The following is a 144179-nucleotide window of genomic DNA, read 5'->3' on the forward strand; positions in this document are numbered from 1 at the left end:
AAAGCCACTAAACATTTTGAAGGAAATGTATAAAGCAATTTCAATAGTAGCATTTTAAAGGTCAGACAGACAAGGGCAATGTTTTCATAAGGTCTCTCTCCTCTTAATAGAACCAGCAGAACATCTTATGGTTATTCTGCTGTGGGTTATGTAAAGCTGTGGAGAGACAAAGGTTGTTTGCACTGCAAAGGCTCATGTAACACCAGAACATAAAATATGAAGTAACTGTTACAGCATAATTGCTGTGGTAAATGAGGAAGAAGAGACGATAATGAGTGCAAATTGCTGAGACTGTGTGGCAGCTGGTAAAGTTATCAACTATAAATTTAATATTAAAATTTCATTTGGATAAATTATTGAAATGTTTGTTACATGAGTATCCAGAAATGATCCTAGAACCAGGGGTCATCCCATGAAATTGATTGCCGGGAAATTTAGGACCAGCAAATGGAAGTATTTTTTCACACAACGCATAATCAATTTGTGGAATTCTCTGCCACAAGATATGGCAACAGCCAACAACTTGGATGGCTTTAAGAGGGGCTTGGATAATTTCATGGAGAAGAAGTCTATCAATGGCTATTAGTCGGAGGGCCACCTCCAGCCTCAAAGGCAGGATGCCTCTGGGTACCAGTTGTAGGGGAGTAACAGCAGGAGAGAAGGTATGCCCTCAATTCCTGTTGTAGGCTTCCAGTAGCATCTGGTGGGCCACTGTGCGAAACAGGATGCTGGACTAGATGGGCCTTGGGCCTCATCCAGCAGGGCTGTTCTTATGTTCTTATGATCAGTCATAGGTACTCACTGATGCTTTGCATTAGTTTTCTTTTGTCATTACTTTTATTTTCCTTCCATTTATGTAATACTAGTTACATTAGGCCCGTTGCAATAACGGGCGCTAGAAGACCTTTGGGGCCTGTTCCTTTTCTCTCTCCTCCGGCCCCCCCCCCGTCTCCGGCGAGGCCGAGTGCAGCCGCCGCTGCCATTGGGGCTGGTCACCCCGCCGCAGCTGCTACCGCCATCGGGCCCGGTCGCCCTGCTGCCACCGCCATCGGGCCCGGTCGCCCCGCCACGGCCGCGGCCATCGGGCTCTCTTGCCCCGCCACGCATGTGCAGAAGCCACACATGCGCAGAACACCCATCAGAGACACGGACGCAGGCACGGACGCAGGCACCCTAGCATTTTATTATATAGGATGGTTTATATTAAACCATTCCAGGTTCCCCGCCCCCCCCAAAAGTTTTGCTCAGCAACAGTGAAAACATAGGCAGTGTGTTTTCACTGTGGGAAAACACACTGCCATTATATGGCAATTCATGATTGGACTTTAAATGCTTTTTTTGTAGGTGGGTGTAAACATCCTGTTGCCCTGTTGATGTGGCTGCACAGAAGTGAGGACCCAGTACCCACATCCACAGAGTGTGCTGTGTTTCTGCACGGTGGAACTATGCACCACTTATAATTTGTTTTGCTTCTCTCTCTCTCTCTCTCTCTCTCTGGTAGCGTACTGCAGTGGAACCAGAATCTTCTCTGTTATCCATTGTGTATGAGTAATGTCAACCAACACAGTTGTAAGGAGGACTGGATTACACTTTTAAAATCCCAACCACTATTAAGTTTGCAGCAGGCGCGAAGGGAGGCTGGCACGGGCCGCTACTGTGGCCCCCCTGGCCCCGCCCCCACATCTGATGTCAGACGCGGGGGCGTGGTCTCCCTCCCAATGCTGCAGGCTCTGCGGCCCATTTGGGACTGGGAGCGGCTCCACTGCGTTGGCAGCGAGGCCAGAAGCAGCTCTCCCTGCCTTTAAAGGCAGGGAGAGTTGCTCTAGCCCACGCTGCCAATGCAGCGCAGGCCAATTTCATTCCCAAATGCAGCCACGCAGCCCCATTGGAGAGCGAAATAATGCCCCCTGTGTCTGATGTCAGACGTGGGAGGCATGTCAGGGTCATGAGGTGCGGCCCCTGATTGGCAGCAGCCCGGGTTCTTTGAACCCATTGGCCCAGTGGTGGCTCCGCCCGTGGTTTGCAGTGATATCTTATTAAGGTCTGTCTAGCTGATATCTCTTTTGAACCACAAGTACAGGTTAGGGTTGCACACACAAACACACACACAACCCCCCCACCCCCCCACACAAGAAGAGGTCTGCCCTGGGATTTGCTGTCAGGCAGAGCTCAAGCATAACTCACAGCGAACACATGTGCAGAGTGCCTTTTTCTTTCTACCACGATCAACTGCAGAGTGAGTTCCTTGCATTACTGTTAACTGCAGAGTACCCACCCACCCACCCTCCATACACCCAGGATTAAAGGGCAGGCAGGGATTCCAGATAGAATCCCTTTCCAGGGATTCCAGATAGAATCTTTCTTGGTGCTGCGGTGCAGGGAAGAATACCTCTCTTAAGTGGTACTGACATCAGACACGGGGGCGTGGTCGCAAGGCCCCGGTTGGGAGTTAAACCGGCCAAAAGGGAGAGTCGCCCTGCTTGGGAGTTAAATCATGCCCCCCCCCCGCATCTGATGTCCGACACAGGGGCTGTGTCTGGGATGCCAGAGAACTGGATTACACTTTTAAAAACCCAACCACCATTAAGTTTACAGCAGGCACAGAGCGAGGCTTGCACGAGCTGCTACTGTGGCCCCCTGGCCCCGCTCCCACATCTGACATCAGACGCAGGGGCCTTGATCAACAGTGGCCCGGGTTCTTTGAACCTGTCCACTCAATGGTGGCTCCGCTCCTCCTGCTCTCCCCTCACTTGTTAGTCAGCCTCCTCGTGCTCTGCTGCTATCTTCATCTTTTAGACCCTCCCAGCTCAGGGTATTTTCCCTCTAGGAACATGGGAGAGACTCAGGAAACAGTTTCCATGGTATTTCAGTATAAAACTTAGTAAATGCCCCCTTGCACGGGCGCTGTTGATTGCCCCCCACTCCCAGGATCACGAGAGACGGTGGTAGAGAAGAGAAAGCATTGTTCAGTTGATTTGCCCCTGCTTAGTCCCCCAAATCATAAGCGCAACCACCTCATACACCAAAGGCCTGCAGTGCAGTATCAGAGAAAGAGTGTTCCTCAGTTCTCCCAGTCCACCCCAGTATTCTACCCAAATCAGAGGTGCAACTGCCTCATTATTTGGTAGCAAAGTTAAAAGAACACACACACCTCACCCCATGTAGTTTGCTCACCTGAATAATTTTGGGGCTTGTTAGTAACCTGGCAGTAAAGCTAGAAGCCAAAAGCAGAAGAAAGCCAGTCACATAAGCTGCAGTATTCTCTGCCGCAGACAAGCCCAGAAAGTGATGTCATGTCATAATCACATCAGTCATTCAATAGAGAGTGCGTTTTCAGCTTCTCTCCAGGACTGCAGTTTTCAGCTGACTTTGAAATACTTTTTCAGAAACATTGTAACAGGTAAAGCATTGCCCCCCCCCCCCCAGGTATGGTATGAGTAACAGTTGACAACACACTGAAATTCAGGGGGAATCCATTTAACTACATCATCAGCACGTCTGCGTTAGCTGCAATCACTATGCAGTCACGAGGAAAGCCGTGCAGGAAGAAAGATCCCGCAGAAGCACAGGTTGCAGCAGAAAAGGCAAAGCTCGTTAAAGCAAGCCCCAAAGCCAGCGCCTAGCTGCAGTCAGACGCACTTCATTTGTAGCACAGCAGCACATTACGCTTTTGGCCCGCGAACCGAGCAGAAACACAGACTGCCCAACAAACGGGGGAAGTCGAGAAATTAGTCCAACTCTACGCTTTTGCTATCTCTAGCATCACCGGCGGGAAAGAGCGCGCCACGCCCCTTTGAAAGAGCACGCTTCTCCCCGCCCAGCCAGTCGAAAGTCAGCAGAACTGGGGAGGAGAAGGAGGGAATCCCGGGGAGGCGTGGTCACAGCCGTGGCCGGCCGCTCCTGCCTGGAGTGACGGGCAGGAGCAGACAATGAGCTACGACGGGGTTGCTGGCCTGGAGAACCTGAGGGAGGCTGCCGGGTTCGCAAGGAACAGCGGCACGCGCGCGCGCCCCTCTTTTTAGCAGCAGCCCAGTGAGTAAAGGGAGGCAAGCTTGAGGGAGGTGTAAATGTTGCTTGGGGAAGTGTGCAGAGCCTTTTCTCCTCCTTCGGTGGCAAGCTGCTTTCCGCTTCTTTTTGTCCCTGCTCCCTGGCTCCTTCTTGTGCACGCACACCCTAGCGCGTCTTCTCCCGGTTTCGTGGCCAAGCCAGCCCATGGAGAGCATCCCCCCCTCGCCATTCTCTTTTTGGGCTTACGGAATCTTCGCTCTTCTAGACAAAAGGGCCGAGCGGGAGGGGACCTGCTTATTATGCACACACACAACCAAAGCAGTTTCACAGATGCGTGCCTTTCTTTAGCCCGCCCACCACCCCTCTATAAGAAGAGCCCTGATGGGTCCCTCCAGCATCCCCCAACAGCCACATACTCTTGAGATGTCCACAGGTAGCATGAAGGCAGTAGCCCTGCCCTGCATTTGCCTCCAAGCACTCATGTTCACTGTATGTTCCTCCTGAAGATGGGGGTTCGTTTAGCCCTCGTCATAGCTAATCGTTCGTGGATGTGTCTAATCCACTTTTAAAGGCGCCCAAGATAGTGACTATTCCCATGCCTCGAGGCGGTAAATTCCCTGTGTTCATTATGCATTCTCTGAAAATCTGCTTTCTTTTGTCTTTCCTGATTCTTTTGCCAATCATTTTCAGTGGATGAGCCCAGTATTCATTGGATGACTGATTCCAAGAAGAACATTTTCTCTCTGTCAGCTTTCTCCACTTCACCTGTACTTCATAACTCTTATCATGTGAGGCCTGTTGTCTTTTCTAAAATTAAAAAAAAGTTGCAGAAGTGCGGCACACATACAGCAGGAGTAGCCAACTTTAGGCTTTCCAGCTGTTTTTGGACTACAACTTCCATCATCCCTAGTTGCAAAAATTGCAGCTAAGGATGATGGAAATTGTGGTCCAACTGCAGCTAGAGGGCCTAGGTTGATGTAAAGCAGGCCTGCTCAACTTTGGTCCCCCAGCTGTTTTTGGACTACAACTCCCATAATCCCCAGCCACAGTGGTCAGTAGTCAGGGATTATGGGAGTTGTAGGCCAACATCTGCAGGAGGGTTGAAGATGAACAGCCCTGAGTACAGTAATCTCAGTTTCCTGTGCTGTCCTCGCTATAGAAGACGTTAGTCCACATTTGGTTGCTTCCTCTTTCACAGTCACATTCCTACAGATAGACATTGCATGCACTTTCTAAGAGTACATATTGATGTATGTTTACTGCTGCCATCATAATTGCCTCTTCTTCCCCCACCCTCTATTCTGTTCAGTCCCCCCTCATTTGTTTGCAGTGCATTTAAAAATGATCATGTTGCAGATGGGACTACATTAAATATACATGTTCCAAACATTTATCCCATCCTTTGATTCCATAGTAGTAATCAGTGGTTCTGTGGGACAGTAAGTGCTGCTTATCCTTTTCTTTGTCACTCAGTTAGAAGTATCATTTTGATCTGTAGTATCCTATTCCCTGCTTAGCTCTACAAAATATTTTAAATATGTGGATGCCAGATTTTGGACCCAGTTCATAGACAATTATGTTTTCGCGGTCATGCCTGACCACATGCCCTGACCTCATTTTTAATTTGAAAATAAGAAGCAGTTTGTGTAACAGACCCCCAGTGTGAAGTAAAGTGAACAACTTTGTTTTTTAAAAAAACATTTCTCACATAATTGCTACATTTGGTGTATTTCCCCAGTTTTTCAACTGAGACACTCTTACGCAAACAGCTTTCAGTATGGAAATGAGGTCAGGCCATCATGCAAAGACTTCAAAAAGGCATGTGAATTGACCGCTCTTTGAGGTTAGGGAAGTATATCCAAGGGCTGACATCCAGATTAACATTTCATGCATGCTACTGAAGAGTAGCTATATTTGCAGCTCTCCTGCAACCCTCAAGGACATATTTTCAGGAGGCACAGTGGACCGCAGAGGAAAAGGGGAGATCTCTAAAAAATTTCCCTCCCTGGTAGCACACACAAATATGCATTATTAACCTAGATGTCAGGCAGTGTCTTTTGATCCTTTTGATCCAAGGAAGTTGGCATAAGGTTTGCCAAGAATGCATATGAAATACATTCTCTTAGTGCAAAAATGCAGTGAATAACAATGCAGTGAATCATTTTTTAAGGAATGAAAGGGCTGGTTTTTATTCCAAGGGGCATACAGTTCAGTCATCAGTAAAAGGGAGATGTTAGGCAGAGAACAAAATGGGGAGAATATGTGACTGTAACATTGAAATCAGTGGGATGAAAATAGTTAACTTTAACTGGATCATGCCCTCCCCACTGTGTGTGTGTTTTAAAGCTGTAGTCTAATTAAAATAATTGTATATGCACATATTTTGGGAAGGGAAACCCATTTTTAATTTTTCTTTTTTCTTTTTGCCAGCTTTGGGGTTGTTTGTGAGTGCATGTTGGAATGATTATATAAAAAGCCAAATTATTGCTGAGGGTCAGTACATTTTTGACAATTTAATCCCTCATCATATGATTCTGATCTGGGGACATGCTTTTGTAGCAGCTTGTATCTACATTCCTGCACAAAAGGAGTACTTCTCCAAACAGATGGCTGGCACTGACAGCTTTGGCAGCGCTCATCAGACAGTTGGATGGGGGTGTATTTGGAATAGGTCCTCCACCCAGAACAGACGATTGGCGTAGACAGGCTCACAAGCATGCTCACTTCCACAAGAGGTGCAGTATGTATAGCCTATAGATGCAATGTTCCCCACTTCCTTCAGAATCCTAGCACACTCTTGTGCACTCCTGATCTAGAAAGGTGATCTGTCTGCTGAAGCCTGTTCCTGTATCTGAATGAAGGTGAAAATATTTACTCACTTCATTGCAGGGTGTTGTTTTTTTAAGGATTAAATTAGCTTCAACATTTGGCTTAAAGTAGACAATAACTCTTATATGCTACAAGTCCCTAAATAATAGATGGTTCATTCCCTATTGGAATTCAAGGCAGATATAATTTCTGTTATTGTGCTGTTAATGTTTGGTTAATAATATGCCATACTTTATTTGTAAGCTGGAACTTTGTTTATAACTAATTTTCAGCCAATATGTTGCAGACTTGCAGTTTAAGTCAGCAAAAGTTAGTTGTGTAAAAGAGTGTGCGACTGGGAGAGGTCTGCTATATGTGACAACACCTGCTGAGGCTCATTTGTTGAGCAGGCAGGACAGGGCCTTCTCAGTGATTGCCCCCAGGGTATGGAACTCACTCACAGCTGAGATCCCCATGGCTTCCTCTCTCCCAGCCTTTCAGAGGAAATTTAAGATTGTCCTTTTTATCCAGGCTTTTGGCCAATGAGTGCTCCCCGGCTCTGTTTTTATAATGTATCTGTACTTATTTTCAGGTTGGGAGGTTGTTGTTCATTTTTGGAAATTTATTATTGTTGCTAACTGCGTCTGCCCAGGGGTCTTAGGACAAAGGGCAGTATATAAATAAGCAATGTTGGCCCTGAAATATACGACAATCAAAAGCAGTTTCCAGGCTGCGTTCTCTTCAGGTAGTTTTAACTTCCACAGTAAAAATAAACAACTGATTAGTGGAACTGCAAGATTTAGTCCACTTAAACATATTTTGATCAATAAATAATGTATCCCTGATCAATCAGACAGCAAAATTGTTTTAATGTTAATTATTTTAAATATATGTATTTGCAAAATGCATTAAGTATGAGGTGCTTTGTAGGAAGAGACATTCCTCCTCTTTCACATAGCAGGGAATGCTTCTTCTGAGATACTTTGCTGTGCTGTATGTGGAAAAGCAAAGCATTTTCCTCCAGAGCTATTGTTTCATTCATATGCAAACTTCATCAGTTAATTTATTATTATTATTACTATTATATTATTATTATTATTAATTCAATTTCTATACTGCCCTTCCAAAAATGGCTCAGGGCGGTTTACACAGAGAAATAATAAATAAATAAGATGGCTCCCTGTCCCCAAAGGGCTCACATTAAAAAACAAACAAAACACAAGATAGACACCAGCAACAGTCACTGGAAGCTCCTAGTATGAAAAACAAGCAGTGCTCTGTAAGCTTTCTTTTTATCTAGTCACAATCCTACTAAGCAGAGCTCACTATATCTTCCCTATGAGTCAGGGGATGAAAAAGATAAGTGGAAAGTGCTATTATCTACTTCTGAAGACAAAGATCACACTTGAAGAGCACAGATAAAATCCCCAGATCTTGAGGTCTTGTTCCCAGGATCAAACTGGGCACAAATACAATATAGCAATTATTTGTTGAATCATGTCTGCCATATTTACATACAAAGCAAGAAGTGGGTCCGCTTCTGACATTGAAGGCTTTATTATTGCTGTTTCGTATACTTTTCAACAGAACAAAATTCCTAAAGGAGTTTGTAGAGCAAAATAATAAGAAAATGGTTTTCTGTCCCAGAGGATCTCTCAAACTGAAAAGCTCAAGGAAGTCACTGGCAGGAATCAGGAGGCGGCGGCATGGTGCTAACCCAAAGGGCTAGCTTATGATGTTCATAAGCTGAACATCAGTAAGCCGCTGGAGGGCTGCTGTGGATGGGTAGGGACAGTTGCGCTACCCCTGCTATATATGAAAGTGCCAGTAAAGGTGTCCCTTTGACCAGTTATCAGGGTATAATTGACCAAAGTTCTGCTTACTGAGCAAAGAGGCACCTTTTAAAGTGGCTATCTCCTTATATTTAGCATGGTTGAGTCACCTTAAGTGGCGCAGCAGGGAAATGCTTGATTAACAAGCAGAAGGTTGCCGGTTTGAATCCCCGCTGGTACTATATCGGGCAGCAGCGATATAGGAAGATGCTGAAAGGTATCCCCTCATACTGCGCGGGAGATGGCAATGGTAAACTCCTCCTGTATTCTACCAAAGAAAATCACAGGGCTCTGTGGGCTCCAGGAGTCGAAATTGACTTGACGGCACACTTTAAAGGAACTGTCTCTATCCAACTCCAGCACAGCAGCCCCCCAGTGGATGTTACTGGTGTCCAACTTATGTTTCTGTTTAGACTGTAAGCCCTTTGGGGACAGGGAGCTATCTTATTCATTACTTTTTCTAGGTAAACTGCTTTGAGAACTTCATTTAAAATATGTAAATATTCATAATAATAGGATGCACTGGTGACTGGACTTGAACACTCTCCAGCATTGTTTTTCGCCCAGCCCAGCTTACTTCTGGTATTGGAACCAATCTGGGAGAAAAATGCCTGGGATGATAAACTAGTGGAGGGAGGGGGATCAACTCCCCTCATCTCCCCCACCATCACTAGCTTTAAACATGAATGAGGCAGGCATATCATTTTTTTTTAAATGCAGTGCCACTGTCTCCTCTCATTTGATCCTGAGGTGTTAAACCTGTGTCTGGGCTACACCAGGTCAGACGGTGGGTGGGGCTTATCTCGCATAACAGAATGTTCTTCCATATACCAAAATTCCCTCCACATAGAAAACTTGCATGCCAAGGATCTGAACCCAGCATGTTTAGTTTTCATGTGTGGAGGGGATATTATTGCACGGATAGGCATTCATTCATGCGAGCTCCTTTCTTGCAGAATGAAACCATACAGCCATGCACAGGTTTAACATCTCAGTGAGAACCAGGCCTGAGTTGTTACCTTGATTTATTATGGATTGTTGTAAAAAGTTGCAAACAGCAGGCCTTTCTTCAAAGAGAAAGAAACAAACAGCAGTACTTTTTGCAAGAGGCTTCTAGTGCAGAAGTAACCAGTGAGAGCTCAATTAATACTAAATTGAGTGTGTCCAGTAGATTTTTCCCCCTTATCTTTAAGTATGCTGCAGATCAGTTGTTTTGAGTCATCTGCAGGCCACCTGGGGACAATTTCTAGTTGTCAGTGGTGACTAACAAACATGCTAATGACGAGACTGATGTACTGTACCTGTACTCTCTTTCTTATCTGTTAGCAGAATCTACTGGGTGAACTCCTAAACACTCTGCGTATAAGCCAATTCTGATGTCATTTTTAGTATTGAGGATGGACTGATAATTGGATGACACTTATTTTATTTATTTATCAAATTTGTGCACCGCCCCAAACTTCTGTCTCTGGGCAGTTAACAATAGCATAAAACAGTAAAATATATACAAAAACTTAAAACAATTTAACAATTTAAAAATCACCTACAAATTAAAACCTTAAAATTTTAAAGAACTAAAAAAGCTTGGGTGAAGAGGTGGGTTTTCAAATACTTCTTAAAAATTGTCAGAGATGAGGAGGATCGTATCTCAGTAAGGAGCACATTCCACAGTCTTGGGGCAGCAACCGAGAAAGCCCGTCCCCATGTGGCTGCCAGCCGAGCTGGTGGCAACTGGAGACGGATCTCTCCGGATGACCTCAATGGGCGGTGGGGCTCATAATGAAAAAGATATTCTCTTAGATACCCATGGCCTAAGTCATTTAGGGCTTTATAAGTTATAACCAGCACTTTGTATTATGCCTGGAAACCTACTGTGTAACTCTATCAACAAACCTACTGTGTAACTCTGTCAACAAAGGAGTGATGTGGTCTCTCCAAGATAATCCAGAGACCAACCTGGCTGCCGCATTCTGTACCAACTGAAGCTTCCGGACTACGTACAAAGGCAGCCCCACATAGAGCGCATTGCAAAAGTCAAGTCTGGAGGTTACCAACTATGTACCACTGTTCTGAGGCCGTTCATCTCAAGAAACGGACGCAGCTGGCGTATCAGCCAAAGCTTATAGAAAGCCCCTCAATGTGAGATACCAGGGAGAGGTGTGGATCCAGAAGTACTCCCAAACTGCGAACCTGTTCCTTTTGGGGAAGTGTGATCCCATCCAGAACAGGGAGATCAAAATCGTCTCTGGAGTTCTGACCCCGCACAATAAGTACCTCCGTCTTATCTGGATTCAGCTTCAGTTTATTCTCCCTCATCCAGAAGGAGAGGAGAGCTGGTCTTGTGGTAGCAAGCATGATTTGTCCCTGTAGCTAAGCAGGGTCTGCCCTGGTTGAATATGAATGGGAGACTTGATGTGTGAGCACTGCAAGATATTCCCCTCAGGGGATGGAGCCGCTCTGGGAAGAGCAGAAGGTTTCAAGTTCCCTCCCTGGCTTCTCCAAGATAGGGCTGAGAGAGATTCCTGCCTGCAACCTTGGAGAAGCCGCTGCCAGTCTGTGAAGACAATACTGAGCTAGATAGACCAATGGTCTGACTCAGTATATAGCAGTTTCCTATGTTCCTATCCAGCCCATTACTGCTTCCAGGCAGGCATTTAGGGAGGATATGCCATCTCCTGAAGAAGTTGACATGGAGAAGTAGATCTGGGTGTCATCAGCATACTGATAACACCCCACTCCAAATCCCCTGATGATCTCTCTCAGCAATTTCATGTAGATGTTAAAGAGCATTGGAGCCGTGGGGGACGCCATACTTAAGCTCAGATTTTGAAGAGCAACAGTCTCCAATTGACACCATCTGGAATCTGTCCAAGAGGTAGGAGCAGAACCACTGTAAAACAGTGCTTCCCACCCCAACAGTTTCAGACATTCCAGAAGGATACTATGGTCAATAGTATCGAAAGCCGCTGAGAGATCCAAAAGGACCAACAGAGCCTCTGTCAATTCCCAATTGGAGATCATCCATCAGGCTGACCAAGGCAGTCTCCACCCCATAGCCCTCCCGAAAACCAGTTTGAAATGGGTCTAGATAATCAGTTTCCTCCAAGACCACCTGGAGCTGAGAGGCCACCACCCTCTCAGTCTCCTTGCCCAGCCATGGAAGGTTGGAGACAGGCCTATAGTTGCTCAACTCTGAGCGATCTAATGCAGGCTTCTTTGGAAGAGGTCTAATAACTGCCTCCTTAAGACATGGAGGCATCCTGCCCACCCTCAGAGAAGCATTTATGTTTTCTCCGAGGCCTCCTACAACAACCTTCCTGCTAGATCGAACAAGCCATGTTGGACAAGGGTCAAGAGAACAAGTGGTAGGCCTCACCATTCCGAGCAGCTTGTCCACATCCTTAGGAGTCACAAACTGAAACTGATCCAGGCGAACCACATAAGAGGAGTCGCTGGACATCGCCAGTTCAGACATAGAATTAATTGTGATGTCTCCATCTAAGTCGGCCTGAATCCGAGAGATTTTATCTGCAAAAAATTCTTTAAACACATCACAGCGGGTAACTGATGGCTCCAAATTCTGATTCAAGGAAGGTGGGGCACATACTAGTCCCCTCACAACCCTGAACAACTCTGCTGGACGTGAACTCACAGATGCAATATGGGCAGAAAAGAACCGCTTCTTTGCCACCTGTATTGCCTGAGCATAGATCTTTAAATGTGCTGTATGTCGTAATCTGTCGGATTCGAGTAGAGTCTTTCTGCACTTCCGCTCCAGTCGCCTACCTTGCCGCTTCAGCCCCCATAGATCTTCCATATTCCAAGGGGCCAGTTTTGAAGCGGGTTGGAGGGGACGCTTAGGAGCAATCGTGTCTACTGCCCTGGTGAGCATGTTATTCCAATTTTGCATTAGGGCATCAACAGGATCACCTGCAAAGCCAACATTAAATCCCTCCAAGGCTTCTTGGAATCCTATTGGTCAATAGCCTCTTCAGGAGGACCATTCTAATAGGCCCCTCGCCTCTGCAGAGATGGGAAGTCGTTGTAAGCCTAACCTTAACCAGATGGTGGTACGTCCATGACAATGCGGGAATCACAGGAGTCCCCACCCACGGAACACCACCCTGATCAGAGTAAAAGACCAAATCAAGCGTGTGACCTGCAATGTGCGTCGGTTCAGAGACCACTTGAGATAGGCCTATAGTTGTCATGGCCGCTATGAACTCCTGAGCTCCTCCTTGGCTCATGTTTGAAATAGCAACTCTCCACGATTGCCTGAAGCTAGGCTCTGTAAACATCAACACTTGTATCCAGGGGCAGAGCTACCACTGGGCCAATGGGTTCAAAGAACCCGGGCCCCCAATGGAAAAGGCTGACAATGCCCCATGGCTTGGGCTCCAGAGGAGCCCAGAGCCAACTCCCCCCTCCCACGCCTGGGCCGCCGAGAGCCCGGGTGAACTCTACGCCAGTTATTTCAGGCAGCACTGACTGCCCGATAGAACGTTTTCCCCTTCCTCTCCCTCTCTGGAAAAGGTCCTATCAGGCAGCCAACGTTGCCTGAAATGACGAGCTGAGAGCTCGTTCCGGCTCTCGGCAGCCCAGGCCATGCCCCCTTTGCATGTGACACATGTACCATCATGTTGCCCCAGTTCCTGCCACACATGCGCTTAGCACTGTGTGTGCGGGGCTTGCCACATACATCCTAAGCGTTTTCTATGTAAAGATTGACTCATTCAGTATTGTCTACACTGACAGGCAGTGGCTCTCCAAGGTTTCAGGCAGCTTCCTATGTTCCTAACGTTGATGCTGTTCTCCCACGACCTATTTCTTTCCTAGCTCCATGTCAGGGATTGAATCTGGGAACTTCTGTATGTAAAACAGATGCTCTACCACTGAGCTACAGCCCCCAATATTGGAAGCATTCAAGCCTTAAAGCAAAGTTAACTAGATGTTTCAGGTGGAAGACATAGAGATTAAACTTCTGAAACATTGTTCATGCCAACAGTGCTAACAATGGAAGAACAATCACATGCAAATTAAAGCAGACCACAACATAGTAGACGTGCAAAATATTGGGAAGAAGGGAGAGAAATTAAGTTTTTTGTATTGACTCAGGGCAGAAAAACTAGAAGGGTGACTGGAAGGAAGACGGCTGGGGAGGTAAGGAGTTCTTATCTGGCTTCTATGCTCCACTCTCCTCTGGGTGGGGAAGAGTCTGGCCAAGGCTTTTTCTTTGCTCTTGTCCTCCTTGCTGTAGCCTGTTTGTTATCAGGGGCTGAACTCACTCTAATTGTGTTTTATATATTCTGCACCTGGCCAAACTGCCTGATTGGTGTGGGTGTGAGACACATCCATTGGGCTTCTGAGATCTTGGCCTTTATTAGAGTGGGCTGCAGCGAGAGGATTAGGGTGGAGGGAGGTGGCCTTCAGAGGTGGGACTGAGGGCTGGCATACTAACTTGAATGGCTAGAGTAGATTCTTGCTCACTTCACTCTTGGTGAGATGGGGTTGAAGTAGTTGTAATGTGTCTGGGTTCATCTAGAGATGGGGAGACAGGGGGTTCCTTTGTTGAATGTGGGGCAGCTATTCCAGTGGTGGTGGGGAATAGATGAAGTAACATTGGCAGGTCAGCAGGCTGTTCCAGGGGAAGGGTAGTCAGAAATTTAATAGCTGTCTCCACTTCCGGCTGTCCTGCCAGCTCTGTGACCTCGGGGAGCACTGCCAACAACCCACATAGCCTTACCTTGCTCCTCTGCAATGCCAGGAGCATTGGTCCAAAATACACCTGAGCTCATCCATTATTTGATTATGGATGAAGGGGCTGACCTGGTGTGTATCACCGAGACTTGGTTGGGGGAGGCTGGGGGCCCCATTCTGGTCACAGCTTCTTCCTCCGGGGTATTCTGTAGAGGAGCAGGTGAGGGGACGTGGGCAGGGAGGTGGAGTGGCTGTGGTCTGTAAGGATAACATCTCCCTTAACAGGGTCCCTGTCGAGATATCTGACCATACTGAATGTGTGTACCTACATTTGGGGACCATGGATAGATTGGGACTTCTGGTGGTGTACCAATCGCCCTGCTGCCTGATGGAATCCCTTACTGAGCTCACGGACTTGGTCTCGGAACTCACGTTGGAGTCTCCCAGACTTTTGGTGCTGGGGGACTTCTATGTTAATTTCGAGACCAATTTGTCTGGGGTGGCTCAGGAGTTCATAGCGGCCGTGACAACTATGGGCCTACCCCCGCCCCCCTTCCCCCCCCCCCCGCCAGAAAGAAAGGTTTATATTTGAAAAATTCTTCATCTCAAATTTTCCATCCTTCCTCCAAGAAACTCAGTGTTTCAGACAGGACTCTTTCTCAGCCCTACCTGGAAATGCCGGGGATTGAAAGCAGATGCTTTACCACTGAGCTACTGCCCTACTCCCTTTCAGTGCTTCACTTGTGTGTGTAGGCTTTTAAGCTTTCTCCCTTCCACACACAGACAAAGAGCCACTTCCCTAGGAACATAGGAAGCTGCCATATACTGAATCAGACCATTGGTCCATCTAGCTCAGTATTGTCTACACAGACTGGCAGCAGCTTCTCCAAGGTTGCAGGCAGGCATCTCTCTCAGCCCTACCTTGGAGAAGCCAGGGAAGCAACTTGAAACCTTCTGGAAGCAGTCAGGAAGCACTCCAGAGCATCAACCTATGTATCATTGCTTGGAAGATACTTTGCTTCTTCCGATGTACGTGACCAATAGAAACGCTTTCTGCTTGTACTTTGAAAAAATATGCATCTTACCCAAAATTCTTTATATACCTGCCTTGAAACATAATGTCTGAATGAAAACTTGTTTCCAAACATCTATCCTGTGCAAGTACACTTGTCAGGTTGCTGGGTTTGGTCACATCTCCTTATTGAATACACACTTGGTGGAAAATGAGAATTTGCTGCTGTGTAATGAATGTGGGAGCTTTAAAAAAAATTCTTCACCTGAATTTTCAAGTAAGCCTAGTCTCACTAGGGTCTAAATAATTTGAGATGGCCATGCTGGGAACACAAATATCTTGGATTTTGTTTTGGAAAAGTATTGTTGATGCAGGCCATATTGGAAATAACCATACAAACCAGTTTCTTAATTAAAAGTATATATATAGAGTTCACAATATTTGTATTTTCAGATGTTGGTTTTGTTCTGTTTAGGTACTGAAAAGAAAAATCTTCTCAGGATGTTTGCAAAAGCGACAAAGAATTTTGTGAGAGAGATTGACTGTGGAGGAGACTTGATCCCTGTATCCCGCCTGAATGACTTGGATAAATTGCAGTTCCTGAACTTCGTGACAAAGAAGAAGAAAACCTGGTGCTGGCAAAAGCCAAAGTACCATCTCTTGTCAGTCACATTGAATGATGTGCTTGCTGAAGGCGAACCTGTAAAACCAGGTAGAAGAGTTGCACTGCACTGCAGGAGATAAGCAAAAGGGCAAAGTGCAGCTGTTAATTTTATTTTCAGTATTCCATATCTGCCTATTGCAGATTTTTCTGCTTCTCTTTTATAGGATGTTTTAAACTTTGAAATATTCAGCACTATTTAGAAAGCTAGATGTTGCCCTGTTATAGCATTTAACTTATCTTATTCTTGGCTTTAATTTTACAGTGTATATATACTGTCCTTATTTAAACCATAAAGTGATTTCTTCCATGCAAACAATGCTTAGTTTTGAATGACACTGCTATGTTAAATATCTTATTGATTTATTACTTTATTATCCGGCCCTTTCTCCAAGAAGTTCAGGGTGACATATATTGTTCTTCCACATACCCGTTGATGCTTATGACATACCTGTAAAGTAGGTTCGGCTGAGAGAGAGTGTGACTGGCCCAGTCACCCAGTGAGCTTCATTGCTGAGGGGAGATTTGAATCCAGCCCTAGTCTAACCCGCTAACCAATACACTGCCATGGCCCACATGGATACCATTTTATAGAATTGATGTTCTGGAGCACTTCTCTGGAGTGGCTTTGGATATAAAATGCAAGAATGCCAGAGTCACTCTAGTGTGCTTCGTTCACTGAGGGGTATAGTTGGCACTCCCTCTCACACTTCTGAATACCATAAGAAGTGTCTCTTAAATTGAGATGCAAAAGGGCATTTGAGCTGATCCCTTTACCAAATCTTTACACCCTGACTAAAACCAAACAGAAATCACTTTCATCTCTGTGTTTGTTTACTCCTTTCCTGTGCAACCTGATTCTGGCTCTCATTCAGCTTCTAGCAAAGTTCTTGCAAAAGGTCAGTAAAAGTCTTTGTTTCAAGTCCTTGCATCACAGCAATCTCCTTGCTGTTTCTGACAATGCATACATCAGTAGTCTCACAGAGTTCTTTGTCTGGAGCATGTAAAAATAAATTACAGGCTGTTAGGTTGCTAACATTTCCTTCAGGGCTAGCACATGGCTTGTTTGAAGATTCCAAGTTCTTGCATTCTTCCCTGTCCTCCAGAATAGGGAGAAAAAGCACACTGCAAGGTAACAGAGGACTCTGCAATGACTAGTGCATTCCTGAAAGCCTTTTCCAAAGATCAAAGAACTCTCTGGAACTAGGTACCATAAGTCACAAGATGTTGCAACTGGAAAGGACCTTTTGGTTTCCAATCAAGGACTCTCTTTAGACAAGGGAATGAGACTCTTCTGTGGATAAAAATGATAATTCTTCCCCAAGAAAACAATAGTCTCATGTCTTGATCCTACACTTCTACAACAGTTTTTTGTTTGTTTATTTTGCTTCCAACATTGCTGAAGCATCCTGCAATGCTGATCTAATATAATTATATTTTATGATATGCTGATCCCCTCTCAAACACTTTTGTCGTGTAATGCATATTAGGAATGGGTCATTAACTTCTAGGATGAACAAATGTTCAGTGTTTTTGCTTGTTCTGTCTGTTGGTAATAGTTCAAAAACACAGGATTTGCAGACTGTACCAAATATTAAACTACCTTTCTTCTATCTTCCAAAATGTCAGTTCCATAGATGTCCAATCTTTTCTTGTCCCCTTCTATTGTACTGTCCCCTTCTACTGTAATTCTAGGGCTTTGTTCTGCTGACTTTGGTGGAAACATGACTAGGCAGCAGCTGCTTTTTCCTCTATAACACTTTGTTATGTATGTAAAGGAGACAGCAAGATTGACTTCCCTGAGGCAATAGCTGAGCAGGAGTGATTTCAACTCACCGCCACAGTTCAGACCACTGCACACAGAGATACACCCTGCACCCAGGGGCAGATCCAATAGCAGGTGCCAGGGTACTCTGGCACCCCCTGTGAATTGATTGACAGTGCAAATGAAATGTTTGTCCCACACTCTGGACCATTTGTCATCCCTGGTGGCCAAGTGCTCTCCCGTCTGCTTTTCCTCCCTCCAATAACAGCAAGGCTCTTGCGGCCCAGCCCGCCAATGAATCTCTCTCTCTCTCTCTCCCCCACCCCTCCCTTCCTTTCAGTCACAGTGAGTCAGAGAGTGCAGTGCCTGAATTCGTGTGCATCGGTGCCAGTGTTCCCTCTTAAGGTGTGCATGCACTCACTAGAGTTTTTTTATGTCAGCTCAGTTAATTTTAGATCCCTGCTCAGGTTGAATCAGGAAGGCCCCACTCTGAATGTATGTGCGCACACACTGCCTTGATACTGCTGCCCAGAACAAAACTCGTTCTGCACACAGATGGAAAAAAAATAGAACACTGTGCACCACGTGTGCCTGCCTTCCTACTTGCATGCTGCTGCTTCCACTGTGCTTTTGCTCAGCCAAAGTGTTTGATGACTGCTCTTCTTCAGTTCTGCTGCTCCAGACAAGAGGAATTGTGATTGTTGGATTTGGTGGGGGAGTTGGGCAGGAGAGGAGAAATACCATCAGCTGGACTCTTCGGTTTGTGTCTGAATTGCTGCTCCAGGCAAGAGGAAAGGTCAAGGAGAGGAAGCAGAAGAGAGGAAGAAGAGGACAGGGAGGAAGTTTGACTTGAAAAACACCCCAGCCCAAATCCAGATTTAAACCAGAAGATAATACAGGATCTTCGTCCTATGCATACTTATGTGACAGTAAATCCCATTGGACTCAATAGGACTTAATTCTGAGTTCACATGCATAGACGATGCTGCATGTTTGGGAAGGGGCAAAACAGCCTAAATATTTGGCGGGGAATAAGACTGGCAAGTTGGTAATGCATATCTGGAAGTGTAAGATACACAAAGATTGTATTAGCTAATCTAGTAGGGGTGGGGTAAGGGAATAAAAGGCTCAGGATCAACTGAGTACACAGAGATGAGCACAGCTAGGCACACAGGGAATGTTGGTGGAGGCTTCTCAGCACCTGAGGAAGGAAGCCACTAGGCTGTGAGACTGTGCATTTGCTGGCAATCTATTGTTTCATTTCTTGCACCATCTACGTATATGACCAGCCAGAGGTCATATACGTAGATGGCGGTTCAAATTATTTTTTATTGTTAAAGTAGCCTCAAATAAGGCATCTGGCTTCTGGCATAACCAGTCTTTCTGTACCTGCTCATATTTCCCCAGTATGGTTTTGTGGTGCTTGCTGCACACAAAGATGGTGATGACGAGTGCCCACCAGGACACTTTGTTGGTTTTAAGACGTTAAAAATAAATAAATCCTGTGCCACCCCCTATAATTTCCTGCTGGATCCGCCCCTGCTCACCTTTACCAATACTTCCCAAGTGCTTATAAGGCTTAAAAGTTATAAGGATTAAAGTCACAGTGTCGCCCACTGTGAATCTCTTCTCCACTTTCAAAAGTGCCTAAGGCAATGTACAATAAACATTTGCTTGTTGCAGGCTTAAATATATGTTCTCACCTGCTCTTTTTATGCTGCTCTCTTCAGTCAGATTATCTGACAGCAGTCTTCTCCCTCTCTCTTCTCCTCCAGACAAAAATGGTTCTTAAGTAGCCCTGAAGGGGCTACTTCAGTTGGATTCTTATCTGTTTCTAACATTTTGATCCTTCAGAAGGCTTTGTGCATAGGCAAGAGGATTTTTTGTCTCTCTTCTTGTTTATAGACACACACCCTGTATCTGAGGAGTCCCTACCCTGTGTAGAAACCCCTAATTTGTCTGTGGTGTCCTTGCTTCACTGCCCTACTGGTTAGCCCAGATGTTCTGTCCCTTTATTCACTGGATCACTAGAGGTCATAGATATAGAGACAGAATGGAGCAATTTCAATGAGTCATAGATATCTTCCTTTTGGATTCATTATTCTTCCATTCCTCTTATATTATTTTAAAAAATGGTTCTGCCTTGTACTTTCGCCCTTGTTCTGAAGTTAAAATTTGTCTATTATTTGTATGCTTGCTTTTTCAAGTTGTGGTGGAATCTGACTTTGTGAAGTATGAAGGAAAGTTTGAAGACTATGTCACAGGAAGCATTGAAACTACACTTGGAAGGATCAGTCTAGGAGCCGGAGGAAAGGGTGTTGTGAAAAGTCAGTCATCTTTTGGAAATTTAAAAAAGCAAGAAGCTGACTTGAAGATGCTTATGAAGGACCTCAAGGGAAGGTAGGTATAGGCTTTAGGAGATGGTATCTTTATAAAGGTATTTTAAAAAAAAAGTTTGAGATGTTTGTCACAAAATCTGCTGTTGTGTAGAAAGGAAAACCTCTTCATGTGAAAGCAATATGGGTTGACAAACCACTTCATTGAAATATGATGTATTCTGGAGCTGGATACCTTCTAAAATTATATTTTTGAACTTGTATCTCTTCAGATTGAAATATATTTGGTATATCCACTTTCTCTGTACATTTTTTTTAAAAATCAGCTGAATTAAAGCTTTGCAATATGCAGTGGCGTAGCCACCTAATGGCGCAGTGGGGAAATGCTTGACTAACAAGCGGAAGGTTGCCGGTTCGTATCCCTGCTAGTACTATATTGGGCAGCAGCAATATAGGAAGATGCTGAAAGGCGCCATCTCATACTGTGTAGGAGGAGCCAATGGTAAACCCCTCCTGTTTTCTACCAAAGGAAACCACAGGGCTCTGTGGGCACCCGGAGTCGAAATTGACTTGACAGCACACTTTACCTATAAGAACATTGAGGACTGCTCCCCTACTGCTGCCAGCTCTTGTGCAAGTGTTTGCAGCCCCAGCTGCTCATGCACCACCATCTTCATTTTGCTTGGCTATGATGCAGGCTAATGACTGTTCTCACTGCCTCATCCAAGCAATAGCAGGTGGTGTCATTAGACCACAGCCCGGCAAAGGGAGGTGGGTGGGGACCATAAAGGAAGGGCAGGAAGCAGGAGGGCACTTCAGGAGGAAGGAGGCGGGGGCAGCCCCAATATGATCCAAAGATATTTGCCCCCCGCCCCGTTCAGTGTTAACTAAGCCCCTGCTATTAAGTTTTGCTATTGTGTTCTGATGAAATATGCCAGAGGTGAAATGGTGTGCTTTAAGAGGATCTGAATTTTGTGCTACGCATCACCTCTTGCCAGTCAGTTTCATGAAATGTTTCAGGTTCATCATAAAATGTGTTCCTTTTTAGATAGCATTTTTGAAAGGGGAACAGCTGTTCAAGAGAATATTATCTTGATGATACTTACATGATCAAGTATATATTGATGTACCTTTAGTACATCTGTGTTAATTGTTTATTTTCAAAGAGGGCAGTAAGATTGAAAGTCCCTTGGCCACAGGAATTTCTATGCTGAGTTGTGTACTTTAATCTCTCAGGTTCAAGGTGCGGGCAGTAATGCATGCTTTGGAACTTTATCACATACTTAAGCATGGTTTGAAAGGTGGCTTATTAATTTTGTAATATACAAGTAACTCTGGTTTACATGGTCACTGCTTCTTTGAAGCCATGAGAGACATATATAAATATTTTGTATGAGTGATTTGGCACATTACAGAATGATAGCATTAGACTTGAGCTTTGAAGTTTGTCAAATACATACTGAATTATCTGTGGATCTTTATTGTGAACAAAGTCGCCACTGACTGGGGTATGTGTGTAAATGCACACAAGCATATATTTTCTTTTTCTTTGAGAAAGATGCAGAATCAAGTATTGTGACAGGCGGGGAATCTGTTGAACCAAGCTACAAAGCCCATTGTTAGGATTTTTAAAAAATATTTTTGATATGTCTGAAATTAATCCACTGGAAAGCTATATTTTTGAATTGGCTTAATAGGAGAACTAACGAGACTGTGCTTGGTGGAATGTGACAGAGGATTAGTCTGGTGCTCCCTGGTCTCGTTAGTTCCTGTCTGAGGGAATAAAGCTGTGCAAGGACTGGCATTGTAAAATTGCAGCCAGTCTTTTGGGTATTGGAAATTGGGTGGTTGTTTGTTGCTCTGTTGCAAATTTATTGTTTGATTTGTAGGTTACCTTTTGAGAGCCTATGACTAAAAGGTCAGATAGAAGTACCTTAAATAAGAATACAATCAATACTCCAGTGCATGATTGAATGGTCAAATTCTGCTGGTCAATTCTAATGGTCAACCCCTGCTAACTTGGCAAAGAGGCACCTTTTAACATGGTGATTCTCTTTATTGAGCAGGGGGAGAGTGACTGGCCCTATTCACCCCCAACACAGTACCTCCAGTGACTATCACTGGTGTCTATCTTATGTTTCTTTTAGATTGTGAGCCCTTTGGGGACAGAGATCCATCTTATTTATTTATTATAGTACCCAGAATGTTGGGGGCAATATGCTAAATCATTGTAAACCGCTTAGAGAGCTCCGGCTATAGAGCGGTATATAAATGTAAGTGCTATTGCTATATTATTTCTCTGTATAAACCACCCTGAGCCATTTTTGGAAGGGCGGTATAGAAATCTAATTAATAATAATAACAATAATAACAATAACAACAACCACCACCACCACCACCTATCCACTGGGGATTCTGGGGCACTTTTATCCATATCCTACAGCAGGGTGAGCTTAATGCATGATTTAAAGAGATGCATTCTTCCTCGAAGTGTATCCATAGATCGGGCTGCTCTTCCTATCTGCTCCAGAGACAGGGCCAATAGCAAAGCATCTCAGATAACCCATGTAGAGGGGCATACCCACTGCCTTCAGTTTTGCACCCTGTTTAGCTCCAGAGCCAGAGGTGCAGCTAGGTAGTTTTGGAGCCTGGACCTAATGGGCTAACAGCTCCCCTCTGTAACATAAACATCCTCTCTATATTTTTGTGTGTGAGAGAGTCCTGCTGCTTAAATTAGCAGAATGCAATACTTTTCACACCAGAATATGCTCAGGGAAAGGCTGAAGTGTTTTCTTTTTTTCTTTTTGGTATTTTCAGAATAAATTCTGTATATGGTACTTCCCACTAGCCTGCAGATACCATTTTTTGCATGGACAGCCACTTTCCCCTCTTCCTCCCTCCCTTGCCTCCACTCACTCTGTGAAGCTTGCCAGCCATATCAAAGGCAGTGGGGGTGAGTTGGGCGAAGAAACACAGTGAAGAAACTCTTGGTAGGCACTGCAGTAGGGTGAGGAGAAGAAATGTGATGGTGGTGGGAAGCAGCAGCCCCAACGAGTGTCTTTCTCTGTATCTTTCTAAAGTGAAAAAGTCCAGTGGCCTTACATTTGTATTCTTATTATTTGATCTCCATTAAAGAATATTCCACTGCTTTTCAATATACCTGCGACCGAACGAGTTAATTCAGATGATTCCATACCACAGAGCTAGGATACCGCATTTCCTTCTAAGTCATTTTAAATCTCTGCAAGAGTGTAGAGTCTTTTTCCTTTGAACTGGTCTTAAGGAGTTGCAGAAAGCAAGTAAGAGCTGCAATCTTAAACGCACAGCATGCTGCTACCAAAAGGGTTGCTAACAAGCGTGTTTGGAATCCTGGATATTAACCTATATGAAACTGAAATGCTTAGAAGGATTCTCGCCACCCAGAAATACTAGCATGAGACCTGCAAAGTTACCACCAAATTGCAACACACCTTCCCATGCACACTTATTGTTTGGAGCCCTCAAGACAGCAAATCTTCCACTTCCCGAGTTGCATGAAAACCTTTGAACTCTTCTCCCTTTCCTTGCAACCCACATGCTCAAGCAAGTTGGCAGCTACAGTACGTGACAGACTCGCCGGCCTCTGCATAGCCAGCTTGTGAGTATGCTTCTCTTGTCCATGGGGGCAAGGGAGAGGGGGGCGGTGATCGTCCACCTGCCCTCCTTGGATTTCTGCTCTACTCTCCCATGTTGCATTGGGATTAAAAAGCAGCGCCTCCTTCCCGCCCCACCATCTCAGTCCTCTTCCTCCCCGAGAGCAGCTGGTTTGGTCAGCCTGCTGGTGCCTTGCTCTGCAACCATGCCAAGAATTCCACTGGCAACTCTGCAGCACAAAGCAAGCAACAATAGGAGAAGCCCTCCCATGACTGTGCAGAAAGGAATGTAGCATGTTGGATTGGGTAGGCATGCCGGCCGGCAGCCAGCCCTCACCACTTGCCTTTCTGTCACTTGTGCGAGTTGCACTGGCGTGGCACTGGCAGGCCGGTGGTGGTGTGGCAGTGACAATCTTTCGCAGCAGAGAAGGGGGGGACCAGCCCAGAAGTCTGATCCAAGTGGCGCCACCATTTGGAAGTCTGGTCCAAATGGCTCCAAGGCTCTGCAGGAGCTTCAATGACTTGTCTGTCCCGGTGTCTCTAGGAGAGAAAAGAAGAAGAGACGCGGCTGCATCAGCCAGCTGGGATGTTTGCTCTTAGTCCGCCCAACCTCGTTTGATTGCTAGGACAGTGGAGGGCGAAAGAAGTAGCAGGAGAGAGGCTTCCATTCCAGATGAGTCTGCCTCTTCCACGCGCTGTGAGCTGTGCAAACCTCAGGCAGACTCTTGAGTCCCAGCTCAAGAAGTGGCAGGATTCTAAGATGCAGCCATGGTCTCCCAAATGGAGAGGGCCCCACTTCCCCTTCAGTTCAGCAGCAGCCACTGTCTCCCAGTAGTGGGGAATGGGTTGAATACACAGCAGGCAATGTTGGGGGCACAGGCACTCCCACAATCGTCCTGAAGGCGTAAAGTTTCCAAGGGCCAGCATAAGTATCCTAGCTGGGATACATCAGATATGGGTTTTGGCAGCCTCCAACAGCCTCAGGGTTCAAGCAGCTCAGTGCTGGTGTGGGTGGATTAAATCCCTGAATATATTCGAGTCAGATTCAAGGAGCTGGTCCTAGAGGAGGTTCAGAAGCAAACAACAAGAGGCCTTCTCCTTACCAGCTCAGGATAGACCCCACCCCCCCAAAGGCAGGAAAAACCTCCATTACAGAAGCGTTAGGGACCCCCTGACTCTGTAGTGCTGGCCTCCCCAGATAGAGGGTGACCACCACTGAAGAGATGCCAAGAGGCCTCTGCTCACTCCAGTGAGGGCTCTGATTAGGAGTTTAGGCCACGCAGATGAACAGGGTGGGGGGGTGGGGGAGCTGGAGGCACCCATCTTGCCTCCTCTCCAGCCTGCTCTCTTTGAATTCAGGAGAGTTCAAAAAAAGGTGGGGAAATCCTCCATTAAAGAAGCCTCAGCTCCGATTCTGCTGTACTAAACTCTGCAAGTAAAGGGTGGACGCCACTCCAAAGAAATAGAGAGGCCTCTGTTTGCTCCTGTGAGGGTGGTAATCGGAGATCACCTCAGCCACATAGACCACTCTGACAACCCAGAGGCACCCACCCTCTCTCCTCAAGCCTCTCCAGCCCCCAGGGGCCCATCCCTTTCTCCTAAGGGTTCCCCAGCCCCAGGGCTCCACTCCAGCCTCATCATATTGATCTCTCTCATCCCAAGGAGGACTTAGACAATTCCTCTTCAGGCAAGGAGGTTGGTGAACTATGGAAGATGGCCTGGCACATTCTGCTGCTCTCCGGATTTTCTTCTGGGGAGATTTTGCCGGGTTACTGTACAAGGCCCACAGGACCCTCAGTCTAGAAGAGCAAGGGCCTCCTCCACCTATAAAACCAGAGAGTAACCAGGAGGTCTTTCCACCTTCTCCACCCACTGAGGATACTCTCCCATGGCCACAACGTTTTACACAGATCATCCATTCAGAATGGTCTAACCCAGACAAGGGCAAGGTCCCTTCAGGTACCATGAGATGCTTTTATCTGGCCCCTAAGGCGATCATGGACATGCTGATGGTTCTTTTAGTTGAGGTGCCCGTGGTTGCCTTGGTTAAAGGCCAGGTATTGCCCTAGGATGGGGATGAGTTACTAAATAGTCCAGAGGATAAAAGAGTGTGTTGCCATTTTGAGGCAGTCACATGAGAGCCTCTGACTTAATCCATATTTAGCTGGGATCTGTATTATGATTCAGGAACCTTTGCAATGGTTTTCTCCAAGCAGCTGCAATCTGAGGTAAGGGTCGAACAAACTGGGCAAAAGCTACTACTTTCACAGCCGACACTACACTGGATGCCATGCAGATTTCCGCAAGATTTCTGCGAGAGCCCTGGCATACGATGTGACTATTAGGAGACACTTAAGCTTCAAGAGTTGGAAAGTCGATCAGAAGTCTTGTTCCAACCTAGCTACCACACCCTTCAAGGGTGGCAAGTTATTTGGTGAAAGTTTTGATCTGGTTCTGCTTGAGACTACAGACAAAAAGGCCATGCCATATTCCTCTCCCAAACAGGATAAGAAAACGAACAAAATGTCAAATTCTTCCTTCTGGACACCCAGATCCCCCTTTCACAACCTTTCCAGACAGAGACAAAGTCAATAGAATAGGCCCGGGCCATTCTCTAGGGATAGTGCCCCCTTCAAGGTATCCAGAATTCTCCACCCAGTGGGGGGGGGGGTTTTCATGCTACAGATCTCTCAATGACTATGGGACTCTCATTCCACTGGGGGCGGGGGAGCAGATTTCAGAGGTTTACCAACCATTGGAACCTATCATCATCCGACCAATGGTGCCACAGTGAGGGGTACTGACTCCTCCTCCTAGTATTTGGCCTCCAAACAGATTCCTCAGGATCTCGCAGGAGGGAGAAATAGAGGCTTATGTTTCAGGCTATTTGTCATTTCCTGCAGATACAGGCAACTGAACCAGTCCCCCTTACAGAGCAGCGTCGGGGAATGTACTTCATCCTGTTCATTGCCCAGAGAAAAATGGACATTGGCGTGCTATACTAGACTTACAATCCCTAAACAAGTTCATCAGAAAAGGAGATTTTTTGGATGGAGATTCTCTGCTCTATCTTAGCATAACTCCAGGAGGGGGACATGTTGACCTCCTTTGATCTAAAGGAAGCTCTTGTTCAAGGCCCTGCCAACAAAATGTTTCTCAGGCTCATGTACAATAATCAGCACTACCAACATTGCACACTTCCCTTCAGTTTGAGTCCTGCACCACAAGTGTTTACCGATGTCATTGTGGTACTCATGGTGCATTTGCAGACCAAGGTGTAGATTTACATCCTCTCTCTGTATGATCTATTGATCCAATTACCCTCCAGACATCAAAGTCTTTAGAATGTCCAACAGATACTAGGCTGCCTGCAGACACGCAGGTAGATTTGTTGTAAACAGGCAGAATAGTTCCAGCACCCGGGTGCTGTTATAGATTGGAGCCTGCCAGCCAAAGGGACAAGATCATAAAGATCTGCAATTCTCTAAGAAGCAACCATGTTAGCCCTATGCTCAACTCCAGGGATCCATCATTGCCCCCAGAGAGATGGTTCCTTGGGCAAAAGTTCTAGCACACCCACTTCAGCGGTCTCTGTTGCCTTGGCAGGATTAGATTGTTGCCAGATCTTTGAGGAGAGCCAGAGTTCTACCTCAGGTAGTGGTGCATCTGGAGCAGCAACCCTGAAGGGAATAGACCCTCTACCCACACAAAAGGGTTCAGTTTACCACCGATGCAGATATGTGGGGAGGGGGCTCCCATTGCAGCCACCTGGTAGCTCAGGGACAGTGGTCCAGGGAGGCCAACTCAGCTTCAACTAGTTGGAACTCCAGGTGATCAAAAACACTCTCCTGGAATTCCAGCTAGTGCTGGTGCATTGTCGTATGTTCATCAGAACTGACAAATTCACCACCAAGGTCCATATGAACTGGGGTCCAGCACAAGGTCTAGGTCACTGATGTTGGAAGCACAACTGATTTTAACATGGGCAGAGGCCAGTGTGACTTCTCTCACAGCTGATCTGCAGGGGGAATCGAATGTGTTGGTAGTCTGGTTAAGATTGACCAGATAGATTGAGCAGGCAGAATGGTTTCCAGTAAGAAGGCCTTTGCATGCATAGTGTGCAGGTTCAATCAGCTGGTGGTGGATTTATTTGCCAGCTGGAGAATGACAAGTTTTTACACCTCCTGTCTAGGCATGTGCAGGAGGAATGGAAGCAAGAGGTGCCTTGACAACCAAGGGTCTACTATACGCATTCCCTCCAAAAGCTATATTGTCCCAAACAATGAGCAGAACCTCTGTGGCATCAAACTGTGCACATTTCTTAGACCTCTCTTGGGAATGACCACCCCTGCCTCCCGCTTCTAGGCTACAATCCTTGTCTCCTATTCCGGGGCTCAGCAGTTTATCCAGATCTGGACTGGATAAAGTTGTGTGACTGGATGCTTGAGGGCCAGTGGAGACATTCCACAAATCTTAGACAGCATTTGGGCATCACAAAGGCCTTCCACAAAGTGAAAATTTCAGGCCACACGGAAGGCTTTCGTAGTGTGCTGCAGGTTTAATAACATTCAGTTTCTATTTCCCTCCATAGCGCAAATTCTTGCCCTTCTACAGAAGGGCTTGGATGTAGGATTGAGACAGGCATTTGCCAGCCATTGCATCCGTTCTGGTTGGCCCTTTTAAAATGGTTGACATACAAGGTATTGTTCTTAATAGCAATGACTTTTGCCCACCATGTATCTGAGTTGGGGGCTCTGTTTGTGCAGAAGAAATTGTGTCTAGTTTCCTTGTTATGATCTATTAAGGACAGTTATGGTCTATTAAGGACAGATCCCACATTTAATTGAAGGAGTAACACTTTGTTTCACAGGTCTCAGGAGCTAACATTACCTTCTTTTGCCCCAACCCAAAGAAAGGGAGTAGCATACGCTAGATGTTAGGAGGGCAGTCAACATTTATTTGAAGTGTTCTAAGACTTTCAGCATTTCTGCATTTTTAGCCTACTTTCCAGTAGACTTATGAGATCACCCGGCTGTGTGTGTGTGTGTCCATCTACGTGTGTGCCCCCCCCACCACCTCCAACTTCGCAACGCCTGGACCAATATGAACCAAATCAGGTACAGTTGTAGGGACAAATAGGACACCTCAGCGGTGTAGTTCATGATGATGTCGTCCGCCCCAATCCAAGATGTTGGATGCATAAGCTTTTGAGGCACAAGTGGGCTAACTTGTGAACCACCTAACCAATTTGAACCAAATTTGCTACAGCTGTAGGGACACATAGGGATGCCCTTATGGCATGGTGTGTGATGATGTCATCCACTTCAATTCAAGATGGTGGCCACGTGAACATCTGAGGTGCAAGCAGGCTAATTTGTAAACTGTCTTACCAATGTAAACCAAATTAGGTACAACTGCAGTGAATGATACACAGGGACACCTCAACAGCATAGTTCATGTTGATGTCATCCACACCAATTCAAGATGGCGGATATGTAAACTTTTGAGGCTCAAGTTCACTAACTTGAGGTCTGTCTAACCGATTTGAACCAAATTTGGCACAGTTGTAGTGAGTGACACACAGGGACACCTCAATGGTGTAGTTTGTAATGATGCCATCCACCTCAATCCAAGATGGCAGACGCATGAACCTTTGAGGTGCAAAAGATCTAGCTTGTGGACCTTGAATTGAGCCAAATTTAGTCCAGTTGTAGAGACAGTGAAAGGAAAGTAGGCTGTTTATTTCTTAGTAGAACAACTTGTTCTCCCCCCAACCACCACCTTTCAGGACCGTTCATTGGGTCATAATGTCTTCAGTGATACTCTGGCCCATTTGATTTATGTATAAGATTATTCATGTATGGCATACTCTTCCAAGGGTTTGACTCCTTCTGGGAGTATCACAGCCCACTCTGCTAAGTGCACTGCCACATTTGCAGCATTCTCTACTCAGGGCCCGCTTATCGATATTTGCAGGGCGGCCACTTGGACATGCTTGTCATCATTTGTTTGCCACTTTAAGTTGCAGTCCTTAGTTTCCTCTGATGCCTCTTTTAGGAAAAGGGTCTTCACTGGTTCCTCAGTGAAGCCCTGACCCTGAACTCCCTAGCATTACGCAGGGGTACTTGGGCTGAGCACCTCCCCAGCAGGAAGTTGCATGGGCTGGCGGAAAGCAGGTAAGGACCTGCTCTCCAGCTTCTTAAAGCTCCCCTGTGCTGCTCCCAAAATGTGCTTGAACCCACTCGTTCAACAATCTATATGGATTTATTTATTTATGCATAGTTCGGGCACATTCCTAACCTGTTGATATAAGAAATAAATACCATATTTACCCAAATAGAAGATGAATCTGAATTAAAGATGATATCTGAATTTAAGGCAGTAAATAAATTTATTTATTAAATAAACCTATATTTACCTGAAAAGAAGAGATCTCTGAATTTAAGATTACTCCCTGGTTTCTAACATTAAATAACCTTTTAAAAAACCTAGTCTTGGATTCAAGGAAATAGGGTACCTGTGTATAATGCTCAGGTGACACCATGTTTTTTAATATAATGTCACTACAGTACTGCAGAATTTTTTTTTAATGTTCATGTGTGGGTGGTGCTGAAGGTCTTTGGTCAAACTCTCTAATAATTGTTGTTAACAGGTACTATTATTAGTTTGTTATAGAACAGTGCTCCTGCATGTAGCTAGTAAAAATACTTAAGTGTTCTCAATATTCTTGTCTTCTTTAGGACAATAAATCTACAGAACACACTGCTGCAACAAGTACTTGAAAGAAAGCATGAAGTCCTTTGTATCCTGACAGAAAGAATAATAACGACTCAGAAATGTTTAATATCTGAAACCATTCAGACAGAAGAAAAAATTGCTGGTATGGTGGGATTGAGTACAAAAATTATAAAGGTAAGACTATAGAAGGCAGAATACTGCTCTTTGTGCATATTCTAATAGTGGTCATGATGCTCCATTTAGTGCTTCACAGTTTACTCTAGCCGCTCTGGCTTTCCTACAGTCCTTTGTAGTATGCAGTATGCAGTGGTTCCTCTTTGATCCACATTGCATACTGAGGGCACCACCCTCTGGGAGTTTCTCCTATGCAAGTCTTATTCAAATGAATGAAAACTATACAGCAATATAGCCCTTTGATCTTTGCAATGTTGTTTTATTTTTACCAGAACCTACAAGCAGCATTGATTTTGCCTCTTTTAAATATTAGGCCAGTTGCAGCAGATGGACCATATATAATAAGCCTGTTATTGGACCAGTGCTCTGAGGTGGCACATAAAGTCGCCAAGTATTGTGCGGCTGCTATACGAACTCGACAACCAATTTTGGCTAAAGTTAATGAGTTACAATAGATGCACTGGATTAGATTTTTAGACAAATAGACTCAATAGATAGATGGTTGTGTTAGATTAATTATTATGTAAGCTAAATTAGAAGATAGATACTAAGTAAGCACTATATACATATTGGCTGGACTGCTCTGTATTTTGGTATGAGTAAATATGTATATTGTTATATACTTGTATTAATCCTGGTCTGGGACCATAATAAATATCTTACCTTAGAAGGGCATGTGCAGGATAAATTGCTTATGGAATGTATCGGAGGCTTCATATTAAAGTCTCTGCTGCCTCTAGATCTTCATATTTGTCTCTTCCCACTCCACTGTGCCAAAATCAACAATATTCTTATGCAACACATTTAAAAATCCTTTTGCCAAACATTTTCCTTTGCCTACACTGGGGTCACTATAGAGGAAGTCGACTAAGATCTTAAGGCTACTGTCTGACAATTATATGCTCTATGCAACCGAGGGCTGTTTATCATGTTGATTTCCCTAGTTGGGTTATTAAGATAGAAGGTATGTAGATAGGTTATGCCAAAATAATTTGTAATGCCAAAATAATTGACTGCAAGTCAGAGGCTCTTATTCTTCAGACAAGCTTAGAGGTCCTTTGCCAAACTCTTGTCTTGGGCTCAGGCTATTGCTGGGTTAGACCAAAGATCCTCTGAGTCCAGCACTCATGTCTCCACAGTAGAGAAGCTCAAAAACCAAGTGTTATGGAGACAGCTGCACTGTGCTGTTGTCTCTGGAATCTGGCCATCAGAGGTATAGCTTGGAAAGTCCATCTGTAGGTTTTAGAGATAACACAACAGTAGGCCTGTCCCCCATGAGTCTGCCTAATCCTTTGTTTTTTAAAAGCTAAGCTAATGGCTGCAACCAGTCTTGTGGAAAAGAATTCTACAAGTTAGCTATACACTGCGTGAACAAAATGCTTATTTTTGTTTGCCCCGTGTACATTACAGAAGTGCTGGTCTCTAACTGTTCTCTGGCCTCTGCAGTATTTGAGTAAGTTGCGGGGGGAGAGAAATTTCCTTGAGTTTTGTAAGTATTGGATACTTCCTGTTTCACTAGCATGCATAACCACCTTACAAACTATTGAAAGTTGTGATAACCACTTTTTGTACAGTATAGAACTAATCATTTCCTTTACATTGACATTCATTTGGTGTGTAAGTTAACTGCAGCATTGGATTAAACCACTGTAAAATTGAAGAGCAAATGAATATCTCCCCCAGGTATCAGTGAGTGAAAATGGAAATGTGATAAAGGACTCTAATGTGATCTTGGAGATCCCTGCTCCCACAGCTATTGCTTATGGTGTAATAGAACTGTATATAAAGCGTAACGGTCAATTTGGTAAGTAATTCCCCCCCACCCTTCTCCCCGAGCTACATTACTGTTACCGATGAGCAATGCCTTCTTACTAGGTCTGATGCAGTCAATCGAGTTCTTTTTCTGGTAGCTTTTGAATTGTTAGTAGGGGGAATGATAAAGGTCTGGCTGTTTAACCAGGAATAACTTTTTGCTGAATTTACAAATCCACCCCTGTGTTTAAAGGTGACTCTTTAAGCTGTGTGTTTCTTGGCTGTGTCACCGAATTATCTCTGTCATCTGTAAATGAGCAAACATATTGATGCCACATGAGCCTGACTCCTCAACAGATCTATCAGTCAGAGTTAGTTTCGTTGTTTACTAATTCGTTTAATGGCTGCAGTCCATTGTTGTTCATGCACCATCTGCTTTCACAGTGAAGTTTCTATAGTTGCCCTCCTACTGAATTTCTGAAGGGCTTTTGAAACGGTTTTTACAGTTGGGGGACTGGCGAAAAGAACTGCTTCAAGGAAAATTTCCTTGTATGAGTGCATACTTGTTTGTTTCCTTCTGATTTTTCTTGACTACCTAACTCTCACCCCCAAAATTATTGGCGTCTGTGATAAGCACTGGGAAGTTTGAAGATTCTGTTAAAGAAGCTTTTGAAAGGGAAATTCAGAGGGGGTGGGGAAACGTCTAAAGAATTTTAACTTGCTACCTAATATTTTAACTTGTAATTTTAAATTTTGGTTTTAACCTTTTAGTTTTTCTATTTTATCAGTTTTATATTTTTATACTATATTGGTTTATTGAGTTTGTTAGCCATCCCGAGTAGTAGTGTACTGGGGGGCGGAGTATATGTATTTTAGATAAACCCTGCAACAGACACATGGATGATGTTCCGTCTGCCTATCAGGATTAATTAAACTGTTCAACAAAGGCGAAGGAGAACGGACTAGTGAGTGGGAGTAGAGGCTGCTGTAGCTGTACACCTTCGAGCTAGCAGCAGCTTCGCTCTCCAGGGAGTTAAGTGGGAGTTCTCCACAGATAGTGGCCTATGTCCAAATTAAGAGTTCCATGTGGGGAATGCTTCCATGCACGTGTGTGTAGTATTTGGCTATTCCCACCCCCCACACACACACAGTTGCTTGTGCCTCCTCTCCTTAGGGAGGAGAGCTGGTCTTGTGGTAAAGGTAAAGTGTGCCGTTGACTCAATGTCGGCTCCTAGCAACCACAGAGTACAAGAGCCGTTTACCTCCTGTGCAGTATGAGATGATGTCTTCCAGCATCCTCCTATATACCCCTGCTAACTGGGCAAAGTTATACCCCTACTAACTGGGTAAAGAGGCACCTTTTACCATGGTGATTCTCTTTATTTAGCAGGGGGAGAGTAACTGGCCCTATCCACCCCCAGCACAGTACTTCCAGTGACTGTTGCTGGTGTGTGTCTTATGTTTCTTTTAAGAATGTGAGCCCTTTGGGGACAGGGAGCCATCTTATTTGTTTGTTATTTCTCTTTGTAAACTGCCCTGAGCCATTTTTGGAAGGGCGGTATAGAAATCGAATTAATAATAATAATAATAATAATAATAATAATAATAATAATAATAATATAGTACTGCTGCCAATATAGGTGTTTCCCATAGTCTGGGAAACATATCAGTGGGGATTTGAACTGGCAACCTCTGGCTTGTTAAGTCATTTCCCTGCTGCACCATTAGGTGGCTCTTGTGGTAGCAAGCATGAATTGTCCCCTTTGCTAAACAGGGTCTGCCCTGATTTGCATTTTAATGGGAGACTACATCTGAGCACTGTAAGACATTCCCCTTAGGCGATGGGGTTGCTTTGGGAAGAGCATCTGTATGCTTTCATACAGAAGGTTTCAAGTTCCCTCCTTGGCATCTCCAGAGAGGGCTGAGAGATACTCCTGCCTGTGACCTTGGAGAAGTCGCTGCTGTTATGTGTAGACAATACTGAGCTAGATGGACCAGTGGTCTGACTTGGTAGAAGGCAGTTTTCTATGTTCCTAAAACATGTCCTTGAGAGTTGCAAGGCCCTTGGGGACAAATTTTCAGATGGCACAGATGGCTGCAGGGATCACCAAATATTACACCTTTTGGAAGTATTCTCTGCACACACAACTCTTAGTTTGGATATAGATTAGCACACTGTGGTTGTAGGCCAACTTTCTGAGCCATAAACTTGCCAAACAACAAGCACACAACACTGCACAAGCTCCCATGGATTGTAGATTCCTCTTTTCCTGCCAGTTCTACTTCTGTGACTCTTGTTCCTGATCGGGTAGTCAGTGGCCTCATTGCAGTTGAAATTCTTATCTACATGTGTAGATGTGGGAAAGGATTTCCCAAGAAATCCAAGGATTTCCAATGCCTAAATTTGCCCTCAGCTGGTTGAGATATAGTATGGCACTGATAAAGAGTAGAACTTTGTCATCGTCGTCGTCTCCCCCCACCCCGTCTCCATTTATGTATCATCTCTGGCAATATAAAATAATCAAAAGAGTTCCTGGAGTCATGCATAAAAATGAAAGGAGTATGAATACAATTCAAAATGAGCAAGACAAAAACCAAGTGTAATGCAAAGCGATAGATGAGAGAAATATAATGCCTGCAAGCATCTCATTTGGTTGTGAGTTACTGATAAAGGAGAAATTTCAGTTTGTCTTGTGAGTTTATCTGTCTGATAGTAGGAGAAGAGAGCAAACACTATTGTCTGTAGTTTCCAAGATGACATGCATTGCATCTCTTTAGAAAATCTTCCCAAAATGGCTTTCCCCCCCAAATATGGATATAAGTGAACAATTTTTAAAAAAAAATAAAATTGTTTTGTTCAAATACATGAATATACAGATTCAAAGTGAATATAATATGCATTAATATGAATGGCTACATTTTCTGTCTGGCTTCTCCCTCTCGGAATGCCTTGTTTGAACTAGCTAATAAGTATAGCAGGCCTGAGTTCATTAACCTCTGCTCTCTTTTCTGCTCTGTCTTTTACTGTTTCGGCCATGCCCTGTTTAATATTTGGCTATCTTATCACTCAAACCTCATAAAAATGAATGTGCCTAATGCTATCTTGGTGAGTCCATCCTTGTTGCTGCAATAGGTAGGTGGGGGTGGGAATGAGTGGATCAGAATGTCTGTCCACAAAACCAGCTCCTGCATGTGGCCTTTGGAAAGGTCGTTTCACCCAAACGATGGGGCTGTGGCTCAGTGGTAGCGGCTCTGCTTTGCAAGCATAAGGTCCCAGGTTCAGTCCCTGGCATCTCCAAGTAGGGCTGGTAAAGACGCCTGCCTGAAAGCTTGGAGAAGTTGCTGTCACTCACTGTAGACAATACTGAGCTAGAAGGACCAATGGTCTGACTCAGTACAAGGCAGCTTCCTGTGGCCCTGTGTCAGTAAGTCAAATGGTAGCCTGCAGCCAGGTGTTAATAAATAATCCCTCCCACAACAGCGAATAGAATTCACTGAAGTTGGCATTACTCAATAGATGTTGGAATCGAGGTTGCTTCCACTATAGAGGGAGAATTTGCTGTACTGGAAGGGCCATTCCTAATCTCTGGTGTACATTTTCTTCCATGATGCATAGGAGTTTGTCTCTAAAATAAGTGACCTGCGCGTGTAAGTTTTTTACTGACTTGTGCTGTAATGTTTTATGACGGTAGATTCCGAGGGATTGTGTCATTTGTCATGCTTTGCCAAGTTTTTCCTTATTCAGCTGTTTCATTCTCCTGGAATTACAAAAACACTACCTGTACCATAATGTATCATCTGCTTCTAACTGCAATTCATTGTTCTTAAATTCCACAGCCAGCTGCTTATTATAGTCTTGCTCGGTCAGAATATGGACAGTTCTCAGTTCTGAACGCTTTACATCTGTTGTGAGCCTGTCATTTATTAATAGCTTGTGTTTGCTAGGAAGGGTGCCATGCTTCCTCATCATCTTGCCTTTTCTGTGTGCTTTCTGGGTATACTTCCACTTTCAATTGTTAGTGATACAAGGGTTGGGTTCCCTGACTGCTTTAGAACTTGCTGAAAGCTGTTGGATATGTGGCACAATTTTTGATTAACAATTAAACAATCCTCAGCTTTTTAAAGATTTACCAGCATGTCTGTTAAGGGCTAGAGAATTATAATTATGCAGATAGGATTATAGAGAATGAAATCTGTTTCCATCAGCTGGTCTACTTGCAGCTGATGTTGCAAAGTCACTGAACCTTGTATACTCCGCCATGCTGTGGTTTCCGCTCATTGAAGTTTCTAGCGGGAAAGCCCTTTTAGATACCCCCCTCCTCTCCCCCGAATGAAAGGTCACAGATTCTCCAGATGCATCATAGATCTAACATTCCTCAAACTTATTCCTCCTTCTCTCCTTCCTAGAGGTATCATACTTCTTCTAACTGGGCTGGTGCAGAAATTCAAGAGGAAAACACAGAGATCCAGACAGACAAACTTGGCACATTATTAATTAAGGTTGCCCTAGGAACAGGAGTTAATGAAGTGGTATTACCAACGTCTCCTCTTTCCAGTGTTCATACTATTAGCTGTAGCAGAGGTACATGAAACAACCCCAGCAAAATTGCATTACTCTTGGGAGGAAAAGCTTTAATTTGCATTACTCTCTCCTGCTGCAAAACTTGCCTTAGTCTTCAAGAGGTTTTAATATAAATATGCGATCAACTCCATGAACAATTGCTTTCTTCATTCTCATTCTGTAGCACGGAGGAGTTGCTGGGGTGCCTCCTCTGCCCTTTTATGTATGCCCTGAGTTCAGTGAGAGATGAATGTGGAAAGGTTGTATTTATATTCTGAACAAGAAGTGTGACTATTTTGCTTCCTTGATAACAACCTTTCCCCTTCCATCTCATTTATTCTTAGGTAATCTTTTGTTCTCCTCACATCTCATTACAATTTTGCAAGTGCACAATGGACAGTGTGTAAGGAGGGACTGAAATCTCATGTTTGGTCCACTGTTTAATATATATTATTCTCTCAGTGCTTCAGCAGAGGAATATGGCACTGATAAATCCCTTTGTTGTAATTTTGATTCTAATGATACTCTGTTATCTACAGACAAAGCACTGAATCTTTATTTTAATTTTCCTTCAGTGAAATGAGACTGCTACAATCTGGCTGCTATCAGGATAGACGTAATTGATGATGGTTTTAAATGGGCCGCTTTAAAAAAAAAAAACATATCTGTAGATCCCCAAGAGCCCTCTTCCTTCCTGCATTTGGAGTGGATCACCTTTTTGGCATCTGTCTCTTCAAGGTTCACAGACAGTTCTCTAAAAGTCCAGAGGAACCCAATATGGAGACCAATGTTGTTGACTACAATTCCCAGCATCCCCAGCTGCAATGGCCTTTGGCAATCCTTGTTACAGGGAACACTGATGTAGGCCTGTGATCAGTGCCAAATGAGACAATATGTAGGCTGTGTTCAGACAATATGGAAACCAGTGACTAGGACTTCTGTCTTCCTTTATGCGCAAAAAGTTGCAATGGGACCCAGGTTGAGCGACCACAGCGCTGGGGCAGGGTCCTTGCCCCTCCCTCACCATATCATTTTTCTAATAAAGATTCTTCCCCTCCCATTTTGGGAAATTGGACGCAAAGCTTTGCGGGTGGATTTTTATCAAGTAAATGGTATGCAGAGGGGAGAATTAACATTCCCCTTCCCCCAGCATTGAGGCCTTGGTCTACATCTGGTTTCCTTGTGGTTGCTTTTTAAAAAAATGTCAAGAGACAGAATAGCAGATCTCCATTGTCTCATTCTTGCTGAGGCACCAGCTTCCAGAGAGGTGGCCATATTAGTTTGTTGCAGCAAAAATTGAGTCTTGTGGCAACTTAAAGCTGAGTTCTAGTTAAGAAAAGCTTATGCTAAAACGAATGTGTTAGGCTTCAAGGGGCCACAAGATGCTTGGTGGTTGTTTTTCCAATCTGTGTAGTACGTGTGACTTGCTATACACAAGTGGGAGGAGTGGAGCCACAGCCAAATCTAACCACTTCAGTTTCAATTTTACAATGAATTCCATTCGGCTTTTACCAAGAGATTTACTTCTGGGCAGACTGAAGCTTATAGCCCAGAGCGAGTCATGAAGCCAAGCTTGTAATCTTAAAGTGAGTTGTCAGGTAGCCTGACCTGTGGATTTGTACCTATTTAAACTTAGCAAGACAAGATTTTGGGTCTCAGTCCACTGACTATATTTCTACAGGGATGGCACCAGAACAAACAATGGCATGAATCCTAAACAGAAACTGTGCCTATAATTCCCTTGATGGTAGTGGCAATGAAAATGAAAATCTTGGGTTGTAGGATTATTCCCAATAGTGTGATCCTATGGAAGTCATACTGCATTGCAGTGGAAGGATAGCAGCAAGTGGATTGTTAGCCCATATCCTTTCTCACACACACACACACGCAAGGATCCCACAGCATGCTGAAATTCTATGACCCGCCTTTGAGAAATAGCAGCCTAATAATAATACAATATATAGCCCATCTTTCCAGTCAACAAAGGTGCTCAAAGTGGTTTATATAGTTCAAATATATACTGAGCTTGTGATTCTTCTGGTCTGTGACTGTAATAAAGATTTTTTTATTTACACTGAGCTGCAATTTGTATGGACCAGCACTCACTTCAATCTTATTTTATTTAAGCAAATATGTACAAAGTGTGTTTTAACTTCTCCTCACCATCAGTCAGACATTACTTGCTCAATGTATTTGATTTCCAGATCTTTCTGAATAACAAATAAAAGCAATTCTAATTGACAGACTTCTGCCTGCTTCATGAGCAACAAGGTGGCTTTGAAAGAGAGAGCACAGAAAGGCCATCCTATCACTCTTTAGCCTTCAGCGATGCCATGTTCCTCCATATGGATGCTGTGGATAATGAGAAGCAGTCTGGGCCTGAAAGCCCTATCCCCAGTGGAGCTCCATTAAGCATATTGAGAAAAGGTACTAGTGGACAAGTGTTAAGATATAGAACAAAATGTGTATTCACAATAATAATTGGAAACTAACATGTTCCTACTTTAACATGTATTTGAAAAGATCATAGAAATGAAGGTATGGAAATTGGGGGTCTGTATGGTGTGTGCGTCTGTGTCTGTGTCAAGCTCCAGCTCCCTTCTCCCTGAAAACATTTGGGGCAGCCCAAAGCCTGAGTGCTGCAATGTGGAGAGACAGGTTTAAATCCACCCTCTCTGCATTGTATCATCAACCGTGAATCGGAGTGCTGTAATCCCTAGCACTATAGAGTTGGGAAATGTTGGTGATGGCTAAGCAGCAAGTTTTACACTCGGCTCTCAACCAGAGCAGTATTGCTGGGAGTGGATAGGTTTGCTCCTCCCTGTACCATTTGGGAAAGAACCTTTTCCTCCTGTTCGTGGGGGGGAAATTTGACCCTTTTCAGGCAAAATACAAAGTGCTATTTATTACCTTTAAAGCCCTGGACAGCTTAGGTTTGGGTTACCTTAGAGAGCGTCTTCCTCTGCATGATCCCCACCACACGTTAAGGTCATCTGAGGAGATCCATATCCAGTTACCATCGGTACGTCTGCTGGTGACTCAGAGGTGGGCCTTCTCTGTAGCTGCTCCTGGGCTGTCGAATGCACTCCAGCAAGAAATCCATAGCTTGAGTTCATTGTTGGCCTTCAGGGCGCTTTCCAGATTAGACCCTGCAATGGGGTCATGACGAATCTCTGAAGTGTGCTGTTCATATTTCCAATGCCTTGTTTTGAATTTAATCGCTGCAATATAGTGCTATAACATCTTATATCCGGCATTAAAAAGTTGCTGTTTTTTCAGGTTTTTAGTTTTTATGAGACTGCTCAGGTTATCAGACAGCTGTCTTCTGTCTATGCTCCTCTGCAGGCAAGATGGCTCTTAAGCAGCCCTGAAAAGGGGCATCTTGGAATCTTTTTACCTCTTTCTAATGTTTTGCTCCTTCGGGGGGGCGGGGCTTTGAGAGAGAGCCAGCGTGGTGTAGTGGTGAGAGTGCTGGACTAGGACCGGGGAGACCTGAGTTCAAATCCTCATTCAGCCATGATACTAGCTGGGTGACTCTGGGCCAGTCACTTCTCTCTCAGCCTAACCTACTTCACAGGGTTGTTGTGAGGAGAAGCTCAAGTATGTAGTACACCGCTCTGGGCTCCTTGAAGGAAGAGCAGGATATAAATGTAAAAGTAATAATAATCATATGCTGAAGGATATCTCCCCTCTCTCCCCTCATATCTTTATAATTTTTAAAATTCTGAGTATATGCAGTGTCCTCTATGTAGAAACCCCTAACTTGACTATGGTGTCCCTGCTTCACTGCTCTGCTGGTTAGCACTGGGCCATCTGGCTTTGCTAGCAGAGGCATTCAAATTGTTAACCTGTCCCAAAGAGAGCTGCTCTTGTTACACATGGCATCAGTACAACTACTGTACTTAGCATTTTCTCAAGGAGTGATTGTTCTCACATGGAAGGCCATTGGCCTGGAGATCCCCTCTCAGTTAATGTGAAAACATGTGGCAAAATACAGCCCTCCTGGAGGGTGCGTCCTCCCTCGCCATGAACATAATTATGAACTGTTTCAGTTTTTGTGTCCCTGCCAAACTGCTCCAACTTAATAATGTTTTAGGATGCACGGATGGAAAAGCAATTCTTGAGAGCATTTGTTACACAGCATGGAAACATTTTATTAATTAAATTCCTCAGTGGAGGCTTACTTAAGCATCCTGATTTGCAGAACCTTTATTCTTCTCAATGAGCACCACCTTATTCTGAGGAACGGCAGAGAGCAGTAGATAGAGGGTCAAATTCAGAGACTGTACCCCAAAGTAGTGAAAAATGTGTGCTGAGACTATGGGTATCTAGCTGCATGTTGCATAATTGAGGTCCAGATTGGCAAAGTTATGATAAGAAAAATAATGTTTTGAAAAAGTGTGGGAGGCAGAAAGCTGGTTGCTGTGTGTGTTACCAGCTTCCTAGGCAAGACCTTCTTGTGGGCTGCTTTCTCCACTGTAAATAAACCCTTGCACCAACGCCCCTTTTGTAAGGTGCCCGATTGGCCCTTTGTTTCTAGCTAGCCAGTAGCTACAGCCAATGCAGCCATTTTGCAATAACGGGAATAAAATAGCACTTTCTCTGGAACAGAGAAATGGTAAAAAGGAATAAATACACCCCTTTGTATGGTTAAAATAGAAACGTTTTTGTTAAAGCTCCATGTGATGGTGCATTCTTGGCTCACCCACTGTATGTGACTTTCTTTAAGGCTTGTGACTCTGGCTCTTTATTGCATTAACCTACTTTAGCCATTCAAGCCATGTTCCAACATCTTTGTAACTGAACTGGTAAAGTGCATCATGAGTGAACCAAACTGAGCTTTTATTATCTAACTCTGTTGTACTGTTCTGGCACTGTGCATTAATATACCTTGAATATTTTTATATACTTCTATTTGTATCTGGATCAACATTCATGTTGAAGTTCATCAAGTTTTAACATTCACTGTCCCAGTACTTGACATGCATTTCCTATACATATAATCTTCCTTTTCCTGGAATTGTGTTTCTGGTTTTTCAGTTCACTTTCAGATTAAACACTGAATTTATAAAACTACTCCTTTTATTGCTAGGTTAACCTTCTGCTAAAAGAATTTGTGAATAGTGCTTAGACAAAATGATCTAAATTTGGCAAAAATTGCCTCATTAATGAAATAGAAGAAGCAAAACAATAACTGGGTTCTGATATAGCCATAGACTTCTGTCTAGTCATCTGCAGAAAGAGTTGCATTTCTTTAATGCAGTGCAGGCTTTCCTGCAAGAAAACTCTGGACCTTAAACAGTAGCAAACTATGGCGCGATCTAACAACCATCGGCCAGTTTAGATGGTAGTTTTCCAACCCACTTGATTAAAAGAGAGATGTGCTGAGATTGCGCCCTCGCTGATGTCCTCCGTCCTGGCACATTTCTTTATCAAATGATAAAATTTGTCCAAATTGGCACTCCACATGCAACCTAAATTCTAGTTTAAACTAGTGCCTAGGTCACAAGTGGAGCAGCAATTCAGATGAACTTTCAACCCCATATGATAAAGAAATACTCTGGGAAGATGTTGGGATGTCCACAAAAGATATTCAGATGGGTGTGCTCTCAGCATGGACCAGAAAAGTATCCTCTGAATTGGCATTTTGTGCTGTACTTAGACTTTCTTTCCCAACAGAGTTTGCACTGCTAGTTTTTTGGCCTGAAATAATCTTTAAAGGTAAAGTGTGCCATCAAGTCGATTTCAACTCCTGGCACCCACAGAGCCCTGTGGTTGTCTTTGGTAGAATACAGGAGGGGTTTACCATTGCCTCCTCCCATGCAGTATGAGATGATGCCTTTCAGCATCTTCTTATATCGCTGCTGCCCGATATAGTAGTAGTGGGGATTCGAACCGGCAACCTTCTGCTTGTTAGTCAAGCATTTCCCCGCTGCACCACTTAAGGTGACAAAATAATCTTTAGCACTGTACTATTTAATTAATTAATTATTTCTAGCAATGTGCTGGTTAGTAATATTATCGCCGTGAGTAGATAATGTTTGATTTTAATTTTGAAAGTTTTCAAAATTCTTGAAAGTTTTGAGAATATATTTCTGTCAACCAGTGCATGCTTAATATGTTCTCTTTCTCTTTAAAAGATGCCTTACAATTAAAGACCCAGTTTCAGCCCTTTACAAAGCTCTCAGAAGAAAAGCAGGAAGCTTTATACCAAATACTCCGAGAACTACTGCTTCATGAAGAAATGGTGACTCAGCTGGAGGACCTGGTAATTCTTTGATTCTTAAACACACATCTCACTACTTTTTATTCCAGCCTGGGTTTTTATTAAGCAAGCAACATTGCTTTTGATTTTTCCCCAAGGGTGAATGTGTTTCCAGATTAATATTTAGCATCCCTTTAACCCTAGATCTGTTCTTTTTGCCTACAGCTGGATAACATATGCTTAGAAGATCATCGCGAACTCCTAGTCATGACAAAGTTAAAGCCACCAGAACAGCAAAATATAGAGGAGTTCTTGAAGTTACTTGGAATCAATTTGCAGAATGAACAGTTGATACGGAAGGAGCAACTTCACAACAAGGACCACTTCTTAGCTGCTCACATTCTCCTCAGTGCTGTGGCAGGTACAGAAAAGAGAGAGAGATTAGCAGCCTTCTGATTGGAAAGGTCTGCCTTTCTGCAGTGCTTTGTTTTACCCTTATAGGCTGATTGCAGTGAGTGGGCAAAAGCAGTGGGCTTCCTTTTCATGGTGCCTGGCTGATTCGATTGTTGAGCAGTTTGTGAACCTGAATGAATCTTCTGTGCAAGTAGAAGCCATTTCATACTTGAAGCATAAAACTTTGAAAGAAAGAAAGAAAGAACAGAAAACTTTAAGCATAAAGCATTTGTTGGAAATCACTCAGTCCCAGCTTGCACCAAATCCTGGCTTTTTCGTTCAGATTTTCAGTAGGATTACTATTCTCACTGTGTGCCAGGCTCATCCACTGATACCAGGAAGATGCACAAAAGGTTCAAGCTTTATATAAATACCGGTGGTGTAACTTACTATTGGAGTGCAAATGCTGTCTTTTTAAAAAGTAAATCTGACTAGATGGCACTGAAATTAGAGTGTCACTGAGCTAGCAATGGAATGGAAAAGGTTATTAGGTAGAAGTATCAGGTAGATGCCACCACATAAGAACAGTCCTGCTGGATCAGACCCAAGGCCCATCTAGTCCAGCATCCTGTTTCACACAGTGGCCCACCAGATGCCGCTGGAAGCCTACAACAGGAATTGAGGGCATGCCCTCCCTCCTGCTGTTACTCCCCTGCAACTGGTACTCAGAAGCACCCTGCCTTTGAGGCTGGAGGTGTCCTATAGCCCTCCGACTAGTAGCTGTTGATAGACCTCTCCTCCGTGAAGTTATCCAAACCCCTCTTAAAGCCATCAGGTTGTTGGCTGTCACTACATCTTGTGGCAGAGAATTCCACAATATTGTGCATTGAGTGAAAAAGTACCTCCGCTTGCTTGTCCTAGATTTCCTGGCAGTCAATTTTATGGGATGACCCCTGGTTCTAGTGCTATCTGAGAGGGAGAAGAATTTCTCTCTATCCACTTTCTTCACACGATGCATAATTTTATAGACCTCTATCATGTCTCCCCGCAGTCATCTTTTTTTCTAAACTAAATAGCCCCAGGAGTTGTAGCCTTGCCTCATAAGAAAGGTGCTCTAGGCCCCTGATCATCTTGGTTGCCCTCTTCTGCACCTTTTCCAGTTCTACAATGTCCTTTTTTAGATGTGGTGACCAGAACTGTACTCCAGTATTCCAGGTGTGGCCGCACGATAGTTTTGAATAAGGGCATTATAATATTAGCAGTTCTGTTTTCAATCCCCTTCCTAATGATGGAATTGGCCTTTTTCACAGCTGCCGCACATTCAGTCGACACTTTCGATGAGCTGTCCACCACGACCCCAAGATCCCAATCCTGGTCATTCACCAACAGCTCAGATCCCATCAACCCCTTGAAGTTGGGGTTTTTCGTCCCATGTGCATCACTTTACACTTGCCAACACTGAACTGCATTTGCCATTTTGTTGCCCACTCGCCCAGTTTCGAGAGATCCTTTTGGAGCTCCTCACAATCCTCACAATCCATTATGGATTTCACTACCTGAAAGAGTTTGGTATCATCTGCAAATTTGGCTACCTCGCTGCTTACCCCTACTTCTAGATTATTTATGAATAAATTAAAAGGCAATGGTTCCAGTACAGATCCCTGGGGGATCCCACTTGTTATTTTCCTCCATTGTGAAAACTCTCAATTTATACCTACCCTCTGTTTCCTGTCCTTCAACCAGTTAGCAGTCCACACATGTACTTGTCCCTTATCCCATGACTGCTAAGTTTTCTCCTTGTGAAGTTATCCCCAAATAAATAAAGGCTACTTGGCCACTCATGTCTCTTAACTGCACTTGGGGGGGGGGGGAGTTGCATTGAACAAAATGAAATATTTCTGTCTCTGTTGCCATCTTGCTGGCTAAGCAACACTTGCACCACCATGTTCTCCAAAGCAGGTAAGAAGGCATTTGTTATCCTTGGGGAATGCCCTCCCCCACAGAGCAGGAAACAGGGCCAAAACATCTCCTCTAGGCATGGGTCCCACAGTTTGCCAGACCCGAATTGTGTCACTTCCAGACAGCAGCAAAGAGTACTGGAACACATTCATTTTCCAAGAATGGTTTTCCCCACACACACCAGCAGACTTCTGTAGTCTTAGGCAGCAGGATACCACACTCTGCCTATGTGGACAGCAGGGTCCTAGACTGATTTTCTTAGTGCCATCTCCTGGTCAGCTCTTGCTTTCAGTGAAGAACTGATTTCTGCTTTTCTGGCAAACTGTGGTTCTTCACAGAAAGCAAGAGCCAACCAGGAAATGGCACTGAGAAAATCTCGCTAGGACCCAGCTGCCCATGTAGACAGAGGATGGATTCCCACTGCATAAGACTATGGAAGCCGCCTGTTATAGAATTGTCACACCAGCTCTAGGAATCCACAGGGCTTTTTCTCCACCTCCTTAACACCATATTAAAGCCTGCCATATTGCCTCCCCCATCCCCACTCTTCTCTACCCAGAAGTTTACCTCTTTCAGTTATGATAAATAGTGGCTCTGGTTTCTGTACTTCCCTTATACTTCCTTTCTCTTCCAGCTCTCCCTCCTCCAAAACTTCCGTCAGTGCTTTCTTCTTTCCACACATCGGGTTGACTCTGCTGGTGTTCTTGCCTTAACTCTTGATGAAAGAATAATAGGGCAGGAATAGAACAATTTGCGTGAAGATACCAGGTTCATCTCTGAATTATTACATCTCTGTGATGACGTTCTGAGTTACCACAATCACTGAATCCTGGAATAAAGTATGAAGTATGACACAGTTGCAACGATACCAGAGATGTAGTATATTGAACTAATTTTTGCTGTGTTCTCTTAAACAACTACTGCTACTATGAATATGTATATACCACTCTTCAACCAAGTTCTCAAAGTGGTTTATATCCGGGGCATAGCTAGGGGATAGGGAGCCCATATTCACCCCTCTCCCTGGTGGCCCCCTTGGAGTGAGGGAGATAATGAAGGAAATAGGGAGGGGTGGAGCTGGGGGGTCCTCAGGAGCCGGGGGCCCAGGTTCTTTGAACCCATCTGCTCCATTATAGTTACACCCCTAGTTTACATATAAAAATAAATAATACATAAATAAGATGGCCCCCTGTCCCCAAAGGACTTACAATCTGAAAATAAATACAAGGCAGTTACCAGCAACAACCACTGGAGGGATGCTGTGCTGGGGTTGGATAAGGCCAGTTGCTCTCCCCCTGCTAAATATAAGAGACCAACCACTGTAAAAGGTGTGTTTTTGCTCAGTTAGCAGAGGATAAACTAATGTGGAAAAGATTGCCAGGAGATCTGAAAACTAGCAAATCGCCAGGGCTGGATGGCATCCATCCAAGAGTCCTCAAAGAACCCAAATGTGGAATTGCCAATCTCCTTGCTAAAATATATAACTTCTCCCTGCAATCAGGCTCTGTACCAGAGGACTGGAAAGTAGCAAATGTAACACTGATTTTCAGAAAGGAATCCAGGGGCAATACAGGAAATTACAGGCTGGTTAGCTTAATGTCCGTTCCAGGCAAATTGATGGAAAGCATCCTCAAGGATAAAATTGTAAAGCACATAGAAGAACAGGCCCTGCTGGGAGAGAACCAGCATGGCTTCCACAAAGGTAAATCTTGCCTCACCAACCTTTTGGAGTTCTTTGAAGGTGTCAGAAAATGTGTAGATAAAGGTGATCCAGTTGACATAGTATACCTGGACCTTGAAAAAGCTTTCGACAAAGTTCCTCATTAAAGACACCTGAGAAAACTTAGCAGTCATGGGATAAGGGACAAGTACATGTGTGGATTGCTAACTGGTTGAAAGACAGGAAACAGAGGGTAGGTATAAATGGAGAGTTTTCACAATGGAGAGAAAAAAGAAGTGGGGTCCCCCAGGGATCTGTACTGGAACCAGTGCCTTTTAATTTATTCATAAATGATCTAGAAGTCGTGGTGGACAGCTCATTGGAAGTGTCAACCCACTGTGCAACAGCTGTGAAAAAGGCCAATTCCATGCTAGGGATCATTAGGAAGGGGATTAAAAATAAAACTGCTAATATTATAATGCCCTTATACAAAACTGTGGTGTGGCCACACCTGAGTACTGTGTACAATTCTGGTCACCACATCTAAAGGAGGTCATTGTAGAACTGGAGAAGGAGCAGAAGAGGACAACCAAGATGATCAGGGGCCTAGAAAACCCTCTTGGGCCTGATCCAGCAGGGCTGTTCTTATGTTCTTACCTTATCTCCCCTGGAAAGCTTGTTATATTATAGGGATGTGCAGATTGTTCCAACTCGAAAAAGGCTGTTTCGAACTCAAAGCAGAATACCCTTCAAATGAAAGGCCTGTCTTGAGCTCAGAACGGACCGACCCTCTTCAGAGTTGGAGTGTTCTGAGCACCATTTTGGCGGGCTGATTTTACCTCTCTGACAGGTTTTGACACTTGCTTCCATTTGGCTTGCAATCTCCTTGCTTCATGGTTGGCTTGTTATAATAAAAATCAACTTGATTTTCATGATAACAAGCCAACCAAAAAGCAAGGAAATGACAAACCAGTGCCAAAACCAGTCAGAAAGGGAGAAATAGCCCACCAATATGGCACTCGGAAAACTCAAAACGTTCTGACCACGTTCCATCAGAACAACCAGCTGGCCAGAACAAAACGTTCTGGGGATTTGTGTTCTGTTCCGAACTCGGAACCAAATGCATATTCTATTCCATGCACACCTCTATTATATTGGACTTGGTACGTTTTTAGAAGAGCAGTCCTCTCTTCGCTAGGGTTGTATTAAATAGCCTTTGATAAGTTCTTCCTGTACCACATTCCATGAGACCATCTCACTAAGCTTTTTCAACATGCTTTACTTCAGTGACAAGTAGAAACAGTCACTTCATATGTATCTTGTTCCTTTTCTGCAGAACTGTCAGATTATGCACTTGTCTTGCTGCGTGCCTGCTGTGATCTCCAGGTTGTTCCTACCCTATGTTGTTTGGTAAGTTGTGTACGGTGAGCCAGAGAAGCCAAAACAGCAGTAAGGCTTTTATGAAAGCACTGCCTTCTATTGAGATTGCCTTCTGCTGAGTCGAACCATTGTAATGTCTACAGTGACTGGGGATGGCTTTCTAAGGTTACAAACGGGGATCTTTTATGACAGAGACTTTCTGCATGCAAAGCATGTGCTCTACCACTGAACCCATCCCAAAGCTGAAGGTTCTTCATGCTGGAGCACCAAGTTGCTCTAACACAGCTTGCTCATGATGCTGTAGCCTGCTCCCACCTAGTGTGTCTGTGTCTGCCTCACTCTGAGGGGAGAGGCCATGTTCCTTCCAACTTTGGAATCAAATGAAGAGAGTAATGTTTTGCATGATGAAAACTGGTGGGTGCCCACCTGAATTTTATGCAGCACTATCTCTAAGCATCAAGTTAGAATTTTCAGAGGGATTTTGATGAAGAGGATATATTTCTGCTTTTCAGATTAGTTTTAACTTTATGTACTGTAATTGTGTTCTGATGTTGGTTTTCATATGGTTTGTTTTTTATTTTTGATGTAAGCTACTTTGTAGAGCTTTGATGGGATATAAATATTGACTTGTATGCAGTGCATGGACCCACTGACCCAAAGAGGAGGCCATCTGCACTGATTTCATCCATCTGAAAACTGCGTTGATGCTGCATTAGATCCTCCTTGGCTCCTAGGAATAGCGTCTGCATGGAGTGACATCTCTCCCATATTATTCCCAATGGGAGAGGTGTCAAGCACTGACACTATTCTTAGGAGCCACAGAGGCTCTCCAGCAGCATCAACATGGTTTTCAGAAGGATAGAAGGCCCATAGGCACCCTGCCTATGGGTCATTGGGTCAATGGATCCTTCCACTGTATGAGTTGCCCTTAAACAGGTATTGCATTGCTGTGTAAATACCTCTGACCTTTCTTTCTGTCTCTCTGAACAGCCTACCATGACCTCACCAGATGGCACGTTGACACTTGCAGATCCAGTGCTGGCCCCACTTGATGACCCAGAAAAGTTTCAGATAGTGCAAAGGCTGTTTGCATTATCAAACATTAACCTTGAAAAGACAGAGTCTTCTGTACAAGCTGTAACCATGAAAAAGCCCAGTTTTTCCCCAATCATTCTTTATATAGCATTATATGGACTTGGTGCATTAGCCTGTAAAACAGCTCAAGCTTGAAGTATCAGCTTGGCTGGCTTAACTGTATACCTGAGTGCACTATCTCATGTGAGAATAAATCTGGCCGATTTGCATCCGTGAAATTGGAATGTTGGCACAGACTGTGTCAGAGTTGAAACTGTATCAGTGAACAAATGTGGGGGGGTGGGAAGCTATGCAAAGCTACTTCATTAGCAATACCTTCATATGCTTTTAATACGCTGGTATCCATTCAGTGTCCTCTAATATGATTGCTCTCCCATTTAGGTCTTATAAGCTGAAAGCACTTAGGGTCAGTTTGGAAGATACTTTGTGTTCTGGCCCCACCACATGCACTAACTGTGTCAGGGGAGGATGATAGCACTCACACACTAACACACACACTTTGCGCTTTTCCTAATTGTTGTGTAGGGGGACAGTTCTACCAAACTCCTCCTGTACATGCTAGAATTAAACTAGTGGCTTACATCCTGCTCACTGCAACACAGGTAGTGCACCACCCATGCTGCTGAATGTGTGTGTACACTGTCTGTGGTAAAGTTGTGCAGATGCAGTTGTGCAGCTCTATGCCAGAGTGGAGCTGCAATGGTGCCCAGCTCTGTCGATAGTATTTACATGCACGCAGCAGGCATGGCCACTGCTTCTGCCACCCGCGTTGTGTTGCACAGGATGTGAGCCCCTCGTTTATTTCTAGCCTGTGTAAAGGAGTGGTTTGGATAAACATGTAAAACAGGGAAACACTAGCCGGTCCTCACACAGCATCTGTGCGCTCTTTGGGGCCGGCAGTTCCCCACTCCCTCCTGCCCCACTCTCTTGCTCCCTCCCTCTTGCTCCACTCTCTCTCGCCCTCTCTCCCTCTCCCTCCCACCCTCTCTCTCTCACCCTCCTTCCCCCCTCCTGCCCCACTCTCTCTTGTCATCCGTCATCCTCCACCTGCACTGAGCATTTTAAGGCAGCGGGCAGCCATTTTCGGCCGGACCTCACTGCCGCCACAGGCCCTTCTTTCCAGGTGGTGGGTGGCCGAAAAGGGCCCCACTGCCGCTCCTCCTCCTGCGCGGCAAACAGGAAAGTCCCGCCACCTGTTTCCCTCCCACGCCGGCCTCCAACGGGCGCCTCGCCTCCAGTTGGGCCCGCTGCCACCTGGCCTCCGCGGCCGGGCCTGCCGGTGACCAATCCTCCTGGGTGCGCCTCAGCCAATCAGGTGCCTCCGCTGCCCAGCCACTTAGCTGGGTGCTGGGACGCACATTCCAAGGCACACCCAGGAGAATTCTATATATTTTGATGTGTTAAGAGGGGGAGAAAGGACATGTGCATTAATGGTGTGCATACATCCTGATCACATGTGTTGGATCTTCCAAAGCAGCCCTTATTCTGCCTTTAAGTAGTCCTTATTGTTTACTGTGTTTATATGTACTAAACTGGTCTGTTTGTCAGAATTCCCTGGTAGAAGCAGAGTACGTTCAGCACTGACCTAGTTCACTCTGCTTTGAGTAAGTGTGTTTCACAAGAGTACATAGCAAGTTAAATTCTTCCCCTTCTTCCATAATATTTATGCACCTTGACTCAAGAATGAGTTACATTAGCCCTATTCAGACAAAATGTTGTACAAGTGTAGATACCTGCAAACTCATCCATGGTCTTCAGAACAGCCCTGCTGGATCAGGCCCAAGGCCCATGTAGCCCAGCATCCTGTTTCACACAGTGGCCCACCAGGTGCCACTGGGAAGCCCACAGGCAAGAAGTGAGGGCCTGCCCTTTCTTCTGCTGTTACTCCCTGCAACTGGTATTTAGAGGCATCCTGCCTCTGAGGCTGCAGGTAGCCTATAGCTATTGGACCTGTCGTCACTATACCTGCATTCATTTAAAAAGTGAACAGGCCCCTCAGTTGCATGGTACAGACAGCAAATGTACTCCTGTATGTGTTTTGATAACTGTACTTGTGTATGTGGTACGCTTGTACAAATGTTGAACATGTACCTAGGGCTGGTGAGGATTACTTTTAAGTAAGTGTGCAGAGGATCGTTGCCTGAGAGTAAGAGGCTATAACTTGTAATAAAGGGCTGCACAACCTAGGCCCTCCTGCAGATGTTGGACTGTACTCCCATCATCCCTGACTACTGGCCACTGTGACTAGGGTTAATGGGACTTGTACTCCACAAACCACTGGAGGCCTGAAGTGGTGCATCCCTGCTGCAATAGACTAGCTGTTAGCAACTACATGTATCACTTGGTGGTAATTATGTGCTGCCAGGCTCCAAAGAGGGTGGACAGGGATAGATCAGTGCACAACATTTCCAGCAGCAGACTCTTGGGGAAAGGCTGGCTAGGTGGTCCCAATCAAAGACTGACAGGCTGCCTACCATGCCAGATGTGGAGCTTCCCTCTCTGAGCAAGGGTAGGCAAGCAGGGCACAAGTCAGCCTCAAACAGCAAAGAAGGTTGTGTGCATATGGATGTAGTGCTTAAGGGGAGATGCAGGAGAGGGAAACCGTAGTAATGTTGATGCTATGACTCGCTGAGAGCACTGTGTAAATGACTGCATATGCTATGTAAAGCTGTGTTTTGGTAGACCGTCTTCAGGTCTCAATCTGCCATTGTGGCAGTGCATCTGTGCCACAGGCAAAGGTGCCTGCCATGGTGGGAGGAGGATGGAGTGCTGCTGCTCCCGCTATCAGTCATCCTAACTTCTTGTGCCTCAGTGAGGGGACCTGTCTGTAGGAACCCATGTCTAAGATGGATCTCTTTCTGCACTATTTGTTGACTATATTTGTCCCCAGCTTGCTGACCTATCATAACTCCAATCTCCTGTCTACAGGGCCTTCCTGATGGCTACAAAGTGTGGGATTTTGAACAATTCCACACAAGCTTCATGTGCCACCTTAAAGTCTACACGCTTGTGTATGTAGCCTTCAATGCTCCTTCACACTCCGAGCAGGACTTCATGTGATTTCTGCAGTGCCACCTGCTGACCAGCTCTTACATTTAGAGGACTCAAAATCCCACATTTTATTGCCATATGGAAAGACCCTACTCCCTCCCTCAGCTCAATCTCCCTTGCTCCTAGGCCCACCCCACCCCACCCCTCAGTGGCTTCTGCCTGTGCTACTACCCCCTATCATCCCATTTTCTCAGTTCCTTCTTCCCTCTGTGTTTTTCCGAGGCCGCTTTCTACTTCTTCACGTTAGATTTGTAAACTACATATATTAATTACTTCCTCTATTCAACTTTCTGCTCTTTTTCAAGCTCCCTGGGCTCTCTTCCCTCTGATATTCTCAGCTATGACATTTTCTACCTTACCAGCATAATTATGCTTTCTGTCCTGTTTTAGCCAAAGCTCTATTCAATTTCTAATGCACTGAATTGTTGTGAACACTGAATGGCTGATATCTATTTAGCATTTAATCTGTTAAAGGAATTTATAATGGCAGGATTTCATCCTTAGGAAAAAATATTTTACTTTAGTCATTCTTAAAATCTAAAACTTTCCAAGAACTCTGAAAAAATACTAAGCAATATTCATAAAGTAATGGTACACATTAGTGGGAAGAACATCTTTGCTATAGTGCTTCTAATATGTAATGCAGCATTTCTGATTTTCCCAAGTTTACTTGACTACATATTCATATATAACAATATAGAATATAAAATATTTACTTGGCTACATATATTTACTTGTTAAAACTTTCTTTTAACAAGTTGGTAAGACTATAAGGTTGCTCTCACAATCAGTACCAGGGAGGGCGGGCAGTGGGGAAAGCAGGGTTTGACCTGCCCCCACCCCTTGAAAATTGCTCTAATTTTCAGTGCATGATCCACACACCCTTACGTTCAAGTGCAGATCTCTGGAGGCAGGGGTGCCGCATCCTGGCCTTCGGATATCCCACAATGTACCATGTGATAAGCATGGTGCAGTGGGCGATACCCCCAGGATGGGTACCCGTTGCTTTATGCACTTGGCCTGCAGGCAGCCTGAGCACACACACGATCCTGGGTGCTGGGGTTAAGGGTGCACTTGCACCCTTATCCTTGGCTAAAGGCCAGGCTTCAAAGTGGGGATAGGTGGAAAGCTTACCATAAAGCTCTGCTGCTGCAGCAGGGAACCCAAATGTGTTTGTGTGTATTCTCACATGGAGCCAAAAATTCCAGGGAGCTGAGGCCAAGACCAGGAATGAATAAAGTGAACTCCCTGGCCGCTGCTATCTCCTTCACAAACCACATATTTCACCTTCTCTTTGGCTGTCCACCCCTTATTTCCAGTAACTAACTGGTCCTTGTGGCTCTAGGCCTTTCTACCCTTTTCCCTGTTTAGCCTCTCCATAGCTTGTTACCCCATTCCTTTACAGTCAAGCTGTGATGCCTGGATGGCATCAGCACCAGCTACTGGATAGTAGTGTTTAAGAATCATTTCACCACAGCAGCTCAAGTAGCAGCTAGGTTAGCTTGTAGATGACAGGCAACAGCAAGTTTCCCCCCAATATTTTTTTTATTTCATATATACAAAAATACTTTATTAGGAGTTAACAGGAATTCACAGATTTGTACATTTCAGAAATCTTTTTTTACAGAACATGACTTAATGTGAAAACAAGATTAAGAGGGACAATTGTAACAAAATTCAAATTGAAATTGTGGTGGTACTTCAATTTTTTCTATGTTCTGTGCTTGAGAGTATTCTAAAGTGATCATTGTGGCAGATAAACAACATCTTTGACTTCCTTTCTGCAGTACTAAAGAGCAAAGGTGCCCTACAATAGAGTTCAAAATTTAAACATATATTGCACAAATAATGGGCCAGTTCTGACAAGCACAGGTCCCCTACATGCAGTAACAGGGCTGTGTTGAGAATGCACCCAGCCTGATATCACTGAAGGACATGTCAACATGTTCTCTGTGTTTAAACAGAGTTTTGCAGTTCATGTAGAGGGGCCCCTCACACACAATTATAAGATATGCCGAGAAAATGTCAGCATGTCTTTTAGTGACTTTGGAGCAGGTACATTCTTGGTGTGGTCACGTTATCACATGTAGGGGGGCTGGTGGGGGCCATGTTCAGTCTGAACGAGCCCAATGTGTTCCAGCATTGATGCATATGTAGAAACCAAGCTGACAGATGCTGAACAGAAACCAAAGTTTCAAGGGTTGTATAACCTTAAAGGATAGTTTTCTGCCACCTTTATGAACACAAGATGTGCACAGAAAGTATAGTACTTGAACCACGTCACATTAATTCAAAATGCATGTCATTGTCTTCTAATATACAAGTTTCAGTACAGATGCCTGTACAAAAAGGTTTGTTTTCCTGGCAGTGCACTACCATTCAAAGCCTAAACCTTTTTTACTGTCTGGCATAGATGTTGGTATGTGAGAGAAATTAGTGATGTTTTAGGTCAGCCTTAGTCACAGAAATCCTCTTGTCCTTAAACTGAAAGAAGTCACAGCTAGAAATGTCAATTGCTGGAAGACTTATCATGGTTCTCTGCCAGATTGCTGAAAAATCTAACAAAACCAACTTATTCCTATTTAGTAAGAAGAATTTCAGTCTCAAGAGCACATAATACCCTTAGCTGCAAGAAGCTGAGAAACAATACTTATGTCCACAACTGAGGCCATGATGAAAAGTTTACATAGTGTTTTGCCAAGGAAACTCATGTGAATCAAAATAATTTTAAACAAAAAATGGGATACAATTAATCCAGATATCTAAGCACCAAATAAAAAAAATGCATTAAATCTTCAATTGATGTAACTATAAAGCTTGTGGCTTGATTGTGGTTTACTGCTCCTAATTTTCTTTATAGCCATTAGAAGAGACAAATCTCTTCCTGTAGGAAAGGGATGTCTGGTTCTCAGTTTAACATTGTATTTTTATTTCAGTAGTAGCTGTATTCATATTGTTCTTATTAAACTTGTTTTTCTCAAGCCAATTTTTTTTTTTTTTTAAGTTGAGAATTTCCCCCAAAAAACCAGGCTGGGGGAGAGCCTTCCAGCCAATGTGGCTGTACCTTGCTCCAAAGTTATTAGAACTCTCAAGATCCTAAATCCAGTTTCTGCCAGTTACTACTTCTTTACAGTAAGCATATTTTCTATGGTTATTTTAGCAGTTGTTTTACAATTGTTGTCCAATACCATCCTCATTGCCAGAATTTAAAAAAAACCTCAACTATTTAGTTGCCACTGAACTTTCTACACAGCAAACTGTCTCTTTCTGTGCTGCCTTTAAATATCATTCAGCACAGTTCTTCAAAGCAACTATTTCACTCTTATGATAAATGAAGATCTAGTTTTGTAACCTGTATAGAATTATGCAGAATATGGATTTGCTTATTTTGCATACTTTCTTCTACTTCCATTAGTTAAGTAATAGGGAGTCGATGCGTAGTATATCCAAGGAGCAAGCTTCAGTACTCCTTATTCTCCCAAACACAGCACAGAATCCTTGTCATAAAAACATAAGAACAACCCTGCTGGATCAGGCCCAAGGCCCATCTAGTCCAGCATCCTGTTTTGCACAGTGGCCCACCAGATGCCGCTGGAAGCCTCAGACAGGAGTTAAGGGCGTGCCCTCTCTCCTGCCATTACTCCCCCTAGAGATACTACTTATCCCAGCTTGAGATTTCACTAGGCATTGCATACACTTTTCAAAGTGTTTGTGGCTTTAAGGGCTAGGGATTTGTTTTAAAAAATATTAAAGGTTTCTTGGAATGCCCAACTTTGAAATCCTGTAACCACAAAGCAAGACTGAGCACGCTCCAAGGACCTACTCACATATTTTCAAGATTAAATTGCTACAAAAGCATCTTAAGAGCATTTACTGAGGTTATTTCCTTTAAGCCTCACTACAAATCAACAAATATATAATCAACAGTGTTGCATACCTTTTTAACACAAAGGGATCTATGCTTTTGGCATGCATGCATACATAAATACCAAGCCCATAGCCAGTATGTAGAGCCAGTGTGTTAACCGATTACTGGTGATGCTTTGGAGGCAGAATCACATGTGTTCTGAAACAAAAGGGGTATTGACTGCAGCCCACTAATCTCAAACTTAAATTTTCTATGCCTGTGCTAATTTCACCCTTGTAGATTTTACACTGTAGCCTTATGCTATGCCTTGCACCATGTAGATACCTTATATTCATAATATAAAATTGACTGGTCAATTACCATATTATACTGTATTTATACATATAGAAACTTGATTAGAATATCCAACAGCAGCTCTGTTCTTAAAAAGATCATCAAGTAACTGGATAAAACAAAGATTATCTAAATTAAAACCTAACTTTGAGAAGGTCTGCATCAACCTCATTCATTTAGATTTAGTTTTTGGCATGTTGGTATGAATTAGTATTTCAAGGGAAATTGCAAGCAAAATTCAAATATTTTCTGTATATGCTATGTACACATATCAAACTCTACACCATCTAATGAACTGCATAGTTTACATGGAATTCAAAAGAAATGTTTAGACTGCAGCATTAAATAAGACACGAAAGCTGGCTATAATCTGTAGTCCAGTTTTAGAATATTGCGAGATGTTATCTTATGATAGAAAGCTATAATACAGGATGCACTGAGCAGATCTACTTCTGACTGAAGATCTTAAAATATCAATGCACCTTCAATTGCTTCCATGCCTGATCATTTTGTTCCCCAGATTTCCACCTACTGCATGCACAAGTATTTCTGATTCCTAGATGGATGTGTGTTTAGACTGGGCCCAATAGAGGCAATAATGTAAGCCAATGTTTTCTAATATTAAATATGCCTTCTAACCTTCTGTCACCAGTGGATGCACATTTGTATTTGTATGTTGTTTGAAAGGAAAGCGTTTAAAAATTTGCAAAGAGGTGGTTCCTCACCAATGTTCGTTAAGCCAAACTAACTCATTTGAGCCTCTTAACTATTGTTAGGTAGTGTTTCTGTGCGTCCTAGCTTATCTGAAGTTGAAGGCAAGTCTATTGAGAACCATGATTCAGCAAGCAAAACTGGCTGAACATTGTAGCTGAGAATCATTCATCTATATGCATTTTAAACACTTCTCATGCTTATTCAATCCTATCTGAAAGGGAGCCACTAAAACATACACAGTAGGTTTTTGTACTAGTTCCCAGTGTATGCTTCTTCAGTATTCCTCATCTTATGTAGTGAACACCACCATGGTCCTGGCCTGAGCACTAGGATTTTGGCTCTTTCTCCTTCCTTATAATGGCAAGAGAGAGGGAAGAAGCTTTGCTTTCAAAGTTCCAAATTCTGCATGCTCAGTGTGTTAACACACAAGTGCGTCAAGAGCTCACTTAGTGGCACTATGGCATGGAAAGTAAAATCACTTTTTGAATCTAATAATTAGGGAGGAGCTAGCTCAACCCTCCTTTGGCATCACAGTTCAAAAAGTTAGTTCTGCCATTTAGTGAAAAGGCATTTTATGATAACACAGTTACTCCTATATATGGCATGGACTGGTTTCCTGTTAGGTAATGGCAACACCACAAATATGAATACATGCACAAACTTTAGTACAAAACTGAATTCAAAGAATCAATTGCTAGTTTGGCTATTGTTGCTAAAGACACTATGCTCTTCCAAGATCCTCAAGAAATATCAGCATGAAAACTTCATGTCCAAAGAGAAACCACTACATCAAGTTGCACATGCTTCCTAGCTTTTATGCACTCCTCAGACAAGATCTGAGATTAATACGGAGTGTTACTCCCTTCTTCACACCCTAGACTAAGACAGGCAGGGCTATATTTTGAGCTTGTCAGCTTCTAATCAAAATCAAATACCTGTTAATAACGGGAAAGAACCTAAGACCCATTTGCCAGAAACTCCTGCTTAACAAAGTGGACCATTTGTATTGCTAGAAGCAATACAGGACACCAAGACAATACAGAATAGCTTATAAGAATTTTCACTCTTAGGATTCTTTTCCCTGAAGATTATTTAGTAGGAATCTGAGCAAGACACCAGCCCTAAGTAGATTCAGTTGCACCCTGTACCTCAAGTTGGCCAAAAGCAGTAGCACCAAACCAATTGGAATGCTGCTTCGTGAGGCACTAGAAAATAGAGGAATGGGAGCAGATTACATCTCAGGCTAGGGTTCATTAGCCTCTTGCATTGGAGGGATCTTTGTCCAGGTTCCGCTGTCAAAAATTTGTCCAACGGAAAGAGCCACCATCACCACATAATACCTCACCCGCTAGTCTTAACATGGCATCTGGACTACAGAGAGCACATCTTTAAAATGCCATTCTGAGTACCATGCAAGAAAAAAAATCTTTCAACGGACAGCTGCGTATACTTAAGATTAGCCCATTTATAACAGAATATTTATTTTTAACTTGAGTTTCTTAAAAAATATTTTATGTTAAGTCTATAATCTAAGTACCAACACCAATTAAGACAAAGATATGCAATAATTTGCATAACATTTACAAAATATACTTAAATCTTTAAAAAAATACCTTAAAGGTTTTTAATCTATAATACCTTTTTGGTGTCTCATTTCTCTATATAAAGTAAAAACTATCCAACCCTGTTTTCTTGTGCACATAATTTTTTTAAAAAAACCCAATGGGTTAACCACTTGTTTGCACTGTCTTAGCCTTTTCCAAGAATTCTCCTTTGTTGGCATCCTGTATATGATACTTTGGTGTCAAAAATAAATTCTGAAGCCAAGTGCCTGTCCTCAAACTAAAAATAGATGACGTGGACAGATGACAACCAATTCAGGCACCTAGTATGTTAGTAAGGAAATGAGTATTTACAACAGCAAGCATGATATAAAATATGGTCACTAGACAAGTCTGCCTTCGTGACAACCTGCATTTATATTCATTAAACAGAGTACACATCAGCAAAAGTGTTTAAAGTGATAAATCAACATGAATCTAGAGATAATACGAATTAATTTTTGATGAGTCTATCCATGGGAAGAGTTACCAGTGAACATTTTTAAAAGATTGTAAATCAGAAATGAATCCGCTTATAAATAACATTGATTTTTAGCATCTGACAATAACTTTAGTTTCACAAGCTATCTGGTGAATAAAGCAGTTAAACAAGATAACAAATAGCTCAAAAGTCCCATCACATCACATATCATAACACACATAATCACTCATAAATATTCCTGTGTAAAATAAAAGCTCAACACAGAACAATTTACAAATACAGAGCAAGGTCATTGTAAAAAAGCAGGTTTTGTTATTTTAAGCAATGATTTTTCACATGGGAACAAACATCCTACATGCCAAGCCTCACTGTAAGGTTCTGCATTGATAAGGCTCTCTCCAACTACTTCACCATTGTCCCAAACACAATGATATATGTTACAGAACTCAGACAGTAAATACTTGTTTAATAGGTGGAAATGTTGGCTCATCAGAGCAGCCTTGTAGGGAAAGTTCAAGATATTGCTTTACTCTTTGCAAAAAGATTAACATATACAGGAAAGTCTACAGTACATCTGTCTAAGACAAGACAACTGCCAAACATGTATAAAACATTAAGCAAAAGGTGTCAGTAAGATGGCTCAGTGCTGGTTGCTTCTTAAGTATTGAAAAGTCTGTTCACATCAAGAAGAGCAACATGTTTATTAAGATAAGCATTAGTGTCTTCTCCTAAATAAGAAAAACTGGCCAGATGAAACATTTGATTAAAATGAGAAAGTTTTACAAAAATTTTCAAGTATTTTTTTCTTATCACAGTGAAAATGTAAGACCAAACGTATAAGTGAGTAACTGGAAAGTTTCTTAGATGAGTAAAGGCAAAGTATTAAATTAAAACATTTATAAAAATGCTTCAACGCATTTCCTTCATGTGATATGAATAGAAAGATTATTTGTAAAAAGTTAGAAAAATTAAAATAAATTACATATTTAAGTACACTTTCCCTTCAACATTTTGTATAAAAACTTGGAATAGCATACCATTTATCTGAATATACACAGAATAAAAATGTATCGGGTGCTGCAAGTGTCTGGCACCTCTGCACAATATTTTCTCGGTATAATGTTTGTTGTTGGCAGCTAGCCTAGTTTGGTGCTTACACCCATCTTCAAAAAATGGGTCAGTATACCCAAGTAATTGGGACCCACTGTGGTTCCGTCCTCAGTTTCTCCGTAGCAGTCTGCAGCTTTTCAAAGGCTTTGTCTAGATTGTCATTCACAATTATGAAATCAAAATAGTGGCTGTAAGCTCTCTGGATCCGTGCACTCTCATCCACTGTTTTCTTCAAATCAGTGTCCTGTTAGACAGTTGAGACAAGTAAAAAGCAGATATGAACAGGAAGGCACATGCATACCCAGAGGATTTTCAGGACTTTAAATTTTAAATATTGGCAGCTGGATCATTACAGGTTTTTTCAAAAGTCATTCTATTGAGCTCAATGGGATCTGCTTCCTAGCAGTATGCATTTAAGATTCCAGCTTTAGAAATATAACAATACAAAAATCTTCGAATTAGCTGGTATAATGGCGATGAGATACACATGATGACACTCAAAGCAAATCTCCTTTGTAGACCTTTTTATTGCACATAAAAGAAAAATCCAACAAAATGGCACCAAAAGCAAAAACCTACAAATGCACCAAAGGGGAAAACAAGTGGCAAAAGATATTCCTTCTTGATTAAGGTCCAAAACTTCATGAAGTCCATAATTGTGTATAAAATACTTGAAACCAAATCAGTAACATTTACTAACTGTAGACCTCATGATTCAGAAAACTTTGAAGCTTTCCTTTCAGGAAGCACAACTGCCTAGTTGCTCATCAAGCACCGAGTTGAGTTTTACTCAAGGAACAAGGACAGCTGTGAAAATATCAAAGGTCTCAGCTTTTGGTTCTATAACATAGCAAGCTCCTAGACCTCATTCAAGGGTGAGAAATGGAAATGAAGCATTTACAAATGCCTAGGGTCATATCAGCCTAGAATTACAAAAGGAAGCCTGGAATGCAGGAGAGGAGTCCTATTTATACCAGTTACTTTGTTTCCCACATTTACACCATGACTTCATTCACTTACACCAAGCAGGCCAATATTCTCATATGGTGGAAGAGGTGCTTTCCCCCTTTCCTTCTCCACATGAAAAACTGCACATCTGGTAGGGATGTGTACGAACTGTGGCTCAACCACATTTTGGGCAGACAGACCTGCAACTTTAAAGGAAAGCAGGTCCTTACCTGCTCTCCGCCACCTCATGCAGCTTCCTAGTCCCTAGAAGCCCCACGTGGCATCAGCATGCACATGGCCTCCGCACACGCACAGGAACCATTTCTGTGATTAGCAATACCATGCTGACCATGCAAATGCACCCATGCATGCATGGATGGATACCATTTGCATGTGATGCCACACAGGGCTTCTAGGGAGGCACGCCACCCCAGCAGTAAGCTGCATGGAACAGGTAAGGACCTGCTCTCCTTTTTCTTAAAGTTCCCAGTCCCCCTGCCCAAAAAGTGCTCAAACCACAGTTCAAACCATGGTTCATGTACATCCCTAACATCTGGTGCTCCACAGTGACACCAGCTCCACTTGTGATCTCTCCCACTTGGAGAGAAAAAATGGGAGTGGAAAAGAATCATATGAATAAAGCCTCCATGTGTCCTGCCATTGGCATGGAGTTGCCAGCTCACATATTTTTTGAAGTGTATGGTGAAGGAGAGGCCTGTCTGCTCTTCCACCACATAAGAGCTGCCACTGGTAATGTACGAGCCAAGGAATGAAAAAAATCAGCATCCCAAGAGAACCTAGGTGCCATGTTATTGCTACTAATAACAAATATCTTGAAAATTACATCTTTTCATAGGAACAGGAAATCGTCCAACAATTTCTTTCAGTTTAGCTGCTTCCCAGATTATATGTATATTAGTCATGTCCAAATAAGCGTGTTGGAAGCAAGAGAGCATTCTTAGCATCCCTTAGTAAAGTTGCCACAGAAAACTGTCTACCCAGACATTCTAGAAAATGGTTAGAAAGGAAAATTACCTTTCACGAATGAGGTTGCATTCCCTCTTAAAAACCAGGTTATTAGCTTAGGGGTCCAGTTAGAAATCCAAATTTTATTTTATTTTTTAAATACTTTTTATTCAATTTTTCACAACATAAGATACACACATGCACACACAAGAAAAACACACACAAAACCTAAGAGGACTTCCATCTCATCATTAGAACAAGTATCAGTTACAATACCCAAGTCTTGCCTGTAATTTAATCGTTCCCCTCCCGATAAATCGTACGAAAGTCAACCCTAGGGCATTTTAAAAACATTTTTGTTACCACTCAAAAGCCTGATAGAAATCCACAGTTAGAAATCTGAATTAAGGACTGGATTTAGATGGTATCTATGGCACAAAACAACTTTCAGTAGTTTAGGCTGGTGTGCCAGATATGACCTTTCCTATAGAGAGGGATCCGGGCCACAGTTACCCATGCCTTGACCAGATTTTTGAATGCCTGGAACCTTATATGTCAACTAGACTTCAGGGGAAGTAACCAACTGGATCCTCTCACCAACACTGAAAAAAATCTGCATTGGCTTCCAATTTTCCAGGGATAATGCAAAGTGCTGGTCTTAACCTATAAATCACTATATGGCTTCTGATGAGTATCTTTGGCCACCAACTGCTCCCATATGAACTTGCCTATTTTTTGAGATTTTCTTCAAAGAAGCTGCTCTGGGTGCCCCTGGCATCAACAGAGAAAAAAGCAGCAACCAGGGACAGGGCCTTTTCTGGACTGGCACCTTGGCTGTGGAACGCCCTTTCTAGGGATATTCATACAGCATGGACTTGTTATCCTTAGGTTCCAAGTCAATACCATGTTTTTCTCCCAGGCTTTTAATAGATGGTGATTTTCATATATTTGTTTTATTCTCCTTGCTATGCAGTAATTTTAAACAACAATTAGTTGCTTTGAAAGTCCTACTAAAAGGCAGAGTATGCAGTAAAGTTGTGTCATCGAGTCGGTGTCGACTCTTAGTGAACACAGAGCCATTCTTTGGTAGAATACAGGAGGGGATTACTATTGCCATCTCCTGCGCAATATGAGATGATGCCTTTCAGCATCCTTCTATATCGCTGCTGCCTGATATAGGTGCTTCCCATAGACTGGGAAACATACCAGTGGGGATTCGAACCAGCAACCTCTTGCTCCCTAGGCAAGTATTTCCCTGCTGTGCCAGTATCCGTCTTAAATAAAAAAGAGAAAGAAAGGAGGACCTGTACCAATGCCTGACAAACCAGAAAAAGTGTAAGGAATGCAAATTACCAGATTAAAACAGGATTTGAACAGGACTGCTGGTATACTAAGTACAGTCTTAAATACAAGTGTAGATGTAATGGGTCAAATTGTTCATATACATTTTAAGAGAGAGATTTTCCTTACTGTTAGAAGTTTGGTTGTAATTCCTGCATCTACCACAGCTTTGTGCATGGCACGCAACGTCTCTAGTTCTGGAGCAGCAATAAACACTACATAGGGCATAAACTCTGACGTCCGCAATATTTTCAGTGCCTGGAAGCAACAAAGAATTAGCTACATTCTTAAGATTTGTGTATTTTAACATTTTACACTGTGTTTCTTATCAAAGAATAATTAAAATAAGTTGTATATATTTTAGAATTATTCTAGATAATTATAATAATTTTATTAAATCATTAAAGTATTAAAACATATACACATATTTCGATACAACATGTGCTAGATCAAAACCAAAAATGGAAGACACATCAATTAGGGGAAACATGGAAAGCTAGCCAATGCAGAAAGTCTCAGCAAGACCACAAAATACCAGCAAAGATGGAGCTAGCCAGATCTCCTGAGGAAGATAGCTGAACAGACTGGATTAGGTAGTAAGCAGTATTAGCACATTCCTGTATAGGTTAAAAGGAGGAAACAACTGTTTTGTGCACCATTCTGTCCTATAAAAGTGTTTCCTTGCTAAAAGACAGTGCGCTTTATTTAAAATGTGGGGGGAAATTAAGCTAACCACTCAAATGTATTAGCAAGTAATAACACTGTAGGATGTCACTGGCTATCTTAATGGTGGAAGAAGATTTAAACACACATACAGAGAGATCTTTCCATGACAGTACATGCCACAGGGCTTTTTTCAAGTACCACCTCTCCTTTTGATGTCTGTATTGAGATAAAGCAGAACCCTAGCATACCTGTGGATTCACATCCAAGATGCATGTCCTTCCAGTCTGAACCACTTCAAGAATGGAATCTATTTTGGTACCATAAAGGTTTCCTTCATATTCTCCATGTTCTAAGTATCTGCCAGCTTTAATATCCAACTCCATTTCAGCTCGTGACACAAACCTGTAGGCCTGCCCATCTTTTTCATCATCCCTTGGCTTTCGTGATGTAACTAGACAAACAAAAGCAATGCAGGCATGTTGTGTATGCATTTATATAGTAGCTTCTTACAAAAATACAAAATTTTGATTTTTCTTCCTGTAACTTTTATGTTTTCCTCATACAGATTAACAAGATTGCTGCCTCCTTGCTTGCTGAGAAGGATTACAGCAACAACACTTAAAGACTCTAGACAGTCCTAGAGTCTCCATACTATTTGAATTCTAGAGAACTGTTTCTAGAGACAAATACGAGCCCTAGAGAGGAGTAAGGAGAACAAACATAGACACTTGTCCAGGCAGAACTTAAAGGTAGATGGTAGACCTTAAAGGCAGAGCATAGTCCCATGGTTAGAGTTACACACATGTTTAAAAGCAACTACTATTCATAAGTTTTCTTTTTAGGGATTTCCTGGTAAAAAAGGATGTAGAGGCACACAAAAAAAGAGATTATTATTGAGAACTTGTGGTCAAAGTTTTATTGAGGTGTTGGGGGAGATGTGTAGGTGAGGTTGGTATTCAGGAGGGGGATGTTAAGACAAAGTGGTCTATATGCCAAACCTATTGATTGTCTAGAAGTTTGCTCTAATTGCATTTTAGGGTATAGAATCAGTCTTCTAGGAGTTCTTTTTGTCCTAAGACTCATTTACTCCAAATGGAAATGGAGCTTCATTTCAAATGCAAGGACCTCGGATGTGGCCTTCGTTTCTCCAGGCATAGTACGCAGACTCTTGGTTGGAAGACCTTCTTGGGCCCAAAATGTAGGCTATCAATCTTGTCTCTCTGCAACAATTTGGCACATGGGGGGTGCTAAATTCCAAATGGAGGTAATAGTGTCAAAGTCTTTGTTATCAAAGTTAGGCTGACCGGTCATTAGAAGTTCCTGGACCCATCTTTTAGAAGTTTGGAAAACCATTAGCCTGTTCTCAGTTTTGCGGCATCTCACTTGTTCAGTGTGGGATACCTGGCTTGACAGCAGTACACATGAAAAGGATCTCAGGATTGCAGTCCATCAAAAGCCAAACACGGATCAGCAGTGCAATACAGCTGCAAAAAGGCTAAGCTTATTTTTGACTGCAGTAACAGAACCATATCACTTTATGCACTTAAGAGTAGTGTCTCCAGTTCTGGGCACTGCACTTTCAGAAGGAAGTAGACTAATTAGAATGGGTTCAGAGGAGGGCAATGAAGATAGTCAGGGCTCTGGAAAATAAGCCCCGAGAGGTGAAGCAGGGGTTAGACTAAATGGCCTGCTAGGCTCCCTACACCCTAAAACCTTGGTACTAAAAAAAAAAGTTTCATTACAGAATATCAAGATGTTAGTTAGGTTCATTGCTTTCAGAGAAAAGGAATACATACATCTCACCACCTAGAGATGTACATATCAGGCAGTACAATAAATAAATGTTTAATAAAATTTATGCCTCCCCAAGAATGCTATAAGGAAACTGGCAACTGACATGGCACCGTAGTTCCAAACTTCGAAGGATTCAGTATGATAAATCTGTTTTTCAAGCTTCTTCGACCAACTCCCTGGGCTCCTATTAACACCAATGTTTTCCTTTGAAATGGAGGCATTTTAGCTACTTCCTCGTAGATCTGAATTTCATGACGATCAAATTCTAGACACAAAGCAGCACAACATATTAAAAGAGCAAAATAATGTTAGCATTACATCAAAATTTTAACAAGCGACATCTCATTATTTGAAAATAGGGAACTTGCTTTTAACACTTTTTCTAAGCACTGTAAGGAACACTTGTAATATGATGCTTACAATATGCCATTGTCTAACTATTATTCTAATATTTACCGGATATTTAGACATTTGATCTTTTATTCCTTATTCTGCCTTAGGACATATTCTCTAACATATAAGCCTTCATCTGATGAATTAGAACCCACAATTATCTTACCCTGACCTAAGGCAGGTCACCCAAGTGCAATTACTGACTGACATTCTTGTGCAGCATCTCACATGTGCTTTAAACACGAAACTTGAATGCAGTTGCACAGGAGTACTGTTTTACAAATGCAAGAATTGTGCAAAGAGTTGCACAAACAGAATTGCGCACACACAGTTGCACAGTGGTACGGCCACTGGGCATAATGGCATCATGCAACTGCATCTGCACAATTCTAGCATCTGTGCAACAGTGCTCTAGTTCGTGTTAAAATGCATGTGAGATCTGCACAGAACGTCAGCCACTGTAATTTTTCTGTTTAGGTTTCTTTTTAAAAGAAAAACCAGGAGGGAGAGACCAGATGCAAAGGAGGTCAAAACTCTTGATGGATTTAGCTCAGTAGTTGCTCTCTGCATGTACAAGTCCAAAATTCAAACCCTGGCATCTCCAGAGAGCAGTGACTTGGATGGACTGATGATCCAAATTGGTAAAATGCAACTTCTTATGTTCATATGAGCTCCTCTACATTTAATAGTTCCAAGGGAATTGTGGCTACTGCAGCTTGTTAGTTAGGACTGAGAAAAGCTGTCCCTGTCACAATTCCCTCTTCTGAACATTATTTAAAGAGGTACAGAAGCCCTCCTGTCCCTCCTTAGCATCTGGTCACCCTAGAGATGAGAAAGACAGGTGCATATAGGGTTAAAAAAATTAAGTAGGTCAATGTTGCAAACTGGAGTTAAAAGGAAGACCCCGACGGAGAATGAATACCAAGTTCATCATAGCCAAATTGAGATTAATATTTAAATAATTGCAAAGCACTCTATACAACGAAAAGTACTACAGAAAATATTGCATAATCTATGCTATAAAATGTACAGTGTATAAACATCCATTTCCTTTTGATTTAGCTGGCACTCATACAAGCTACTACAATCTATATTTAACATTAAATATAGAGAGAGAGAGATTAAGAAAATATTTTGTGGAAAAAGAAATTCAGAAAGCTGAATATTCTCTGGAATAGAGATCGGTATGCATAATTGGTGATTAAAATATATACATGGAATGGAATAAGAATACAAAAATTAATAGTTTAACTAGTTAAAAGAATTTGATTTTGAACCATTAAAAATGTGCACATAGGTATATGTTCAACATGCTTCTGCTCAATTGTTTTGAGATATAACATTTGTGAAATTCAAGTACCTGCATTTCTAGTTGTGAGATACATCATCTTTTTCTTCTTTTTACTACTTATTGTTCCACAAAATGGACCTGAAGAGATAAAAGTTTAAAACCCCAGAAGTCTTTCATTAGGATTCACTAAATGTTGATTTAATTTGTTGATTCATCATAATGAAGTCTTTATCTATACAATGAATGATTAAATTGCCTTTAACACCAAAATAGCAATTAAAGCTTATAATTGGCATAAAAGACTGCTCTAGCTGATAAACACAAAATAATACAAAATCATCAGTACATATTAGATGTGCTCATCAAGACAAAAGCAAAATTCAATAATCTGCTTTGGAATTCATTTTCTATTTAATATTACCTAGTTACCAGCAGGTGGCAGAAAGGGCTCAGTAATTTGTAAGAGGGTTTTAATTCTTGCTCTTTTTTATTTTGAGAACACAATTATCAACATTAAGAGACCACCCATGCATTCCCATTATTCATACCCACTGAATATTGCAGACGCAAAGAACCTCACTGTTGTGCACCTTACCTGAACTGTCCCAGTCCCGTCTGACAAATGCTTTCCTCTTTTCTTCCAGGAACTGGCTTGGAATAAGTCCTGCACTTCCTCCTTCTTTGACATGGCTAGCCTGGGATCAAATTAATACATGTTTAATTTGCTACCAACCCCAGTAAACACCTGATGTTGCTGAGGCTTTATTTAAACACTAGTGGGCCCGGGCACAGAGCATCTGTGCCTCTAGTGCGGCCGGGCCCACCACCGCCTGCGCTGCGGCCAGGCCCGCCGCCTTACCTCCGCGGCCGCAGGGCCCGAGGGTGCCGCCGCCGGGCCGGAGAGTGCTGCTGCCCCCGCCGGGCCCATCGCCGTGGCCGGGCCCAGGAGTGCCGCCGCCGCCGGGCCCAGCCAGGCCCGCCGCCTCGGCTCCGCGGCCGGGCCCGCCTGGCTCCCCGGCCATGGCCACCGCCGTTCTCCTGGGTGCGCCAGGACCAATCAGGCGCCCCCGCAGCCCAGCCAATCAGCTGGGCTGCCGGGACGCATTTCTCCTGGGCACACCCAGGAGAAATATATATATATATAGATACTCTGATTTGATGTCAGCACATTTACTGGTAGATGCAAAGCACACTGCATTACTACATTGTTCGTGGCCTTGAACATTCAAATTCAATGCAGTGTTAAATACTTGGTTTTGCCAGTACCACACAAATGATAACTTGCTCTCCATTGAACATACTCAGAGTGAAGTTGACACTATTACCAGTTAGATTTTTTTTTTAAAGATATTCATTACATAGGCTTATATTTCTAGTATGAAATGTGAACTTAAATCGATGCAAGTGGTTAATGAACATATCAGCAAATCTTAGTCAGGCATATTTAGCCTGAACAGATTATACATAGCCAAGTCTAAAGCACATTTCACCACTTCTTAAAATACTCTCAGCAAGAAAAATTCCAAATTGCATTTGTTCTTTTTGCAAATCCAGAGCATCATCCTAATACAAAGCATGGCCATTTTCTAATTTAACTAGATTGCACTCTTCCAAGATCACAGTCAGTTCTACAATATTCGCATGAAACAGATTGCCTAGGTAGATTCGAGCAAGGTGGGAAGACAAGGTAAAACAAAGGAAGGTTCTAAGGGAACAAGTGATGTGTGCACAGCTAAGTGTAACTTGCGATATGCAAGTGAGGAAATGTCTAGGGGAAATGCTTTCTTTACCCCCAGAATCTGCTTCCTCATTTCCCCTATGGCATCAGAAAGATACCCCTTCACATAGCAGGATTCCCAGGCCAGTTCTGCTGGAGTGTACTGGACAGGAAGTCCTGAAGGAAAGCACAAGTGACTATAGGTGGGTCTACAGAAAGGAAGAGGCGAGGCTGGTGAAAATCTATCACAGCTGCTAGAAAATAGCCATCAGTGTATTTAGAGACAGTATGAGAAAGGTTACCTGTCACAGACCCAAGCAGAAGAGCAGGAATTTGGTAGGAACTAAGTTCAGCAAAACGTTTAGGTATGGCCTAATCTAGAAGACATGGGTCCTTTTATTCACTAAATATACATAAGATCTGCCAATTCCTTGACTAAATTCCATCTTAACATAGGCATGCCCCACTATATTTTTGTATCTGTTCCTTCCAACATTCTGATTAAATACAGAGCAGCCTCAGCCTAACTAGGGACAGCAGTAACCTCTTCTGGACAAAATGCTCCAAAGTCTTTGAAATTTCAGAAATTCTCAGCTCCCCTGGTTAGCTATTTTTAAGGCACATTGTGATGGCTTCAAACTGAAAGACCAGTAATCTGATCCAGTATGGCAATTCCAATTTTATGTATTAGTTCTGAAAACTCATAGCTGCCTAAGACTGAAGTTTGAAAGTAATTCCTTGTGACACTCAAGCATTAAGAATGATCTGACTATGTAGTTGACTAGGAAGATTTTGTACAGGGGAAAAATATACAACAAATTAAACCTTACAAATTGTCACATCAATACAGTTTCTGTACACTTCTAGGAAAGACTAGTTTAATACCAAAGAGATTTACATGATGTCTTAACATTTTCTAACCTGCCACCAGTTTGGGTCTTCCCGATTTACAATCTGAAGAATTTCACCCTTGGAAAACTTGAGCCCTGCTTCTTTGCATGGAATCAGGTTGTCATTGTATGGATTATAATCAAAGTGACACTTCACAAATACCTGAAAGAGATAATAAAACTGTAATAGCTTAAGACACTAGAATTCTAACAGTTTTTTAAATGCTTAGCAAATTCACTTGCTTATAACTTAATCCTTTGACCTCAGTAAAATACAGTCTACAGAGGACAATTTTTAAAAGACAACTAAACCTCTTATAGAGGTAAAAGCAGCGAGAACAATCAGGTATACATTATGGCACAAGTTTAATGTTGGTATAGCAGAGTACTAGCATGAACAGATCAACAGACTAAGCTTTAGAGCAGGGATTCTCAAACTTGGGTCCTCAGGTGTTATTGGACTTCAACTCCCATAATCCCCAGCCTCAGTGGCCTTTGGTTGGGGATTATGGGAGTTGAAGTCCAATAACACCTGAGGACCCAAGTTTGAGAATCACTGCTTTAGAGGTTTCACCAAAAAACCCCAAAAAACAACCACCACCACCAGATGGGAGCTCAAAATGCTGCCTAGGCAGGTGGGAGAGGTGTCTGATTTTTAAGGCAAGAAAAGTGTCTGGACTTAGGTCTGTGTGAGAACCCAAGACCTGCCCTCAAAAGAAATCCTGCCCCTTTATTCTAAGTGAGAACAGCAAGTTGAGCTGTGGCCAAAAACAAAATTAAAAAACCTACGCTCTGTACATGTTCAGTTGACCTAACCTTGCATTACTTGATATACCTGCTATGATAGATGTCATGGCAAGCCCAAGTCTGCTGGGTTTTAGAAAAAGGTGCAAGGCAGGCAGACCTTTGTGAATGTATTGTAATGTTTGGTTTACACTGATTCTCCTTGCCACCCCACCACCCCAAATCTATGCAATTGGTTTTATCCTAGATTTTCATTCAGCAGGTTATTGGAGTATATATGGATTCTTTAATATTTGAAGACTATAGAATTATGTTACTCTGTATTTTACTGGCTGACATCCAGACCAAAGCTAATGCTTTCAGAATATTTTGCTCTGCATAATTTAAGCATTTTTTCCTTCTGACAAAACATTCAGTTTGTTCAGAGATCTTCTTTCTGGAAAAACAGGCACACTTTTTATGTAATGGGCTTTTCTTCCCTACTGTGTGTATTTGGAGCTGGACCAAAGGACTCAGTCAACTGCACAGCACTGGCTTCCAAGCATTTGTTAGTATTGTATAGACTTCAAATATTTTTCTACATCATAGGCTTATAAAGCCAGGATAAAATTGTAACCCCATCAGACAAACAATATACGGACTATGCCAAGATTTAGGGTGGGGGGGAAGTCACAACAAATATAAGATGCATTATTCCAGCCATAAACTCTATACAGTGGACATTAGGCAGAGTATGAGCCAGTAAATGTAATAATCTGCTCCTTGAAGAGCAGACTTTAATGTGAAGCCCCCATGTAGAATTAAAAAAACACAATACCTTCAATGCAGGGGCTTTATGACCTGCTAAGTAGTTGTTGATGAACCATGATAGCAGATAATTGATTATTAAAAGGTATGAGCATGGTTGTGTTAACACAGTTTCTCAGTGTGTGGTGCATGTACCCCTAGGGGTACATGAGAGATAGCAGAGGATATACGATAAGGGGGGGGAGAGGAAAGATGTCCAGCAGGGGGGAGAGGGAGAGAGTGAGCCTGCTTGCTTTGGGGTCTGGTTAATGCTTAGAATTAGTCTCCTCCCCACCCCCCACTTAACGCCTCTCTTTCCCCATCTTCACGCCTCTCTTTCCCAATCTGTCCTCCTCTTAAAATGATCACAAAAAATTCAATGCAGCATGTAATGCATAGCATTTTATATTTCCAAGGAAATAATCTGGCATTCTGCACTTTGCATGGCATTGGGTTCAGCCCTCCTAACTTTGGTCAACATCACTTCTGGCCCAGGTACACACTTGAGTTGTGCACCCTGGTGTAAAGTGTGGCAACCCTACCCACACTAAATTTGACTTGTGCTACTTCACAGACACACACACACTCCTTCCAACATATGGTGCACATTAATGCAAATACAAAATCCACTGGAAAAACAGAAGTACTTGATTTATTTCAGAAGTTAGGGTGTTAACTTGCTACTTAAAAGTACACAGTAAACAAAAAACATTGTCTGGATTATCTATTGGCAGTGCCTAATTACACCAAAATCTGAACATTATGCTTTCTTCAAATAACTTCAAATCAAGAACAATGCTACTGACCTGTTGGGGAATAATATTATCTCTGTAGCTAGGAAGAATCTTCAGCGTGACGCTACCACTAATATTCTTTAGAAGTTCTTGCAACTCTTTTGGATTGTTTCCAACTTCATGACCATTAACCTCTTTAATGATATCACCGACATGTAAAAGACCTTGTCGATCTATCATTCCTCCATGAAGGATTCTTGCAATTACCAGGTCATTATTCTCAACTCTAAAGGTAACACCCTAAAAAAAAAAATTGAAGGGCATAAACATCAGAGTAGTCTAACATATGTATCTCGTTACAAAACTAGAATATTTTAAAACTCTGGCTTCTTTTTCTAACATGAAATAATTCAACATGAAATAATTGCTAAAAGTTCTATCTTCTTATAGACCTGAAATCCCAGCACAATTTGATTAGTTTAACGTACACCATTATCACACACAAGTCAGCTCTGACCTTATCTAGTCTGCTCATGTATGCAAACGATGGACCTCTCAAGAAATATCTGTCTCATCTGCTTTAAGCAACACACACACACACACACACACACACACACACACACACACACACACACACACTTAACAGTCCTGAATGTTCAAGTACTGAGTAACGAGTCTCTAGAAAGTTTTCCTTTCTCCACCTTCTAAGCTGTAGCTTCAACTCAGAATGCATTACATTTTGATAGCTTTGTTGAGAGGGGAGCAAGCTCTGTATACACAAACGGGTCAAGTATTCCTTCCTCCATATTTAGATGAGATGAAAACACAAACTACCATGAAATACTCACTAGTGGCTCCCCTGCTCTTTTGTGAATGCCAAGTATTCGAATGGCATCTACTGGTACTATCTGATTGTTCACTGAAGAGTTATTCATTTCTGGGCTAGAAGGAGGAGACTCATAACATTTTGATGCCACAATATCATGGGCTTCCAAGAGTGACTGCAAAGAAAGAGAGATATACAATGGGTCAATTGATGCAGTTAATGAAATTACTTTTGTTTAAACTTAAGTGATTACTACCCTCAATATAGTCAGAGGGGAAGGATTTCTGTGACCCTCCCCCAAGGAACCCAATGAGGTTCTCCAACACTTGGAAGAAAAATAAACTCCTCAGTATTTGTATGGAACAAGTGAAGACTGCAAGCTCAAGTCACGTGATAATGTTAGCTCATCCTTCTTACTGGTTTTCATTTTAAGCTCCCCCACCCCAATTTTTTTTTTTAATGTATACAGGCCCCAAATCAGAGAAAGTCAGTCATGTTTAAATCCTAATGAAATCCATTAGACAAGTTGGTCATGATCAACAAGAGTCCCACTGATTTCAGACAGAACTTAAGCACAGATAACTTTCTGACTTGAAGACAAAGTGTTTATTATCTTTAGATAAATGAACACTTCCTGCAATGTTATAAATGTTGTCAGTTAACAGAAGTATTTTTTTTTAATGGCTAAGATTGGAAAGTAGTGCTTTACCAGAAAATGTGGCTCCTTCAGTATACCAACCAATTCCGCAATATTTTCATCTTTGTTTATTAATGGACTGATATCTTCAAGAATCTCATTTACCAATTCCAGATTGTTGTCACTTACAGCCTCAAGTTTAGAATCTTCCAGTCGCTCATGAGCCTGTGAGGATCACAGAACACACACTTATGCTAACAGGAATAATCAATATAAACTGTTCCATTGAGTTACCATTTATATCATGAGGCCCCCTCTGTGTCTTGAGAACAAGTCTTCTATTTTGCCCATTGTATTGCTTCTACTGCAAGATTTAAAGAAAGACAAGCTAGGATCTGCATACCAAGACACAGGGCATTTTGAAGAAACAGTCTTCCAGTGAGTATCCCTAAACTTTAATATTAAACAAACAAAGACACAAGTTTATATTCTGAACAGATATACGAAGGCTGGGGTGGGGGGGAGAATGAAAAAACTGGAAAAGACCCCTTATGATTTTGTATTTTATTTTTAGAATGCATAACACGATTTTCAAGGCGTGGCTTAAAACAGTCACAATCTGCCCACCATGCTCTCAAAATGCTTTCCAATAACTGTAATATGAAGATGCAGTGCATAAAAATGAAAACTAACTACAGTTCTAATCCTTTATACTACAGAGCAGGAATTGTCAATCAGGAGTACCCAAAGCCCTGGGACCACTTCAAAGCCTCACAGCAGGTATATGGAGCCCTCCTACCTCCACAGTGGCTCCTGAGCAGAGGGCTCATCTCACAAGCCAAGTCCTCTCTAGGAGGAGAGAGTCTCAAGCAACATCCCTCCTACATGCTCAGGCTCAGTCCACCCACTCCCTCAACCTGACTGACAGGCTCAGCAGTGAGGGAAATGCTCACCGATTCTCAGTAATAGCATTTCCTTGCTGTTGAATTTATCAGTCAGGCTGCGGGAATGAGCCTGAACACATAGCCAGCTAGTAATGAGGGAAAAGGCCATGCTGTGGAGCCCTCAGCATGGAAATGCTACAAAGCTCTGGCCACGAAGCTGGACCTAGGAGAAAGCCACTGATTTCCTTTTGCTTGCTTAAATTAGGGCAGATTTGTCTCGTATTTTCTTGCCACCAGCTTCATCAGGCAAAAAAGAAAGAGGCGATTCCTCAGAGGTCTCCAGATTACTCCTTACTAATAAGTGAGGCTCATCACTGACCGGGCAAAGTAGTTTTGTGTAGATTACACTGCTAGGAAAATTCAAGAAAAGAAATCCAGGAAGCCCTCTAATATTGTGGGGGAGAGTTTGTGGAAATTGCAATATTGGACAGCTTGACTTAATAAAAAAAGTGGGGTTAGGTTCCTTAGCTAAACAATCCACTCTCATGGCAAGAGTAGAAGGAGAAGCCTGTGCAGGGAGAGTGGCTATTTAAACTTTAAACCTCCCCACATGTCAGCTGGGAAACATGGGGAGGTGCACAGTTTAAATAGCCACTTTCCCTACACTTCTTAGTCGACTTGTAGGGAGGTTTAAAGAAATGGCACAAGAGGCAATGGAGCAGACTGCTCCTCTCACAACACTTCTTTAAATTTCCCCACATACCAGCTGGGTGGGCTATTTAAACTGTATACCAATTTAATTAGGTAAAGTAAGGCTCCCACACAGTGGTTTTCTTTGGTAGAATACAGGAGGGGTTTACCATTGCCTCCTCCCGCACAGTACGAGATGATGCCTTTTAGCATCTTCTTATATCGCTGCTGCCTGATATAGTACCAGTGGGGATTCTAATCAGCAACCTTCTGCTTGTTAGTCAAGCATTTCCCCGCAGTACCACTTAAGGTGAGACCAATTTAATTAGGGAGGTTGAAAACCGCAAATAAAAACAGGTTGCTTACCTGTAACTGATGATCTGGGAGTGATCCATTGACATTCATAATAGTGGGTTCTGTGCCTGCGCAGAACCATCTGGGTGGAATTCATTAGCTTCTAATGATGCCAAAATCTGCCTCGTGCACGTGCGGCAGGTCTGTTATTTTCAGCAATTAGGCACTATTTTGCCACAGTTCCTGGATGGCTGCCCATCTGAATGACAGACGTCAGTCCAACTCAACCTAAGTTTTTGTTTTTTATTTTTTAAAAAGTAGGCAAATTAGTAGGTTAGAGTGCTGGACCAGGACCGGGGAGACTCAAGTTCAAATCCCCATTCAGCTATGATACTTGCTGGGTGATTCTGGGCCAGTCACTTCTCTCTGAGCCTAACCTACTTCACAGGGTTGTTGTGAGGAGAAACTCAAGTATGTAGTCCACTGCTCTGGGCTCCTTGGAGGAAGAACGGGATATAAATGTAAAAAATTAAAAAAATTAAATATAACGACTTCTGCTTACTGCAGTGGGGAGGCTAGAGATAAGCTCCATTGTTCAATTGGTTTACTCACAGGGGGATATAAATTGTTTATACTCTTAAGGGACCTTTTGCAATCTGGGTGGGAAAATATGGTTTTCAACCAGAAGGATGAGAAGATATGGCAGCCAGGTGTACTTTTATGGAAACATTGACTAAGCCTTGTGTTTTCAAGTCAGTCAAGTATAGAAGCACATGTCAGATTGATGCTGTTTCCAGTGTGAAGTTATGCCTCACAGCATTGATGGTGATCCAAGCAGTAGGTGATGGCGTCTTGAATGGAATCCCCTCCTGTAAGTTGGCTTGTATGACCTGAGAGAGGTCAGGGCGTACTCTGGAACAGTCAGATGCATAAATGGATTGTCTACATTTGGCTGGAAGGCAGACAGATACCACAGGTGTAGCTTCTGCAGTTGTAGACATGCATATTGGATGGTTGACATGCAGGAAGCCATAAGGCCTAGTAGTCTCTGGACAGTGTGTGCTTTCTGTACTGGAGTCGTCCAAGAAGACAGGATTAGAGTCACAATTTGCTTGTAGTGGCTCAGCGGCAAGAACATATGAGCATCCGCAAAAAGTAATTATAGTGAAACGCATGTATTTCCTCTGATTGTTCTCAATACTGATGTGAAAGTATGCATCCTTGAGGTAGGAGTGTACTTTATGCCTGTGCAGATTGGCAGAGTCTTAAACTCTATTTCATAACTGGTGTTGATTATGCAGAACACCCAGTGATCCAATGTTATGTGGTGCCATGCCAATGCATGACTTGCCAGCTTGATGGTAGAAGTGGCATTGATGGAAAGTGTTGGCAGCTAGATGGTTGAAGCTACACGGATGGAGAGTGGTGATGGACTGACACACAGATCAAATATGCTATTTGGTCTGATCAGCAATCATAGAATGGGAGTCCTGTGTACGAAGTAGAAATGGATGTAAATGATTTTGCAGTGAAATTTGATTTTTTAAAAAAGTTTTCTTATACTGGAATCGGAGTCATTGCAAAATAGGCCTTTTTCATCAAAGGGCAAAGTTTCTATTTTGTCCTTCAAGTCTTGTTGGAGATTGGTGGAGTGCATCCATGCATGTCTGCATGAACTAATTGCAGTAGCTAATGTTCTAGACTCAGTCTCTGCTAAGTGTTTGGCATTACTCAGTAGTTGGCGAGTAGTTGAAGTGGTTTTAGCATAGATTTCTGCAAAATGTTTTTGAAAATCCTCAGGTGATAGAGGATTGGTCACGGAAAAGGGAGTCCCATAAGGAGCAATTAAATTTTATCAAACAAACAACATAGTTGGCTATTTTTAATGAAAGGCAAGCAGTGGAGTAAGCCTTTCAGCCCAAAACGTCTAGTTTGCGGCCCTCCTCTTCAGCAGGAATTGTGTGTCTTCGTCCTGATTTTGAGGTGCAGGCACAATCAATCACCAATAAGTTTGGTGTTGTATGTTTCATCAGATATTCATTGTCTCCCTCCTGTATCCTATACAGGCTTTCCAAATGCCTGGATTTAGGAGTTGATGTCTGAGAACAGTCCAAGCTGACTGTGCCATCTTTGAGATTACAGGTAGCATTGGTAAGAAAACTGGTTGTAAACTTGAAGTACTCATAAAATCGCAGATTGGATCTTTAAAGTCTGGTGTTTTCTTTTTCAATTCCAAGCCCAACATAAATGCCATCTCCACTATCTGTTAGTGATAAGATCTTAGCTCCTCGGTGGGAAAAATGGAAGGAGCAGTGGTGGGGAGGTGGGACAGAAAAATGCTCTATGGAATCTGAATCCAAGCTAGAAGAATCAGAATCATAGGCATCATCAGAAGAGATCAAAACGTCTGATTGGATAGTAGAGAGTGCCATTACAGTTGTAAGTACCATCTTGGTAGTAGTTCTGCTGGTATTGGACAAGTCTGGGTGCCAATAGCAGCACTATGCTTTGGTGCAGGTAATATAGGTAGAGCACTAGGTAAAGGAAGATGATTATCGATCCTTGGTGGAGTAACTTGAGTGGCTGTCTGCACTAAATTACTGGATGCACATCTATGGGCTTTCCAAAGTTTAAATTCATAGTTGTCGAAGGGAAGTCACGGGGACTCAACCACATGGTATTGAGAAGAATCACCCCAGCCATCTTCAGAGAGAAGACCCTGGGTAATCGTGAAGTCATTTAGAGACCTCCAAGCAGAGGCTCGAGTCTTAGTGGGAATATGACCCATGGTAGGCTGACAAAATAATGGTTGTACTAGTGCTTGAAATGCAGTCGAGGAGACTGGACCAGTTAGTATGGGGCGAGCGGGAGGCATCGATGTAGTTTTGGGAATTGAGATTAGAACCCGCCTCAACATCAGCCTCATCATTAAGTTCTTGGCTAAGGAAGTCCTTTAAAGAAGAGGCTGATGGCGTACTCTCATTCGATTCCAATAATGAGATAAGGTTGTGTGCCATCTTGGGATCTAAAGTTGCATCCATCTGCCTGGCTTCAGTGATGACATCAAAGATCACTGGAGACTGTGCTGGTGGTGTATGCTCTCAATGTCATGGAGTCTGAGCCCTCAGCGTCGACAGCGACTGATGTTGTGCCGGCGCTGGTGAAAACGAGGCCACTTGAGGTAGAGTGGTCGAATTCAGAAATCAATATTGAGTATTCAGTGTCAAGATCGAAGTGGAGGGATGCATCGACATTGGTACTGATGCTGATGTCGTAGCTAGTGAAATCAAATGGAAGGAGTCCAAAGCAGAAGGGCTCAATCCCAATGGAGGTGGAGACATCAACACCAGTTGCAATCTCGTAGGGGATGGCATTGATGCACTCAATGTTGTAGCAGGTGCTGACTGGGTAGAGGCTGGATGTTGAGAGCTCTTATTGTGATGTTTCTGTGGGGCAGGTTCATCTGTGTCTTCATCAGAAGATCTATGCTTCTTTTTGTGCTTATGTCGATGGGAGGACTCCTCCTTTGATGGTGGCACAGGTGCTCTGAAAACATCATCAGCCTTGGAAATGGACGCTCCCAATGTTGTGGGTTTAGACTGCATTTAAGATAAAACCCATGACACTGACCTCAAGACTGACAGTGATGGAGAGAGAGGTTGAGGGAGATCAAGGCATGGTGACACTGATCTTAAGGCGTCCTCATACAGCGCTGCCTGCAAACAAAGAGCCTGATTCTTAAGAGTCTGGCCGGAGAATAAGGTGCAGATTTTGCACAAGCTAGTGCCATGGTGTTCTCCCAAACAGAGCAGGCAAAGATCATGCCAGTCCACGGAAGGCAGTTTTCCCTTGCACTTTCCACACCTTTTAAAGGTCTTTTTAACGTCTATGGGGGGAAAAAATACCAAACAGGGAAAGGAAGGATAGAGAGGAATCAGGATAAATAGGAGGTAAGAATACCGAGCCGATATCCGATATATAGTAAGAATAGTTAAAGTATTCCAAGATCAAAGCCAATAATCTACGTATTTCAAACTAAGCTGATGTCCACAAAACACAGAGAATAGGGGTAAACTGTCCGATATAAAGCTGAAGTAAATAATGATACTTTTTCTGTTTAGAACAGTAAAGAAGCTATCTAAGGAGCCACGCCACCGAGGTGCAAACATTGGAAAGGAACTGAGGCAAAATGTGCCTAACCCCCTAAAATAACAGACATGCTGCTCACACACGAGGCAGATTTTGAGGCCACGAGGAGCTAACAAATTCCACTCGGATGATCCTGCGCAGGCACAGAACCCACTATTGTGAATCAAAGTGGCAATGGATCATGATCCAGATCCAAAACTATCCCCCAAGGTAACTAAATTGGTTTACAGGGACGTGGTCCACGAAAGGGTGAAACCGCTATTCGAGAGCAAGCTGTATATAGCATAGTTTTTATTAATGTGCTTGCAAAAGGGAAGTAAAACAACAATTTGAAATTTGCAGGATTTCAACTTCAAACATTCATTTTATTAAATTACCACCATATATGGTAAATTTGAATCTGAGAAAGATCTGCTTCTCTTGGGCATGTTGTCATTTTGGAATTATTGATTTGATTATTGAGTTTTAAAAATCTGCTGAGAACAGGATTATATTCAGAATTCCTTCTTTAAAATATTTATTTATTAATTTATTTAAATTTATATACCGCCTTTCATTAAAAACAATCCCAAGGTGGTTCACATAGAAAAATTAACACAAGACTATAACAATTACACAATTAAAATATTAAGCTAAAATAAAACAGAAATCTAACTAAAAAGATTTAAAAATACATACATAAAATAACCACACAAAATAAAATGCAGCAGCAGTGGAGACAATCACATAAAAGCCTGGGTAAAAAGCCAAGTTTTCACATGCTTTCTAAAAGCCATGATGGAGACCGAGGAGCGAACAGCCATTGGGAGAGCATTCCAGAGTCTGGGGACAGCAACAGAGAAGGCCCTGTCCCACGTGCACAACAGCTGAGCCTCCCTCATTGTCAGCACCTGGAGCAGAGCCCCTTCAGATGACCTTGTCAAGTGGGCAGCAACCCTTGGGAGCAGGCGGTCCCTCAGGTATCCCAGGCCCAAACCATTAAGGGCTTTAAAGATCAAAACCAGCACCTTGAATTGGACCCAGAAACTAGGGCCTAGGGCCCATCTTTATTTGTGAATTGTTGCCTGCCTGCCTGCCCTCCTGATTCAATGCTAATGTCATCTCACTTCAGTCCAGGTTTTAAGTTTTAATTGAATATGCACTTTTGCTGCTAACTGATATCATGATTTGTTAGGCCAACACATACATAAAGGAAGACCTCGATATTTGCAAGAGTTCTGTTCCATGGAATATCGAGGCATTGATTGAATGGGGAATTGGGGGTTAGGTTCCCGGTTGCTAGGAAAATGAGGTTAAAATGCAGAATTTTAGCCAAAAAAACTGGGGGGACGACTGGGGGGGAAGCTCCCTTACCATGCTTTGCTCCTTCCTCCGTGTCACACTGTGCCCCCAGAATGCCAAAAAATCAATGTGTGTGTTGTTGTTTTTTAAATGACCTCTGTGGTCATTTCCGGCCACCTCCAACCCACGGATACACAGGGTCAACATATTTTTTGTTGGTTATTTTCATGTATGCCACGGCCAGGTTCTTTTTCCCAGTGGTGGATACACAAAAGACTTTTTTGATATTAATAGTGCTGATTTTTATGTACTTGGTTGTGATATATATTGTATTATTTTGTTAGGGGTGTGTGTGTGGATGTGTTTGTTTTTGCGGGGGGTGGGAACAGCATCCAGACTAAGTTAGTCCAGATTGAATCCCATTGAATTTAATGAGACTAAGGTTAGCCATGATTTGTCTCACTAATTTCAATGGTACTTAGTCATGACAAACTTAATCAGTTACTTCACATTACAGGGCTACAGTTAGTCAGTCATGTTTATTTACGGTCATAGACCAAAATTTACATACATAATAATACACGTAATATAGTAATAATATATACATAATATAATCAGGAACATGGACTCATCCTAATCAGCAATTTCCCGTTAGCATAATCTGATTTACCATCTGTTGTCTAGCCTTCTTAGCTGCCTCACAGAACTTAGCAACTTTAAATGTTACTTCCTCCTTCTGATCTGAGAGCAGATAGTTGACATTAAAATGCATCTGTATGCCCTGGGAAATCAGTCAGTAAGGAGGAAATATAACAAGTTCGTAAGTCCCTATAAAAAAGACAGCGGAGTAAGATATGGAAGATAGACTCCTGTTCTCCAGAGCCACAAGGACATAGTCTCTGTTCTTTTGGGATCCCTCTAAATTTACCTTCTAATTCAGCTGAAGGTAGCACATTAAATCTGGCCAGTGTAAACATCCTGCGATATTTAGTGATAGTAATCTTACCCAGGTAATTCGCAGGTTTAGTATTATACATTTTTAAACCTAGGAAAACTTCTTTAGAGATTAAAGATCGATCAGTCTGCATTTCCATATCATAGATCCGCTGCTTTAATATCAGTCTCGCGTGACAGAAACCCATTTCTAATAGACCATCCAGGCTAAAGCCATATAAACTTATTTGGTGAGATATTGACTGCTTCCAACTAGAATTAAATTTATCAATAAAAATTAAGTGAGCAAGGCCTGTAGAAAAGAAAGACAATCTCAACCAGAAGCTGAGAATGGAAAACCACATCCGGGCTTCCATCTTAGGCATGCCAGTTTCCATCCTCAATATTACATTGGGAACACATCTAGGGATCTGTAGAATAGATCTCAGAAACTTTGTCTGAACTATCTCTAGTGGAGTACAGTTAGTATACGGGCCCAACTGTGACCCATAAAGCAACTGAGAGCAGGCTTTAGCTGTAAATAACTTAAGGGCAGCTGGTACAAATTGAGCCCCATCTTGGTGGAAATATGATTGAATGGCCAATGCCGATTTACGTGCATTTTGGGTAACGTATTGCAGATGTGCTTGGCGTTTCGTAGAGGCCTGGAAAACAACCCCTAGATATTTAAAGATCTTAACCTGTTCTAGTTTATGTCCAGCCAAAGACCATTTCAAGGTCTTTGGATGTTTAGCAAAGGCCATAATTTTGGTCTTGCTATAATTGATTTCCAGAGCGTATTCATGGCAAAAAGAGGGCTACAGTTATGAGAGAGAGAATAAGAGAGTGTGTGCTGGGAGAATAATGAGTTTCTTCCTTCTCTAGTCCAGAGAAACCTGACAGGAAGACTGTTCTAGTCTTCCTGTCTAATAAAATATAATAAAGGTTTTATTTACTTTAACAGGACTTGACAAATCTCAGACACTAGGGATCCTAGAAACTTGACTGTGCTGTCTAAATCAGGATAGGTAATTTAATAAAATCTGGATGTGTCTCAGGCAGCCTTGTTTCCGATACTTGTAAAGGGGATAAAAAGTACCTCCCCCCACCACAACATCTGTTACTAAATCCAGTAATTTTTCCAAGTCTCCATTGTCTGGATTCTAAATTTTGGGGCTGGCTTGTAAATACAAAAACATTTTTCAAGGATACTACTAAGGTACTGGTTCTTATTTTCAACTGCTCCTCCCTAATTTTCAGCTAGCAAAATCTCAGACATGCTCACATACCTCAGCTTGCATGTTAATCTCTAGCACTAGATATCCTGGTCATTTTTTAAGGTATAACTAATACATTCTAGAAGTATACATGCTTTAGCGTTTAAAGAAATACATATATACTAGCTAAGCTGTTCATAACTCATTTTGAATATCTAAAATAGTAAGTTTAAATAGGATACAAGGTGCTTATTTTTGTATATTCAATTTTTACTTACATTTTTGTTTTTTCAAAAACATGTTTTGTTTCCTACCTCTATTAATACAAGTAAGGCACTATGATCAGCATAAAACTACTGAAGCAATAAGGCTTGTCTACACTATAGAAACCGTTTCCACAGTAATTTCCTCAACCCAGACAAATCCTGGGAAATGTAATTTTGTGATGGTTGTCAGTAATCTAAGTGCTTTTGGCACCCTCACTAAACAACAATTCCCACAAATCTTCAAGTGAAAGTCATGTAAGACAGACGTAAAACTGATAAATAGCATAGATTGGCCAATATTTCGCATAGATAGGCCAATAAAGTTGGCAAATAAAGCCCACTGTCTTCCTTATTACAAGTCCCACTACAAGAATCCAGACATTTGTCTTCCGCTTTATGATTGCAAAGACCTGTCAGTTTTTGTGTGACAGTAGTGCTACTTTCTATACCTGCATAAGTTCTTGAAAGCAATTCTAAGAAGGTGAATCTTATATCTCTTTCAGATTTCTAGCAGGTACAAACATTTCCCTAAGAAAAGCCTGCTATCCCTCCAGTAACATCAAATTGAAGAGTTCCCATATGGTAGTTTCAGTTCCTAAGCCATGTAGTTTTCTTTATAAAGCAATAGTCAGTTTGTCTTCTCATAATTCATTTGACTGTGCAACATGTATTTTTCTCCATCTTCTCAACAGCTAAAAGTTTGAGAAAAACAAATCAATGTCTTTTATTGAAATATATGACACAATATTGACAGCAATACTATTATTCAACAGTCATTTCCCCGAGCCAACCAAGATAAAAAGATTAGATTTAGAATTCTGAGTACACAATGGATTGTTTTTAGCAGCTTTTAAAGAAGGCCCACAGGTTTGGAACCATTCTGAACACCTCATCGAAATTACCAGACAAAATGCTCCCCCGAAAAAAGGCCTAAAATGATGATGTAACTTGGTATGCAAAAAGCCTAGAAGCATGTACTGACATGAATCACGCTCTTCCCAACTGGTGCCCTAGCAATAGGTAGGTAGTCCTCATTGCACATGGCCCCATTAAGTCATCACAAAATGGTCTAGAGACCTCAGTATGTCCAGCAACTCTCCATGTGCAAACTGAGACCTCTCCAACCAAACTTTATGTTACATTCTAGAGATAATATTAACAGACAGTGTGAGTTAGTTACCTTGGCAAGCGATCTTACAATAGGATTTTCCATAATTCCTTTCAAAAAAATAAGGTCTATTTCTTCAGCTCCTGTTGATGGTGGCAAATCCGTAAGGTTATCCAAAACTTGCTGCATTGCTGCTTGAAGAGGGGGAAAAAAATCAAAGAAAGCAACTGAGCAGGGGTGGTTTTTTTTTTTTTTTTTAAAGGTTTGAATAAGTTTAATGTGCCCATTTTTCTTGAATCTTAAATTGTAATACTTAAGGGCCAAACATACAGAAAAACAATTATTGGTTTTTCAAGACATATTTGTTGCTAGAACAGCCTGTTTGGGGGCTACAAACAGTACCCCACTAACTGCAGGCTTGCAGTCTCCATCTTGGCTATGAGCTCATGGGACTGTTAACTCTGCACATGCCCATATTTGGCAAAACTCTCAAGTTGGTTGCTTAGCACAAGCAAACATGGGGTAACTATTACCCAAGGTCAGTATAACAAGTGACTGCAAGGTATAACCCTATGGCCCCTCTCTTTTCAGAGAAGGAAGTGGCTGAGCAGATGCAAGTTAAGGAAAGAGGCTATATCTCAAGAGAATAGTAGAACTCCCTTTTCTTGGCATAAAGCACTGAGCTTGCCCATTCACTCCAGCCCACACAGGTTGCTCAAACCATTTCATTTTATTGTTCATTGAGATAACACCTAAAAGTAAAGGTAAAGTGTGCCGTTATGTCGATTTAGACTCCTACCAAAGAAAACCACAGGGCTCTGTGGGCGTCAGAATACAGGAGGGGTTTACTGTTGCCTCCTTCCAAGCAGTATGAAATGATGCCTTTCAGCATCTTCCTATATTACTGCTGCCCAATATAGTAAAAGCGGGGATTCGAACTGGCAACCTTCTGCTTGTTAGTCAAGCATTTCCCCACTATGCCACTAAAGGTGACTGAGATCACACAAATTTGTATTGCTTGATTTGATCACTGATAGGGGAGATCACACCTACCAGTGAGCAAATCAAGCAATATGAATTCTTTTGTCCACCTTGGATGTCTGCCCCAAGCAAGAAAGTGTGGCCAATGGATGGCCCGAAGCATGATTTTGCCTATTTCTAGCTCAAATGCCAGCTAATTGTGTGCTTTAGCCATACCATCAGCTACAGCTTTTGCTCTAGCCTTGATTCCAGCTCAAATCACAGTTTGGACCTGTCTCTAGACTCAAACCAAGCACCAGCTTGGCTGCCCTAGAGAACTGGACCCTAGAGACCCAACCACCTCTGGACTTTTCTTGGAACCAGACACTATCCCTGGCTTGTAGTGGCATGCTTGCCTCTCCTTTTCGCTCCCTTGTTCCTGTGAGGAGACCCACCAACGCACACTCCCTGCAAGTATGACCAACACACTACCAGATATTGGATTAGGTATAACTAATTGCCTATTTTCCTAACTCTCCTTGCTCCCTTCTCTTTTCCCTTTAAGTCTAAAGCTGCTCTTCAGGCCCTTTCTCTAGCCAGTTGATTCTGTAATAATTCGAGCCTTAAGCTAAAATGCCTCTTCATGAGATTCCAAATCAGCATTATTTGTTAATATTTTATTGCCTCCTTGCCTACTTAATCAATTTTTCTCTTCCTGTACCCCTAATTCCCTAATTCAATCTGATTGTATCACACTTCTGACTCCTCTTCATTTTCCAGACCAAAACTTTGCACAAAATGATACTCTAATGAACTGTTCCACCTAGTCATGCTGATCCCCCCACATTAGCCCAAAAGCCTGAGTTGAGTGTTAGCCAGCACACCAGAACAGTTTCATTAACATATTTCAACATTTGAAACAAGGCAGAATGCACATAAGAGTGCACAAGCAATTTAATCTTTGCATCGCTCCAGGGGTGCTCAATTTATCCCGTCCATAAAAAAATTCTTTGCGGCCAAAGTATGAGCACAGCTCCTATGTACTCTAACTTATCTAAGGTAGAAGCCATGCAATCTAAGTTCCTGAGGAACATTTTTCAGGTTCTCTGGTGTGTGCCCAGTGTTGTCCTTGATCTGGAAGCAGGACTGCTTAAAGTAAGAGGCCAGAGCATGGATTAATATCCTCGAATTCTGGTTGAAGCTGGTTTCCACCCTGCAGGTCTAGCTCCACTTGTGCTAAAGGATATCTATCACTCCAGGTAGAAAAGAGAGCTGGACAAAAGGCTGCATCATTATGGTTTCTCCCCTTTTGCACTGATAACTCGGGTATGAAAATGTCAGAGTCAAACTCAGACACAGAATATATGATATGGAGCGTCAAATTGATCAGGGCTCTATTCTTGTTGGTGTTCATTTGGGCAACCAAGTTCTAACTCTGCCAGATATCTAAACCAGATAACTGTGCCAAAATACTGCAGAGCTCTGACACAGGCACAATGCAATACCTTGCGAACAGCAGTCCTGGAAGGGAGATATTTTAAAAAAAACCCTAGAAAGAACATAATTGTCTCTGCAAATCAGGAGATATTGAAGCAACGGCTCATGTGCTCCTTTATTGCCAATTTTACCAAGAAATACAGCGTAAACATATAACCCCTTTTATTAGCTGCCATCCAGGTTCTACATATTCTTTTTATCTTAATTATCTTTTAACTGACCAGAATGATCTGAGAACTTATAATGTGGCTAAGTTCTGTTTGATAGCTAGTAAAATTCACCAGGAGTTTATTAAGAATCATTGTTAACTGTTCTTTATGCTTAACTATGTGCTTAACTCCTGTATCATAACCCTGTAGGCCATGTAGACTTTTTTCTTTGGGCTTCTGTTTGTAAACCGTAACAAAGTGATTGACTGAACACTTGAAACAAATTTTCAGGAACATGTAAGTGCACTGCGAAAAAGTTATAGTTATTGCTATTATTTTATACCCCACTTATCTTCCATGTTGAAAATTAAGGCAGCAATTGTGTTTCCCAGGTGTTCTTCCATTTAGCTGCTGGCCAGACCAAGCAAGATGGCTGTTTTGCATGACTATTACACCAACCACTAATGACTATTATAGAAATCACAAAATTCAAGCACACTTTTTGTATGTATTTATACAAATACTAATATAAAGTGTATAGAACATTTAACACAGTCTATATTTATTTATTTATTCGATTTGTGCCCCCCCCCAGACATATACATGTATTTGATGGCATTTTAAGAGACCCATATACCAGCATGTAAGTTCTAACTCTGACCAAATAAATCCTGATGCCAAACTAAACCAAAGTACATGAGACAGAAAAGAGAAGGTTCATCTCGCTTCATATTTTAGTGTTCAGAATGCCCTTTCAAAATCCCTAGCATATCAAGCAAAGAAGCCTTCATCCAAAAGAAAAGGAGGAAGAATGCAGAGTCCTGAAAAATCTAGAACACTGTTCTTCATTGCAAGGCCTGGCAGCTCCCATGGATCTCAAGTGTGACTCCCTAATTGTTTATTATGCCTGTGTGAAGCTTTGGCCGAAGCAGATTATTCCACACAGCTCCTCTGGCACCACAGTGAGGCAACCATTTCCACTGCACAGTGCTATGCTTTTCCCAGTGCTGGTAGGCTCCTTTAAGGGGAACAAAGCCCTCTCAAGTCCAAGCAGTATTTTGGAAGGTGTACACAGAGTGCTGGGAAGTGTAGTCTTTTATACTTGGTGGGGAAAGCACTGGGAAGAACTACTGTTCCAACACTCCGCACACAAGGGGCCTTGGCAGGTGGGGAGGGGGGAAGACTCCACTGGACCCCACACATGAAGAGAGCTCCATCCAAAGCATTGTTCAATATTTGAAATGATCAAATCAAATCCTTTTCACTGAAGGCAGTAAAACACATTTGTGCAATTACACAAGAGCGCTGCTGTTCTACAAACAAAAAAATTTCATAAACAGAGTCGTTCAACAGTGATATCCCTCGTGTGTGTGTGCGCTGCACTGTTGCACTACTACATTTGCACAATTGTTGCAAACAGCACTACACTTGTCTCTCACCTATTGCGGGTTTGCCAATCGCAGCTTTGAGTATCCGCAATTGGAAAATTGTCACCACCCTCGCCAACTGCAACGCAAGTATTCACAGTTTGGCGCAATTTTTTTAAATTTTGGGCAGGTTCGGGGGCCAATTTTCAGGATCACAGGGTCATTCCGAGGGTCAGGGAGGAATTTTGACTTTGTAATTTTATTTTGGGGCACTTTAAGAGAACATCTTCTTTGTCATGAACCCTGCCGCCTATTCTGGAGAGGTCTGGTCACAGTTGCCGCCGGCTTGTTTGTTGATGACTCAGGACTGGGCCTTCTCTATGGCTTTGGAATATGCTCCCTGTTCTCCTTCTCTGTTTGCTTTTAGGAAGACCTTCAAGACGTACCAGTTTTCACAGGATTCTAACTGAAATTAATTTTAAACTGTTTAATATGTTATTATTGAACAGACTGTTTTTATTTTATTTTGTAAGAAATTTTAACTTTTTTGTTTATATTGTGCTTTAAATTTTGTACACTGCCTAGAGATGTATATATCAAGTGATATAACTAATATAAACAACTATGTGTGATATTTAAAATCTATGATCTTAAAACTTCCTTCCTCAAAAAATCAATTTCATGTTCTGATCATTCCTATTGGTGGAAATTTTTAACCATTTTAGTGCCATTCTTTAAATCAGATATGCAACTCAAAAGGCTTTTGAACTTATTTTGAAGGTGTTTTGAAATTGCAGAAATCATACTTTGCAAAAAATGCACCCCCATTTCCTTCTAGCAAACAAGTTCTCTTTGAAAGCATGTGTAGGAGGCTAATGACAGTTACATTATGCTTTCAGAGATTGACAGCAATATTTTTTTCTTTTTAGTGGATAGGCAAAGGCTGTTGCTAACCACACCAAGATTTGGGGAACATAACACACTTATACCCGTGAAGACAAAGACTAAGAGCAATGAGAGAGAAGCAGAAAATTCAAGTTAATCATCCAGATACAAATCAGGACAGGACTAAAAAATTCCTAGGCACCAAGTTGCTCTTGCATCTTAAAAAACAACACCACACAATAGATGCTTACCCCTAAGAACTGGAGGGTCCTCCCACCCCACCTGTGTCCAGGGAAATCACCTCAACCAGTGAAAGCTGCCACTGAGTTTAAGAAATATGATCTAAAATTACACATGCACATTTCTCACATTTCATTCGCTTGTGTGACAGCCACAGTTTTCCAGAACTCTTCAAAAGCCTTCTGGAGCAACAGAAAAATGTTTAAGCAACATCTAAAAATTCAGGAAGAAATTTTTGTACAAATTTCCATTCTTCAACAACTTTTGGAATTTTTTTTTTAACATAATACACTAAATATCATAAGAAGCTGCCATATACTGAGTCAGACCATAGGTCCATCTACCTCAGTATTGTCTACACAGACTGGCAGCAGCTTCTCCAAGGTTGCAGGCAGGAATCTCTTCCAGCCCTATCTTGGAGATGACAGGGAGGGAACTTGGAACCTTCTGCTCTTCCCAGAGCAGCTCCATCTCCTAAGAGGAATATCTTACAGTGCTCACACATCAAGTCTCCCATTCATATGCAACCAGGGTAGACCCTGCTTAGCTAAGGGGACAAGTCAGGCTTGCTACCACAAGACCAGCTCTCCTCTCCTTCCACAAGATTATGTAAGTGAAAAAAATAAATACACTACAATATCCCCAAAATCACTAGAGTCCTGCAGCGCTTTCTTCCTTCAGAGCATCTGAACAAACTGTATCCCTCCACAAACAGAATATGCAGTTTCCCCCCTGTGCTGCAGCTCATCAGCATGGGTTGTGCATTGAGCATGCTCAAGAGACAGGACCAAAATATGCAAGGCTACTTTCATGTTGCCAGAGAGCACCATATCCCCATTTCCAATCCTGTCTTGCTTGAGGTAGCAGAGCTGTGAAAGCTCTTCAGCATTTTGTGGGGGGAAAGACAGGCTAGTTTCTCATTTTCCTTTTTTAATATACTTTTATTTCCCTTCCTCCTTCCCCCCTCCCCTTCATAGATAGTGTGAGAGTGGGAGAGGAGCTATCTTAGCTTTTTATTTTAACCTACATCCTAAACATTTTTCCATTTCTAATAAGACCTTTGGCAATTTCTTACCTTCTTCCCCTCTCTAGTTTTTTTTCATACTAGGTCCTTGTGGTCACTTTATCTTCGTCCCACACAGTGTCTGTGCTGACCACTTTATTACACATAAGGACTCTGCATGTCCAGGTTGACTACATGGTACTTAAACCTGACCCCACCTTCCACCATTCTCATGACCTTGTCCTTCCCCGCCTCCCCACAGGGAAAGCCCTGGCTTACATGTTTACTAGGCTCTACACATCTATATCAGGTTCACGATAGGATTTTGCATATCTGACCTCCCTTCGTGTCCTTCAATACCTGTTTCTAGAAGAATTATAGCTCTCTCTACACCCAGGTGGCCCTAGTGGCCTTCTCAGTATGCACTCTTCGGATATCAGTATAGCAGCCATCCTGCTCCTCCATTTCTCTCCTTATTCATCACTACAAATAACCTCCTTGTCCTTTGGGCACACTGTCCTCCTACAAGTAATTTGAATACATCCTTCCCTCCCAGTTGTTTTTGCATACCTCTTGGGCATGTCCCATACTGATGAGCTTCAGCTCGGGGGGAAAGGAACATTGGGCTTACCATGATGGGTTATTTTTCCCTGTGACTGGAGCTCATCAGGCCCAACTCCAGATGTATATAGTTATTGGGGTTGGTTCCTTGTATCTTTGATAGAGCCACCTTCCAGAATATAACAGCATTAGTATGTATCCACTGTGACTCCTGTTTATTCTCCTTTATATTTAACCTGTTGCCTTTCTAGGGTATTTCTCTCTTTCTACATGTGCTGCACTCTTTGCTACAGTCCAGTCCAGGAACTGGGGATAGGAAGCTGCTATATACTGAGTCAAACCATAGGTCCATCTACCTCAGTATTGTCTACACAGACTGGCAGTGGCTTCTGCAAGGTTGCAGGCAGGAATCTCTCTCAGCCCTATCTTGGAGATGACAGGGAGGGAACATGGAACCTTCTGCTCTTCCAAGAGCAACTTCATCCCCTGAGGAGAATATCTTACAGTGCTCACACATCAGGTCTCCCATTCATATGCAACCAGGGTAGACCCTGCTTAGCTAAGGGGACAAGTCATGCTTGCTGCCACAAGACCAGCTCTCCTCCCTGTGGCACTCTCTGACAACAGAAAACTAGTCTCACATGTTTTGGTCCTGTCTCTCAAGCATGCTCAGTGCACAACCCATACTGATGAGCTCCAGTCACAAGGAAAAATAACCCTTCACTGTAGGTCCAATGTTTATTTCTCACCTGCATCATATTCTAATGTAATCTGCAAAACCCTCCACTATCTAGGGAAACCGTTTTAAAAGTGGTGACTCTCCTTCAATACCAGCATAGTGTTTCTTTTTAGTCTGTGAGCCCATCTAGGACAGGGAACCATTTTCCCATGTTTGCTATGTAAATCATTTTGTGGACTTCTCTATTGAAAAGTGATGTATAAATGTTTTTAATCATCATGGATTCCTGCTGCCCAGTCCACTACAATAACTGGCCCATATTAGCCACATCTGTGATTTCATCCTTCCTTTCCACCAATACTCTCAAGAGACAATATTCCTTATTTTCAGTATCTTCCTTCTCCGAGAAACGGCTCCCAATTAGTCCCTTTCTGCTTTCATATCTGCCTAAACAAGATAGGGCACATGCTCAAGCTTTACATGGCCAGGTAGCAAACTACTAAACATTGTGGCAACAACCGTTAACAATGGCTGGCAATTAAGAAGACAGGGGCTAATGACTACCTCATCATTAGGTTCTGATCTTGGAGCTTCCAAAATAGAAACATCAGGAACTGCCCCAGCTACAGAAAGAAAAATTATAAGAATATGAAGAGCTATCATATAGTCTGATTACTAGCCCAGTATACTATAACCCAGGATAGTGCAACTAGCAGTAGATTGCCATGTCCAATGCAGATGTCTTCCCCAGTTCTGTTACTACTGGATAGAGTTTCAGTGGTCAGGGACTATTTTATACATTTGTACCACATATTCTACCACTGAGCTATGGTCCCATATGGCAACAAGTTGTCCCCAACTATCCCTTGTAAGTATTCTGTGGGAGGTTTCCAACACCAATTCTGTCTACTCTCTATACTATCTGGGGAAAGGAAAGCCTTTCCTCAGACCACAATAGCTTTCCTGGAGCTATTTTTGACACATGGCCAGTATCCTTGAGCTTTTGTTCTACAGGCACCTGTTCTTTACTTGTGGCAGTGTATCATTTCAGTTATAGAAAGTGATAAGCTACTATGTGTGGATGGCCTGACTGCTATTTCAGCTACATACTGTTTTTATACCCGTGGCTGAGACCCAGTGCTAGGCGGCCATTATCCTAATCAATGTTCACATCTACAATTCTTTAAAAAACCACCCTTGACATCACTTCTCTGCAATTGCACATAAGGTTCCTCATACAGGTAGCTAAGACTGCTTTAACTATTTTCCAGGTGTATCCAGTAACCATAATCAAAGTACTGTGAACTTAATATACATCATCATCATACATATTTCTATAGCACCCAAAACCTATGTCTTTGGGCAGTTTACAATTAAAATCATTTAAACATTAAAAACATTAACATTAAAAGTATTAAAACTATAAATTCAAAAGCCTAAGTGAATAAATATGTCTTCAGTGTGTTTTTAAAAGTTGCCAGAGATGAGGAGGCTCTTATTTCAAAAGGGAGCACATTCCAAAGTCCAGGGGCAGAAACAAAGACAAGCTGGTGGCAACTGCAGATGAACCTCTCCAGACAATCTTAACGTGCAATGGGGCTCATGGTGAAGAAGACATTCTTTTAAAAACCCAGGACCTAAGCTGTTTAGAGCTTTGTAAGGCTTTTATTTATATATGCAATAACCAGCACCTTGGATTTGGCCCAGAAACTTATCAATAGCTAGTGTAGCTAGCTATCCATGGATCCAAGGTGGGTTTCTTCAGAAGCAGTCTAATGATTGCCTCCTTAAGACAAGTAGGCATCCTGCCCTCCCTCAGAGAAGCATTTATAATCTCTACCAGGCCATCTACAACAGCCTCCCTGCCGGATAATATAAGCCATGTCGGGCAAGAGAGCAGGTGGTAGCCCGTACCATTCCAAGCAACTTGCCCACATCTTCAGGAGTCATGAACTGAAACTGATCCAGGGTCATCACATAAAAGGAGCTGATGTACACCTCAGCATCAGACTCTGTAACAACTGTGGAGCTTGAATCCAAGTCGGCCTGAGTACAAGAGATTTTGTCCACCAAAAACTCATTAAAAACGTCACAGTGAGTAATCGTTGGTTCCAAGTACTGATTCAAGGGGAAGGAGCACAGCCCTTCACAACCCTGCTGGATGTGAATTTGTGGATGCGATATAGGCAGAAAAGAATCACTTATTTGCCGCATGTATCGCCTGAGCATAGAACTTCAAATGCCCTCTATGTAATAATCTGTCGGATTCGAGTCGAGTCTTTCTCCACTTGCTCTCTAGTCATCTACCTCGCTGCTTCAGCCCCTGTAGTTCTTCCGTATACTAATAGGCCGGTTTCGAAGCAGGTCGGAGAGGACACTTAGGAGCGATCGTGCCCACTGCCCTGGTGAGTTGGTTGTTCCAATTCTCCAATAGAGGGTCAACAGGGTCACCGACAGAACCAACAGTAAATCCCTTCAAGGCTTCTCGGAATCCTGCTGGATCCAATAACCTTCTCGGGTGGACCATCCTAAAGGGCCCTTCGCCCCTGCGGAGGTGGAACATGGTCATGAGTCCAACCTTAACCAGATGATGTCTGTCCATGACAATGGGGAAATGACAGGAGTCCCCACCCACAAAACACAACCCTGTTCAGAGTGAAAGACCAAATCAAGTATGTGACCAGCAGTATGCGTCAGTCCCAAAACAAGTTGCCATGGCCACTATGAACTCCTGAGCCGCTCCGGACAAATTAGTCCCAAAGTGAACAACAGAGACCCCCACCACCACAAGCCTGAGAGACTCCAATGCCAAGCCCAAGACCAAATCCATCAGCTCAGTTAGGGACTCTGCTGGGCTGTGTGGTGATCAGTACACCAACAGAAGTCCCAGTCTATCCCTGGTCTCCAAGCCTAAGTACACATATTCAATATGGTCAGACACTTCGACAGGGATCCTGGCAAGGAAGATGATGTTCTTATAGACCACAGCCACTCCACCCATATTCCCTCACCTGCTCTTCAACCGAGTACCCTGGAGGGAGAAGCGAGGCTATTTAATAGAAGCTATTTAAAAAGGTAGCAACTGAGATTAAAGATCCAGATGTTCCCATACTAGAACATACGAAGCTAACAAGTTAAGCTGACTAACCCAGCATTTCTCCAGTTACAGCACCATTTCAAGATGACAAGTACAAGAGAAATATTATCGAACATTATTTTTCACTCCAAGTTTTAGGAAGTCATAGTTTTAAGAACACCATGAGAATGAGGTGGCATTCCTTGGTTATGCTATTGAATAATTGAATTCACCGATAGTCCTAGTTTCTACAGACGTTTAGTCCTTTTCTGAAACCAGTCAGCTACTGGCCTTTACAACCTCTGATAATTAATCAATAGTGGGTTAATTGTGCACCATATGGGGGGCTGTTTTAAATTAATGCTGGAATTGTAAATTTTGACAAAATTTTACAAATTGTAAATTGTAAATTTTGAATTTAAAGTTTTCAGATAATTTTTTTTAGAAAGTTAGCACTTCCTTTTCATCATTTAAAAAAAATTAACTGGCATCTCAATTTATCTTCAGTGAACTCCAAGCAACTTACAAAACAAACAAGATATTAACCAATAAATCAAACAGGAAGAACAATAACAAAACAGAATAAGATCAGCAGAATAGTAAGTATATAAAAGTCAGTTTACTCTGAAAGAGTTTTTGAAAAAACAGTGTCGTTGCCCTACAGCACTCAAATGTTGAGGCTAGGTGAATTTCCTTGGGGCGGGTATTCAATAAAGATGGCATCACCATTGAGAAGGCCCTGTTCCTAGTGGACATCTACTGCACTTCAGTCAGCCGAGCACAAAGAGCACGATCTTAGATGTTGACTATTGTTAAGGTACCCAGCCTAAACCAGTTAGGATGACAAGATCCCCAACACTTCACCTGCCTCTATCTAGCATTCACTGCCATCCAAACAGCTATTTGTCAAGAGGTTGCACAGCCACTAGGGATGTGCATGGCACCGGTGAGGGGGCAGCTCGAAGGTGGGAGGGGATACCTTTCAAGGTAGGGGAAGTGTGCTCTTACCCCTCCCACCGTGTTTCCCCCACTGACGCTACACTTTAAAAGGGTCCGGTGGAGTGGCAATGTACCTCCCTGTCGCCCCATCGTCTCATCGGACTGGAAGTGACAGGAAATACCCAACATGTGCATGAGCATGTCCTGGTCCAGAGGCAGAATCTGTGTTTGTCTATTAATCAATTTTCTCTAGCCCATAAGAGGAACGGAGCTTAAATAATAATTTCTCAATCCCAGGCAGACAACACTTTGACTTACAGAACAATAAGTTGTGAGAATAAGTGGAATAGTTACAGGAAAGAAAGCCTCGAATGCTGTCAACTCTAGGAAATGCCAGGAACTAACGCTGGTAGGTAATGTAACAAGGTAATTACAAGGTAATGAAAGCATAACATCAGGCCCAAACTAGATGTGATATAGAAATTCCACGACTGAAATCTTGCCTTTTTTGTTTTTCCAAAAACAGCAAGGAGGCCGGATTGGGGCCACAGCAATTTGAGGAGAGGGAGTCTTCACACTTTGGCTCCAATTCACCAATCCCCACTAAAAGACTTAAATTGCTTCTCTAAAGCTATTAGATGCAGGGCCGGCAATTTTTAGCAGTTTAGGGAGGCAACAGGATCAAGGCTGAAGATTAGGGGAACACTCAACCTTGGCCCAAACAATACACATGGCTAGTTGCTTGAGGGTTGTTGTGTTTTTTTGGGGGGGGTCCTCTTAGTAATTTGGGGCAATAATTAGGAAAGTAGGCTCAATTTATCATTTCAGGTCTATGTACTTCATATCCCCCACTCTTCAAAACAAAGCCTTTCCCAAAAAATGCTAGTTCTGAATGAAAGTTGTAAGAAATTTGTATTTGCTTTGTTTAATGTATTCCATTTCCCCAGACACTGGTTTTCAAATAATTATATTTTGTAAAAAATCTGGTGTTCAATGAGCCAAGCAAGCAGAAAAATGGGAACCTATAGTGGGAGAGGAAGTAGATGCTGTCCAGGAAATGCCGGATTAGTAGAAGGACTTAAAGAGACAATAGTGAAATAAGAACAGAAGTGCACCTGGATGTTCCCTACCTGAACATTTCTTCAAGTTTCATCCCCCAATTAATGCAAACCCTTCCACTAGTGGAGTGATTATCTGTGCACTGGGGGGGGGGGAGCATTAACCAAAGTTTCCTATGTGCTTCAAATGCACCCTTCCAATGCTAAACCTGAGACAAAAAATTAAAAAGCTTCCATATGAATACAAAGATGAATATTTATATACTACTTTTCAACAGAAGCTCCCAAAGTGATTTACATAGATATAAATGATCAAATAAATGAATAAAATGGTAGACAGGTATCAACATACTATTCACAAGAAGCTTCATTTTACTCACTAAATTCTGGATGATATCCAGTCACTTTTCATTCTAATTGCCTTACAAATGAATCAAATATCACGTATGAGACTCGTGGAACAGTGATTCCTGTTGGGGCTTGAATACACCATGAAAATGCTAGAATCGGAGTCTGACTTTTATCCAGATGAGTGTAAGACCTTTTTATTAGGAGTGACCAAGATTTGGAAATTATGACTAAGGTGGCAGTAGATTTTATTCTTTTTTTAATGTTGTCATTCATCTAGGATAAATGTTATTAAACATATATAAATTGATCACATTAATATATTCAAAGAGGCATGTCTCATTTCAGCATTCCTGCCAAAAACGCTTGACCACCACATTGGGGGGTGCTTTTTTTAGTTACCGTAGTAATTTCTAGTCACATTTACTACAGCTGCATGGTCAGAAAGGTTGTATACACACACACACACACACACACACACACACACACACACACACTTTGTAAATTACAACTATTATTTGGGATTGAGGTTTTCAGCTGACACTTTTTACTTTATCAGCAGTCTTACCATCCAAAGCATTACATCAGCCCTGCTTATGCTGTGTGTAACACATCTAATATTGAAATATTGAGAAGGCTCCAAGCAACTGCTAATAGGCACACAACTCATTAAATAAAACCAGCAATACATCAAGCCTTTATCCTACATATACAGATCGAAATGTTATGTCACCACCAAGTGGCTAAACTTAGGACTTTTACCAGCAGTCATTATTATCAGCCATTTACTAGTTGAAGCAGAGGTAGAGGGGAGATGGCACTGCCTACTGTATCTCTGTTCCAGCTGCCATTTGGCTTCTCTTCAGTCAATATCAACTTGAAAGTTTTGGTACCTGAACTGGCATTTCCCTCTTTCTTTCCCATCCCTTTTCCTTCTATACTGGTCTATTAGACAGTAAGTCCATGGATAGAGCCTGCATAGCTTTTCAAGTTATGTACAGTGCCTAGAAAATTTCAGGCATAACTTGAAACCATCTGATCACGTCATTCTTTCAGGTACATAAGATTTATTTATTTTTTAAAGTTCAGAACTCAAAGTGACAAGGAAACATGCCTTTTAGCTTATGATGGAAGAAATTAAATTGGTGGATGAAGCTAGTGCTGCATTTGCTTTTAAGAGACTACCAGAGAAGGAAATGAACACATTGTAGAAAGTTGAAGTACTTGCAAAAAGGAAGACATCTTGATACTTTGTTTACAAATCTAGGTTTCTTTAAATATTTTCATCTCAGTCTAGTATTATTAGAGAAGCACTTTGTCATCCAATGCCAAGATTACATTTAATGTAATTAAATGAATTAAATGAACATTCAGACGCAATAAAAATAAAATTAAAAAATTGAATTATTATTACATTTATATCCTGCTCTTCCTCCAAGGAGCCCAGAGTGGTGTACTACATACTTGAGTTTCTCTTTCACAGCAACCCTGTGAAGTAGGTTAGGCTGAGAGAGAAGTGACTGGCCCAGAGTCACCCAGCTAGTTTTATGGCTGAATGGGGATTTGAACTCAGGTCTCCCCAGTCCTAGTCCAGCACTCCAACTACTACACTACGCTGTCTCTCTCTTATTGCTTGCACTTAGCTATATCAGTTAACTTACTGGTCTTGAAAGTTGCTAATGGTGCCGGGGCAGGAAGGATACTCTAAAGTCTGATCTGCAGATCACATGGTTTTTTGTTTTTTTTAAATAAAAATAACTCCAGCCACACACACACACACACACACACACACACACTGATCCTGCAAGGAATTGATAAAAGTCTAAATTGCAATATTCCTTCAGAGAACAGATTAATCCTATAAACATTTACTTGAATTTCAACTTATTTATTTACCTAACCTAATTTCTGAAGAACTTGAGGAGACCTACAAAAATTAAAATACCAACAAATACAATAAAAACAAACAGTTTTAAAAAAAATATTCCCAAAATCTAAAAGCAGCAGAGCAAAAAAAGAAATGTTTGCATAGGACTGTAGCCTTCAGCTTCCCTGTGGTGGAAAACAGACCTCTACATTCAGCTTGTAAAAAGGATTTGAGAACTTAAAAATGGCCTGAACATGTTATGTATACCAGGCCTGCACTGTGCTACCTGCTCTCCAAGGCAGGGGAGTGCGGCATATGTATTGTGCTTCCATGGGTTAGGCTTGTCAAGAAGACTGGCACCCCGGTCTAGATAATTGTTAGATGTTTGAAAAAGAGATGATTTAAACAAGTGGACTAACTTCAAGAGTGAAGGTAGAAAGCTCCGAAACAGAACTGGGAAGAGACAGAAAGTAACCAAATGCTCATTCGTACTTAACAACTTTGTATTATTAATTTGCAAGTTCATTTATGAGAAGTGCCTTTACTGTTTCAATAGAACTTCCAGATCTAAAAATCACAGCCTAGATGGCTTTACATTTAGAAGGAAAATGCAACTGGAAAAGAAATGGAAAATATTTAAGATTATGAATTAACACAAAACAGGATGCTGCTAATTTGTCTTCTGTAGTAGCTCTTTCAACATTTGTCACATGATGAAATATCATCATCCTGTGTGGGCAGGGTTTTGGCAGAAAAGCCTCCTCATGTTGGGTGACACACTGGCCTCAGCTGTACCTACTGCTGGAATCTTTCCTCTCCCATTTGTAACATACCTTTCCTCTAAGGAGCTTAACGCAGTGTTACAGACCTGAAACAACCCTGTGGGATTGGTAAGGCTGACGTCAAAAGGAACTCAGTGAACTTCATAGCTGAACAGGGATTCAAACCTGCATGCTCATATCCAAACCAAAATTATTACACATATTATACAACACTGACTACTTCTCCTCACCCTGCCCAAGATGTTTGATAAATGTCTGTATCACTTGTGTTGCAGAGGTTGGCAACCCATGATCTAGACCAGGGCTACTCAACTTTGGCCCTCCAGCTATTTTTGGATTACAACTTCCACAATCCTCAGCCACAGTGGCCAATAGCCTGTGGTTATGGGAGTTGTAGGCCAGTAGGGATATGCGAGACATGTGATTTCTAATCTGAAACACACCACATCACTTTAAAATGGGGAGGGGGATTCCACATCCCCTTTAACATGGAGGAGAGCAAGTCCATACCTACTCCTCCAGTGCTCACCACCATTTCCTCAAGCATGGCGCTCCCCCCAGCTATCAGCATGTGCCAGCAGCACTTTCCCCTAGCTGCCCTTGAGTGATGCCAGCACACACATGACCTTCGCACATCTGTGATGGTCACACACAAACAGCCACTTCACAGGCGCGCAGGCCAAATGGTGCTGGCATTGCGCAGGGGCACCTGGGGGAGAGCGCCGCTAGCACATGCTGATAGCTGGAGGGAGTACCGCACTTAAGGAAATGGAGGTGGGTGCTAAAGGAGCAGGTATAGACCTTCTCTCCTCTATGTTAAAGGGGATGTGGAATCCCCCTATTTTAAAGGAATGTGGCACGATTCAGATTACGAATCACATTTCGTGCCAATCCCTACAGGCTGCAAAAGGGCCGCAGTTAAGTAGCCCTGATCTAGACTATGAGGGTAGAGAGAAAAAGATGCTGCATTCATGTGTGGAGAGTTCAGCAGTAAGATAGATTTTAGATTTGATTACTTTCTGGTCATAATCACTTGAATAAAGTAGTAACAGTGATCTTTAAACAAGAACAAATTAGAGAAGGCATCAGACTGCATGACAACTCAGGCTGCGATCATGACACAAGTAATGAAGCCAATTCACAACAGTGGATCTTCAAATGGTGCTGAGGATCTTATAAATGGCTAAGTCTAAAAGTCCAATCCTAATCATGTTTAGTCAGAAACATTTCAGTGGAACTAGCTTCTAAGGAGGCACACCTACAATTGCAGCTTAAGTCTCCTAGCAACAATAATACTATTTAGTTCAACATGTATGTGGGCAGGGTATCAGTCATTTAACTTCAAAAAGGAATAGTACCAGAAAGTGAGAGAATTGGCTAAAGGGAAACTAAATAGATAAAGCTGAGAGTCAAATCATTACAAGTAGTAGAAAAGCTATTTAAATATACTATTAGAGATTGAAATAGAACACTTGCAGCAAATAAAAAAAGATATAAATGCTCCAAATTCAACTACAGAAAACCACATGCAAAAGCAAACTTCTACGTGTATCTGGAAGTCTGCCTAATATACCCAATGTGCATCTCCATCCTGGTGCCGCTAATTGTGTATAAAAACATTTCAAAAATGCAATTGTACCATGGTAAATGCCAATACTAGTATGATTAAATGAGAAAAGCTGGAGGAGGATATACAAAGCACAGATACTTTTTGGAAGCAAAAGCCTTGTCCAAGTTCAGCAAACACAAGAGCAAAACCATGGCAAATTAAAGACTGACACCCAAGAAGGAATTTTTAAACCAAACACAGTAGTGGCACAAACTCAGACATAAGGAGAGTGACGTTAAAAGTAGTGTTGCCACATTCAGAGAGAATTCTCACACATTCACAACTATCGGGGGGGGGGGGGATTAAACTGACTCTACTTTTTTTTACTGATATTGGAAAGAGTGCTGACAGTGAAGCTTGGCAGCTGTTTTGCACATTTTTCTCTATAGCAGTCTTTGCACAGGAGAGAATTAGGAGCATTTCACTTCAATAAACAAAATAAAATGTGTGAAATAAGTATAGTGATGACAATAATGCAAATGCAGGTGAGAAATGGAAAAAACCCTGTATTAAGTGTTTAACAGTATATAAAAGGATTGTTGTTTAAATACAGTTGGACTTGGAACATTTTTATCATTTTCTTCTATACTTGATGTCCCCTAATGATGCCTTCAGCAGACCCTCTCTAGCTCTAGAGATGATCGAGAAATGAGGGGAATAGGTTTACTGAGCCAAATCTATCTTTTCACTCAAATTCCTGGACATTTTGTATTCATGACAACACTTTTCCTACATCCTGGGCAAGATGTCTGATTCTTGGACTGTCCAGGCCATGTGGCTACTCTAGTTAGAAAAGAAGACAAGGCCATCAAAGCAGCCCTCAGTAAAGTTAATTAGATTTTTTTAAATCCATCTTCACTACAGACTAATGGAATATACACACAAACTATTTTTAATCAATACATCAGAAGCACACTTCAAACAAAGAGGATAAAGGTAGGTGCCTCAGAACAAAGCTATCTAAATAGTAAAGAAATCAGAGACCAGAAGTCATTTACTTAACATCAAAATCTGCTATGTCAGCTTATGACAGACAGACAATATGTTTTGGTCCTGTCTCTCAAGCATGCTCAGTGCACAACCCATACTGATGAGCTCCAGTCACAAGGAAAAATAACCCTTCACTGTAAGTCCAATGTTCCTTTCTCACCTGCATCATATTCTAATGTAATCTGCAAAACCCTCCACTATCTAGGGAAACCATTTTAAAAGTGGTGACTCTCCTTCAATACCAGCATAGTGTTTCTTTTTAGTCTGTGAGCCCATCTGGGACAGGGAACCATTTTCCCATGTTTGCTATGTAAATCATTTTGTGGACTTCTCTATTGAAAAGTGGTGTATAAATGTTTTTAATCATCATGGATTCCTGCTGCCCAGTCCACTACAACTGGGAAACTGTTATTGTAACCGTTATGACAGACAGACAGACAGACAACATCCAAACCTCTATGAGGGGCACACTGATGGAAGGCACTAAGGCTAGAGTTGTTAAACATATATACGAGCACACCCTATACAGAAAAGTCAAACCTGCTTCAGTGTGACTCTGTGTCATCAACTTACTTGAATTATTGGAGGTTTTCAACAAGTATATAAACAGGGTGACCCAATGGACCCAGTGTACTTAAATTTTCAGAATGCTTACAGCCAACCTTCAACAAATGCTTTTGAGGAAACTTGGCTGTGGCCTCAGCAACACATTTTTAAAATATTTCTCAAAACTGTCCCTCCCCTCTAGCATTCTGCTAGTTCTTGTTTTGAAAGCTTTAGGCATAGCTATTTACAGTACATATGCATTTCATCAGCTGTTCTTTGCATTTTGGGAGGGTTGTTTTCTTTTAAAATTGCATGTTAGACACTGCTGATATGTATAATAATAAAGGGAAGACAGAAGTAACATAGGGGTCAATATCTAAAGACCCAAAGCATATCAAGGCTTTGCTGACCTTGCTGTTCCATCAGATGCTCATAAATACTCCCCACTCCCCCTGCCACTGCCACAAAAGCTGCTCCTTAAGACTGAGAGATCACCTTAAGTGGCACAGCGGGGAAATGCTTGACTAACAAGCAGAAGGTTGCCAGTTCGACTCTCCGCTGGTATGTTTCCCAGCCTATAGGAAACACCTATATCAGGCAGCAGCAATATAGGAAGATGCTGAAAGGCACCATCTCATACTGTGCAGGAGGCGGCAATGATAAACCTCTCCTGTATTCTACCAAAAGAAAACCACAGGGCTCTGTAGGCACCAGGAATCGAAATCGACTTGATGGCACACTTTACCTTTATAGCCTGAGGGACAGTCCAAAGCAGGGTTTAATGGGGGTGATGGATGGGTTTCAAGCTGGGTGGGCTGTTTGTAAGTTTTGGTGCCAAGATAGGCCTTGTGTAGCAAGCATGACTTGTCCCCTTAGCTAAGCATGGTCCACCCTGGTTGCATTTGAATGGGAGACTACATGTGAGCACTGTAAGATATTCCCCTTAGGGGATGAAGCCGCTCTGGGAAGAGCATCTAGGTTTCAAGTTCCCTCTCTGGCAGCATCTTCAAGATAGGGCTGAAAGAGAATCCTGCCTGCAGCCTTGGAGAAGTTGCTGCCAGTCTGTGTAGACAATACTGAGCTAGATAGATCAATGGTCTGACTCAGTATGTGGCAGCTTCCTATGTTCTTATGAGAGTTACTGCTTGCTAGCTATTAATGCCAAGGTAAGAAGAGGTGGTACTTGCTAGTTCTGGTGGCCAAGATATGGGATTGATGCCCAAGTGGAAGGTGTTATTTACTGGCTTTTGTGCCAGCATAGTTACATAGGTTTCTGTTTCATTTCTCTCTGTTTATAATAGACATAATTTTTGTTCTAATATCCAAGGAGGCTTCTGAATGCACGCGAGAGGGACAGCAACTTACCCGAGTACAGCAGAAGGGCCATAGCTCAGCAATAGAACACATTCTTTGCTTGCAGAAGATCCCAGGTTCAATCCCTGGCATCTCCAGATATGGCTGGGATTAGAAGAGACTCTCCCTGTCTGCAGAGCCACAGACTTTCAGTGTAGGTATGGTAATACTATGCTAGACAGACCAACCTCCACAGCAACTTACAGGGTAAAGCATTACTTGTTTGAAGGTTAACAGTCTTCAGTCTCTAACATATAGGTATTGTGGATGCTGTAACCTAATACAGTCCATCTGCCAAGTCTAAGTTAAACTAGAAATGGATTCTGAACTACATAATTTTTATTTTTCAGTCTCTACTATTATAAACATAGTTAGCTTTACATATTATTTAATGTTATAGGACTAAATTTCATGTTCTTGTTTAAATAAAACTAAATTCTTGTCAGGGTTGATATCATATAAACTGATTATCCCACCAAATGCCTATCATTCTTAAACTACTGAAGTATTATAACCCTTAGAGTAGAAGAGATGGTGATGCGGCAAAGTAATTCAGTATCAAGAGAATGGAACACCCCAAATCTACATCTGTATCTGTAATTAAGTGAGTAGTGGCAGTGTAACTTGGGAGTAGATTTACCAGTAAAAGAGAGTACTTAGTTACAGCTCACAAAGCAAATTTTCCTGAGCAAAAATGGATTTTGCTATCTTACTAGGACTCCAGGTCTGCAACACTCACAAAGAACATCAAAACTAACCTGCTGAAACAAATTAAAAGGTCCATCTACTCAAGCACTTTCTCCGATAATCAGTGGCTAGTAAGATGCTTCAGCAAAGTTCACAAACAAGGCATAATAAAGCAGTCCTCCCCATTCATCACTACTGTATAGGTTGACCAGTCCATTCATGAACTGTTCTCCTTAACTATAAACTGATTATTTACATAAAGGATTTCAAACTAATGCTTAATGAATCTAAAGATATGCTCCAGTGCAAAAATTAGAAGTTCTATTGATACTTAAAAGACAATTTTAAAGTAAATGGACATCATCTAGACATCATCATCTCAATGAAATTAATTGGACTTAAACTAGTCATGACTAACTAGTGCCATTGATTTCAATGCTTAGTCATGACTAACTAGTCTGGATACTATCCAATGTGTTTAGAATCAATACAAAAACTGCTAAGATTTTATGGCATTTAAAAATCTAAGTTTGTTGTATTTATTGACAGCAACATCCTAACGCAATGTTTTTTAAGACTCATATTGACCTCTCACTATTATGACATTTACAGATTTAGGCTTCTGCATGACCTTGCATTTCAGAATTCACAGGTCTGCAGTATTTAAAAGGGTGTTAAGGAACCTAAAAGTGAATCAGAAGTCCATACATCTCTCACTGTAGACACACATATTTGACAGATAAAATTCACAAGAAGTCATATGGCATTAAAACTGCAAGTGAACAACATGTAGTTCTATATACTACCAACAAAGGCACTAGCTTTTATTGCTTTTACAGAAAAACAATAAATGCTAGCATCCCCTTTCATAAGCAGCATATTGCTTCATGTCTAATCAATGATTCGCCTTTCTAAGTTTAAAACACGAGCACTAAAAAGGAGAACAATTCTTGGGACAAAAACATATTCAATTTCAATTCCCAGTGCACCTCCTTATTACTACAAAGGTAAAGTGTGCCATCAAGTTGATTTCGACTCCTGGCACGCACAGAGCCCTGTGGTTTTCTTTGGTAGAATACAGGAGGGGTTTACCATTGCTTCCTCCCGCGTCACTTTTTCAATAAACATCATTTTACCAAACACCCATCTGTCAGTTTACAATGTTTAAGAGTATCCTTACTTTTTTGATACGATATACATACATGCATGCACACATACACACATACATATATTTATTCTCTAAGGCATACCCGTGACTAATCCCATGTGTGGCAGATCTCATGAGAGTTCGCGAGCAGCTGCTGGGATATGCGAGAGCTGGTGAGGAGGCAGGGAGGGAGACCGAGGAGGAGGTGCCATTGCGAGCCACCAAGGACAGCCAAGCAGGCAGCGAAAATGGGACTGCTGGCCTGCTCGTGAGGAGGATGAGAGCTTCTCGATGAGAAGGCAGTGCCGCCACTGCGAGCAGCTCAGTAGCCAATCCCCTGCTAATTGGGCAAAGAGGCACCTTTTACCGTGGCGATTCTCTTTATTTAGCAGGGGGAGAGTAACTGGCCCTATCCACCCCCAGCACAGTACTTCCAGTGACTGTTGTTGGTGTGTCTTATGTTTCTTTTTAGAATGTGAGCCCTTTGGGGACAGGGAGCCATCTTATTTGTTTGTTATCTCTCTTTGTAAACCGCCCTGAGCCATTTTTGGAAGGGCGGTATAGAAATTGAATTATTATTAATAATAATAATAATAATAATAATAATAATAATAATAATAATAATGGGCCACCGGGCTCCTCAAGAGGAGGATGAGATCTGCCAGCAGACAGGGAGACTGGCTGAAGGGATGGGAAGAAAACTGACTGAACCCTGAAATGGAGGGGGGGAAAGGGGAGAACTAGGGGCACTAGGTGGTCCCTTTCCTCTCCAAAAAAATTGGAGGAGAGCTGGTCTTGTGGTAGCAAGCATGACTTGTCCCCTTAGCTAAGCAGGGTCCACCCTGGTTGCATATGAAAGGGAAACTAGAAGTGTGAGCACTGTGAGATATTCCCCTCGGGATGGAGCTGCTCTGGGAAGAGCAGAAGGTTCTAAGTTCCTTCCCTGGCATTTCCAAGATAGGACTGAGAGAGATTCCTGCCTGCAACCTTGGAGAAGCCACTGCCAGTCTATGAAGACAATACTGAGCTACCAGTGGTTTGACTCAGTATATGGCAGCTTCCTATGTCCCTGTGTCCACAGATGTTCTGCGCCTGAGTCAGCTATTTTAATGAAAGCCCTAAACTACATACACCCAAAGAGATACCATATTCCTGTATTTTATACTCACACTACCAAGGAGCGGAACAGAGATGTGCATGAACTGAAGTTTGTGCACAGGTTTGGCACTGAATCAATTCAGGCAAGATCTAAACCAGTTCTGCACCATGGGGGTGGGGGGAAGATGAGCTGGATCTTTAAAAATGAGGAGAGAAGGTCCTTACCTGCTCTCTGCTGCCCCATGTAGCTTCCTGTTGCGACAGCAGTCCCTCCAATAACCTGCTCATTGGGGGCCAGCATGCCCATGATGTCCACACATGTGCAGATGCCATGTGCATGGTGAGCAACACCAACACCATGCACGGGTTCTTGAGGGGAGCGCCATTGCACAGGAAACTGCATGGGGTGGCACAGAGCAGATAAAGACTTGCTCTCCTCCTTTTTAAAAGATCCTGCTTGCCGCCCCCCCCCCCCACACACCCAGTGGCGCCAAACTTGTTCAGAGCTCATCTGAACTGGTTTGCCACCAAACCTGTGCACATCCCTAGTAACAGAGGCAAAACTGCAAAGAAACAGCCTAAGGTCTGGTCAGCTTATCCACTGGGCCAGTATACTATTCAAATTCCATATTCTCACCCTAACAACTAACTCTTTCCATACATCATGGGTTTTGTCGCAGTCAACAACAGTGTCCTAAACGTGTACTGGGAACAAAACATTATTCTTAACCTACTGGCCTGCAAGGACTGTTGGAGCTGCCCTTTCCCCATACCACCTTCCCAAGGATACTCAATGATCTATGCACCCTGAGGGGGAAGGCAGAAGAGGCACCCCCCCCCAGCCCTTGTTTTCTGCTCCTACAAGGACCAGTACTGGCCTCTGAGGACTGCTGTAGCAGCCCCTGCCACACCTTCCCAAGGGTGCTGAAAAATCTGTGTGCCCTGAGCAGAAGGCAGAAGAGGGCACCCAGGCCAGAGAGCTCTATAAACCAGCACTGAAAGACCAAAGAGCGCTCAAGGGAAGACAAGAAAGGAAAACATCCAGGCCAAGAAGCTTATGTCCTCAGCTCCTGAAAAGACCATCAATGGCCTGAGAACACACTACTTAAAACTTCTGCAACATTTCTTTTTAATATTCTAAACTGCCTTGGTCATGGCAGAAAGCTGCCATATAAATGCAACCAATAAACCACTTTCCATATACAGCTTTTGAAAGATATTGACCAGTTCTCTATATTCGTCATGTCACTGAGGACAGTTACTTCCTATTCTCATAAATCTACAAGAAATAATTTCCAACAATATCTTCAATAACATAAATAGAGTTATAATTTGTGTATAAACACTGCAATACATTAAGAAAACTGTTAAAATTCTAATACACCTACTTAGATTCATCTTTTAGAATAACACATGAGATATCTTTTTTCCCCCACATAGCCATTCCCCTTAATGAAAGGGAATAAGAAATTAATTGATACATGAGAATAATGTATTGATATTTGTAATGACAGCTGCTTCATTTAAGAACACTACTGTACAAATTTTACAACAGCTATGCAGGCCCTTTTTTGGCATGCACACTTGTTCAAGTACAGCAACAGAACACAGAAATTCCGTCAGAGTTCTGTCAATCTCCACATTAAGTAATTCTTGACAGCATACGTTGCCAAATAATGATCCAAGGCCAACTCTCCAGAAGACAAAGAGTGGAATGGGTTGATAATCAGTCAACTATTGAGAAAGAGCTGTTGAAGGGAACATTTAACAAAATAAGCTGAAGTATATGTCCAAAGATGATACCCATTATCATTCAGGGCACAATGCCCTGCTGCTGGAAACATATCACATCAATTGATAATTTCAGGTAGTTTATATGCTGTAACCAAGTTCAAGAAGACACTTTTGTAGTGAACATTCTAAAAGTTCAGTCTGTTTATAAATATGTTTGCTTATATACCAAATTGAAGATAATTAGAATTGATGAATTATCAGTCAGTGGCTCCCTATTATGTCAGCACTTGATTAATCATACAAGATTCTTTTCCATGGCATTTTAAAAATAGAAAACTGATAGCCAGTACCTATTCCTTTAAAATCACTCACACACAATATAAAACATCAGCCATAATAGAACATTATGACAGTCATCCAAGCAACGAGCAAACAGACACTAGCAATCCAAATGTAATTTACCGAAATTTGTTCAAAGTCTTCTCTAGCCTGTCTATTTATAGTTACCCAGTATCTCTTCAGTTTCTCGAGGCCCGTCCTCTTCCCAAAGCCAAATAAAATGAAGTTTAATGGATGGATATAAGCTTGGGCTGTGTGCAGCAGAACTGGCAAGAAGCCGGTCATCTATATCCCTGTACCTAGCCCAGAAAGGTGGAAGGAGGAAAAGAGGAAGGATTCCAACAAAGTGACAACTACATAACCAGATGACTACCTCTAGCTCTACCAGGAGCCAAATATGATTATCCTGTGCTGCTGTGTCATCAGAGCAATAATTAAAATGACTGCCTCTCCTGTTCTCAGCAAGAGCCACAAACAATTGGCTAATAGCCAGAGAGAAGTCCATTCCATTCAGAGCTGCCGCCAGCTAACAACAGATGACATCCATGCAGTTTCTCATTCACATGTTCAGTTTAACTAAACTATTCGGCTGTTTGAAGGGCAGGAGGCAGCAAGGCGTTGCTTTGAGTTTGGATCCAAAAATATAAAAAGGTACACTACAGTTTCGTAACAACGAACGTGAGTGTACTGAGAAAGCATGATGCCGGCGGGTCCCCTTTTCCTCACCCGGGCAGCAACACCTCGAGAAGAATTATTACCGAGGGGGTAGTGGCACGTTTTTCCACACACACCCCACATTTGGCAGATTGCAACACTCATCTACCCCTCTCGCCCAGCCCAGTATCCCTTCCCTTGGCCAATCCATGCTCCTCCTTCTGCATCTCACCCTACTGGCTCCAAATCTAGGAGGTGACAGCACCACCGTGGCAATTACAACCCACCCACCTCTTTGATCAGCCCTGCCACCCTTTTCTCACCCAGTTCAATGCGGACTGCAGCCACAGGCAAGAGCAAAAAAAAAAGGGGGGGGGGAGAAAACGTGCCTTTCATCTGAGAAGAGGAAGAGGCGAAAGATCTCTGGAGGAAGCAATATAATCTCTTAGGGAAAGGAGAAGAGAAAAAAGGGGGGAGTAGAGAGAGATTTGTCCCCTAGGATTTGCTAAAGGAGGCGGGGGGCGGGGGGGAGGATAATCCCGCAGAGGGCGGGGAGATAATCCAGGGCGGGAGGAAAAGATTATCTTCCCTCCCCTCCTACACTGGCGATATAATCCAGGGGCAGCCAAGAGGCCGGCTCGGGAGTTGGGGAGCGGAAGGGGCCACCACAGTCGCCTGACAAAAGGGGGCGGCGGAGGCAAGGTCCCCATTGATTGGGTAGAGCGCTCCACCCGCCCGCCCGGAGATACCTGCGTGAACCCCTCCGTCTCTCCTAGCCCGAGAGGCGCCCAGAGAGGCCGCCCGCCCGCCCCTGAGTTCTCTCCCGCGCAGCACTAGCCTGGGCTGCCCGGCTGGCCACAGAAAAAGCCGATCCCCCGTCCCACGCCAGGCTCCCTTTTCTACACACACACACACGAAAAGAGGGGGGGGGCGTCGGCGGCGAGGCGCCCAACTCGGCTAGTCAGAGCAACAGGACCTTCCTGTCCCCCGCGTGGAGAAAGGCGGGCGGGCGGGCTCACGCCGCCTCCTGCTGCTGCTGCCCCGGGTCCCGTCACGCCGGAGTAAAGCGACTAGGCAGTTACCGGCAAAGCGGTCGCTATCTGGCCGGCCGGCCTCGTCCTCTCCCCTCACGCGAACCGACGAGCGAGCGCCCGCCTCCCCCAGGTCCTCAGTGGGCGCCGCTCCGGCTCAGCCCCATCTGCGATCTGGAAAGCTCTGAAGCGCTGGCGAAGCCGGAGCTGAGGCGCGCGAGAAGCGCTCCCTCCGCGTCTCTCTCTCTCTCTCGAGCTGCAAGCACAGGGCGCGCCGCCGCCAGAACCCGCCTCGGCGCGCGCCAGCCCGCGCGCTCGTCGTGGTCGCCGCCGCCCCCGAGGCTTGCTGCTGCCGCGAAAGCAGGCGCGCGCAGAAGCCTCACCGGCCGTTGGCAGCCCGTTCTGCCGGCAGAACCGGCGCGCGCGCGCGAGTTCTGACTCCTCCTTTCCTTTCAGGCCCCGCCCCCTTTAACTCTCTCTCTCGCACGCACACACTCTCTCTCTCCCCCACCCCCCAATCTTCCCTACAATCTCTCTTTTCTTCTTCGGTTGCTCCCGCCTTGGGTTGGGTAAGAGGAACTGCGGGCTCTCGCCACACACGGTGTGTGTTCCTTGCGTGCCCCCGAGATTCTCTTCTGCTTTTCACGGGTGCGTAATGACAAGGACAAACAACGACGACAGTATTAGCAGCAGCTCGTCCACGTGTGCGCGGTGGTCAGAGAGGGGTGTGTGGGCAAGATTTAGGCGGCAATCCTATCCACCACCTCCCATTGAGCACAGTGGGACTTCTTCCGAGTAAGCACATCCAGGGTTTGCTCTGGCTGTAGAGAGACCTTCTTCCTCCTCTTTCGAAGCTTCTCCTCGCTGTAGGGCGTGGGGAGGGGAAAGGTGGCCTGGGTGATGAGTGTTTATTCAGTTCCGGTGATTATTTTCTCTTTCTCCTTCTCCAGTAAAGAAGGGAGAGCTTCCTCCTGTAATGATTTTACCCTCTCCCCCCACCCCGCCTCGCACACATCCAGTTAACAGGAAGCTCTGTTCACTTCAGTAAGAGTTTACCTGCAATCCTATGGCATCCATTCATAATTTATATGGATTGGTGATAATATTTCAAGAATTCAGTCCATAATGAGCGAACAGAGTCTGTGCATAGCTAAAATTATTCTGAGTTGTATCTGTAAGAAACGAAATCCCAAAAAGGATTTTGGTAAAGGATTTTGATAAAGATACACTTTACATGAATGTTGAATAACAAATCTGAGTCTTTGTTTCTCGGGAGCAATGTCTGAGGGAAGCTTCCATGTGTTAGGGAAATGTAGCTAGAAGAGAGAAAGGAGGCAAATTTTATTATCAGGAAACAAGCAGGAGGTAGGCACCTACTTTTGTCAGTTTCAAAATAGCTGTATTTCCTGTTTCTGTGTCCGCAGAGGGGCTCTGAAATACATCCTAAGCTAAGGCTACTGTCCAGTCACAAAGCTTTCTGCTTTGCTTTTTCCTCTTGCTCACTCAAGCAAACACTCCAAGAGTATACAGCACCCAGGCTGCATGGCGTGTCTACTTGTCTGAACAAGAGGCAAAAGCAAGTTTTAGTAAAAATGACAATCTGAGGTTGACGTGTTAACTTGCTGTTTTCAGTGGTCCTTGCTCCCTGCGTTTACATAGGACAAGCTGAATGATAGGCCACTAGAGATGTGAACTAATCATGATTTGATCCCCAATTCACAGCACACCACGGGCACCTTTTAAAAGGGAGGAGAGCAGGTCCATACCTGCTCCTCTGCTGCTCACTTCAGTTTCCTGCTGTGGCAGTGCCTCCCCCCAGCAGCCTGCACATCCCAACGGTGCTCCCCCAGCAGCCCGTGCGCAATAGTGTCACATACATGGCCACCATGCATGCATAGTGGCCATTTGTAGGACAATTAGCCATCAATGATCTATTTTCCAACTCTGCATCTTTAATATGAAGCTGCTTGGGCCTGACTGACATGAAACTCCCACAAAAGATAGAAACATGCCATTTTTGCAAGTAGATTCCAGACTTCGCCCAGACTACTCCCCCAAATTGGAAGAATTAATTACACCTTGGAAGTGTAATTCATTGTACCTTGGAAATTCATTACACCTTGGAAACCTTGGAAGAATTCATTACAACTCCCAGAAAATGCAGGAAAGCTATCTCATTGGAAAAACATGGGTTAGGGTAAGTGTGAGCATTGGGGTTAATATTGGGGTTGGATTTAGTGTCAGGGATAGGTTTGATGGTAGAGTTAGGTTTGAGGGTAGGGCTAGGGTTAGGTTTCAAATGAATTTTGGCAGTTTTCTTGGGTACTTTTACACACAGAAAACCCACTTTGTGGTACAGGACCCATGCTTGCAAATTGCAAGCTATTTTCCTAGTTTATTGATAAATATAAAGAGTTATTCATGATACTTTAGTGGTCACGCTACCATTCTCATCACAATAAGTTCTGTTTTAATACTGTGGTTTAAGATCACATGTGGCCTAACTACACAAGCAATTTATGTAGCTGTGTGGTGTGTGGCAATATTTTGCAGGCACCAGTGAAGCTACATGCAGTGGAAGATATGAGCCCATCATAAATAAATAAATAAATCATCCTTTCTGAAATTGCAAGGGATACTACAGTCCACTCTTGAACTGTATAGCACAGACCCTTGAGGCAGCTTCAATTCAACTGAAGTATCCTTGGCTCTGTGTGCTGTTGATGGCAAGGCATGGGGATGGCAGTGAGCCAGCTCTAACAGTGTTCTTCATTGCAAGGTCTGAGAGCCAGTGGCAGCTCCCTAAGTGTGGCTCCATGACAAATTGTTTGTTTGGCTTGTGCAAAGCTTCCACCAAAGTCAAGTACTCCACACATCTCCCCTGGCACTTTGCAGAGATGACTGTATCCACTGTATACACTATGTAGAAATGATTGTATTTCCCTAGCACTGGTGGGGTTCCTTTAAGGGAAACCAATCCCTCTTAAGCCTCAGCACCATCTTGGAAATTGCACATGGAGAAATGGAAAATGTAGTCTTCCCAGTACTTCCCCTATAGAGCAGTCTGTGCACACCATGTAAGATATTCATTCATTCATTCAACACATTTTTATACCACCCAAAATACACGTTCTCTGGGTGGTTTACAAGACAATACAGACAACCAATAAAAAGATTAACACATTTCAACAATTATAATTTAAAATATTAACACTTTTTAACATTAAAACTATTTAAAAGATGGCACTGGGGCTTGACAGGGCTCTGTTTCTCTTAAAGCTGCCACCCCCTCACCTGGTGCTGGAAAAAGTATAGCAGTCACAGAGGTAAGCACAGTGGGAAATGTCCCACACTGGAATTTTTTTCCAAAGGACCCCACTTGAAAAATAGTAAAGATCATTTAATTATAACAACAGAAGTTGGTGAATGAGTACCTGAGAAAAGGTGCTGCCATGTAGGTGCTTTTCCATTCTTTGTGGCAATGCCCCTGATGTCTATATTTTAGGAGTTTATCTCTTGGGGAACATCATATAGTAATCAAGACAATGCTTACCAATTCGCTGTAGAAATTTCCAGTGGAACACACACTCTATCTTCAGTTTCTGTTTGTTCAGTTCCACATGCCCTGGCTCTTATCCTTCAAAAACAAGTCATACAGCTGGCTGAACTTTCTCTGAAAACTTTCAGCCAGTTTTGGGGTGCTCAGGGGAGAAACTGCCCTTTATTTTTATTTTTTTATTTTATTTTTTTTTGCATATTGCAGGGCATAGGGGAGCTGGGGAGAAATGCATAAGCATAAGCATTTTGGGGAGTTGGGGGGAAATGCATAAGTGGCTACTATTTGTTCAAGTTAGAATCCCCACCACTACCATCAGAATGCTTCATAGAAACAGAGAATTTTAGATTTGGGAGGAACCTGGGAAGTCTTCAGCCTGCAATTCAGTGCAGGAAACTGCTGCAGCATTCATGACAGATGGCCAGCCATCCTCTGAAAAACCCTAGAGAAAGAGAGCCCATTGCTACATGAGGCAGACAGTTGCACCATCAAACACCTCTTACAGTTAGGAAATTCTTCCTAATGTCCAACCTCAATCTACTTCTTGTAATGTTCAAGGTCATCAGAGTGGACTTTGCTCCGCCTGCTGACATTGAGAGAGGCTTGATTATCATGCATGCAGGGCAGGGCCTTCTCTGCTCCTTGACATCTGTGTCTGTTTTTAAAAAAACAACTAACCATCTTTTTATTTGTTCAGGCTTTTACCCCTTAGGGGCTGCCAGGTTTCTTAGCTCCTCTGCTATTCTGTCTCTTTTTTATGGGTGTGTGTGGGGGGGGGGAGGGGGAGAGAGAGAGAGAGAGTGTGTAATTGTTCCCTGTAAGAGGGATTCCCAGATTTTGTTGCTGCAGTGGCCTTTGGCTGGGTATTATGGGAGTTGTAGTCAACAACATCTGGGAATCCCACTTATAGGGAACACTGGTGTCTATGTTTTATGGTTTTTATAGTTTTAACTGATTTTAATGTGATTTTTGTGGAGTTTTGTTGTATTTTAATCTTTGTAAACCACCTTAGGATGCCTTATGAAAGGTGGTATAGCAATTGAAGAATAAACAAACACACAAGCCCATCAGTTCTAGTACTGCCCTCAGGACAAGAGGAGTATGTCTTGAAACAATACTACGTTGGCTATTAGTGGGTGTAAGGGTGCTATGCCAGGGTACATTTGTACACCACCATGTTCCATTCTTTACTGACACACAGAGATTTGGAGGTAATCCTATGTCACTCAGTAGGCACAAGTTGGCTAGGATCATGTTCTCACTTATTGAAATTTCTACCTGCTTTAATATTGGGCTTGTAAATACTGATATACAGCAATACTGATATACAGCAGTTTCCATTACAGAACATTGTTGCAAAATGCTTGCAATACTAAATGTCTATTACATGTAGGTGGTTTCTAAAAACAGATGAGACATTCTTATTGAGCCTTTTTATTGTACACTTCTTGGACAATTAGTATATCTGCATTAATAGCACTACTATGGCATAATTAGATTATGGACTGCAGCCATGTAAGCTCATTTGCCTGTTCTCACTTTACATTTCTCTGAGAAACTTGGCAGCATGTGAAAATAGCTGAGCACGTATGCGTGCCCTAGCACATAGTTGATGCTGACACTAAAAGCAATAGCAACTCAACAATGGAATCAATGACTAACATTAAAGGAAATTATCCATATGGGTAGAGAAGCTAATCACCCAGAAATCATTTTGGTATAGTATCCATATTTTGTGAAATAATTTGATCCATCAGAAGAAAAATTAAATTATTAAACCACCATAACCATAAAAATAAAATTAGATATTGTTTAATACTTTCTTCCCATGCCAAAACATAACTGTTGCAACAGTATAAAGATTGTGCCCTTGAGTCAGTGTTGACTCCTGGTGACCACAGCATAAGGACACATATATTTGGCAATGTGTTATATATTATGGAAGCAAGATAGTAATGAGCACATTGGGCACACAGTCCACCCAAATTTAAGCAGTTTTAACAGCTCCCATTCATTTCAATGGCAAATAAAAGTGTTCCCCCATTGAATTCAATGGCCTACATGTTGCACAGCCATCAGAGAGCGAAAGGACTGTGACCTCACAAAGAGACTGCAGCATACCTGTGGTGAAATCTTGTTCCTCAGCTTAGCATGTGTAGAGGGGGATGGAGAAATGGTTTTCGCTTCTCTTCTGTCCTATCAAAAAATCCTTTTCACTTGCCGAAATACATCCCTGCAGGCTGCATGACCCTCAGGGACATATTTCTGCAAACAAAAAAGATTTTTGGAGGAAGAAGAATGAAGTGGAAATTGCTTCCTCATCCCCCTTTGCCCCCACTAGGCTGTGGGACAAGCCTTCACTGCAGGTATGCCTCAGCTTCTCTACAGGGGTGCAGTCCTTCTTGCACTCTCTTACAGCTACACAAGATTTGGATCAATGGGACTCAGTGAGTTTAAATGTGGCAGGAGGGTTGTAATTGTCATAGTGCATTTGAAGAAGGATTGACACAGTCACAAACCAGAACATGTAAAGGAAGGGAGAAGAAATAATGGGGTGTAGAATCAGCTATTTGGGATTAAATTTCACTTGAACATACACTGCATATTGATTTTCAGTAGGTAGACAGAAGTAGTTTGTTCCACATGACAACAAATAAGTTGACTTTCACAACTCCAGAGGGGTCAACATTTGCAGTTTTACATTTTGCCCAGCAAAAGAAACTGAAATAGTAACTAGCAGTCAGCAAACCTTTTGTAGTTTAAAATCTAAGTGAACTAGAACAATACAGCCTTGTTGTACATGAGCCTTGTACCAAGGAACCAACGAATTAGATACCTGCAACAATTGCTTGAATTACAGTAGCGACTACAGAGCCATGATCTATGCTTTGAGTGACACTGTAACTGCATTCAAGTCTATGGGGAAACTTCCAGTCTTCTATGATAGCAGAAGAAGCTAGGAGCAGGTACAGTAAAAATAACTATGCCCTCATAAAATGAGCACTCATTTTTTCCTTTCAAAATAAGTTTTGGAAAAGCCAAGTAAGGCTCACTTTTATTTAAAATCCAAATTATTTTTTCAAAAATTGTTTAAATGCCAAAGCTACAGAATGAAATCAGAGTCAGCGTGGTGTAGTGGCTAGAGTGCTGGACTAGGACCGGGGAGACCTGAGTTCAAATCCCCATTCAGCCATGAAACTAGCTTGGTGACTCTGGGCCAGTCACTTCTCTCTCAGCCTAACCTACTTCACAGGGTTGTTGTGAGGAGAAACCTAAGTATGTAGTACTGGGCTCTGGGCTCCTTGGAGGAAGAGTGGGATATAAAATGTAAAATAATACATAAATAAATAAATCATTCCCATTATAAAAGGTTTATTTCTCTTTAAAACCTAGTTCTCTATTTCCATAAGCACCAATATTTTCCTTTTCGTACTTCCTGTAAAATTCTTGTGTTGTGTCCTAGAAACTGAAGTGTTTAGATATGTTTCCTTATCTGCCTTCTCAACGTGCACCTTTTATAGACTCCTGGTTTTAAGCCTGCTTCTTTAAAGAGGAAAGTATCAGTTCAGCATTTAGAAGGAGCATTGTGGGTGGTCCAGTCCTAAAAATTGATGCATTAGCACATATTATCAGGATTAAATTTACCAGCCGCAGCACAACATGAATGTGAACATCATAAAACATGCTGGTACAAGAAGTTTTGGATCAGGGTGCTATGACATTGGGACCTGGGGAAAACATACTTATTTACAGACTCTCCGATCTTCAAGTACTACCCATGAACCCCCACCCCATTTATATATTTTCATAAGGCTCCACGAAAAATGGAGGAGGATAGTTATTTTCAGTAACTTCATTCTGGATCATTGGGAAGCAAATTAAATTCAGTATAGCAAAGGTTTTCTATGAAAACCTACCCCATGAACCCCCAGGAGGTCCATAGACCCAAGGTGCCTGACATATGTAGCTGGTGAGCTGTGTTCAGCTTTGTGTGTGATGAGGAACTTTTGCAGGCCTATTGTAAGGCTTCCAGGTCAGTATATGCATCTTCTAGAAAGGTCTCACCCCAGAAATTAACCACTGCGCTCCTTAGAAATTAACCACTGCACAGGTATTACCAAGCCATATTGAATGAGTTGTGTATCAACTTCTTTCTCAAAAATAAAACATGGAGATACTGTACATCTATTTTCTTATTTAGAGGAGTGACTTGAGGGAGGAGCACACTACAGTTCAGATTTTAAAATGACATATTTATTACACAGAACACATTTCTCTATAAGTAATTGCAGAAAAACATATAGATCACCATATGTGACTATCACACATAGCAACAAATGAGTCTTACGCTGACAACAATGTAGGGTAGATGAACATGTGGAGGAGTGTCAGGATAACGCCCACTAGTTCTTCCCCTCAACTCCCATGCATTCAACTCCCAACCTTCTGTACAGAGCTTTCATGTGTAGGCTCTAGATAGGAATAGTATTCTTCATTGTAAGGTCTTGGGGTCACTTCAGGCCTCATCATCCCAAAGTGTGACTATCTGACTAATTGCTTATTGGGCCTGTGTGAAGCTTTGGCCAAAGCTGGCACCAAGTGGAGACCACCATTCTCAGTGTGCAGTGCTGCACATTGCCTAACACTAGGGTGCTCCTTTAAGGGAAACTGAGCCCTCTTGAGCCCCTGCATCATCTTGTAAGGCATGCACATGGTGTTGGGAAGTGTAGTCTTCCAGTGCTTTCCTCCTAGAGCTTTAAGAGAGGACTGTGTCTTTCTTAAGGGCCCTCCCAGCAGCACTGAAAAACGTGCAGAGTTCAGCACAGTGAGAAATGATTCTCACATTGAAAGTTGCTTGAAAAATACTGATATAGAAGATGGAATGAGCACATGAAGGTTGAGCACAGGACTAGCAGTGGGTTTGATCCTGACACCCCCTCCTCTGTATATATCCATACTACTACACAGACTTCTTTACACAGTTACACGTTTTATCCTACACACAGATGATGATGCAGCTCACAATATATACCTGGATTGTGCACAAGCCCTCTTGAAATTAATAGAGTCTGAGCAAGATTGTGCAAGAATGTAAATTAGTGTTTACATTCACTCATGTAAAATGATATATTGATACTGACTGTGTCAAATTAAAGGAGATTTTTAGTTTTAAAATGAAAACATTGAAGCGTTTCAATTTGTTGAAATGCTCTCTGTGGTTAATATTGTTAAGAAGCTTGAAAAGCATCTGTTCCTTAGAACAAAATGATATTGTACCATTTTGAATGCTCTTTTTCTTCCACTTCATTTATTGAGCCATGCTACCTATTTTCTTTAGAATACCTTTTCTTTTTTATGAGATCCTGCTCTTTCTCCTGCCATGGGTGGCTTTCTGATTTTTATTTAAAAATGTGTTTTACCAACTACTGAGCCACTTTTAAACTTTTGGGTGAGAAATAAAAGACAAATTGTGGGAGGTGTTTAAAGCTTAAGGACTTGATTTCTTTTAAGAAATAAAAAGACAGAAGTTAAAAGCTGCAGTCAAGCTAGGGAACAGTCTCTGAAATCCACAGCTGACCTAATGCCTTCAAAAGGGAGGACAAAAGTCTTTTTTAAAAATAGACTGCCAGTGGCTTTTTAGTTGTGATTCTTCTATGGCTGTGTCAAGTCTGTTTCATTCTTGTTAGAGAGAAATCTTCATAAATCAAAATAATTAAACACTAATTCAGTATTTTCCCCCCACAAGAAATTGGAAGTTAGCACCACTGTCTTGTAATAAGCAGACCAAACACTGCTGATAATTCAGAGCACTCCAGCAACTTTCTCCCTAAATGATTCAAAATCAGATCAGTAAAATTGGACCATGTTATACGTTACCTAAATTAGAGGGGTTCGGAGACAGTCCAAACCTGACACCGCAGTTTGGATCGGACTTCTCTGACCCCCTTCAGAAAAATGTGGAGCTTTCCATAGCTCCAAATGGTGGCAAGAGGTTTGTTTGGGGATTTTTAAAATGTTATCACAGCTGGGAGGGAAAACCCCATCTTCTGCCCTCTACCTGCCGGCCTGCCTGTCTGCTCATGCACATCTTATTGTTTTGTAGCCCATTTGCTCACTGTTAGAAGCCACCAGATGATTCCTAGGTTTTACTAACCCTGCGATTCTCTAGTGTTGTGTTAGTTTTCTTCTAGGACTAGGTTCACAGTGAGTATCTGTGATTATGTTTAAAACTTTTAAAATGCTTTGTCTGATTCTGAACCCAATCCCAACCCCAGTCCAAACTCCAATCCTGATCCCAACCCCAAATTTGAAAAGGCCCCCAACCCAACATTTTCATGGTCGGATGAGATCAGGTTGGACCTGATCTTGACTTTTGCACTTGTGCACAGGCCTAGTAAATTTGCATCTGTCTGCATCTTACAGAGAGCACAAAATATGCTGTCATTTGAATACAGTCATCTCTGTGTTAACATATTAGAAGCGAGACCATCCAGAATTGTTCATTTAAATTGCAAATTATCAAAACATAAATCCATGGTCTGTGATCATAAAAAACCTATGACTGTACCTATATTTCTGTACACATATTTCACATTGATGAAGATGCAGAAAAGAGGTGATATTATCTAGTTACTGGCCCACATTCTCCCCAACATTACAAGTGTGGAGCAAGAGCTCCTTCCTCACAGGCAGCCAGAACACTAGCTCAGCCCAGCGTGTGGGGAGGAGGATAGGGAAGTTATTTTTCCTTTCTCCCATCCATGCAAAAGCCATGGATGTGGTTGTCACTGTCAGGAATAGGTCCCTGTGCAACCCTGAGGGACATACATCTGCCGTGAAAAGGGCTTAAGCAAGGAGGAGGGGACAGAAGTGAAAACCACTTCCTCCCTCCCTGCATGCTTGGGTTACATGGCAAGCCTTCAGTGCCGCTATTCTCACTTTCTGCCAAGGCAGAACTCTTGCTCTATCCTTGTAACACTGGAGAATGTGAAGCGCTGAGCTGAATGGGGAAACTTACAGGTGCAGGAACTCAGTAGCTCTTCTCACGATCTATGAGAAGAGTTCACGAGCGATCTGTCGGGATGTGCACGGAACCACAGAGGCATGGTCCGGCACTGGGGGGAGTGTGGCTTTAAGGGTGGGGGTAGTACTCCCCCCGCCGCTGCTCTTCCCCCTCTGGCGCTGGACTTTTCTGAAACGTTTTTGGGGTGGCAGAGTTCCTCCCTGCCACCCCTGCCCCGTCGTTGTCTTCCAAGTTTACAAGCAGTAAAAGCTGGTGCCACACATGTGCCCATCGCGGGGCGCACACGCCTGTTGTGGCCACCAGCACACGCGCACCACATACGTCATTGTGCTGTATGCGGCGCGTGTGGCTGCGACGGGTGCATGCGTGGCACCAGCTTTTACTGCTTGTAAACTTGGAAGACAACGATGGGGGCAGGGGCAGCAGGGAGGAACTCTGTCGCCCCAAAAATGTTTTAGAAAAGTCCAGCGCCGGAGGGGGAAGAGCGGTGGGGGGGAGTACTACCCCCCGCCCTTAAAGCCACACTCTCCCCCCGCAGAACCGCCGGACCAGCCGAATTCCGGACCAGTCCAGAGGCCTTTTGCATGGCCCCGAACTGGTCCATGCACACTCCTAGTGATCTGCGGGGAAGGAGGGTTTAACATACCTTCCCCACAGTCGATCGGCTTGAAGTCCCTGGGTGGGCAAATCGCCTACCCGGACAAGCAGCGGCTCCCACTGCAGTTCCCGGGGTTGGGGTGCTGGGATACGCTGCTGCACATCACCCCACCCCCAGAGCCCCAATAATGCACTGAGCGAGTGTGTGGTATATTGCTGGAATGCAACCTCCCACCCAAGTGTGCCAGCCGCAGCTGCAAGCAGCCGTGGCTGACACACAATTTAAAAAATGAGGTGGAGCATTTGTTCCCTTAACCTCATTTAACTGGGTAGCTCAATAGGCGAGTTTGCCACCATGTAGCCACCAGGATTGGGCGCAATCCTGGTGGTTCACACGAGCATGCAAAACTGGGCTGGGCTCCCATAGCTGCATTTTACACACTCGTGTGAATAGCCTCAGTGTGTGCACCACAGCAGACATGGGCTTCTGGTTCTAGTGTGTGTGTGTGTGTGTGTGTGTGTGTGTGTGTGTGTGTGTGTGTGTTTTCTTCATTTAAGTCATGGGGGCCAGTGGTGGCCCTCATCCACCCTAAGTGTGGCTACCTGACTAATTGTTTATTGGGCCTGTGCGAGGCCTGTAGCATATGTTATAAAGGGGCCCTAGTTGTTTTTTTTTTAATGCACATAAATATTAAAACATAAATTATTTACTTGCATAGTAAAGTAATTCAATTTTTTCATTTGCTATACAGCCAGATAATACGGCAAATGTCTGACACTTCAGTAATACTATTACTTACATGTAGGTATCAATTTCAAATGTCAAAAGTAAGAAAACTACAATTTAAAAGTTACATTTTCTAGATTTAGCATGAGCAGATTTGTTGATGATACTGGAAATGTCTATTTCATGCAGAAGTTCATGTTCAATGCTCATTAGAGTGAGATTGTTCAATCTGTTTTGACCCATGGTGCTCCTTAGTTCATTTTTAATCCTTTTCCATTTTGAAAATGAGCGTTCTCCACTGCAGTTGGTAACCATGAGTGACAAATAGATGCGCAAGGCATTTTCTACATTTGGAAAACAAGACTCCAAGGAATTGTCAGTTATCAAATGGTACAACTGTAACTCTACAAGGTCTTGTTTGGCACCAATATAAGAAGCAAGATCAGTTTTCTCTTCTCCCTTCCCCCCTACCCCCTCAAAGTGGGCATTTATACATGGCACACAATCATTCGCAAGTCACAAAGTGACAGTAATTAATTGACAGTCACTGATATCTGACCGCGCCCAGCCCTAGAGTTGCACATCCCTTGTTGCAGGCTCACCGCGGTGGTGCACCCTCCAGTGGCGTAACAACGCACACTACAGTGGCTTGGGAGTGTGGGAGATAGCACAAAGGACACCATGCCTGCATACGACACAGCAAGAAGCCAGCCAACACACGCCTGCGCACATGCAGAACCCACAACACATACCATGCAGCATGCAGCTCCCTTGACATGTGAACAACAGCTTTGCCAGATCGTGAGAATACAGTGAGATGCTGATTTCACCAGACAGCTTGCAAACATTTAGTGCACGGCCCTCAAAAATGCAGGGCCCGTAGCATATGCTACTTTTGCTACTAGGTTAATCCAGCACTGGTGAAGCTTTGGCCAAAGCTGAATACTCTGCATAGTCCCCATGGCACCATGTAGAGATAACTATTCTCACTGTGCAGTGCTGCTCTTTGCCTAGCACTAGGGTGCCCCCTTTAGAGAAACAGAGCCCTCTCGAGTCCCTGCACCACCGTGAAAGGTGTGCCCAGTGTGCTGGGAAGTATAGCTCTTCCCAGTGCTTTCCTCCTAGTATACTTAAGAGAGGGCTCCATCTCTCTTAAAGGGCCTTCCCAGCACTGAGAAAAGTGTAGTACTGTGTGAAGGTCAGTACTGTGGGAAATGGTTCTCACATAGAAGGCGTTTTGCCCAAGTGCCCCCTGCTTGAAAAATAGGGAAGATTACTGGTATATGTACTTGAATAGCAAGCACAACTTGTGCATTCATTCATCTTCTCTGTTCCATATCTTGGAATGGAAAATGCTCTAGTCCTCTAGAGTGCGTATGCATCCTACTCTAAATGTATGAGGAACTTGTTCTGGCCTAGTGCTGCATCTAACATTAGCTGAGTGGTCCCCAGAGTGCTTCCACATTAGGAAGTCAATGTGGACTGTTCTGCAGTAAGAACTGACTGCTCATTTTTCCATCTGGACTCAGATGTAATGTGTAAACAATCTGTCTGCAGTCACATAAGCCACAGAAAGTATAAACTTAAAAAAAAAAATGCCATGCATTCCGTTCATAGTGCATATGTTTTTGAGGGACAGATGATATGACAGATAAAAATAGGTGCTCTTTGTTATTGTTAGACCTGTTATTTTTGGTCATAGGTCATAGGCCACAGGCCACAAATGTTAAAATACAAAATAGATGCAAATAAAAGTAGAGAATAAAAAGAATCAGGGGGAAAAATAGGGCCAGGATTCAAAAAGTTAGCAAAACTCCCAGATGCACCTTCTGTTTCTGCTGGGTGGCAGGAAACAAAAGGATCACTTGTAAGGTATGTAGTGTTTGAAGACAATGGGGCATTTGGTATGGGGCAACCCAACATTTATCTTACTTTTGTACATAGTACCCAGGGGTTATACTGTTTTTTGCAAACAGAAACGGGGTGTGGGGTGGGATTTCAGCAGGACATTAACACAGAACACTGCATTTCCCTCCCCACTGCCAGTTTCTTTCTCTGCCTCTCCTGCCATCCCATTGCCCCCCCCACTCTCCTACCATCCTCTTTCTCTCTTCCATTGCCACCACCACACCCATTCTCTCCCTGCCTCCCCACTACCCCATTTCTTTCCCCACTGCCACCACTACCAGGGCAGCATTCCTCCTGCTTGCTGCTACTTTGTTCCTCCTCCAGGGTGCATAGGTCCAAAACTGCAGCAGAAGAAGGTGTAGAATGTAAATGGGTATGGGCTTTCCAACTGACTTATGACACTAATTGTTAGAGAGCTTGGAGGGGTGGTTTTTTATTTAATCTACCTCAGCTGCAGCAGAAGTGCACAGGTAAAAAGAGCACTTCTAATTAATATTGTTTGGAGACATGGAGTTAAAGTTTTAAATAAATTAGTGTATTTTGGAAATCCATCAGGGAGATAGATACGGCCTATATGCCTTGCTGCTAGCTACATACAGGAAGAGGGGAAAGGGAGAAAGAAGCCTCCCTATCCAGGAGCTTTCCCACACAGGGCTTCCAGCTCTTGGAGTGAGTGAGGGAAGCCACTTCAAATGAAATTTGCCGCATTAGGGAAGCAGCCCCTCCCCTCTCTACTGCAAGTAGTGATGTGCCCGGACCAATCCGGAGGCCATTCTACAGGCCTCCGGACCAGTGCGGACACGGGGCGGTTTGGTTCGGAAGGATTGGGGTGGGGGGTTCCATTAAGGGTGGGGGAGAGTTTACTTACCCCTCTCGCGCTTTCCCAACTCCGGCGCTGTATTTACTGTAGAAATCAGGCGGCAGGATACCTCCCTGCTGCCCCTTTCCCTGCTTAGCTGCAGGGAAGACCGGGGGGGGGGCAGACCCCTGATCCTGCTGCCAAGGCATTGCAACCACTCCTCCTCCTCCTGCGCACCTTCCCCTGACAGGAGATCTCTCGCTGAACTCCGTGTGAGTGCCGAGAGATCTCCTGTCGGGAGAAGGCGCGCAGGAGGAGAAGGAGTGGTCACAATGCCTAGGTGGCGGGATCGGGGGCCTGAGGAGGGGAGGCGGCCAAAGCACTTTGGAGAGCTGTTGCAAGGAGGAGGAAGCTCTCTCTGCGCACCCACACACAAACCCACCCCACGCGCACACACCGCGCGCTGCTTCTTCTGCCTGCCCCGCAAAAGCCTGCTCTGCTGCTCCTAGGTAGCTCTGCAAAAGTCTGCCCCCACCCCCCACTCCCATATTCCCTGCAGCCAAGCAGGGAAAGGGGCGGCAGGGAGGTATCCTGCCACCCGATTTCTACAGTAAATACGGCGCCGGAGTTGGGAAAGCGTGGGAGGGGTAAGTAAACTCTCCCCCGCCCTTAATGGAACCCCGCACCCCAGTGCCGGACTGCAGCTCCGCGGTTCCGTGCACACCCCTAACTGCAAGTTTTCTTTTGTGTAGTTTCTCACACAGCTTGCTTCCATGTTTTCCTTGTGGCCAATGGCTTCCTAGAGGAGGTGGGACGCCATGCCTCCCTTTTCCCCAAGGGTTTAGTAATTAAAGCACCCTCTGTGATCTGGCTCTGTTGAAGTCCACACACGCGCGCGCACACACACACCTGCTTGATTGGTTTGTGGATCAGACTGCCTATTAGCCATCAGCCTTGGCTTTCTATCCCTCCCCTAGCATGTGTCAGCCCTATTGCAGCATCACCTCTGATTTTGCAGCCCCATCCCAGCCTTGATTGCATGTGAGAGATGCTCATTTTCTGCAAAAGACTGCAAACTCAGCTCCCAGATCTCCCCCTTCCAAAATCAAAGAGCAAAAAAGCCTGAAAACGGGGTTTTCAACTCTGCCTTAGGGTCAAAGGAAAGGCAGCTAGGCAGCTTTGTTTTTGCATTCCATAGGTGTGACTTGCTCTTATCATGTAAATGTAAAGACTGATGTCAGCACCTTGCAGCAGATTTTCCAGGAAACTTCACTAAAAAACGGGATTTTAAAAACTTGGATATAAACCAGAATGATGTGAAATCCAGAAGGAAAAACCCGATATGTGTGTGGGGTACTTCCAAAAACATAGAACTGACATTGGTGGGAATCCGGCTGTAGTGAGAACATACACCCTCCCTTCCAGAGGAGATTCAGGGTAAAGCCCCTGTGTGGGAAAGCTACTGGTGAGAGAATGAAACCTGAGACTATCAGCCTAACAAACAAGAAGTAGAGTAGAGAAAGCGTAGTCAGAGAGAGAATGCCCTTACTGCCTGTCCCTTCTCCTAATGCCCCTAGTGGCCATTAGGGTTGCTGGTAGGGAGGATGTGCACAGAACCAGTTCGAACGGGGGGCAGTTCCACTGGTTCGAAGGTGGGGGGTTATGCTTTAAGGGCGGGGGAGAGAGTACTTACCACTTCCTCTGCTTTTCTCCCACTGGTGCTCCGTGTTCTAAAAGTCCACCGGATCAGCAGCGCACCTCCCTGCCACCCCGTTGCCACCTGTACCGGAAGTAGGCAGAAGTATCCAATGTGCCTGTGTGCGTCAGATGCGTGCATGTCACAGGCACGCATGTGGAGTGCAGGTGCGCAATGTGTGTGATGTGCCAGCGCACACATCCAGCATGCACAGGCGCGTCAGATACTTTCGCCTACTTCCGATAAAAGTGGCAATGGGGTGGCAGGTAGGTACGCTGCCATCCTGGTGGTCTTCTAAAACATGGAGTGCCAGCGGGGGGAAGTGGAGGGAGAGGTAAGTACACCCTCACCCACCCTTAAAGCAGAACTCCCCACCTTTGAGCCTCTCCCACCCAGTTCCGTGCACATCCCTAGTTGCTGGTGTTAAGAGTCGATGCCATCAGGAACTGCATCTCCAACGCCACTTCTTCCCCTGTTAACTGATCAAAGAGGTACCTTTTAAAAGCGGTGATTCTCTTTATTTAGCAGGGGGAGAGTAACTGGCCCTATCCACTCCCAGCACAGCATCCCTCCAGTGACTGCTGCTGGTGTCTATCTTATGTTTCTTTTTAGATTGTGAGCCCTTTGGGGACAGGCAGCCATTTTATTTATTTGTTTGTTTGTTTATATCTATGTAAAATGCTTTGGTAATGTTTTGTTGAAAAGCAGTATATAAATATTCATCATCGTCATATCATCTCATGCATCAATCCACAACTCCCATTTTCTGAAGAATCTGAATCTGGTCTCTTGGTAGCAGCTTGGTCAGCCCATCTGCTGTAATGTCTTGAGCTGGGCAGTACTTCAGTTTAACTAGCCCATTTTCTTGTGCTTCGCAAATATAGTGATGCTGCTTTGCATCTATGTGACATAGTCCTTTCCTTCAGAGAGAGTTGGAAATGCACCCTTGGTTGTCCTCAAACTTCTCAGTTGGCTTTGGCTCATCAATTTCAAAGTCTAACAGCTTGTGTATCCATGTGGCTTCTTGACATGCTTGGCCAGCTGATATGTACTCTGCTTCTGTGGATGAAAGTGCAACAATTGACTGCTGCCATCTAGTCCAACTGATGGCTCCACCTCCACAGAAAAGTAGGTGTCTACTTGTGAACTTGTGATCAGTTCTGTCTTCAGTCCAATCTGTGTCCATATATCCCACTAGTCTGAGCTTGCTGCTATCATGAGTTTGAAGTGTACTGTACCCTTCAGGTATCTTTCCAGCCCCTTGACTGTGGTCCAGTCATTCTTGATTGGTGCACTTACTCTTCTGCTCAGAATTGCCACTGCTGCAGCTATGTCTGGCCTTTTGACTATTGCTATGTACAGAAGTTTCCCAATTGCTCTTCTATGTAGACTGTTGTCTGACAATAGCTCACTGTCCCAAGAACGGCAATTTGTACTGCTTCTGTTTAATTCTGACTTGGAGGCATGATTGGAACCATGGTATACTGTAGCTTCCACAGAGCAGTAGTACATTAGTGTAAACCCATTCAAAACCACTGGAAAACATGGATTTATACAAAAGACTGCTGTCCACATCCTCCACATCTGCCAGATCAAACAAGTGTACACCAATACCTTTGGCATAATGTGATTTACCTACTGTTTATACAACAAACAATAAAGAAAATGACATAGCACTTTTTCATTGAAAAGTGGTTTATAAATAAGAAAGAAAGAATTTCTCTTACTCTGAATAGAGAGGAAGAATGGATATCAGAATGCTAATTAGTGATGTGCACAAAATAGATTTTGCATTTTGTTTCAAGCTTGAAACAAAACATAGATGGCCAAAACATTTTGTTGCAACAGTGGTCAAACCGGTTGTTTTACAAAACAAAACTCGAAACATTTGAGTTGTAGTTTGTTTTATTTATGAGATAGTGTTGTGGCGAGAAATGGACAGTGGAAGTTCTCTCTGTGTGTTTGTAATATTGCTTGATGATTGCTGTGATAAGCTCCATGTCTGGCCTTGAGACTAACTTGTGCTTCACTCACTGCTCTGGTCTGCTCTGCAATCTGCATTGCAAGGTGTACTCAGTCAAAATGTGGCAGAAGTTGCTGTAGATGGGCATATGGCTAGGCTGTCTGCTAAGGGTTCTGCTGTGGTAGCTGTTGCAATGCTAGGAAGTAAGGAACCATAATTGTGTGTGAGAGAGCAACTTGTACCAATGAGAGCAACTTGTGCCAATGTTACTGCAGTGCAGTGGATTCTGTGTGCGCATGCACACATGCGTCTGACGTGTATTATTATTATTATTATTATTATTATTATTACATTTATATCCTGCTCTTCCTCCAAGGAGCCCAGAGCAGTGTACTACATACTTGAGTTTCTCCTCACAACAACCCTGTGAAGTAGGTTAGGCTGAGAGAGAAGTGACTGGCCCAGAGTCACCCAGCTAGTATCATGGCTGAATGGGGATTTGAACTCAGGTCTCCCCGGTCCTAGTCCAGCACTCTAGCCACTACACCACGCTGCCCAGTACTTCCTGCCACTTCTGGCTGACGAGGGGGAAGGGGTGGCAGGAAAGTACACTGCCGCCCCAAAGGCTTTTATGGACACTGAGCGCCAGCGGTGGGGGGAAAGCGGGGGGAAGGTTAAGTGCACCCTCCCCTTCCCATAAAGTGACATTCCCCAACTTTGAACCCCCTCCCCGTGTTCAAACCTGTTCGAAGGCCCATAAAAGGGCCTCCAAACAGTTTTGTGCACATCCCTAGCTTGTTCCAGCCATAGGTAACAATGGGGAAACTCAAAATACCCCATTGTTCCCCATGGGTAGCTTCTAAGGACACCAAAGTGGGCTGGGTGGTAGGGCATGATGGGTGAAATGGGCAAGTGGATGATTTTTAACAAAAAAATTAATCTTTCCCCCAAAACCCACACAGGATCCTATGGTGAAACCTTTGGAGAAACAACTCAAGGAAGCCAGGCACCCAAGTTCTGCCTTTGTCAATCTGAGATCTGGCAAATCCAGATAGTTATAGCAGCAATAGCATAGCATATTATACTCAGTGCTGAGAAAAACCAAACCTTCCTTGATTCCTTCCTCCTCGCCTGATATATCCTCTTCAAGAGAGGCACACTGTAAGGGCTCTCTCTGCTTCCCAGGCCCTTTGAATACATTTTGAAACTCTCTCCTTCTGTGTTCCCTCCTCCCCCTTCTCTCTCCCCAGCCATTTGAGGCACAGTTGCCCATGACACTGGATTTGTATGATAAGAAGTCAACCAAGAAGCAAGGAGATCACAAGCCAATTATAAGCTAGTGCTAGAAAATCAATCAGCAAGGGAAAAACAGACCTCCAAAATGGTGCTCGAAATGTCGAAACATTTAGAATAAAAATGGAGTTGTTTTGTTCCGAGCTCGAAACAGACTCTTTATTTAAAGGGTGTTGTGTTTTGATCTCAAAACTTTTGAAATGGCCCATTTCGAGTCAAAGTATTTACGATATTGAAACGTTTTGCTTATCCCTAATGCTGATACAATCATGTCATTAATAATGAATCAACTCAGTACTCTGGAACTGGGCCAAAGCATACTGTGCAGTTTTGTCTGAATTAGAGGTCTGGTCTGGGAGCTCTGCATGCTTTGTTTTCCTATAATTTGCATACAAGAGAAACAGGCTTGAATTTAAAAAAGAAACCCTGTCCCTATCTAATATTCTATTTTACTCTACTTTTATGTAATAGTTTCTATATGTATATTCATTTTTGTATCAATATTCTCTTCATTTGGGTCTGGATTGAAATCTGTATATTTGATCAAAGATCGCAATAAACTGAACTGAACTGAATATCTAATATTAAACTAGATGTCAATGCCATAACTGTGGGTGGAGATGCCTCTTCTATACAGCATGATGACTGAAATCATTTGTCATCCACCTGCTGGTGTCCTTGAAAAACCCTCCTTAGGAGGAATGGGATGTCATTTAACTAAAGTGGAACTGGCATAAATTAATGCTGACAATACTGGAGAGGTGCTCCTGTGACATTATAGAGAAAAGGCGATAATGTTGGCATTCCTTCCTCATGGCCCCTCCTTCAATCTCACACTGTATCCATGTGCTGCCTGGATCAGCAGTTTGCTCTCTTCAGTTTACAGTAGTCAAGAAGAACATACAGCTTGAAACATTCATTCTTTATGTTTCACTGTCCTCCTTTCTCCACTGCTAGTGACACAATTAACAATAGCCCAAATGCTAAAAAACCTTGCCACTTTCAGTTCTACTTTGTACTGCTCTAGGAATGGGGATTGATTGCTGGGATTTGTATGTATACTGAACCAATAAATAAATATTATTCATAATGATATGCAGAGCTACACATTTTAAATTACTATTACAAAGAGTAAAAGAAAAAAGAAAAGAATTCTTCTTAACATGGATTAATCATATCAAGAATTCATTCAAAGGATACATACAATTTTTGTTCAGTTCATAATGTATTATAATTATCTGGAATATCAAATTCAACATCCAATTCAACAATGGTCCTATCATCAAGAACAACTTACATGAGTGTACAGAATCTTGCATTGTTTTGATCCAATATTGAATAAACAATATGCACCTATAAACACATTATGATGTTTGTAATATATAAGTGTAAAAAGAAATATCATGTTCCAAATATATTGTAACCAATCTACCTTTTTAGTGGTGGTGCTTCCCCCCCACCCCCGCTTTTGCAATACAGATACTTGCTGCTATTAAGAAACAAGTGATCATTTCTACATCTGCTTTCAGTACTTCCTTTCATGTAGCCAAACACAATTACCTTCAGATCGCCAGTTATATAACCTGTAATTTCATTCACTATTGATATTACATCTTTCCAGAAATAATAAGCAGGCATGACCAAAATATATGTAGAATATCTGACAGGAATCCAGCATCTTCAGTAGTGATAATCTGTCAAATGATACATAAGTTTCAGACATAAGGAAGTCCTATACATAGGTATTGTATACTTAAACATTTTTAAAAGGCAGTATTGACATTTGTTGGTGGATGTAAAATGGTGGATGCCTGTATTTGATAGCACAGTTGGGCATATGCAAATTGCAATTAGTATACTTCTTGGAGGGTCAAAGTTATGTGCTGTTTACAGAAGGTGCATGTTAATAGACCATTAAATGTATATCCTGTTCAGTCTCATAGTACTGCAAAAGAGGAACAATGCTGGGAACATTTAGGGAATAAACCAAATGTTATCAAAATATATGTCATATGTAAGCTGGGCCTAGAAACAGGTGCCCTAGGTTGCAAATGTCAGACTACTTTGAGCCAGTATGAATCATAAAGCTTTAGTAGTCAGTGCTTTAAGTACAGTAGCTACCAGAGATGCTGTGTTGGCATAGATCTACTATCCATCCACTGGTGGTGGGCAAGATCAGAGAGCAGGTAGAACCAATCACAATACTTTTACACAGCATTGTATACGCGCTTTGGACCCTTCAGATCCATGGAGGCCACTACTGTCTAGTTTGATCCTCAAATGAGCATACACTTCATGATAGGATTAAGCTATTGCAACTACTTTGGCTCCAGAGGATTCAAGTGAAAATGGAAATTGAAAGTTTCCTCTATTCCCAAATGGCTTTCCCCTTTTGAGTTTGCAAAGTCTTGAGTGTTTTTCAAGAAGAGTGTTTTTACATAAGGGTCTTTCTGCTTCTATGTGCAAATGGGATGAAAAAAGTCATAGATGGTTGCTTAGAAATTTTAGCAGTGAATACTCACAGCAGAAAAAAAAGTATGGATGATATTGCTATGTGTGCACTCCACTACGTTATTTGCAGTTCCAGGGTATAGTGGCACTCCGATTGTTTTCCTATGGAGAAGGAACCATTAGAGGCTTATGGTATCTTTGCAATATTTGCTTTCTTTACAGATGCACAAATGAGAATTAGATGGAGTTGCAATAGCAGAGCATTCCTGCAAGCAGCAACAGGTGACGCAAGTTTCAAGGTGCTTCAGAACTTTTCAATTCCAGCCTCTCCAAAACTTTCACCCACCCACCCACCCCCACCCCCCGCACACACACACACTGTAAGGAGTTGCTTCTTTTGTTCCCTGTTTACACTTACACAGCAGCCTCTCCTATCGGGTGTGAGTGAGTAAACGTAAAGTGTGCTGTCAAGTCGATTTCGACTCCTGGCGCCCACCGCGTGAGTACCTACCATCTTACAAGCCTTCCCCCATCAGGATACATCAGGGCCATTAACTCTCTCATACAGGGACATACACTGGCTCCTAAATTATCAGCCAGCATCTGCCAAATAAACAGACGACCAAGTAGTCATTACTTAATTTGTCATAATATTGTTATGCACTCCACACCAGAGAGCAGCAAGATAAGTGCCACAGCAATTGTCCTTTAGATGAGAGAGAGAGGGCATTTGTGATTTAAATTGTCCTTGCAATATTTGTTTTATTTATAAATATACAAACAGATCCTATTGGAAGCAAAATGACTCTGAAATACAGACAGCAGATCCCCAGAGAGCAACTTGTGCTACTTCTCTAAGGCTGTACCCGGCAATTTTAGCTAGAAATCCTCAACTTACTCTCTCTCTGCCTCTTTCTGTGATACAAGTTACTGCAGAGATGAAGATGCAAAGTTTTTGCAAATAGCTAATAGTGAGAGACAGGGATCTGGTTTAGGACCATGGCATGACCTTTCTCCTCATGCCATTCTCCTGATGGAAATCCCCACCAAAGTTTATTCATTCTTATTTGATATGAGGCTTTAACATAGACTCATGAAACACAGAGGCCAGACATACAATATAACTATAGTTAACGGTGGCCAGTTTCTAACTCCAATTCACGCCACAGACGTTCAACAGCTGTTCCTGGGACTAAGAAAGCAGGGTCAGAGATAGCCCTTGCCCCAAGACACAGCAACACAGCTCTACTTGGAGCACCCATGGCCTGACACTCTCGTGAGCGGGCGTAGTCCATGTGGACATTTTGTTGCCACACTCATGGTCATGCTTTGATCATGAATAACCAAGTCCTTGCTCATGAGTAACCAGAGGTTGTAAACCACCCCTCTGGGGAAGTGGCTGGGCCCCACTTCCCCACCCGTTCTTTGTAAAAAATAGAACAGATCCTCCCAGGACCTCCCCACCCTCTTCCCTTGTGCAGACTTTACAAAGACAAAGGCCATCTAGATGCCCGGGCACGTTTACAGCGGTGAGGGAGGGGTAGACACTGGCATGGACTTTCCCACCCATTCAAAACTCCCAGGTCTAGGCCTGTCCTTGTGCCATATGCAGATTTACAAGCACAGGGATTGATAGGAGAGGGGAGCCCCCATTTTCTGGCCACCCCCAGACAGTGGGATGGCCATTCTGTGTCAATGGCAAGGGTACATGTGTACACATGGGACTGTGGGCTAGCAGGGGGCATGGTTTGTGTACACATGGGACTGCGGGCTAGCAGGGGGCACGGTTTCCCAGCAGTTTGTCTGCAGAAAACCAAGAAATCAATCTCTGGGGCAGCAGTCCCCACAGCTGCCATCCAGAAAACATCCTTGCTCTATTCAAAGCACCCATGGCCTGACACTCTCTCATGAGGGAGCTGTTAATGCAGGAAGGAGAATGCTGTCTGGCATCATTGCAGATTTGTCCTGTGTTACTAGCTGAGCTTATTCTGCCTGGCTCCCAGAAGCCTCCCTGTTTACAGCTGCATCTCCAGGCTTGGAGATTGAACTTTTGCTATACTCTAGCTGCACCGCAATGTGAGCTCCAAGTTCATGTTATGCATGGCAACAAGTTGCTTAGTTGACAGTGGACTGGTCACCCCTAGATTTGTCTGCAAGCAACACAAATTGCAAATGGTGATTAGCTTCACACCCTTCTCTCTATGTGGGGGGTCGGCTAAGCAGACTCCAGAACTAGCTATTGCAAGTTATCCGGCATCCGAGGTCATTTTGGATTTAGGATGAACTATAAAACTCCCCTCATCCTCTCACAAGAGAGATTAACACCTGTTGCTAACAAAGTAATTAGGCTAGGAAGGGAAAGCAGATAAGACAAGTACTGCAGCAGCCTCCATCACAAAAGGGATGAGTGTGCCTATCGAAAATTTTGATAGAATTATTGGGAAGCCCTTCCCAGCACAGGATATTCTTTAACGCACCTGCAGACTCTGATTTTCTCGATCTACCTTGCATAAAATAGGCTATTCACACACTCAGATACAATGCATTCCATGTCCAGGCTCTTCTATTCAGCAAAGTATGACAACAGAAATGCCCCCAAGGCACATTTTGGGATATAAGTATCCCTAACTCCATGACCCAGTGTGCTCCCTTGTGCTTTACACTTGAGACTCCATTGGATACTCCATTGCAACAAGTGCTCTCCCATGTCTATCACTGGAGACTCCAACTGCAGAACACCTCAACAAGTGTGTTCCCTCGTGCCTCTCCCTTGGGATTCCACTGCAACAAGTACTTCAGCAACAACAACAAATGTTTATATAATGCTTTTCAACAAAAGTTTCCAAAGTGGTTTACACAGAGAATGAATGAATGAATGAATGAATGAATGAATATGATGGATCCCTGTCCCCAAAGGGCTCACAATCTAAACAGAAACATAAGATATACACCAGCAACAGTCACTGGAGGTACAGTCACTGGAGGGCCATCTCCATGCTCCCTTGTATGCTATACTTGGGATCCTGTTCATCCCCTATGCTTTATCTGCTGCTTTGATCTTTGATCTTGATGGTTTGGATTATACCTAATGCATTTTGTTGTGTTTTGTTGTTGTAAGCCATCTTGAGGCCATTTTGCAGGGAAAGTTGCAGTAAATATTTTATAAAGAAATAAAACAATGTTACTAACTGACTGGTGATGTATGGCTTTAAGGTGTTGTGATACTTGATACAATGGGAAATGGGCACACACATCACACACATAGAGTAGGAAAGCTATTGGCATGCAATACCTGCACAGTCTTTATAGTGAACAGTACTTCCATTGTAGATTTCTAAATGGAAATTAATGCTGTATCTGGAATGAATGAATGAATGCTAAGACATCTAAACAGACATTTGAGAGCCTCTGCCCACACTCTAACCGGTTTGCAGTCCTGGTGTATAGTCAGTTCAAAAAATTCTCATGCATGTTTTGTTTTTGTTTTAATTTAAAACCCTGTATAGCTATCGCCGCCCCCCATGCACCCCCCTCAATGGATTCTTCTTTACCATTAGAGCTCCAAGCCCTTTCGAATCAGCTCAGTTCAAACTCGAACCAGGTCTGGTTCAATGGTGCAAAAAACCAGTCCGGGTCGACTCTAATCCAGTCCAGATTTGATCTGAATTGGCAAAACCTTTCTTGTGCACATCCCTAATATCTAACTACCCCCAAACCCTTTGTTCTCCACTAGAGAACATTCTCAGTAACCATTAACCTAGAGGAGCATTGATTTAGCAAACAAAGTACCTTTTACCCTATAAAATAGCTGGCAGAAATCCTCCCAATTTGCACAGTCTCTGTGATTCATCCCAGGGGTTGTGGGGATGTTTATTCATCAACTCACCCCACCTTCTTGGCAGAGAACCCTCTTCCCCCTTCTTCAAGTTGGTGGTACAGAGGAAGTCCTTCCTTCCATGCTCTCAGAAGTTTTGCCTTGTTTTCTCTGATTTTCCCCTCCCTTCCATGGAAATGTATGTGTGTGAGTTTTACTTGACTAGGCCTGAAGGTTTTCCAGTTAGATCTATATTTCACCAGGTAAAGACAGGGAGGGCAATCAGCTACTCTCCTGATTTTTATTTTTTTTTAAAGGTGGCCCCTATAGGGACCAACAATCCCAAAGGAACCTCCCCTACAGACCACAAACTTCCTTCAGATGGAAGCTGTGTGCAGACATAAGCAACATGCTCATATCAGGCTAGCACTCTCAAGAAATGTCATCCCATTGGAGCATAGCGCAAAGCCAGGGAATAATCTCCAGACAGTCTTCTAGCCAAGGGCCTTCATCAGGTGTCCTTTGCAGTGAAGGTGATCCCAGTTCCTCCACCTCCAGTTCTCCCCTCCCTTCCACCCAGTTAACTTCAGCAGCTTTGAAAAAACTTGTCATTTTGTCCTTAATGGTCCCCAACAGCACCAGGAACTGTCTCTTTCTTAGATTTCACTTCCAGGTTCCAGCAACCTCCCAGCCTTTGCATAGTCATTCCCCTAAAACCATCCCTTGCTGGGGAGCTGGGAGCTCTCTCTCTCTCTCTCTCTCTCTCTCTCTCTCTCTCTCTCAGCTGTTTCTTCTGTCCTTGTTTTTCCAAACTTGACCAGTTCTCGTCCCTCCTCCTTCCCAATCTCTCTGCTGATTTTCTGGATATCCTTTACTCTCTTTCTCTCCAAACTCAGACACTTTTTCTCCCTATCTCTGCTTATCATGCTGGCTTATCAGGCAGGCTCCTCTTCTCATTACCCTTCTCCTCTTTCAGGTTCCTTTCTCTCTCTCTCCCTCCATCTCCTGCCAGTTCTCTCTTTCTTTTCTTACCCAAACTCAGTTGGGTTCCATTCTCTCTCTCTCCCTCAGTCTGCTGCCAATTCTCTGTATTGGCTCATTCTTGCTTTTCAGCTCAAACTCCTTCAGGTTTCCCACATTCCTCCTCCTGGTTTCTCGGGCTTGGGCTCCTTTTTGCTTTCACTCCCATCTCCAGTTCTTTTACTGACCCCTGACTTTTGCTCTCTCTGATTCTCTTTGGATCCCTCTAAATGAATTCCCCCGCTCAGCAGACAACCCCACGCTCTTCTTTAATATAGCCGTAATCACGTAAGCATATTCAAAAGCAGAGGTAAAGCATATAGCTCAGTTACATATCAGTCTTTCATGTTTGTTAAATGTGGTAATCTCCTCATAAGTATCATAGTCAAGCCTCTCAATTGTATTCAGTAGAATATACCTTTATCTGGATTTTTAAACCTGTGATTGTGACTTCCTTGGGAAACTGCCTGTTTTATAACTGCACTTACAAGGTTCTATAAGCAGACGTGCATCTAGGTAATTTTGGAGCCTGGACCTAGAGGCCTTTGGAAGACCCCTCCCCTGCAAATTAAGCATCATCATGCTCGGCCCAGTGACCATAACACCCGGGACAGACTAAAGAGGATTTGGGGGGGCCCAGAGGCTGTGGAGGCCCTGGTCTTCGGCCCCGAAGTCCAAGGATAAGAGCACTTCTGCCTATAAGGGGTTAAAAAGCCCCCCTTGAATGAGGCTAGCTCAGGTGTTACCTCAACCCAACCTGAAGCAACTGCCATAGCAGCTTTCAGAGTTGATGGAGGTAACAGTGCACATTCACTCAGCTGCCACACCAGGGTGAGGGGAACACAGGCCATTCCAATTCTCTGCTCCTGCCTTCTCTGGGTTAGTTAGTTCCTAGTTTGATAGGCAATCAAATTTGCCTGGGGGATGGGGATGCTTCCAGTTCCATCATTAGTTTATTCTCCATGTCTTTTTGCAAAGCCAATCCAGCCCTTCTAACAATTTCTGTGCCCTGGTTCTTAATGGGTGCCCATTGCCCTGGAGACAAAGCCCTTTACAAGTGTGTCAGGTTTGTGAATACATATCAGTAGCCAAGTGATACAGGTTAAAATGTAAAAAACACAAAGTTTTGCTGCCCTTTCCCCCAGCTTTGCTTAGATAAGCCATTCTGAGAGCTCTCATTGTTTTTGTGTTATGTAGGTTTGTCCTTTGTGTTTGGAACAGGAGGGAGAGAAAGTATTTGTATTCTTGTTTTGGTCTCGTTTGTATGCTGGTGCAAATGACTTCTTTGTACTACAGGGCTGCCTCCTGAATACACAAGAAGTAGTCTTTGCAGAGATGCTGTATATTACATACTGGCAGGATGGACTAAGAAGAATTTGCACTGCTTCCTCTTTCACACACCTACCAATGAAATTACATGGCCATAAAGTACAAGGAGTTGTAGATGATATAAGCCTCACACAACTTAATTTGTCTTATTCAGGCTCTGTGGGAAGACATGAAAGCAAACTGTGCATTTCACATTCGTGAGAGAACAACAGAGAGGAATGAGTGTGACTCACAGCTATATAGAAAAAGATCATGATTTATCCAGTGCATAGCTTAGCATGGCATCAGGCAGTTAACAATGCTAGTAGCATTAAAACCTTTAAATTTGATATTATATTTGTGTATACCTATGGTAACATACCCCACAAACTATGATGTAATCCATGCCCTAAATACAAATAGAAGAAAATAACTACCCATGTTTTCTATACTTCTTTTTCGGTGCCAAAAAAAGTGTGCTTATTTAATCTGCAAATTAGTTTCATCATTAACTACATTTTGAAAATGAGCACATTCAATTCCTGAAGAGCAAAGTCCCATTCCCCTCCCCCATCATTATAGCCAGGGCCTAAGTTGACCCAGAGCTCAGTAATGCTCAAATTTGGAACCCCTTTCAATACCAGGGTCCTGTGAGAAGCCAAGCACATTCCAATAACGAACTGAGGGCACTCTGCAGATCTTAGAACTCTGTCTAAGATGCCAATCATCTTCCATTTTTATTGCTACTTAAAATAATTGTAATTGTCTCTTTTATACTTTGGACCTAGTATGGCTTTAATAGCTAGCATGGAGCAAAGGACTAATTGTAAAAACTCTCTTTTCCACCATAAGGCAGGGGAGTGTAAACCTTTAGGGTCAAGTGCAGAAGGAAAGGTTTAATAGCCTTGGGCCCAGCATCCATTGCCTATCTTTTAGGGAGAGAGGGAAGGATTCTGAAGAATCTGAGACTGAGAGGGCTGCCTGAGCACCTACGACAGCAATGTAGGGAAATCAAGAAGGGGGCCTGAGGCAACAGCCCTAGGCCAATTAACTGCTAGTAATTGGAATGTGAAGCAAAGGTAGAAATGGAAAAGATCACAGAACTGGGGATTGGCCCTCAATTGTTTGAAACAGCAGGAAAACAGCTTATAAGAGGCAGCTTTGATGTGATGAGGGAAGGCTTGGCCAGTGTCCATTCCCTAGGTGTGCTGCCTTAGGCTCCCCTGCAACAGAACTAAGGCAGGAGGAGCTGACTGAATTGTGCAGAAGGAGAAACACACTGTAAAATTATTCCAGAATGGAACAATTTCAGATCAGATTATACGTATGAATGATCCCTAAAGTAAATAACTTGTTACACTTGGAAAGCTAGTATGCCAGGAAGAAGGGCTTTAGCTTTGTCTTCTTTCTGAGAATTAGCTTAGATACTTAGAATGAGAAAGAGCCTGAGTATCTTGTCCAAGTGAGGGGAACATTCAGACATATGATCTCCTTTAAGTGGTACAACTGAAGCATGCCATATAACTATTTTAATATTTCATTTTGCCATGTTTATGAAGAGTCTACTAGACCACATAAAATGTTATGGGTCATCCCATGAAACTGATTGCCACAAAATTTAGGACCAACAAACGGAAGTACTTTTTCACACAATGCATAATCAACTTGTGGAATTCTCTGCCACAAGATGAGGTGACAGCCAACAACCTGGATGGCTTTAAGAGGGGTTTGGATAACCATGGAGGAGAGGTCTATCAATGGCTGCTAGTTGGAGGGCTATAGGCCACCTCCAGCCTCAGAAGCAGGATGCCTCTGAATACCAGTTGCACAGGAGTAAGCAAGAGAGAGGGCATGCCCTCAACTCCTGCCTGTAGGCTCCCAGTGGCATCTGGTGGGCCACTGTGTGAAACAGGATGCTGGACTAGATGGGCCATGGGGCTGATCCAGCAGGGCTGTTCTTGTTCTTAAGTCCTGAATATTGTTGTATTCTATCTAGTAGTCTTTTGTGATTTTAGAAGTTTGTCCCAGTGGGAATCGTGTAGAGTGTGTTTGGGGGAGGGGGGTAAAGTCAGAAAGAAAAGGGAAGGGAAATAGAAGGAGGAAAATTGAGTTATTTCTGAATAAAGTTATGTTAAACCAGGCTAAGACTACTTCTTGTTTATGAGGGAAATAACTATAAAAATATTTCCCCTCAGGTGAAGGTGCCAAACAGGAACTCTTCAGGATAGTCTCATGAAAGTTTGATGTATCATTGCTGGGGAACTAGAGTTTTCATTATCAGAGAAATCGAAGCTGAATTTCTTCACAATACAAAGGGGAGGAAGGTGCTTAAAATCTGTGGTGACAGACCCAACCAGGTTTACATCAATGGCAATTCCCACCTATGGGGATTTACAGCCTCTCAAGTGAATAAAGTACACATCTGTGTAAACAAACATAAATGAGAAGTAGAGCAGATGTATGGTTGTGTCACTGAACTTTTCTTTGTAGACAAGAATATGCACATCTGCTAAGTGTTACAGTCTTTGTATCACTTGGTCAAGTTCCACTTTTGCCTTCGGTGACATCGGAATTAATGGGAGGCAGAGGGATTGTAGTTCTGTAACTGAGGGCAGCACAGAGCCTTGACATTGAAACCAGTGAGTCAGAAGTGGTACTATTGAATTCAGTAGAAATGAATACATGATGTGAGGATTACAGCTGAAATCTCTATTCCTTCCTGCCAATGCTGTGAATCTGACAATTCCTTTTCTTGGAAGAACCACAATAATATATAGATTATTTTTAAGTGAAAGGCATATGTAGATAAATTGCAGCATCTTTTCTACTTCACAGTTGGGTTTTCAATGAAGTAATCATTCAAATATATCTTTTTTCCATATTAACCACACATACATATGGAAATATCGGAGCCCCCTTGTGGCTATATTAATATCTATATTATTTGATATTATCCTAAAACCATGAATAAGAGCATATCTCAATGATGCTGAATTAAAATCTGACTATGGATGGGATGTAATTGATGTAGTAATATTTTTCCATAAAATAATTTTTAAACGGATGCATTACAGTTATTTGTAATTAAAATGAATTATATTTGATCCAAGCTTTTCATGTAGATAGCATACAGAATAGGCACTCCATTCCAAAGCCAATATTTGTGATTGGACACATAGTGATGCATGTGGAAGAATAATCTTTTGAAAGGCAAATCAGACACATCTATGTCATTATCTTGCACTTCTTTTGTATCAGCTTACAGGGTAGTGGTGTTAGTCTGTCACAGCAAAAAAAACCAAAGAGCCCTGTGGTGCCTTAAAAAGTAATACATGTATTGTTACAATATAAGCTTTCATGGACTGCAGTCTCCCAAGGAGACTATATGCAGTGAAAGCTTATCCTTTAATTTGTTAGTTTTTAAAGTGCTGCAAGACTCTATGGACAGGGTTCAGACTATGTCCTAATGAAATAAAAGGGACTTAAGTTCATTATGACTAATTTGTCTCATACATTTCAATGATGCTTAGTCATGACTAACTTAATCTGGAACATACACACACATACACACCCTGTTTCTTTCTTTATAGTCTGCTATCAAAGTTAGTGGCTCATTTAACAAAGATAACAATTTGTGGGAGCCAAAATACCTTTTCTGTTTCCCAGCTGCACCAAGTCTTTTCCAGATCCAACCAAGCCCCAACCCATTCTCCCTACTCCCACCCATTTATAACGCACTGGGTTAGAATTCTGCATATTGACACAGCACATGGAGCTGGTTCAGGAGATACAGTCTGCTGACCCTGCCTGCCATGCGATGAGGGGCATATGGGTAATTTAAATACTAAATCATGATGTGATTGATTGTTTGGATGTTCTGCCCTCCTATGCAATTATGTGATGGTGGGACAGCATGCCAAGTGGCAGGATGTGTGTGCCCATGCCCTTCATTGTGATTTAGTGAGGTTGGAGGATGGTAATTCGAACTGGCCCACATATCGTGACTATTTCTAACATAATTGCACCACTTCCCCCTGTTGCATCAGTATGAAGACCTGCATGGGCTCACAAGGCCAGAGCAA

At 42.8% G+C, this 144179-nt stretch overlaps 2 protein-coding genes across 9 annotated transcripts; one reads left to right on the forward strand and one right to left on the reverse strand.

Moving 5' to 3' along the window:
- The first annotated feature begins 3785 nt into the window (after positions 1 to 3785).
- Positions 3786 to 55700, forward strand: GSDME (gasdermin E). 3 transcript variants are annotated; one of them, XM_053266351.1, is made up of 11 exons: positions 3786 to 4032; positions 4699 to 4796; positions 15833 to 16069; positions 19991 to 20183; positions 30492 to 30663; positions 32347 to 32467; positions 39221 to 39403; positions 43117 to 43244; positions 43407 to 43602; positions 48530 to 48603; positions 49564 to 55700. In XM_053266351.1, exons 3-11 carry the CDS (start codon positions 15859 to 15861, stop codon positions 49801 to 49803), a joined length of 1518 nt encoding a protein of 505 aa, XP_053122326.1. In that variant the 5' UTR covers positions 3786 to 4032; positions 4699 to 4796; positions 15833 to 15858; the 3' UTR covers positions 49804 to 55700. The 3 variants fall into 3 exon arrangements, with proteins under 3 accessions (XP_053122326.1, XP_053122325.1, XP_053122327.1); XM_053266350.1 differs by lacking the exon at positions 4699 to 4796 and having other exon boundaries at positions 3789 to 4032; XM_053266352.1 differs by lacking the exons at positions 3786 to 4032; positions 4699 to 4796 and adding an exon at positions 6744 to 6869.
- Positions 55701 to 59559: 3859 nt separating this feature from the next.
- On the reverse strand, positions 59560 to 112346 carry PALS2 (protein associated with LIN7 2, MAGUK p55 family member). 6 transcript variants are annotated; one of them, XM_053266347.1, is made up of 13 exons: positions 111993 to 112008; positions 85415 to 85533; positions 84684 to 84926; positions 74593 to 74745; positions 73906 to 74058; positions 73130 to 73357; positions 70825 to 70956; positions 68782 to 68881; positions 68256 to 68324; positions 66606 to 66767; positions 64957 to 65159; positions 64172 to 64300; positions 59560 to 61031 (listed from the first exon to the last, which is right to left on the reverse strand). In XM_053266347.1, exons 3-13 carry the CDS (start codon positions 84687 to 84689, stop codon positions 60855 to 60857), a joined length of 1512 nt encoding a protein of 503 aa, XP_053122322.1. In that variant the 5' UTR covers positions 84690 to 84926; positions 85415 to 85533; positions 111993 to 112008; the 3' UTR covers positions 59560 to 60854. The 6 variants fall into 6 exon arrangements, with proteins under 6 accessions (XP_053122322.1, XP_053122320.1, XP_053122319.1 ...); XM_053266345.1 differs by lacking the exon at positions 84684 to 84926 and having other exon boundaries at positions 85415 to 85536; positions 111993 to 112346; XM_053266344.1 differs by lacking the exon at positions 84684 to 84926 and having other exon boundaries at positions 111993 to 112345.
- Between the last annotated feature and the right edge of the window lie 31833 nt (positions 112347 to 144179).

This window comes from Hemicordylus capensis, chromosome 6, assembly GCF_027244095.1.
Source record: "Hemicordylus capensis ecotype Gifberg chromosome 6, rHemCap1.1.pri, whole genome shotgun sequence".
Classification (NCBI taxonomy): Eukaryota; Metazoa; Chordata; class Lepidosauria; order Squamata; family Cordylidae; genus Hemicordylus; species Hemicordylus capensis.

What these genes read in the sequence shown, in the direction of transcription:
- PALS2 (XM_053266345.1), bottom strand. Translation starts at nt 85,531, where the DNA reads ATGCAGCAAGTTTTGGATAACCTTACGGATTTGCCACCATCAACAGGA. An exon ending in TCTCACAACTAGAAATGCAG is followed by an intron (nt 66,768 to 68,255) that starts GTACTTGAATTT and finishes CTTTGTGTCTAG; the next exon opens with AATTTGATCGTCATGAAATT. An exon ending in GTTTGGAACTACGGTGCCAT is followed by an intron (nt 65,160 to 66,605) that starts GTCAGTTGCCAG and finishes TTGTTTGTCTAG; the next exon opens with TTACATCACGAAAGCCAAGG.
- GSDME (XM_053266351.1), top strand. Translation starts at nt 15,859, where the DNA reads ATGTTTGCAAAAGCGACAAAGAATTTTGTGAGAGAGATTGACTGTGGA. An exon ending in TGAGTACAAAAATTATAAAG is followed by an intron (nt 30,664 to 32,346) that starts GTAAGACTATAG and finishes TATCTCCCCCAG; the next exon opens with GTATCAGTGAGTGAAAATGG. An exon ending in AAAGCGTAACGGTCAATTTG is followed by an intron (nt 32,468 to 39,220) that starts GTAAGTAATTCC and finishes TCTAATTGACAG; the next exon opens with ACTTCTGCCTGCTTCATGAG.